The sequence below is a fragment of the Candoia aspera genome, chromosome 3 (assembly GCF_035149785.1).
Source record: "Candoia aspera isolate rCanAsp1 chromosome 3, rCanAsp1.hap2, whole genome shotgun sequence".
In the NCBI taxonomy this organism is placed as follows: domain Eukaryota; kingdom Metazoa; phylum Chordata; class Lepidosauria; order Squamata; family Boidae; genus Candoia; species Candoia aspera.
Window position 1 is genome coordinate 115,657,097 of NC_086155.1, and position 121,896 is coordinate 115,778,992.

The 121,896-nt window shown below is 39.4% G+C and overlaps 1 protein-coding gene across 1 annotated transcript; it reads left to right on the forward strand.

Moving 5' to 3' along the window:
• Positions 1 to 60,668: 60,668 nt before the first annotated feature.
• Positions 60,669 to 108,945, forward strand: SLC24A3 (solute carrier family 24 member 3). Its single transcript, XM_063298691.1, has 14 exons — positions 60,669 to 60,737; positions 62,683 to 62,767; positions 64,446 to 64,549; positions 71,150 to 71,224; positions 76,645 to 76,670; positions 78,618 to 78,671; positions 80,299 to 80,432; positions 83,541 to 83,701; positions 85,356 to 85,632; positions 88,747 to 88,913; positions 90,661 to 90,775; positions 91,396 to 91,508; positions 107,007 to 107,072; positions 107,521 to 108,945. Exons 1-14 carry the CDS (start codon positions 60,672 to 60,674, stop codon positions 107,668 to 107,670), a joined length of 1,593 nt encoding a protein of 530 aa, XP_063154761.1. The 5' UTR covers positions 60,669 to 60,671; the 3' UTR covers positions 107,671 to 108,945.
• The last annotated feature ends 12,951 nt before the right edge of the window (positions 108,946 to 121,896 follow it).

A 121,896-nucleotide genomic window follows, 5' to 3' on the forward strand; every position in this document is an offset into this window, starting at 1 on the left:
TGAAAAGAAGGGCTTCAGATAAGCAGCGATAAGCCACACCTGGTGCCCTGGAGGACACACCAGAACCAAGAGGACAAGGAAAGCCACCGGGAAAACGCCCACACAGCCATCAAGAAACCCATCAAGGGGGATTGGGGACAATGAAGGGTGGAGGAGCACGGGACCCCGCAAGAAGGTATAAACAGGGCGCCTCACCACCGCACCCCCGTTCCCGTTTTTCTTTCTGTCAGAACCGTTTCAATAAACCGGAAATCCTTAATCCCTATTAAGTGAGTCCGTGTCTTATTCGGAGCGAGACTGACCCTGACACCTATGCAGTGTATGTTAACCACTTGTTATACAGCAAAAAGACAAGTGTTTCTTGAAGTAATCTGCTGTCAGCATATTTCTGTAAAAATGTTCTGAGTTCTGGGACTGAACTCTGGAGGCTATGATATATATGTAGTATATGGACTGTGAAAGTCAAGCCTATGTTTATGTGTTTGTTTTTGTTTTCCTTGCACTACTATGCCTACTCAGGCATTTCATGACTGTTTTATTTCAGCCGGTGGTCACTGACTCTTCTACCATTAACCAGACTCCTGTTCAGGGCCGCAACTGGGGGGGGGGGGCAACCGGGGCACGTGCCCCTGGCACCGTGCTGGGGGGGGGGGTGCCAAAATAGGCGTGGAATCCATGTTTGCCCCAGGTGACACAGATCCTAGCTGCAGCCCTGCTCCTGTTAAATCATGGCAGCAAATCTTGTTCTATTGATTAATTTAGAATTCTGCAAATGAAAATGCTTTGCAAATGAATAATACTATAGTACTATTAATAGCAGAGCTGCAACATTTAGACAATTAATATATCATTAATTAAAAATCTTTTCAATGAATAACCATTTACCCTGTTTAATTCAGCAATTAATAGTTTTTGGAAAATATTTAAAACTTCTACTTATAGCTATAACCTTAAAGAAGCCATTGAAATTGATGCTTCTTCTGATTTCCGGTGAGGAGAAATGGCAGAAGGCTAGTCCTAGCAAAGCTCCTTAGCTTAGGATCTACAATGCGGCAATTATTGGGTGTCTCAGGAAGTAATTTGAGACACAAAGCATTCTCCGGGGAAGGAGAAGCTGGCGAATCGCTCTCTGTGTCTTCTGGATGGCTGGAACTCACTGAGGAATCATGAAGTCACATTAAATGTTGAGAGGCAACTGGGAAGCAGGAGAGCCATCTTGTAGGAGCCGCATATGAAGCCTTTTCAAAAGGACATTACTTCCAACCACCTCATTTCCAAAATCACTTTGTTGTACTTTAACCAGAGAATTCAAAGAGGCTATCTCCACTACAGAAAAACTCTTTCTCTTGGTGGCTTTTCATTATTTTTGAGGCTTTTTTCAGTGTGTTTCTATCGAATTTAAAAGACTAACAACTCAAGCAGGCAACCTGAAAGACTTATTGTTTTACAGAAGCTTTTCTTTTCTTTTCTGCCCTTTTCTTATTCTAAACAAAGATATAAGTTGGTTTAAGTGGCCACTTGAGAAGATACATTATACTTTACTGTAATTTCCCCTCTTCTTGTTGCCACTAGAAGGAGCTGTTAAATTGAAATATAAGCTATAAATAAACTACATTATGAATACTAGAAAGCAAGCAAGACATGGGTCTGGAGAAGGTGCTTGGATAAAACGCCTCTTTGAAGAGTACATCCTTAAAACTTCGCAAACTATTGCTCAAAATATTAACCAAGCATTGGAATTAAAATTTGCTGATTTTGAAAAGAGGCTTGACCAAAAATTGGAGAAGTTGGAAAAGAAAATGGAAGGAGAGCTTTAAAAAGTTAATGACAGAGTTGATATATTACAGAGTGAAAGAGAGAATGAACTTGATAGAATCGCACTGTTGGAATTAAGAGACAAGGAATTTTGTTTAAGATTTAGGGAAATACCTGAAGTTACAGAAGAAGATCTCAAAGAAAAGGTTATACAAACTTTGGCATCCCTAATTGATTGGGAAGAAGATAGGATGTTGGATGAAATAGAAAATTTCATATCAATTCTAAATATGCAAATATACATAATTAACTGAGAGATGTGCTGGTAGAGTTTTCTAGAAAAAAAACCCAAGAGATTTTGTTTTGCAAGCACACTGATGCTAAACTTAATACTGGAGGAGAAGATATAATTGTGCTTAAAGAAATACCAGTAAGAATCTTAAGAAAGAGGAAGGAATATGCATTTTTGACAGATGTGTTGAAAAAGAATAAAGTCCCCTTTTGTTGGGAAAGTTTAGAAGGGGTGAGTTTCGCATTTCAACAACAACAAATTAAATTAACTTCGATTTCTAAAGCTAAAGACTTTTTAGTGAGACATAGAATGGATTTGGAACAAGACACAGGCAGAATTAAAAGAAGGAAGGTGCAATATAAAGAGAAGAAATGGCTGTTACTTCCAAAGACTCTGATGAATTATTTACATAAAAATGGATCTGAAGTGCTTCACATGGAATATAAATGGAGCAAACACTCCACAAAAAAGGAAAAAAGGTTTTCATTATTTAAATCAATTGAAATATGATGTGATTTGTTTACAAGAAACACATATAAAGAAAAAAGATATAAAATATTTAGTAAATAAGAATTTGGGCAGGAGTTTGTTTTGGCTAATTCAAAGAAAATTAATGGAATTGTAATTTATGTTAAATCTTACTTGAAGCCACGTTTGTTACTTGCAGATGACCATGGCAGGTATGTAGTAATTGAAGTGGAGATACATGGACTTAAAATGATTATAGTGGGAATAGATGCACCGAATGGTGACACATATAGTAAGTTCTATATGAAACTTTTGGATGAACTGTCAGTCTTCTCATACCAAAGCTGGTGCTTGACAGGAGACTGGAACGGAGTTACTGTACCATTGATTGATAGAGTATCTGAGAAGCAAATTAAAATTAAACAGGAAAATTACCAAAGTCTTTCTTTGACTTAATGGAAAATTTGGCTTTAGTAGATTCCTGGAGATACAAAAACGGAATGGCAAAAGATTATACCTTTTATTCTGAGAGATACAAATCATTTTCAAGAATTGATATGATATGGATCTCAACAGATTTGGCAAATAAAATTTCTAAAGTGGGTATTTTACCAAGGACCTTTTCTGATCACAATCCCATAAGGTTACAAAGAAAATTTCTAGAATTTTTAGATGGAGATTGAATGAAGTTATTTTGAAAAAAAAAGAGGTTGTTGAGGACTGTAAAGGAAATTAAAAGATTTTTTTGAAATTAACTTAGGTAATGAAATAGATATAAAAACTGTGTGGGACACTAGTAAAGCGGTTATGAGAGGGCATTTTATATAACACAATCAAATTATTAAGAAAAAATCTTAACAAAAATTACAAATGGTTTTAGATCAGATTAAATTAAAAGAAAAAGAGTCGCAGAAAAAGTCATCAGATAATAATATTGTTTATTAACTTAAATTATTACACCAGCAAGTCTCAGTGTTAATGTTAAAAGAAATTGAAATTAAATTAAAATATGCTAAGCAGAGATATTTTGAATTTGCTAACAAATCAGGAAGATGGTTAGCATATAAATTAAGGAAAGAAAGAGAAGAAAAATGATTACTAAAATTCTGGATGGTAATGCTGAATTAATGGATAATAAGAAAAAAAATTAAAAAATCATTTTATAATTTGTTTTCTAATCTATATGAAAAGCAGGAAATTTCATTGGAAAAGATTGATGAATATTTGAATAAACAAAAGTTATCAAAACTTTCACAAGCACAGAAATTAATACTGAATAGCTCTATAACCACTTTTGAAATAGTGGAAGCTATAAAGAAAACTAAGTTAGGAAAAGCACCAGGACCTAATGGAATATCTGCAATGTATTATAAATGTCTTGCAGATCAGATTCTTTTACCTTTTAAAGAATTGATGAATTCGATTTTGTTCGGTTCAGCAATGCCAGACACATGGACAGAAGCAAACATTGCACTCATACCAAAACAAGGACAGGACCCCTTTTCAATTAGGAACTATAGGCCAATTTCACTGTTAAATAATGATTAGAATATATTTGCATCGGTGTTAGCAGAAAGGATGAAAATAATTTTACAGGAAATTATTCACCATGATCAATGTGGATTTCTACCTAAAAGACAATTAAAAGACAACGTAAGAATTGTGTTAGATTTGTTGTTTATTTGTTCAGTCACTTCCATCTCTTTGTGACTTCATGGATCAGCCCACGCCAGAGCTTCCTGTCAGTCATCAACACCTCCAGCTCCCCCAAGGACAAGTCCATCACCTCTAGAATATCATCTATCCATCTTGCCCTTGGTTGGCCCCTCTTCCTTTTGCCTTCCACTTTCCCTAGCATCATCATCTTCTCCAGGGTGTTCTGTCTTCTCATTATGTGGCCAAAGTATTTCAGTTTTGCCTTTAATATCATTCCCTCAAGTGAGCAGTCTGGCTTTATTTCCTGGAGTATGGACTGGTTTGATTTTCTTGCAGTCCAAGGCACTCTCAGAATTTTCCTCCAACACCACAGTTCCAAAGCATCTATCTTCCTTCTCTCAGCCTTCCTTATGGTCCAGCTCTCGCAGCCATATGTTACTAGGGGGAATACCATTGCTTTAACTATGCGGACCTATCATAGAATATTTGCAATATCATAATGAATGTCAGATGGCCCTTATTTTTTTAGATGCAGAGAAAGCCTTTGATAATTTGAATTGGATTTGGATTTGGATTAAACAATGAGTTGACTGAAGCATGTAAGATAGAAAAAAGAACAAGGCAAGGATGTCCTTTATCATCTTTGTTGTTTATTTTAGTGTTAGAGGTTTTTAACAGGGACATCAGAAGGGACGAACAAATAAAAGGCTTAAAGTTTAAACAGGAGGTTTTTAAGTTAAGGGCATTTGCTGATGATCTAGTCTTGATATTACAAGATCCCTTGGACTCTGCTGAATATTTGATGAAAAAATTGAAAAGAATTTGGGTTGTTAGCAGGTTTCAAAGTAAATAAACAAAAACCAAAAATATTAATTAAAAATATGACACTGAATAATCAAGAATTGTTGATGAGAAAGATGGGTTTTAAGAGTGAAAAAAAGATTAGATATCTGGGAGTGATTTTGTCAACTAAAGAATAGTGTGTTGTTTGAAAGTAAGTATAGTAAAATTTGGAACGAGGTTACAAAAGACCTGATAAGATGGGAAAAATTACACTTGTTGCTTATGGGGAGAATTTCTGTAATCAAGATGAATGTATTGCCTAGGATGTTGTTCCTCTTCCAGATGATACTGATTCTCTCAACAGGTATAATATTTAAACAATGGCAAAAAGATATTTCAAAGTTTATTTGGTAAGGCAAAAAAACAAGAATTAAGTATAAACTGTTACAGAACTAGGAGGTCTGGGGTTGTCGGATTTAAAATTGTATTTTGAGGCATGTTGTTTCCTGTGCATGAGGGATTGGATAACCTTAAAGAATAGAAAATTGTTACAACTTGAAGGTCATGAATTAGGATTTGGATGGCATGCTTACCTGTGGTATGACAAAGTTAACATAAATAAGGAGTTTAAATATCATTACATTAGGAAGGCTATCTTCAGCAAAGGATCGTTACCTTGTCGTGGTGCTGGAGCTTGAGCACCTCAGTGATGCCATGAGCTAAGCCATGAAGGGCCACCCAAGATGGGAAGGTCATGACAGAGAGGTCAGACTAAATGCGATCCCTGGGGAAGGTAATGGCAACCCACCCCAGTATTCTTGCTGTGAAAACTAAATGGATCAGTACAACCAGAGATATGTCGGTATACCATCGGAAGATGAAACCCCCAGGTCGGAAGATGGTCAAAATGCTACTGGGGAGGAACAGAGGATGAGTTCAACTAGCCCTAGATGTGATGATGCAGCTAGCTCAAAGCCGAAAGGACGGCTAGCAGCCGACGGTGCTGGTGGTGAATGGCGAATCTGATGTTCTAAGGATCAACACACCATTGGAACCTGGAATGTAAGATCTATGAGCCAGGGCAAATTGGATGTGGTTATTGGTGAGATGTCAAGATTAAAGATAGACATTTTGGGCGTCAGTGAACTGAAATGGACTGGAATGGGCCACTTCACATCAAATGACCACCAGATCTACTACGTTGGACAAGAGGACCACAGAAGAAATGGAGTAGCCTTCATAATTAATAGTAAAGCAGTGTTTGGATACAATCCCAAAAACGATGGAATGATCTCAATTCGAATTCAGGGCAAGCCATCTAACATCACAGTGATCCAAATATACGCCCCAACCACAGATGCTGAAGAAGCTGAAGTAGAGCAGTTCTGTGAGGATCTGCAGCACCTACTGGACAACACACCTAAAAGAGATGTTATTTTCATCACGGGAGACTGGAATGCTAAGGTGGGCAGTCAAATGACACCTGGAATTACAGGTAAGCATGGCCTGGGAGAACAAAATGAAGCAGGACATAGGCAATAACAAGGCAGCAGGAGACGGCATCCCAGCTGAACTGTTCAAAATCTTGCGAGATGATGCTGTCAAGGTAATGCATGCTATATGCCAGCAAATTTGGAAAACACAGGAATGGCCATCAGATTGGAAAAAATCAACTTACATCCCCATACCAAAAAAGGGAAACACGAAAGAATGTTCAAACTATCGAACAGTGGCACTCATTTCACATGCCAGTAAGGTAATGCTCAAGGTCCTGCAAGGTAGACTTCAGCAATTCATGGAGCGAGAATTGCCAGATGTACAAGCTGGGTTTAGAAAAGGCAGAGGAACTCGGGACCAAATTGCCAATATCCGCTGGATAATGGAAAAAGCCAGGGAGTTTCAGAAAAACATCTATTTCTGTTTTATTGACTATTCTAAAGCCTTTGACTGTGTGGACCATAACAAATTGTGGCAAGTTCTAGCGGTATGGGGATACCAAGTCATCTTGTCTGCCTCCTGAAGAATCTGTATAACGACCAAGTAGCAACAGTAAGAACAGACCACGGAACAACGGACTGGTTTAAGATTGGTAAAGGAGTACGGCAGGGCTGTATCCTCTCACCCTACCTATTCAACTTGTACGCAGAACACATCATGCGACATGCTGGGCTTGAGGAATCCAAGGCTGGAGTTAAAATCGCTGGAAGAAACATTAACAATCTCAGATATGCACTTTGATGGTTGAAAGCAAAGAGGATCTGAGGAGCCTTATGATGAAGGTGAAAGAAGAAAGTGCAAAAGCTGGCTTGCAACTAAACCTCAAAAAAACCAAGATTATGGCAACCAGCTTGATTGATTACTGGCAAATAGAGAGAGAAAATGTAGAAGCAGTGAAAGACTTTGTATTTCTAGGTGCAAAGATTACTGCAGCTGCTGACTGCAGTCAGGAAATCAGATGACGCTTAATCCTTGGGAGAAGAGCAATGACAAATCTCGATAAAATAGTTAAGAGCAGAGACATCACACTGACAACAAAGGTCCGCATTGTTAAAGCAATGGTGTTCCCCGTAGTAACATATGGCTGCGAGAGCTGGACCATAAGGAAGGCTGAGAGAAGGAAGATAGATGCTTTTGAACTGTGGTGTTGGAGGAAAATTCTGAGCGTGCCTTGGACTGCAAGAAGATCAAACCAGTCCATACTCCAGGAAATAAAGCCAGACTGCTCACTTGAGGGAATGATATTCAAGGCAAAACCGAAATACTTTGGCCACATAATGAGAAGACAGGACACCCTGGAGAAGATGTTGATGCTAGGGAGTGTGGAAGGCAAAAGGAAGAGGGGCCGACCAAGGGCAAGATGGATGGATGATATTCTAGAGGTGACGGACTCGTCCCTGGGGGAGCTGGGGGTGTTGACGGACCGACAGGAAGTTCTGGCGTGGGCTGGTCCATGAAGTCACGAAGAGTCGGAAGCAACTAACCGAATAAACAACAAGGAAGGCTATATTACAGATTTGGGATAAATACAAAGCTAGACTGTCACCTTATGTACCTTTGTGGTTATTACCCCAGGAAGCATTTGCTAGAAGAGAAAATGTGGGAGAAACAAAGTGGTTAATATATAAAGATTTATTAAATTTTGAAGAAGGCAAACCTATGTTTAGGACAACAGAAAAATTAGAGATAGAAGGTCTTTCATGTCACTGGTTTATTTGAACATTTTAAGTTGGATAAAAAGAACTATAAATTTGTAAATGAAATAACTTGCCTTGAGACTCAATTTTGTATGAATGATGAACATATTATTACCAAATTGTACAAGATGTTATTACAAATGAATTTGGAGGATGAATAAGTCAAGGAGTGTATGGTTAAATGGGCTAGAAACTTTGGGTATAATATTATGATGGAACAATGGGAAAAATGTGGACAAAAGGTTTAAAATTTACATTAAATTATAATTTAAAGGAAAATTTTTAAAAAATGATGTAACACTGGTACCTAACACATGACAAGTTATCGAAAATGTTTAAGAATATACCAAATGTTTGTTGGAAATGTTCACAGGGAGAAGGAACTTTTTACCACCTTTGGTGGACATGTGAAAAAGCAAAGAAATTTTGGGACCAGATATGTATTGTTATTCAAAAAATTCTTAATGTAAATATTAAAAAAAAAATAGAACTGTTCTTACTAAGTTTGATGGAGGAAGAATTGGAGAAACAGCATGGAAATTTGCTTATGTATATGACTACTGCTGCAAGAATACTCTATGCTCAACGGTGGAAGGAACCACAAATACCAACAACGGAAGAATGGATAATTAAATTAATGGACTTAGCACAAATGGCGAAGCTAACTGCTCTGATAAGAAATAATACTGTTTCCAGATTTATAGATTCATGGCAACCATTTTTAGACTATCTGCTCGTGATGGAAAAAAATAAAGTTATGATTATGGGTTTTACTGAATAATGAGTTTGTTTGGATAGAAATAATATTAATATGGATAAATAAGTGGCAAGGGATTAATTTATTTCAATTATATGTGTATCTGTAATTGGGATAGCCGGAAGTCATTTCTTTGTTTTTATCTTCTTTCTATTTTCACATTTATAGTTTGTATCTTTTTTCATTTAATGCTATCTTCTATCTTTACTGTATTTACTGTTCTGTATTTTAACTATATTCTGATAAAAATAAATAAAGCTTTAAAAAAAAGAAATTGATGCTTCTTATAAATTGATGTCTATGTATCATATTTGCCATATAAAACCAAGAACCCTTTTTCCCTTCTGAATATATTGCTTTCTTCATATTCAAATTTATGCAAATTTAATTGCTTAACTAATATTAATACAATTAATATCATTTATTTTTATCATTGACCAACAAAATTTGCATTCAATATTAAAATTAAATCCATCCCATTGTGCCAATAGTCTAATTTATATGCTGTTGTTGTTTATTCATTCAGTCGCTTCCGACTCTTCGTGACTTCATGGACCAGCCCACGCCAGAGCTTCCTGTTGGTCGTCAACACCCCCAGCTCCCCCAGGGACGAGTCCGTCACCTCTAGAATATCATCCATCCACCTTGCCCTTGGTCGGCCCCTCTTCCTTTTGCCCTCCACTCTCCCTAGCATCAGCATCTTCTCCAGGGTGTCCTGTCTTCTCATTGTGTGGCCAAAGTATTTCAGTTTTGCCTTGAATATCATTCCCTCAAGTGAGCAGTCTGGCTTTATTTCCTGGAGGATGGACTGGTTTGATCTTCTGGCAGTCCAAGGCACTCTCAGAATTTTCCTCCAACACCACAGTTCAAAAGCATCTATCTTCCTTCTCTCAGCCTTCCTTATGGTCCAGCTCTCGCATCCATATGTTACTACGGGGAACACCATTGCTTTAACAATGTGGACCTTTGTTGTCACTGTGATGTCTCTGCTCTTGACTATTTTATCGAGATTTGTCATTGCTCTTCTCCCAAGGATTAAGCGTCTTCTGATTTCCTGACTGCAGTCAGCATCTGCAGTAATCTTCGCACCTAGAAATATAAAGTCTGTCACTGCCTCTACGTTTTCTCCCTCTATTTGCCAGTTATCGATCAAGCTGCTTGCCATAATCTTGGTTTTTTTGAGGTTTAGTTGCAAGCCAGCTTTTGCACTTTCTTCTTTCACCTTCATCATAAGGCTCCTCAGTTCCTCTTCGCTTTCAGCCATCAAAGTGGTATCATCTGCATATCTGAGATTGTTAATGTTTCTTCCAGCGATTTTAACCCCAGCCTTGGATTCCTCAAGCCCAGCATGTCGCATGATGTGTTCTGCATACAAGTTGAATAGGTAGGGTGAGAGTATACAGCCCTGCTGTACTCCTTTCCCAATCTTAAACCAGTCCATTGTTCCGTGGTCTGTTCTTACTGTTGCTACTTGGTCATTATACAGATTCTTCAGGAGGCAGACAAGATGACTTGGTATCCCCATACCGCTAAGAACTTGCCACAATTTGTTATGGTCCACACAGTCAAAGGCTTTAGAATAGTCAATAAAACAGAAATAGATGTTTTTCTGAAACTCCCTGGCTTTTTCCATTATCCAGCGGATATTGGCAATTTGGTCCCTAGTTCCTCTGCCTTTTCTAAACCCAGCTTGTACATCTGGCAATTCTCGCTCCATGAATTGCTGAAGTCTACTTTGCAGGACCTTGAGCATTACCTTACTGGCATGTGAAATGAGTGCCACTGTTCGATAGTTTGAACATTCTTTAGTGTTTCCCTTTTTTGGTATGGGGATGTAAGTTGATTTTTTCCAATCTGATGGCCATTCCTGTGTTTTCCAAATTTGCTGGCATATAGCATGCATTACCTTGACAGCATCATCTCGCAAGATTTTGAACAGTTCAGCTGGGATGCCGTCGTCTCCTGCTGCCTTGTTATTAGCAATGCTTCTTAAGGCCCATTCAACCTCACTCTTCAGGATGTCTGGCTCTAGCTCACTGACCACACCGTCAAAGCTATCCCCGATATTGTTATCCTTCCTATACAGATCTTCCGTATATTCTTGCCACCTTTTCTTGATCTCTTCTTCTTCTGTTAGGTCCTTGCCATCTTTGTTTTTGATCATACCCATTTTGGCCTGGAATTTACCTCCGATGTTTCTAATTTTCTGGAAGAGGTCTCTTGTCCTTCCTATTCTATTGTCTTCTTCCACTTCCGCGCATTGCTTGTTTAAAAATAATTCCTTATCTCTTCTGGCTAACCTCTGGAATTTAGCATTTAATTGGACATATCTCCCCCTATCACTGTTGCCTTTTGCTTTCCTTCTTTCTTGGGCTACTTCTAGTGTCTCAGCAGACAGCCACTTTGCCTTCTTGGTTTTCTCTTTCTTTGGGATGTATTTTGTTGCCGCCTCCTGAACAATGTTGCGAACTTCTGTCCAGAGTTCTTCCGGGACCCTATCTACTAAATCCAGTCCCTTAAATTGATTCTTTACCTCCACTGCATATTCCTGAGGGATATTAGTGAGCTCATATCTAGCTGATCTGTGGGTCTTCCCTAATCTCTTTAGTCTGATCCTAAATTGTGCAATAAGAAGTTCGTGATCTGAACTACAGTCAGCTGCAGGTCTTCTTTGTACCGACTGTATAGATGACCGCCACCTTTGGCTGCAAAGGATGTAGTCAATCTGATTTCGGTGTTGTCCATCTGGTGAAGTCCATGTATAAAGCCGTCTCTTAGGTTGTTGGAAGAGAGTGTTTGTTATGCAGAGTGAGTTGTCTTGGCAAAATTCTATCAGCCTATGTCCTGCTTCATTTTGTTCTCCCAGGCCATGCTTACCTGTAATTCCAGGTGTCATTTGTCTGCCCACCTTAGCATTCTAGTCTCCCGTGATGAAAATAACATCTCTTTTAGGCGTGTTGTCCAGTAGGTGCTGCAGATCCTCACAGAACTGCTCTACTTCAGCTTCTTCAGCATCTGTGGTTGGGGCATATATTTGGATCACTGTGATGTTAGATGGCTTGCCCTGAATTCGAATTGAGATCATTCTAACGTTTTTGGGATTGTATCCAAGCACTGCTTTAGCCACTTTACTATTAATTATGAAGGCTACTCCATTTCTTCTGTGGTCCTCTTGTCCACAGTAGTAGATCTGGTGGTCATTTGATGTGAAGTGGCCCATTCCAGTCCATTTCAGTTCGCTGAAGCCCAAAATGTCTATCTTTAATCTTGACATCTCACCAATAACCACATCCAATTTGCCCTGGCTCATATATCTTACATTCCAGGTTCCAATGGCGTGTTGATCCTTAGAACATCGGATTCGCCGTTCACCACCAGCACCGTCGGCCGCTAACCGTCCTTTCGGCTTTGAGCTAGCTGCGTCATCACGTCTGGGGCTAGTTGAACTCATCCTCTGTTCCTCCCCAGTAGCATTTTGACCATCTTCCGACCTGGGGGTCTCATCTTCCGATGGTATACCGACATATCTCTGGTTGTACTGATCCATGTAGTTTTCACGGCAAGAATACTGGGGTGGGTTGCCATTACCTTCCCCAGGGATCGCATTTAGTCTGACCTCTCTGTCATGACCTTCCCGTCTTGGGTGGCCCTTCACGGTTTAGCTCATGGCATCACTGAGGTGCTCAAGCTCCAGCACCACGACAAGGTAACGATCCTTTGCTGAAGAATTTATATATACTATAAGAGTAAATAAAATTTAAGGTTCTAGCACAAATATGAAAACATAGTACCAATACCATTAAGTTTATAAATATAATTAGGATTAGAAAATTAACTATGAATGCAGTGCTATATAAATCTATGTAATTGGTATACTATTACATAAGCTATATATAATGCTAAAAATGACTAAACTATCCTGTTACAAATGGCTAACACAGAATATAAAATCACTCCATCACTAAAATCTACAGGTATTTCAAAACTGAATATAAATGGTTTGACTGTAAAACTATGGTGCAAATATTTAGGTAGAACATAGAAGGTAATGGCAGGGAATCTAAAGGCTAAAATTGCAAGAAAAGCAAACAAAACAAAAACAAAAATCCAATGACAAAAATGTATGGGCCTTGCCTTAATGGCTCCAGTGCCAATACAATTAGTGAGCTAAGATTTATCTGGGACCAGATAAATTATTGGCAAGTGCACATGGCAGAAAATCGACATAATGACCCAACTAGGGCTGTGATATCAGAATCTAACTCCGGGGAGGTGTGCTTCCCCACCCAGGATCTGTAACATCAGGTCCTGTAGAGAGAACCATTGAAGAAGCTGCAGTAGGCATCCATGGTTTTTGCGGGAAACATGGCAAACCTTTTATTCTAAGAAACATATCCAAAATAGGTGTACTGGACTATTTCACAAGGAGAGGAGGATTCCAGTTCTATGTTCTTGCAGAACTGAGGTTCATCAGAGGATGGAGGGTGCTAGAACCCAAGCAAATGGGAGAAAGCTACATGTCAGCTGGGCATACCTATTAATCTGCTACATCTAGGTGGAACAGCCATATATCTAAGGACAACCTTAGAACTCTGCTTTGAACAATCCTGACAGTAAATTTTATATGAAATGTAGTCCTCTGTTTTTTGGTTTGTTCTAAAGGTGCATTTGTGTATATCTCTCTGTACATGTAAAGAGTAGAAAGTAAAGAATATAGTTTAATTTTATGCAAATAACAATAGCCTGAGTAGTATTACAAAATACTTAGAAATTATGGGTATACTTAGAAGGGATCATTTGGTGGCTGTCCATAAGCTCTGGAACTCTGTGCGGTGGAGACCAACTTCATTGGTGCTTAAAGGTTTGTGAACCCTTTCGAATTTTCAATATTTCTGCATAACTATGAAGTGCCCCCCTTGTATAAAGGAAAAAAGGAGCCAGGAAACGACAGAGCTGTTAGCTTGACATCTGTACTGAGCAGATTATTAAACATCACTGTGTCAGCCATTAGGCAGGCATGCTCAATTAACAGGAGCTGGCATAGTTTGTCACAAGCAAATCATGCCAGACTAAACTTATCTCTTTATTTGGTAGAGGTTCCAGCTTAGTAGAACAGATAATGCTGCAGACATGGCGTTACCTGTGTCTCCAAAGCTTTCTATAAAGTCTTCCTTTAAAAATCAAAAAATATGGGCTAGATGATATTACCGTTAGATGGACTCCCAGCTGGCTGAATGACAGCACCTAAAGAGGGCTTGTTAATAACCCCACTTCAGCTTGGAGGGAAGTACTGAGTGGTGTGTCCCCTGTCCTGGGCCCTACACTATTCAGCATTTTTATCAGGGACTTGGGTGAGGGCACATTTACCAAATTTGCTAATGGGAAGAGTGGCAAATCCTTTAGATGAAAGAGAAAAGTTAAATAAGGACAGTCACAAATGGGGGGCGGGGGGAGTCCAAGGAGGGTTCCTGAGATAGTGAGAGGTCTGGAAAACAAGTCCTATGGGGAATGGTTAAAGGACCTGGGCATTTTAGCCTGAGGGGAGAGTTAATAATAGACTTCAAATATTTGAAGGGTTGTCACATAGAAGAGGAAATGGATTTATTCGGTATTGCCCCTGAGGGCAGGACCAGAACCAATGGGTTAAAACCACAACAAAATAGTTCAGGAGCAATTTCCTGGCTATATGAGCTGTCAGCCAGTGAAACAGGCTGCCACATTAAAGAGTGAATATTCCTGTGGAAATTCTTGAAACAAAGGCTGCATGATGGTTTGTCAGAAAAACTCTAGTGGAGTTCAAAGGGTCCATTCAACTCCGTGGTTCTGTTGTTCTATGGAAATTAGAAATGGTTTGCCATAAATAAGCATTCCCATTTCACAGGTTTTGCGATACTTCCTAAGCACAAAATCCAATTTCATTCCTATAGCCATTATAACCATAAAATGATAGGTTTAAGAGAAATCAAATTAGCCTTTTCTTCTGTGTTAATGAACTTCAAAGCCAACTTCATATCTGAACTTCATATCTGAGTTACTCAGAGGCTGTATCAAACACTGAGGTATGACTTAGTGGGGTGTGGAGACATCATATATTCAGAATATAATTATTACTTCATTTTGATGAATAATATTTTGGAAACATGATTTGACTTGCTTGTGATTGCATTTCTAACATATTCTTCAGTTGGTTAGCTTACTCTTTCCTGTAAATCCTTCCATACATGTTTTTTCTTGTTTTCTTTTATGCTGTTATAGCTTAGTATTGTTTAATGCTGAACTTAAACTGGGAATTGATTTGATAATATATTTGCTTTTTCCAAAATACTACTTCCTTTCATATGGCTATTTGCCACCCCTTTACACTGGGGGGCGGGGGGGAGAGAGACTGAACCAATCCCAAAACTAATGAGGTAATCCCACCACTGGGAGCCAGTTTAGTGTAGTGGTTAGGGCACCAGGCTAGAAACTAGGAGACTGTGAGTTCTAGTCCTGCTTTAGGCTAGGTGACCTTGGGCCAATAACTTCCTCTCAGCCCTAGGAAGGAAGCAATGGCAAACCACTTCTGAAAAACCTTGCCAAGAAAACTGTAGGGACTTGTCCAGGAAGTCACCAGGACTCAACACTGACTCGAAGACATGCGCGCACACACACACACACACACACACACACACACACAAATCCCACTACTAGCTGGACAGAATATTGATGTTTCTCCAAAGGTACACCTAATGGAAAATAATCCAGTATTAATAGATAATATGCTGTCCCTCAACAGTGCATTGCTGTGAATAATATAAAAAGCCATTCTTTCTGCCACAAAAGATATATGAAAAATGATCCGGAGCTGGACTGGGGCTAAGACCTTCTCATGCAGCACTGGAATTGCGAGAACATCACAGCAAGACCAGAAATAGTAATTTGGTTTCTTGGACATGAGGACTGCATTTTGTTTCTCTCCTGATTTGCAGAAGGAGAATAATGGGGGATTTTGTTCACTCTCAAGTATCATCATGTCAGATATAATTGGTTACTTGATATCACTCATGGTATTCAGTTTGTTATCCTGTATGGATTGGGATCATTTGCTATGTAAAATCTTTCAAATATTAAGAGCCTGGATGCTAAAGTAGCAGAGACAGGAAGAATGTTTAGAGACAGCTGCAAAAATATGTAGAAGATTGGGCTTTAGTGAGTCTTTTCTGTCCACACAACATTACAACTCAGATTAAAAAGCAAATCTTATAACCACTGAGTGGTGTACTAGTATTTGCTCTGTTTTTTACGCTAATACTGATATTTTCCCTCATTATACAAAGCCTAATGTGAACAGATGTGCAACCTTTAGTGTTTCTCCTGTTCATTTGCAGTTCTCACCTGAGGACAAGTGAATGCTTGGCATCAGAAGTGTAGCATCATCAAGTCATATCAGGAACCATAGGGTGGAGTTGACATATCTCTTGGGTAACATTATTGGATTCTGAGTCCCAAAATTACTGGCCCTGTCTGGAGAATAAATCTAGTGTTCTAAATGTTTACATTTTTATGTTGTCCACCTCTGTATTTTTGACTCCCTTGACTATTACCTGGAATAGCTATGTGATTCCTTTTGCAAATGTTCTTGCATTTCAGCTTAACGGTCTTTGAACACAAGTGAGTTTTTCATTAAAAAATGTTAATGTTTCATTTAGAAAAAATAAAAATATATAATAAAAACAACTTTAAAAATATATCAAGTAGCAGTTTCAATTACTTAGTTTTCCAATCAGTAAACTAAATACTTTACTGTATCGCCATCTCAGTCCAAAGGTATTTAATATTAATTTTATATAGACATTTTGATTTGGATAAAAATAATGTGAAAACTTGCGATGTTAGATATAAAAGCTATTGCTTACTTTTAAAAGCCAGATCAATTGTATTTAATATTTCTTCTTAGACATTTTGTTTCATGATATCCAAGAACAAAAACTGCTCTGTTCACTTATTTTTGGCCCTGGTGATTTAGTATTAGGTTTCACCAATTAATTGATTGAGGCTTTAGGCACAGTCCTGAGCTGCTCTATCCTTTAAAATGAGTAGAAGCTGCACAAGAACATGGTCAACTAATTAAAATTTGCAGCCTTACTTACATTTCAGTTTTAGCTTATAAACATAATTTTATTCATGCATTTATAACATTTATACTTGATTTTCCTATAATCCACCCATTTTCATTAAAATATAATTTTAAACTATAAACAATAAAATTACAGAAACCTTATTGATGGAATACTGAGGGTTTATTCTGTGTTTAAGTTAATAAAGAGTATATGTGGAAGAGTTATGGAAAGTATTATATTATTTTCTATGGTTGTATTAAAGAGTTAATTGTGCTTGCTTGGTTATGAAGTATCTTAGCAGCCTGAGCAAATGGCTTAATTCTGACAAGGTCATCTTAAAGCACACCTCCAGCACCAAAACTGTATGGAAAGCAAAGGAATTGAATTAACTTGCAGGAAACTCCACAATTCATGACTTGCCAGTTCTAGTAAGCTAAGATCATTGTGTTGCTCAGCATTGTCACACAGTTCCCTTTACTTGTTCCATGGAGAAAAAAGGGGAACACCAAAACTTAATTCCTGGTATATATTATCTGTCTTGTGAACCAGACCTTAATTACATATTTGGGGAAAATGAAATATAAGAACCATCATTCAACAAGTAATTGAGTACCCCTACCTTTAATAATGAGAAAAATTGAGGTCCCAGGAAAATCCCGTATCCATACAATGGTGAAGACTCAAACCCGAGCTCTTACCCATGCTTGGTGAGGTTCACTCTTTGACTCCACCAGTGCTCTGGGCATTTGTTTTTGTACTTCATTTCTAGGTGAGTAAGTCAAAGGGTCCCATGGGATCAGCCAACACAGGGAGGGTGTTCAGGTGCAATTGCATCTAAACCCTGAGTTGCCTCCTAATGCCAAAGGTCACCTAGGCAGTCAGTAGAACTGTCTACCAGGTTGCTGGGAAACTCCCCAAATGCCATCTGGAATCCATTTGGATCCATCAGACTCTAGAGCCAATATTCCTAAAAGGCCCCAACATCACTTCACAGAACTGCTGGGTGACCATTTCATTTGGACCAGGGAATGACCCAATCCTAGCAAGGAGCTAATTACAAGGCCCTCCACATCAATGATTACAACACAACTGCTCCAAGGCAAAAACAATATCTAATATATGTCTGCTTGTTGCCATGGAGGTAATGAAATTATGAGCACTCCCAGGCATGGAGACTAAAGTCACCTAAGAGCAAAAGATGAGAGAACTCCATTACCATCCTGGAGACAGGCTGGAGCTGTGGAAAGGATCCTGCTGGACAGCCCAGCACAAAGATCCCCAGGTTGTTCCTACAGTCATATTAGTATGCATATCTTCCACCTCAAGAGCTGGGATTCTGATCACAGGTAAGGTGTCTTCTGAGACCCAACCCCCCTGCCCAACCTTGGATTCAGTTTCTGGAGGACCCAAAACCCAACTTGGCAGATTTCTGAGAAGGTGACTTCACTGCCTTTATGCAGCCAGGTTTTGGTAGTACATAACAAGACATGGATGAACAGGGACTTGTTACAAATGGATGTTCATTTATCAAGAACAGTTTGGGGCCAAACACACTAGTAATCTGGCCACCTGAACCCAGGACTTGGGCTGCCAGGTGGCAAGTAGGGATCAACACCAACGTGTTGATTTTTCATTATCAGTAATGGCATACTCAGTGCCTGCTGCCACATCTCTCTCAACCCATCAGTCTAACCACATCCTCACAATCAAAGCCACAGCACATTCTTCTGGCTGCCTTGCTCCAGCTGTGTACCAATCACTGATTAAAGTCTTCTTTGCAGCTTCTCACCTTCCCTAAATCCCTTAACCCACCAGGAGTTTCCCAAGCCAACTGAGCTCCTTCTCACCAATGCTCAGAGGCAGAAGATCTACCCCCATGCATTCTCTCATATAGGCATGAGCCACCACGCAGACTATTCTGTCTCACTCAGGGAAGTAGACTTCACCCAAAGAAACCTACTAATACCCACTGAGCAACAATTGCCATCTGCAGTAACAGAATGACTGTAGTACTTACATCACTAGGGCTCCCCAGCCAGCTCATGATGAAACAGATTTTTGAAACCAGGATTACAAAGGCCCCTCCTGTCTACCATTGAGCACTTAGGCCCAACAATATGCCCCATGTCTCACAATGTTCCAGTTCATGCTATGCAGGACCTGCTACCTTGCCCCTTGGGACAACTTGGGAAGAGACGATGCTGGCTGGCCATATTACTTAATTCCTCTCTTAACTTCTGTCAGATCCAAGAGCATGCATGCTGCTGCCACAGCCACTGTTCTAAATCTTCTGCTTCCACTTGGGCAATTGCTGTTCCTCTGATGATGAGGTGTCCATTTCTTCCCTCGCCAACTCCACAACAGTCTCTGTAGTTCATTGCTCTCGTGGTAGAGAACATCGGCTCTTCGCAGTTCTCCATCTTGGGCCACCTTCTAGCTCAAGTCCTGGCTGGTTGCTCCATTGGAAATGGTAGCTGCCTCACTGATGCAGCAACTCCCCCTCCCCCAAGCCACTACTTAAATATCTGCGGCCAGGGCCATTTCTGTGTCATGAGTAAGGATGGCGAGCAGGGGGCTCCCTTCCAGACTGTTAAGCGCATGCGTAGCACTGAGGAATTGGTGAGCCATTCCAAGAGGCACAGATTGGGACCGCCTTAACCTGCGGGGTTTATATGGCTGGGTTTTCCCCACGCTTGTTCAGTTTGTTAGGATTCCTGTTATGTACTATCAATAAACATTAGAGACCAGTTCCCTGTCTCAGAGTGTTTCCTGGGAGTCAGGACATTCTGCAACACTATGGCAGCATTCTGGAGCTGGCTCACCTGGGAAGCAAACTCCCATGGGTTCCAATCTACTTCTGGGACAACAAATCTTGATCAACCAGGTCTTTCAGTATTTTCCGTTCTCTTCTATCTCCAGTTTGCCATCTTCCATTGAGTTCTATCCAGTCTGATCAACCTCACATCAGCCTCCAGTAACCCCACTGTCAGCTCCATACGCATGCCTGTTTCACAACTGTCTACCCTCTACAGGCCTAACTGCAACATTCAGCAAAAGCAACCGCCTCAAAAAACAACCTTCTGCCTGACGCCATCTTTAAAGAAAGTACTTTATTCCTGCCATGTAGTATTTCATAGGCAGACACTCCCCCTGAGGTGGCAGACGCTCCCCCTGAGGCTGCATTTGAGCTGATGGGCCTTTTTTTTAATTAATGTTAATTAATATTAATGTTAATGAAAATGGTATGGGTCAAGTTTTCTCAAGGCTTGGAATGATCATCAAGGAATGCATACTCAAGTCCTATCTAAGCTGCTAACTATATTCATGTGCTGAAGGAGAATGCTATTGTTCCTACCATCACAATTGTGTTCCATGCACTGGAAACTCATTTCTATAGTGAGGACCCTGGTATGTTCATGTAGCCTCTGTACATGATAAAGAACCCTAGTTTTCCAGAATTCTTTAATTTGGGGTGAAGATGTTGGTATGGCTGAGATAAAATGTGAATTGTCTCTAATTATGTTTGATGGAAAGTATAATGATGTAGGAATATAAAATCATGACATGTATAATTTTATCTGTTTCAGTCTGTTGCTTCTTTTTTATTTATAACATGTACAGGCTTTGTTATAAATTGCTGTGAAAGGATAAAAATGTTATTATAATTCTGCCTTTATTTATTTAGTAAGGCCACCCAACTTCAGAACAACTCTGGGAGGCTTGCACTATGGGAAAAAAAAAAGTAATCAGGAAGAGTATACATTTCTGAACACAAATTCCAAATACTTCACAAAATACACCTAACAGGCACTCAACAATCACCCTAACCCAGAGCCTGGGAGAAGAACTAGGTTTTAAAGAACTTCTGGAACACCATTAGGATGGGAACCACACAGATTTTGGGAGCAGGGATACTGTTCTAGAGGGAAGGTGCCACAACAGTGATGATACACTTCCGGCGTCCTGCTAGATGGCATTGCTTGATAAATTGGACCTGTTGTGAACTGACTCTCCCCGATCTTACTGGACAGGCAAAAACTATAGAAAATAGGCTGTACCTCAAATAATCTGGCCTTATGCCATGAAGAGCTTTATAGATTATTGGAAAGATTCAGCATTACCCACCATGGAGGAATGGTTGATGAAACTGACAGAACTTGCTGAGATGGACAAACTGACTTCTTTGATTAGATAAAGGTCATTACTGACTGGAAACCCCTTTTCGACTTTTTGCGTGAGAAAGAAAATGATTTTGTGATTTATGGTTTTGATGATTAGAAAGAATAGGTTATAGAAAGAAGGGAATTATGAAACTGGAGAGAGTGGTTTGTTTAGAACTGTATATATAACTGCTGAGAGGGATATTGGAATATATATACACAGATACACAAACACAAACAGTATACACACACACACATACACACTCATGCTTACTATCTTTTTACTTTTTGTTTCTTTTTTCCATCTTCTTTTCTTTTTTTCTTTTTCACACTTACCTTGCTATATTTTTCTTTTTTATTATCTATGTAAAATTTATTAATTTTTTTAAAAAAAAGAGCTTTATAGATTATAACCCATACCTTGAATTGCAGTAGTTGGGACACATGGGCGTTCTGAGGCATGCCTATCACTGCCTGCTCCACTGCATTCTGGATCAGCTGCAGCTTCCATATGGTCTTCAAGGCAACCCTATGTCCATTGCATTAATTTGGCCTATTATTAGAATAATAATATTCTAAAAGAGAGGAAATACAGTTTCCTTAATAGGTATATTCTGCAGTTTGATTTAGCCCTCTCATGAAATTTCTGAAGGGAAACCACATTCTTTTTGCTGTGTTTTCTCTTTCTATGTTAATCGGCTGCTCACCTTCCGCACTGATTATACCTCTTGCTTATCTATCGCTCCTATCTCAAGCTTTGGCATTTTGTGCAGATCTTTCTATGGTAATGACTTCCCACAGATCACCCTTAAAGAGTAGCATTTCCATTTTTAAATTTCCATAGCTGATAAGTGTTACTCCTTAGCTTTGCTATTTCTGGGTTATAGTTTTTCCCAGCCACTGTATATCTGAGTCAATTTCAAAAGTTCCATCCTGATTAGATAGAAATCTGTTGTAAGCTCAGCTCATTTAAATCTGCTTTTTAAACATTAGAGCCAGTTGTCTTGCCCCCAAACTCATTATCTGAGCCTATAACCTGTTAGGCAGAGGTGTGTTTACAGAGGATCCTTATCAATACACTCAGCCACATTCAGAGACCTTTCAAAATTAGAAGGAAAATATCTTTATCTGGTTCAACATAATTTTATAGGTTGTACAGGAAGAGATTACTTCAACATACATCCTTGATGAAGCAGTATAACAGAAAATGGTTTGTGAGAACTGAGAGGGAAAAGTATCCATAACATTGCAATACACATATGTGAGAGCAGTTGCAGACTGACCCTCTGTTTTCCTTCCCCTGCAAGAATGTACATGTGCAAGGAATGTATTCCCTTCGGTCCCAATGCAGACTTGACCCTACTGCTGCTTTTATCCCAACATGGGCCACAGTCTTGCCTCATATTAGTTCACCCAGAGCGGTTAGCCCTTTAACTGTCTCTTCTCCTGCATCTTTAAACAGTTCAGGGAATATCAGAGCAGTTCATGATGCATTTATTTTTGACAGCTGGTCTGTTGCCCTTGTACCTCACTTTCTGTTGAAATTGGGTCCTGAATACATTGTCTCTGTAAATGCTTCTGTCATTCTATAATCCCTTTTGTAAAGAGTTTTAGCATAGACTTTCCATCTTCCTTTGACCTTGTTTGACATCAGATCTTTTCCATGGTTACTCTTGAGTATTTCCACCTTAGTTATAGATTTTCCTGTGGAATTTCTGATTTTTTAAAAGGATCTCCCATTTTCCTTTTCTTGCTGGTTTCCTCTGTTTGCTACATTTGTTACTAAAATACCTTTCCTTGTCCTTTCTTGCTTGATTTTGGAAGTCTGCATTTAGATGTTGCATGTCCTTCATGTTGCCCAACATTTTCATCCTCTATTTTTTTCCTGACAATCATGACAACTTGCTTTAACACCACCTGAATGTATTACTCTTCAAAATTATGGGAATGTTTTTCCCCACTTTGGTATTCATGATGTCACTTACCTCTTCCAATAGCTGTTCTGAGTCTCTTTCATATGAATTAAAGCATACTAAATCTGTATCTTATATACAGAACCCCTCTGTGTCATATCTTACCAAGATTGTTTGCTAGATATTGAGAGAGCATATCATTATCCAGCTTGTTCTTTTTGTTCAGTTAATAAGCTTTGGTCTTTTATTATGAAGTTTCTCAGGTTTGCCCTGAGGGATGAAATATAAAAGAAAGGCCAATGTCACAGAATGTGGAAAGAAACAGTTCTATATTCTTCCCAGGTTATACTAAGGAGATACAACAACATACAAAAACCTTTATTACAACACAGAACTAGCTTCATGAGAGAAAATTTAAATCATTCATTAGGTATACAGCTATTTTCGCTCTCAAAAATTTGGATAGGGTCCTTTTAAAGTGATGGAGGAGTCAAAACAGAGGATTGAAAACTTCCCGTGTTTTGCTATGGTGCCTACTGTCGATTTCATGCTGTCAAGCTGTTTCTTTTTAGCTTTTAATTAGGCATTCACTTCGCTAACAGGAAAAGATGAACTGTAGCCCTGGTTGCCACTGTGATAAGCCCTTTTTTCTCTTCTTCTTCCCTCCCCCCATTTCTCTTCTCCCCACAATATGAAAAAAATACATTTTCGCAGGCCATTTAGTAAAAATCTCCTGTATGTTTTTAGTACTTTTACTAACAATAATAAGCTTATTAAAGTGTATAGGGAATGTTGCAGGGCTATTCTAGCTTTAGCAGATTGGGACTGTAAATTAGATTTTTGTTTATTATTATACCTTATAATATATAATATAGTGTTTATATAACATATAGCTATATCGTTCATATACTTTGGAGTTTTTCATTATTATGGGTTTTGTGGGGGGGCAGTTTGGAATGGTTCTATTGGTGGTATATATTCAAGTTGGATATGGTGATTGCTTTTTTCCTTGTTTGGGATCTCCCTCTAAACCTAGGCAAATGTCATCTAAACTGAACAAATAATGGGAACTGAAATTGTTATCTTCTAAAGGATTAATAGCTCTTCAAGAAGTTAAGTCTATGAAAGTGGAGAAGGCTTCTGACTTTGATGGATTTCCAGTTGATTGGTACAAAAAAGTATATATTGAGTTCTTTGTTTTGTTTAAAAATTAGGCTAAACCAAATGTAATATAATATATTTTTGTTTTATTTTTCTTTGTCTTCCTTTTAGCTCTCCTTTTAGTCTTCTATATTAAAGTAAAAGTAATAATTAAAAATAGGTTCTTATCTCCTATTCGTTGGGAGGTTCATGCTGAAGCTTTTTCAGATCGATGCTTATCCCTTAGTTTCAAGGAATGAATACAATAGTTCTCCTAAAGCAAAGTAAGGAACTAACTGTTCCATTTATAGACTTATTTCGTTGATGACTTTGGCTACTGTTAACAGCTACCTTGGTCCCTAGATTACACCATTGGACTGTTCTTCCAACTACTGTGCTTCAGCTGGATTTTTATGGGGTCATCAAGATTCCTGTAATAGTTGCTTTAATTTAAAACTGGCAAACAGCAGCTATTATTTTGCTGGGTGCTAAGAAAGCTTGCACTATGGGTTCTTGGAGCTTTTGAAGTGGATGCTGACTTATTACTTATGTTTCCCCAGTTTTATAATCTAGTTTGGTATCTTTTATTTAAGACCTAAAATACATGTGATTATAAATGGTGTGTTCTTATCTTCATCAAAGCTATGCTGTGATATATGTCAAAAATGGCCTCTTTCTCCCCTGGTGTCATGCGCTGCCTGCCTCTGAATAAGGCTCAGACACTGGTTCGATGGATCAGGCTCTGATTTATTCACAGCGCAGTTACAGCGTCGGAAGAAAAAAGCTGAGAGTGACAGGAGCGCGCCGGTGCGGGGTTTAAATACCCCGCGCCGGTCAGCGCCCCCTCACTCGCGGTCACGTCACCCCCCTTTGTCCAATACGTTGCCCTGCCGGTGGGTGAGGGGTCGTGAGGCCCCGCTGGCGTTCCGGGATCGCCCATCATCGGGTTTTCTATTCATCCGGTGATTGCTGTCAGCTGGGCGATCTCCGTTGTATTGGCGCTGATGGCTTGGGTGTGCTCCGTGATCCGTTTAGTTATTGTTTGTTGGCCGTTAGTCGTTGTGAGTTGATGGCTGCTTATCTTGAGCCCCTTCTCCTGTTTCCTTGCTATTGTCATGTGTGCCATTGCGCTGATGACTTCAGCTCAACGGCACTCATGACACCTGGTTGGTATCAGTAGAAATTCTGAAAATACTGAAAGGCTCTTTAATATTAAGATACACAGATTACAAGCTTTTGCTTTATGGAGGCATGTTTTGCTTTATAGATCATCTCTAAACATCAATACAAGTTTGGAACCCTATCCGATTATTGAATAACTTGGAGCAATTTTGATATAAATCACAAGAGATACAGAGATCTGGTCCAGTATTCTTTTGTATATTTAGAATAATGTAACCATGACAAATATAACTTAGCTATTGATATATATTTTCAAAGTCTTCCTGTTTTTATTCTTTCATACTATTGCAAACAAATTTAAAGGAAATTAAATAAATTTCTCTGGCAGAGACATCCCTCAAGATTTTCATTGCATAACAACAGTTGCCTATGGGGATTTTTCATGTTTGGTTTATCATTAGACTTTTATTTTAGCTTCAATTATTGATTGGAATAAATTTCTGAATTCAGCCCTCTTTGGACTCAACTTGAACATTATTAGATGACCCTAATAAATCATTGCAAACATTGTGTTCGTTTTTTATCTGAAGATCAGTTTCAATAGTTGCACTTAGCAGTGTCTACAGGTTTTTATCTCAAAATCTGCAAGATGGTGGATGCAGCGTCATGATCCAAGCCCTGCTCAGTTGTATGTGTGTGAATGCATATATGTACAAAAGAAGTGAGCTTGGAGCATAGCACCATGCCTGCAATCTTGCATGCTTTGAACCTGCCCTGAGGACACCAATGCACTAAATACCACAAGTATATATGGAATTGGGTTGCCGAAATAGCTTTGATCCTTTATTTATTACAAAGCTATATACCTCCCTATTATGGGATTCTAGAAAAGCTTACATTATGGGTTAATCCTAGTTTTAAAAAAATATCTGCTCTTGTGTTTGGCTTGTTTGGTTCTGTTACAGGCTTTGGAGGAATTAGTTGAGGCTTTTAGAGGAGTCAACTGGTAAAATATTTTTTACAGGAAACTGACAGAAATTTATACAATTGATATTAACTATTTGCTTGGAGCAAAATTGTGCAGCCTGGAGATGGGAAATGTTCAGTGTGTATTCCCATACCAAAGAATGGAGGACTAAGAAATGTGTGAATTACTTAACCATTTTACTAATTCCTCATGGAAGCGAAGTTTTGCTTAAGATCTTCCAAAGAAGAATAGAGCCAGTCATGGAGAGAGAAATGCCAGATGAACAAGCAGATGGCAAAATGGGTTAGAGAGACACAAAATCAGATAGATAATGCAAGTAGGATAAGCATGTGTGTTGACATTACCTTTCTCATAATATTTAACATTAACCCAGGGTTTCACTTTGCATTTCAAAAAACTCAGAAATATTTTGATAGGCTAGATACAAATGCAGACTTCTTCATATAATAATAGGTATAGAATGGAAGTAATAGTACATGAACAATTGTGGAATAATAGTTAACTGCAAACTGAACATAAATCAGCAGTATGAGGAAGCGGTCAAAAGGCAAATGCAACTTTAAGTTGCATCAATGGAAGTATAGTTAGTGACCCATTTTATTCTGACTTGATCAGACTGCATCTCAAAAACTGTGTCTGGCCCCACAAGTTATTTACCAGAATAATAAAACTACAGAGTGCCAGAGTTAAGTTGGTGCCCATCTGACTATGGTGCCATCTTGACCAGAAATCTTCAAAAATTCCCAATCATAGAAGTTCCTGTTTTGTATTTTTTTCATATATTCAGCTACATAGGTTTAGTTACCTATAGACATATAGGCACAGCCCATAGGTATTCACTTCTACATGGAGAATTCGTCCCCATTCAAAAGCAACTTCTGACCTCAATATCAGCTGAATCCTGCTATTTATTCAGCTCAACCATGCCATAGCCCAAACTAGGGAAGAAAATGATTCATTGTTGTTTGCAGTCAAGAAGACCTGCAGAATCCATTTCTCTATTGGAGGGAATTCACTCTCTATCCATCTCCTGATTCCTCAACTTAACTCTTTCGCAATTTCTATGAATGGACATAGTATTGAAATTAATTGTAGTTCTGCCTGTTTCCCCCCTTCTTTTCATCAGAGGGCAAGTGTGTGTTAAAAGTGCCAGGCTGATTCTGTTTTTAAAATTTTACATTTCCTTTTACATGGCAAGGAGTGTGAAGGTTTTTGGTTTTTCCTCTCATTTCACATAGAGGAAATGCTCTTAAGTGAGTCCTTAAAAAGTATGAATTTTGTTTGGAATGTTTTGCCCCCTGTCCCCCACTTCAACCACCACTGCACCCTACAACCATGGATAGAGGTGCTGGGGAAAGCATCTGGTTACAGCATTGATTATATATTGCCATGCCACCTTCACAGTTCTCAGCAGTAGAATTCTTAATACAGGAGAAATGACAGCCATGGAACTTCATTAAACAAAAAATGCTCAGATTTTCTTGCAAGTGACCTAAATGCAGACAACATCTTTTGAAAATGTAGATTGTTTGGGGGTTTGAGGAATTGTTTCAATCCCCATTTACGGATCTTCCCCCTCTCAAAGATTTGCTATATTTCTGCAAAGCTTATGGCCCACATAAGCCTCCTAGTTATTTCCTTCTATACATGGATGGTGCTGCTATTTGGGATGTGTTGGGCTTCAGGCTTCAATAAATACACACATTGTCAACAAATGGAACAGGAGGTGTGCATTCAGGATCAGTGTCATTTAGGTGATATTTAACTGAACTTTCCACATATTATGATGAATGCAAAATGACATATTTTATGCTTTATACTGTGCAAGGATTCTCTTTAGCTTATTCTCCAAATCTTACACAGTATATTCCAATCCCTGCTTATGAACTGTAACAGACCTTTCTATTTATCATGAAGTAATCCCTTTTAAAACGTAGAATCATTTGATGTGATTTATGTGAACAGCATATCCTGTCCAACTTCCATAGAAATAAGGGAGAGTGGTATACTTTGATTGATTGCAGTGGAGGAAAAGTAATATTTATACAGCTCATTCTGTTCAAATATGTTGAGTTTTATTTACTATATTTTGATTGGTTGGCAGGGCACATGGAAATCATGGATCATGTTCCTTCCTTGTCTCTGAGCCAGCATGATCAAGTATGATCTAGCCAACATAAATTCAAGTTAATATGGGCATGTTGGAATGCATTGTAATATTTATTATGACAATTTATCCTTTTTAAGCCCATTGAGCATATCCTGGATTTACGTTATATACAGCATAATACAATACATATTTACTTCATAGTTTCTATGAACTTCAGGGGGACTACTCCCAAGTAAACTTATATAGTATTCTGTTCTTGAAAGGAAAACAATTTGGTAGGTTGGAATGCAATACTATCTATGACATTTGAGCTGTCGTGCTTGCTAAATTTTTGTTGTTGTTGCTGCTGCTGCTGCTAAACTCTATTAATAGAGTGAATCTTTTAATTACTAAATGATCTCCTCTGTATATTTTTTGGTAGTTTACTTTTGAAGAGAGAAATTATATTTATTTCCTTTAAGAATGTTTATTAATTTGTGCTGATCTCCCTTTTTCTAGTTCAGAAGGTTACGCTTCTCTAAGATTTCTGATGAGAGTTAATAGATAATATAGCATAACATTTTAAGGAATTAAAAAGTCCATAGTTTCATCTCAAATCTGCCATAGATTCAGCAAGTGACCTCAGTCTGGCTAATTCATTCCTATCAGCTGGAGTAAGGACCTTCAGACCTCAACTCAACTTCAAAGGTATACTGAAATATCCACAACAGTCCATGCATTCCTAAAATATCGCAGTAGCTCCTGTTTGGGAAGGTATCTTTACCCTCTAGTTGAGATTACATTCAAGAAATACTTTATGAGCTTATTCTCCACCTTATTTGGTTCTGAGTTCTTCACCAAAGCATACTCCCTGTGTTGTTGAACTGTGCATTTGTTTATAACATTTTCAAACAACGGGCTGCTTTCAAACAACTACTATGTATCTTAAGACTTGCAAGATTCTGTTACTGTAGCTGTTCTAATAAAAATAGCTCTAGGTCTGCATAGCATCTGTTTCTTAGTTTAGTATATCTTATAGGGCTGACATCAATCTTGCAAGTCTGAATGTGCTCCCCTTCCCTCCTCTTTTATCTTCCTGAGAATTAGGGATACAGGGTAGGGGGAACTGCCTGAGAAGTTTTTATAAACAACTTTCTTGATCTGGGCTCAAGTCTCGTTTATCTGATTGTCACCTCAGAATGATTTTGCATGTTGTCATTCAGCAGCAACATATCATATAGATACATGGGGGACAAGGTGCAACCTGGCTAGGCCTGTATCTCTCATGCCAGAAGCGCAAGTCCCCTTAATGCCTTCTGAAAACAACCCTCCTGGAATGAGCAGAACTACCATATCGCCATGGTTGCCAGACCTACCTCACAGAACTGCTCCATCAGTACCACCAGAGCAGTATACAGATGTTCTGGGAGAGCGGTGAGAATGTTGTAAATCAAGCAAATAAATAAGCCTAGGAACAAACAAATACATCTTTTATGCTGCTTTCTAATCAATCTTTCTTTTCTTCAGTTCTGGCTTTTAAATGGGCTTGGAAAGTAATCTCTGGAAATCAGTCTTGGTGTGTTCACCTGTAAGTTGTATATTGGTTCTCTTGTCATTTTGACAGGTGTAGCCCTAAAAAGCATCTTTTAAGAATGTAAGACAAATAAATAATAAAACTTTGTCCATGGCCTTCCAGTTTAGGAAGCACTTTATTACATAGAAGCAAGAACAATACACCGATGCTGCTAAAAATAGAGGAGTAATGCCAAACTCAGATTTCTCAGTATAGTCTTTAAGGTGTTGTAATGGACAGTTTATTTTTTTATGCTCTGCCATTTGCAGATACTCCCTTTACTTAAGCAGTCACTGGTTTATATTTTCTAACAGTTGCTCTGTAACAATAGCACACTAGAATGCTACTTGTTGCTTTTAGGGAAATTGTTTTTTGGTCAGCCCATTGTGTTGGTCACCTAGGTCTCCAGGTACAATAATAGGTGTTTCTCCCATGAAAGACTCTGCTAATTGTACTGAAGGCCCTGCTAATATTGATTGATAGTTGATTCCTATCCTAGTGTTCGTTCATTCATTCCATTCATATCCATGTGGCTAAGTTCATAAAAGCAAAGCAAAACCAGAAATACAAAGTAAAGATTCAAAACAAAACAAAAGTACAAATCTTAAAATCCTACATTGCCCAAAATATCAAGCCAAATTTTCAGAATGATTTCTCCCACAAAAGAATAATCAAGTACTGGTTTCATGAAAAACAACAAGCATCCCCAGGGGATTTCTGTACGTACCCTGAGATGTATAGAAATACAAACATCTAGGCCTATCTGGCCATAAGGGATCCACCCCCCACCTCCCAAGCCAAACAAATGCAAGCTAAACATGCCACAATGTCTTCCATTTCCAAAGGAGGTTAGAATTGTCTGCTGTCTTAGTTTTGTTGCTGTCTTAGTGGCTAGTCATCATCCAGCAAGGAAACACAAATTGCTTATTGAATGAAAGCTTTGTACAGCTAAGCTATGTCACATGGATGAATTTGTCTACTTTGACCTAATATCAGATACAGAGAAACAGTTTGATGTGGGTGTGGTGCTTTTGAAAATGCAGCTGCAATTGCTGTTTGGGAAAAAAAAAAGACAAAATGCACCCTGTGATATAAAACACACAGACACATACACTCCTATGTTTCTTTTTAATTAAAAAGACTACATTTTGTAAGGACTTTTTTTTTGTAAGGGCACATGTTGAGTACAGAGTGCAAACAGCTAAGCTGATTCAGAAGAACAATCTACGCTGATGAGAGTAATTGCATTTGGAGGTTATTTTGAGATGGCTGATGTGTCTGGGAAGTGAATCAGATTCATAGATTCCTCTTTGCTGCAGCAATTATAGGGGAGGGCAATTCAGCCTCCTTGATTTTAATCATATTGTGGACCCTTGATGCTCAGAGGGCCAGCAAAATACAATATGAAGACATGGGGCTTTTTGCAATTTGAGCTCTACACAATCTTTCCTCAGGCACAAGCATTGTGACAGTGTAAAAGCTCTCACATGTCTGGTATCAGGGATGGCAGCAGAAGATTTACTCTGATCTGTATATACAGATCTATCGGTAAAAACAAGGTATTACCCTCCCCCCTCCGCAGCCCACAAACATTTAACGACATTTGTTAGGAATTTGTAGCATGAACTCAAATAAACCTTCCCTGGTCTGATCACTTAGCAAGATAGGAATAGGATTCTTGCAATTATGCACAATTATGAAGCATAGATGCAGTTCTTGTCTGCAATCCCATAGTGACAATTGTGCACAGTGGAGGATTTATTGAGATAGACTGCAACTGGGGATGATAGAATCCAAATGGTTTTCTGGTGGCCCTGAGACTTTTTGCTGATGGTCCTGTGGGTATTGGTCCAGTTGATCAAGATGCCTTCCCCTATTTGTTTCATGGTTTATTACCAGAAAAGGAGTAATTTTAGTTTGTGGGGGTTTTTTTGCAAAGGAGAAAAAAGAACTTGTGATGAGTCTGATGAAACATGGGCTGGAACACGTTTTCCAGGGTCAATAAGTTATATTAATTTGTTTCTAGCTTTTCATTCTTGGTTAATTATTTAGTTATGGTTATGATAGCATAACTCAAGTTTTCTGCACGATAATATCTAGATTTCTTTATATTCTCCTTCCAGCATAGTTTTGTTGCTGATGCAGCCTTGATCGCCTAAGTAGATATTCTATACTGAAAACCTGTTTCCTGGATCTCTTTGTAGTGTTTACAGTATTATTAAAAATATATATATTTATGTTGATTTATTTTCATGTATTTTTATAAAGATACAGTGATCTTGACTCATACAGCTATAAACTTGTGTAACTGAATAAAATATTACAGTTCATTTAATGTGATGTTAACAAACTATACAGTCTGTATGAACAATGATTTGGCCCAAGATACCTAAAACTGGTCTCCCTGATTTCAAATATGAATAGGTCACATAGCCTGCTGGAGAGGTTGTGATCCATCTTTGAACACTTTCAGAAATATAATTGGTTGGGATGCAGAATATTATCCATTTTTTTGCAGTGTCTCTGTTGTAGAAGTTTAACAGAAACATTAATCTGGCCCTTCCTTGGTTAGGCTTTTTCTGTCTGGTAAATTTATTTCAACAGGCATATGGCCTGCTTATCATGGGTCAATAGTTTTACTGAACTATCAGTGTAATTTTAAGTTTTTCAAAAAAAATTCTTCCATTTTAAACCCTGTTTTAATTTTTAATTTTATGATTTTGGAATGTCTTTAGTATCACAGTTGCAGTGAAAGATAGGATAAATGCTTACTCTCAGGAAAATAGAAGATTCCTGCTTGTCAAATGAATGTCATTGCAGAGACTCAACAGGAGACTATTTGGCTAACTTGTTCTATACTAAAAACCCTAATTTTGTAGCCTCAGTCCTTTAGCAATAATTAAGCTCCTTTTGATCTAATGAAACAAGTTCATTGTGATTAACTTAATCCTGTTTCTTTCAGTGGGAATTTGTAATGAATGACATTGTCTGGATTATATGATTCAATTTCTATAGGATATCTATTAATGGATCATCTACCTTAATTCCTTGACATTTAGCTGGATGAGGCTTTACCAACCACGTTTTTTTAAAAAGCCGAACTCTAGTTTCATTTTTCTGTATGCTGTGTTCATAATCGGTGCACTGCTTTCCTGTAATTTTCCCTTACATTTAAAATCCTGTGAATATATCTGCTGAGATAAAAAGCCCTGGGAATAGTGCAAAAATATGCCATCCATCTGCTCAGAAGGAGCTTAATTTTTTTTAATCAGGCATGCAAGAGGGAAATAAGCTCAAATAATCAGTTCAGAGTCAGAATCTCTTATAAAAATGTTCCTTAGTATCTCACCTATGCAAAGAGGGTGCTATGTTAATACACAGATTTGGAAGGAGGAAGTTTTGTTAATGGTCTTATAGCTGTTACTAGCTTAGAACTTGAGAAAATTATTATATAATATTGTACAGTGGATGTAAAAGCAGACTGTATTGTGTTTTGTGTAGCATAGTAGGATTTTGTTAAGGAATTTTGCATAAACTTTGATTGTGCTCAGTAGTCCTGTTTGCTTTATAGAGCCTTGCAAAGGAGAAATTTCTGCTGGATTGCAACTATATAGTCACAGTAATAGGTTTGCCTTTTAAAGTAAAGTAGAATTTATTTCTCTTTAGCTTTATTTCCTTGAATATTAATATAAGCACTACCTTTGTTTTCTGTTAATTGGAGGGGTTTTTTATTATAAGGTTCAAGAAGATTTTGTTAAAAAATAAAAATAAGCTTACAGTAAACATAATCAATAGCATTGTTAAACACAGTGAGATATGTGGAGTTGGTAACTCAGTCAATATGACAATTGCCAGCTTTACAGTGCAGTTCCTATCTGAAAAGCAATCAAATATTTATGGAAAAAGCTGTCATCTGCAAAAATCAGTAATAAGGCTATCTTAAGTAACAAAGCTCCTTTAATTCACAAATAATTGCCTCCCTAATTTTCTCAAAGGTTGGTATGTTAACTATAAGGGGGACACAAGCTTCAAAGTAAGGTGTGTTAGGTCTTTTCAGGGACAAGAACTAGACAGGCACTACAACCCATATCCAAATAAGAAAGAAGCTAAAAGAGGTTTTAGTGCAGTTGGAGTAATTTCTGGGTTAGAAATATTGCACGGGGGGGAGGAGCAGACTCTGCTACTTTATTACATGCAGTCAGTACTGTGCCAGCCAGCTTCTTCCTTCTGTGAAAGATTTCTTGCAGTCATATAGATAGTGGTCCTGACTTCTTGTACATTACCACCATTAACAATCTCTCACAAAATACCCCATTTAATTTCATCATTACAGTGGTTTCATCCCTGTCTCCTCTGTATAAAACTGATAATATTTGCCGTTCTGTAAGCCTTACTTTCAGATTTATGGTCTTGTCTTTTTAATTAGCCAAGATGAAAATCTTCCACTAAGTTGGATTTATATGAAAGGCTTAGCAGCCTACCTTGTTAATCGAGTTTTAAAACATAGCCTGATCTTATCCTATAGAGCAGCTATTTATTATCAAAGATAGTATGTTAATAGCATTTTAGAAAAAGGCATATGAAAGACCACCCTGATCAAAGGCACTTTCATGTACATATCAGTGAGTATCCATATTCCATGTGTTACTGAAGCATCATGGGAACTATTGCCAGTACTGAGGTGTGTCCCTTTACCCACACATCTCAGGTGACATAGAAACCACAGAATCATGTAAGAAGGACCATCGATGTGATTATTTCTGCCAATTCTTTGTTTGAATTTATCATGAGGATATCAAGCTGATCGTGTTCAAAGGCGCTTATTTTTTCCTTCCTACCCCTTCCTTAATCAAACAATGTAAGAAGCTGATAATAGGATGAATGATCCACATGCATTTGTTTTCCCAGTGTAATGGTCTCCAATTATGTTGGCTTTCAAGTCCCATAATCTTTAGCTGGGAGAAAGGTGTATGTAGTTTTTGATAATTTTTTTTAGTGTAGATCCTATATTTATATTATGCTGTTGATAGGTAGAGCAGATATTGGTCAAACATCTGCAGTGCACAGCCTTACACAGTATGTATATACTGTCTTCCCAGGATGATACTACCTTCATTGATAAACTACAGCAACACTACAAACCTTTCAATAATCTCGCTGTTGCATTAAGATATCCAATAAATATTTCATCTTCAGTAATAAAGATGCATTTGTCCTAGAAATCAAAATCCCAACTGATTTACCATTTCCTGTTACTTCAGTTCCAGCAGACAGCCTGGAAAGCCAATGGGATTGCCCAAAATTTATTGAAATTTCAATCCATTATGCTTTGTTTTTTCAGTAGATTATTTTAAAGAGTTCCTGTACACTGTCATTTAAAAAAAAACATTCACTAAATACTGTATAGACTGAGTCTTTTAAAATTGCAGATCATTTTAGTATAATCCCATTTTATCCTTTCACAAAAAATACCAACATTCAAAATGCAATGACAAAACCAAATAGGAATTTTATCATAACCCCAAGTTTCCATTCCTAATCAGTCACTGTCATCTTAGAATCCATCAGCATAAATGTGAAGTTAAGTGGATTATTTAAAACACAAAGTTCATTGCCATATGCCTGCTTACATTAACTGCACTTACATCTTTAATGCCAGTCTTCCTACCTGAAGATAGCTTTTGGGATTTCTCCCTTGCTCTTTTTTTGTTCCAGTCCTCTTAAATAATTTGATAATTATCAATAAATTGACATATTGCTAATAACCTCAAACTTCACACATATATATTTTTAATCCATTCAGTCGTGTCTGATTCTTGGAGACTGCCTGGACAAGTCCCTGCAGTTGTCTTGGCAAGGTGTTTCGGAAGTGGTTTGCCATTGCCTCCTTCCTAAGGCTGAGAGAAAATGACTCACCCAAGGTCACACAGCTGGCTTTGTGCCTAAGGCAGGACTAGAACTCCCAGTCTCCTGGTTTCTAGCCCGGTGCCTTAACCACTACATCAAACGGGCTCTCAGTATCACATAATTTAAAGTTAAAGTAGAGCTTTAACTTTAAAGTTAAAAAGTAGAGCTATGCATCATATTTGGATGAAACCCAGATTCTGAGATGGATCATTACAGTTTTGGACAAACTGTCTAGGACACAAGGTGGAATTTCCAAATGTTGGAATCACATAAAATTGCTGAATCTTGTTTTTGCATGAGATGTTGCAAAATTTCAAATGGGAACATCACAATTTTATGAAATTTCAGGTGAGAATGCATGAAAGTACAATTCTTTCAGTGGGGTATCTTGGGAGTAAGATCACCAAAATCTGAGACCATATGACAAAATTTTCCCTATTTTAAATTTTGGCATGCACACCTGAAAAATGTCCTGACCCTTAGGTGAACACATTAAATATCTTATAAATATACCTCAAATACGAAAAAAACAAAACAAATGATTGTAAAAGTCACCCACCTATAGGAAATAGACAAGTACAGTTGCATCTGTTTCAATTTAGTTGCACTGATAATCTTGTAGTGATAACAAAAATTTAAGAATTTTGCACAATCCTGGCAGTTATAATTAAGTATGCAAATGACTTGCAAGCTTTGTTTGTACATAGTCTAAGTCACATACAGCGTGACACCAAGTCAGCCTAGTCAAAGAGCTCAAAGCAGATTCAAAACAGTATATCCCCTGCTGCTCTTTTATGGGACTATCATGCATAAAATAGCTTATAGGTGTTCAAAACAAGAAGAATTAACAAAGATCCATGTTCAGATTCTGTAAAACAGTTTGGGAACTAGCTTTGCCTTAAATATTTTAATAGTAACAGGACAATTTACCATCCTTAACAAAAAGGAGATGGAGATTGGCTTTTGAAAAATGCTTAGCTTATGAACTTTTTCTTTGAACTGAACATGTTGTACAACCATGAAATCCAAAATACTAAAAAGAGAAAAATGGGTTTCTAAATACCATCATAACTCATTGTCTTGAGAAAAGCAAAACCTACCTAAAATATGTAATGAATGAGGTAGTTCCTAGAGCAGGGAATATGGGGAAGGCGCTGTATCAGGGTTTTTTTAGTAACGATCCACTAGTAATAGCTTGGCTTCTAATGATCTATGGAGAATATGTAGAGCCTTTTCTTGGTTTTTACTGACTAGTGTATATTCATTCAGATCAACAAAAATCACTGGTCCAGTTGATGACCAACTATGGTCCTATAATTTCAATTGTTGCCTTTGTCTATGGATTTTCACCCACAAGACTTAACAACTGTAATGATTAGTTTTTTTTTTTCAAAAGATGCAAGATTATACTGAAAGATTATACATTGTAGTGTATCCCTAGAAGTACAATTTAACAATCCTACAGCTTTCGTCCAGAGTCTTGTGTACAGTGGTTTTGCTAAAAGAAGTACTCCTTTCCCTGCCTTTGGCAGAATGCATACATTGTGCTTAGCCTTACCTGGTTTCTATTTAGTGCTGGGATCGCTAACTATTTTTGGTCCCAGGTGGCATCTCATAATCTTGCACAATGGCCTTGGCAAACTCCTTCCATCCCTGTCATAATTTGAACCCTTGCAAGATTTGGTGATCTCAACTAGATTTCAGTGTTTAATTATTATACATTGATAGAAAATGTCAGTGCTGGCAGATGTCCTGATGTCTCTCCATATTGTGTTTTGCTGGCCTCTTGTTTAGCATGAACTCAGCCATGTTTGTAAACTATTGTTTATGGCTTATTTTTATGTCTGAACAAGGCCATTGCAATTTGTTCAAGAGAGCATGGTTAAAACAAACCATGGCATAGCACAGTATATAAATCTAACTTGTATTTAACACTTGGAAGCTAGGAAGGGAAATGCTAAATTTTACCACACTTCTTTCATGTCTAGATGCAGCAGCAGTGAGGGCTGAACCCTGTGGTCTTGTGTTTTTGTAGCAGCCTGTTACTTTCATTTGCTCAAAACTCGCATGCTGGGGTGCTTACTTAATCCTGCCACAGACCCTTTGGCCACCCATTTAGCTATGATGAAGTTGAGATGGGGAAAGGGAGGGGGAGATCTATTGGCTCATCTGGGATTTCTAGGTGCACGTGCATGAGTATTTAAAGAAGTATACCCATCCTGCCCACACTTTGCCTATTTGCTGTAGATACAACCTTGTAGAAATTGTGTGGGGTGAATGCTTTTTATTACAGATAAAACAGAGTCATACCAAGAGCCTGGATTAATGAAGGGATTACAGGCATGCCTTTCAGTTCCCTTAAGCCTTTGATTTATTCTGTATTTAAAGCAAGGTAACTCAACAGCATAATAGTTTCTAAAATTAGAAATGATACACAAAGACTAGATAAAACATCTTCTCCTTCACCCATAGTACTACAAATTTAGTACTAATAGACTAAAAAAAAATTCTTTCTTCACATGAATTTAAGGAATTCATTGTCACAAGATGCGAAGTTTTCAGGAATGGCTTTCTGAAAGGATGAGACAAACTCATAGTATATCTATAGATAATTATGAGCCACAATAAGCGGGACCTGCCGCACAATGTTTAAGTATACCTTCACCTCCAATAAGAGTGCCCTAGAATGGCTGGGCAGCCATGAATAATCTATGAGGAGCTCCATCAGTGTAAGGGTTATTTCTCAGAGTTATTTCTCACACTGACAGCAATGATACGTACAGCCCTCCTTGGGCTCTACTGAGGGAGTGTGGTGTTCCCTTTGCTTGTTCATTTGGCATAATTTGGGGCAGGAGTCTCAAACTCAAATTGTAAGATGGGCAGCATGAGGACTATTTCATTGTAACACTGAAGATTTTTCATGCATAGCTACAAAAGTTACTTGTAATCATTATATTCTAATCTATAATCTGAGGCTGTACAGATGTTGCTGAACTGCAACTCCATAAGCCCCAGCCAGCCTAGTCAAAGGCAAGGGATGTGGGGCATTGTAGCTCAGCACCATTAGAAGGCCACAACCTGTCTGCTGTAGATAGACCATCTTTCCTTTTTCCTGTTGCCAAGGAAGTGTAAACAGATTTAAAACTGGCTTGGGGATAGGGAAGGAATGAGGGGGGACCTGCAGAAAAGATTACACAGTCCTGAGAAAAAAGAAAGGGTGAGAAAGAAATCCTAAGTAACCCCACCTTGATATTGTTTAGTATCAAATGGGACAAAATGAAACCACCCCTGAGGTGGCTGGAAGCCGTGAGGGCCCTCCAGAGTGAATGAGAGACTCTCCCCCAGGGTGAGAGACGAGAGGGGGAGTCTGGGAGTGTGTTTGTGTGAAAGGGCACTCACCCCCTGAGTGAGAGACAGGGGGTGGGTGAAGAATGAATGAGTGCCCCCTGTTGAGCAGTGAGAGAGTTCGACGGGGGACATAGTGAATGGAGGGGTGAGGGTTGGGCTCTGATGGTGCCGAGAGCAGAAGCTGGTGCGCCGGAGGGCCTACCATCACCCTGTGGGAGATTGACTGTGAGTAAGGATGTATGAATGGAAGGAGGGAGCCCTACTTAGAGCCAGAGACTCCCAAGGTCCAGGAGTGGGGGCTAATGGAACAGGAGTCACTGGGGGCAACATGGCAGGGCTCATTATTGAGGTGGTGATGGGTAGGGGACGTTATGGCGGGAGCCGGAGGGTGGGCCATCTTCGGGGAAGACACCCCCGGTGTTTGTTACTGGTGGCATGTTCCGGCCCTCTGTGCTCAGACCCAGGCCCTGGTCAGCAGATCCATAGGGTTTCTGGCTGCTGCTTCTTAATGCCAGGTCAGTTAATAACAAGGCCCCCCTCATATGTGACTTGATCACTGAGAAGGGGGCAGACCTGGCATGTATTACCGAGACCTGGCTGGGCACGGAAGGGGGGGTGCCCCTTTCGGAAATGTGCCCAGCTGGGTTTACAGTATGGCACCAGCCGAGATCCCAGGGCAGGGGAGGAGGGGTGGCTGTTGTCATCCAAGAGTCTCTTGTGGCCTTCAGGGGCCCTGCTCCACAAGTGGCTGGTTGTGAGACCCTGTTCTTCAAGTTGGGTTCCCGAGAACAGTTGGAAGTGTTGCTGCTGTACCAACCTCCCTGCTGCTTGGCAACCTCCCTGCCTGAGCTGCTTGAGGCCGTCTCAGGGCTGGTGGTGGAGTTCCCCAGGCTTATGGTTCTGGGGGACTTCAATCTGCCATCCCTGGGGCGTGCCTCAGAGGCAGCTCAGGAGTTCATGGCTACCATGGCAGCCATGGGCCTGCCCCAGATAATTCAGGACCCGACTCGAGACAGTGGTCACACCCCGGACTTGGTTTTCTTGTCAGAGCAGTGGCAATGTAATCTGAGGGGAGAGATAGATCTGTCCCCATTGTCATGGTCAGACCATACCCTGGTGGCCCTGAGATTCTCTTATGCCACCCCCCTCCGCAGGGAGGTAGGACCCATTCGATTGGTCCGTGTCATGCGCTGCCTACCGCTGAGTAAAACACAGACGCTGATTCAGAGAAGAGCAGGTTCAGGTTTATTCAAACGTAGAGTTGCGCGAAAAAAGCTGAGAGTGAAGGGAGTGCGCCGGTGCGGGGTTTAAATACCCCGCGCCGGTCAGCGCCCCCTCACCTTGGGTTGCGTCATCCCCCCTTTGTCCTGCATGCTTTCGTGCCGGTAGGTGAAGGGTTGCGGGGCCCCAGCTGGTGCCCCGGGATTGCCCATAATCGGTTTCCTCCTTCAGCCGGTGATTGCTGTCAGCTGGGCGATCTCCGTTGCGCTTTTGCTAACAGCTTGGGTGTGCCTCGTGATCCGCCTTGTCTTTGTCTTTCCTTTTTCCTCTCTTGTGTCCTGATGGCTGAATCATCCGGCCGGGGTCTGTGTCTGTTGTTGTGCGTGATATGCTTATCTTAAGTCCCTTCCTCTGCTTCCTCGTTATTGTCATGTGTGCCGTTGTGCTGATGTCTTCAGCTCAACGGCACTCATGACAGTCCGCCCCTGGCGACTGATGGACCCGGTAGGGTTTCAGAGGGAGCTGGGGGTTATACCCGGTGATCTGCTGCACGGTCCAGCAGAGGCCCTAGCTGCAGCCTGGAATAGGGAGGCGGCTGGGGCCTTGGACAGGATTGCGCCTATGCGGCCTCTCTTGTCTCATCGAACCCGGCATTCCCCATGGTTTACGGAGGAGCTGAGGGTGCTGAAGAGGGTTAAGAGATGCCTAGAGCGCTGCTGGAGGAAGACAAAAACTGAATTTGACCGAACACAGGTAAAAGCTGCCATTAAGGCCTACCTTGTGGCGATAAAAGTGGCGAAACGTCAATATTTCTCCACTCCTATTGTGTCTGCAGAATGCCGCCCGATGGGCCTGTTTAAGATCACTCGATCCCTTTTGGGGAAGGTGAGTTCAGCGACCCACCTACAGGGCCGTGCAGAGGAATTTGCTGAGCATCTGCAGGACAAAATTGCTCGGATCCGCTCCAAGTTGGACTCCAGGCATGAGGCGTGGTCTGGAGAGATACCAGGGGAACAGGCTTACCCAGTTATCTGGGAGCAGTTTGATCCAGTTGGACCTCAGGAAGTGGACAGGATCCTATGGACAGTAAATGCCACCACATACCATCTAGACCCGTGTCCCTCCTGGCTAGTAAAAGCAGGCCAGGAGGTGACATGTGGTTGGGTCCATGCGATGGTTAATACATCCTTGGGAGAGGGGGTGTTTCTGGCGGCCTTTAAAGAAGCATTGGTACACCCCCTCCTCAAGAAGCCATCGCTGGACCCTACTGTTCTGGACAATTTTCGTCCAGTCTCCCACCTCCCCTTTCTGGGGAAGGTGGTTGAGAAAGTGGTGGCTTTGCAGCTCCAGAGGGTCCTGGAGGAAACGGATTATCTAGCCCCCTTTCAGTCAGGTTTCAGGCCCAGTTATGGGATGGAAACGGCATTGGTCACACTTATGGATGATCTCTGGCGGGAGCGGGATGGAGGCAGTGCATCCATCCTCGCTCTCCTTGATCTCTCAGCAGCTTTCGATACCATCGACCATGGTATCATTTTGGGAAGGCTCAGGGAGTTGGGGGTGGGCGATGTAGTCTTACGCTGGTTCACCTCCTTCCTCCAGGGCCAATCCCAGTCGGTGTTGATAGGGGAGGAGAGATCGGCCCCGCGGCCCCTTCTTTGTGGGGTGCCACAGGGATCAGTACTCTCCCCTCTCCTTTTTAACATCTACATGAAACTGCTGGGTAAGATCATCCATCACCATGGGATGAGGTATCATCAATATGCTGATGATACTCAATTGTATATCTCCATCCCGGGTGAAATAAGTGATGCCGTGACCACCCTCTTCGAGTGTCTGGCGGCTGTGGGGGCCTGGATGGGGAACAACAGGCTTCAACTGAACCCTGGTAAGACCGAGTGGCTGTGGGTTAATGGTTCTTCTGTATCTGGGACATTAACATCTCTGGTTCTGGATGGGGTTGCACTGCCCCAGTCAGACCCAGTGTGTAACTTGGGGGTCCTCCTGGACTCACAGCTCCTGCTCAAAGAGCAGGTGGCACCCGTGGCCAGGAGAGCCTTTGTGCAGCTACATGCTGTGCACCAGTTACGCCCCTTCCTGGACTAGGAGGCCCTTCGAACAGTCACTCATGCCCTTGTTATCTCTCAGATAGACTATTGCAATGCGCTCTACATGGGGCTACGCTTGAAAAGTAACCGGAAGCTTTAGCTGGTCCAGAATGCAGCTGCGTGAGCTGTTTTTGGTGCCCCCAGAAGGGCACATGTAACACCACTGCTGCGCAAGCTGCATTGGGTACCAGTTTGCTTCCGGGTCCAATTCAAGGTGTTGGTTATCACCTTTAAAGCCCTACATGGCATGGGACCAGGTTACCTGAGGGACCGCCTCTTCCCCATTACATCAACCCGTCCCACCCGATCGTGCAGAGAGGGCATGCTACGGACCCCATCTGTAAAAGAATTTCATCTGGCGGGGTCCAGGAAGCGGGCCTTCTCCGCAGTAGCTTCCGCCCTGTGGAACATGCTGCCCCCGGAGGTGAGATTGGCCCCATCGCTCCTGGACTTTCAGCAGAGTCTGAAGACCTGGTTCTGCCACCTCGCTTGGGGTGGAGAGGGGAATAGAGTTACATGGGGATGGTTGTTATAGACCACTCCTCCCACACTTGGACTGTTTTAGATGTTTCATCACTTGGATTTTTATTCTTTATTTTTATTTCTATTTATAGTATTTTTATAGTATTTTATTATTCTGATGGTTTTAATCATTTGTTGTAAACCGCCCAGAGGCCTCCGACGGGAGGAGATGGGCGGGGATAAATTAGATAGATAGATAGATAGATAGATAGATAGATAGATAGATAGATAGATAGATAGATAGATAGATAGATAGATAGATAGATAGATAGATAGATAAAAAACTTAGACAGACTTTCAAGATTCTGTTAGTCTAGATTACTATAATAAGGAACATTCCTGGAATCCCTGCCCTGCCTGTTTCTTGACCTACCCTATGCCAAAATGCTGACAGGAAGGCCATTTACTCCTGCCCTATCGCCTGCCTCCAGTCAATCTTCCATGTCTTTTGCTATTGGAGGCAAAAGTGCATCCCACCCCCCACCACCATCTTTTGACAGGATTGATGCAGCTCTTTCTAGCATTGTCCTTGCAGGAATAACCTGCCCACCTAACCATCTCTCACCACAAAAAAGCACCTGAGCTACATCACAGTCCTTTCATTAGTACAGGTCTCCAGGTCACTTCTTCCATGGGCTTGGTGTGGGAAGGCTGTTCAGGAGGGTGCTGTAAGTTTCTTCCTGTTTGCTTGGTTTTTTCCCTCTTTCTTTTGGGGAGGGTAGGACTCTTTCACATGATAGCTTTATTTCCTCCCAAATCTCAAGTATGAAATGTGTGCGGGCACTCTTTGCTCCACCTCCCTGCTCTCCTTCACCAAGGAGGAGGTGGTAGAGGGTCTAAAGAGAGGCAACCCTCGCAACTCATATTTACTATACTTGGAAACACACCACGGGTAACCCAGTGCTGGGTGATGCTGCAATCCAGGCAGCCTAATTGTGGCTTCATTTCTCTGCTTCTTTGTGGTTGCAGAGAAGTTGCTATTACTGATTCTGCCTTTCCCAGAGGACCTCTGCCTGCAACAGAAGGAGCAGAAGACTGCCATGGTGGCAACTGACTTCTCTCTTCTTCTACTGCTGAACTGGTCTTCTCCAACCTGGGGGCTGGGTATAAAGCAGAGCAGTCTGGCTTGTTGCCTTTTCTACCTGTCCTGTCCTAGAGTCTTCTTTTAGCTGGACTGGAGAAAGACAGATCCAGGGAGAGGAAAGGAGGTGATGCCTGCCTGCCTGCCTGCCTGAAAGGAGGTGATGCCTGCCTGCCTCCCTGCCTGCCTCCCTGCCTGCCTGCCTGCCTGCCTGGTGTTTACAACTTCTGTTCACCTACCTTCCCATTCCCACAGAAAACTTCAAACTTTCTTGGATGGAAAGGCTGTGAATGAAGTAGAGAGTGAGGGAGCAAGCTCATGCCTACTCTTGGAGATGGGAATGAGTGAATCAAGCATATGTAGGCTATGGAAAATGTGTTGGAGGGCCATGTGTGGCTTACAAGTTTGCAGCAACCTTCAGGTCTCTTCCCAGCATGTTGTTACCTCTTTCTTACTTGACAGACCTGTTTTGCCACAATTTCTGTCAGAATCCAGCATCTGAATTTGTTGTTAGAGTGAAATTCTTAATATCACCAGGATGAGTTTACTTCTGAGATGCTGAGAAAAGAGAAAGAAGGGGATTGCCACATCCATGTCTGCCTTGTAATCTTTCTAGAGGGCTCTTCATGTTCACTGTTGGAAACAGGTTTGGCTGGGTCTTTTGGCCCTATGCGGCAAGGTGCTTCTTCTGAGTTAAAAGATGGCTAGTTCAGGATCAAAACACCTCTTGTGATCAAAGACTGTTATCCTGGGATCAAGAGCATCTCTGCTTCCACTCCAATATGCATATCCCTTCACCACTTGGGAAAGTCCTCTGCTTGCTCTTTGAGAGAGGAAGACTTTCTCTAGAAGAAAGAAACTGGGAAGTGACACAAAAATGTTTCAAAAGCCTAGATTCCTTGATAGATTTATTTCTACTGCATGTGCTTAGATGTTGCTGCTTTGAAGGGACCAATTAATAGAGAGAAACTACACATTTTTCAGTGGTAGATATCACTGGACAAAAGAAGAGGTTGACCTGGGGCTTCATGTTCAGGGTATCAAAGGTGGAGAATGCCTTGTATTGACCAGTTCAGACTGAGGCCTTCATTAGCTTGCATTCCTGCTGACAAAATGACTCTAAATGTTAGTTGCTGGGCAACATCAGTGCTCCAGTACTATTGGGCTCAAATTTTATCTATTGGTTTCCAAATAAGCAGCTAGTCTGCCATTGTAGGAACTGATTCAGCTGGCTTTTCTTTTAAGCAAGCATGTTTTTCCTTATATTCTTAAAATTTTAATCACTGTCTAAACATTGCAGTCTAGCCACAAAGGTGCCATTAATAAGAAACATACTTTACATGATGTTTCCTATTATAAACAGAGATCTTTCCCACAATTAATATGCAGTGGTAGTGGGAAGATAATGAATCCAGCCCCATCCACATTACATTCAGCATCAATCTGTCCCAATTAATATTAATACACCCTCTATCTGTACTCATTAGCACATATTTAAAACTAAATAAATCCAGCTGTTTGGGACTTGCTCCAAACTGCTAAAATCAGCAAAGAATCTGAACTGTAGAAATTATAAAAATCCCAAGTTTGTACTGCCATTGTCTCATTTTAATCAAGAATTTTTAAAATGGCTTCTAAATCAGCCTTTCTCAACCTTTTGACCCTGGAGGAATCCTTGAAATATGTTTCAGGCCTCGGGGAACCCCTGCACATTCAGGCTCAAATATAGGCCAGAAGTTACAAAATTAGGCCTGAATATATGCATTAACGGTGTTCTTAAATTAAAAATAAAGAATGAAACTTACCTCTTTAATGTGAAGTTGCCCAAATTTGAAATAATTTTTTTAAATAAATCATGATCTCCCAGAGGTCCCTAGTGACCTCTCATGGAACCCTAGGGTTCCATGGAACCCTGGTTGAGAAACTCTGTTCTACATTATGACCAGTGTTATAAGTGTGATAGTATTGTTTTAAGAATTTGATGGATCTGTCAAGCCTCGTTACTGTAACATCAAATTTCATTATATGTATTTACAGTAAGATGTAAAATAGCCAGGTGAAATAGTTTAGTAATAACATGTATTATAGGACAGTTTCCATGGAAGAGGAACATACAAGGATTGCCAGTCTACAAAAGCACTTGGCTTGTTTAATTAATATATCTTTACTACAATACAAATGTTTCCAATGCTTTGATTTTTTTTTTCTTTTTCCTTCACAGCTCTCCATGAATTCCCTGATGACATCTTTACAAATGAAGATCGGCGGCATGGAGCAGTAATTTTGCATGCCTTCTGTGTGAGTCATTATCTGCCTATATGCACATTATGTTGGCTGTTTTAAGAGAGATAAAACAGCAATGGGTCAAATTAATATTGCCTGTTCATAGCTATCCTTGGGCTTAAACCCTTAAAGATAATTAAAGGCTCTAGTTTTGAGTAGGTAAAGTAAAGACCTTAAACTGAAATAATTGTTCTCATCAAAAATGCTGATTCACAGGGTACCACTAAAAAGCAAATACTGCATGTTTAAAAAGCTGATCTGCCCATTTGAGTTGAACCGACATCTACTGTATTCTGTCTGTAAGGATGGTTCAAGGTTTCAGGGTTGAATTCCATAGAGAATGTTGAACTTTGTATCATACATCTTTTCTCTCATTTCCTGGAAAAAATAGTAAATTAACTGTTTATTTGAATGTACTTTCTCTCTGTGTGTGTGTCTCTCTCTCAATAAACAGAGATTCAGATGAGTATCCTCCATGTCCCTGGATTGATGCTCTGCATGGTAAAGGTCAATTTGCTAGTTACTAATTGCTTTCAGCTTGATTCACATGCAAGAGCCAAGAAACTAAGCAAGATGAAAGAAAGGGCAATATAGTTCTATGAAATCCCATATTGTTCCAGGTTCTCCACCATCACTACCACTTAATAGCCCATTGTTTCCTCAACCGGCCAGATATCAGAATCATTTGGTGTCCCCATTTTCTGCAATATTTCTGCAATATTCAGTGAGCTTCTTATCTATTAATAATCAACAACTTTAAGAATCCATTCATAAATCACTTCTCAAAGACTTGCTTAACTTTAGGTCAAATAGGCAGTCCTATGATAATCAAATGATAATATTCAACCAAAAAGATAAGCCACCACACCAGTCAAAGTTTGTGTCTTTTGGTCTTGTCCTCCACAACAGGCAAGCTTGGGATGCCAGCCTCACTTGAAGAAATAGAGGCAGTCCCAAGGGTGTTCAGGAGTGGGGGTGGTGTTACATGTGCAACATATGTAAAAAGAAACAGGGCTTTGATCACACAGGCACCAAACTGACTTTTTTGACCCCTCCCCTCCCCTCCCCTCCCCTCCCCTCCCCTCCAGACATCCGTGGCTGTAGTTAGCTCTTTTGCTTTCCAGCTGGCACTTGCTTTTGAGGGACCAGTTCTGTTCTCAGCCAGGGGAAGTGAGCTCTTTCAAGGCCTGGCCTCCTTGAAGGCTCAGTGGAGTTTTACAGGCCTGCATAGAGACATCCCACAGCAAAATTTTACCACAGTCTCACATGTCAATACTCCTCCTGTTTGAACATGGATCAGGGCTTAGCTCTTGGGCATTTTTAAATTAATGATTTAGGACAAGCAGTGTGGTCTGACAGACATTAGACACCTGAGAGTCTTTGTCAGTAACAATATTTATAGAATAAATTAAAAGAAAATAATACTAGCTGAAAATTCTATTTGCAGGATTGGATAGCATTTGTCAGTCAACGTATTTATACTTATTTCAGTTCAATTATCACAAAATACTTACTGGGCACAAGCAAGTGAAATGGCTGGTTCTTTATGAAGTCATTAGATTATATGATGATTATGCTTATTAATTTAAGCTGGGGATCAAGTTTAACTATTTGTTCCAGCATTTAATTTATCTGATGGCTTAGAAGGTTATTCTGTACATGAAGTCCCAACTGTTGCTTCCAAAAGAAAGGCCCTTAGTATAACATGGAAGATATGACAGGAAAAATAAATCACATGCCATTGATTTCAACCCTCATTTTAATGGTTAGAATTTCACACTCCTTATTAATAGGTTGTACAACTCCAATGGGGAATTCTGAGTTATGTGGCAAAAATGGCAATCAAAAATTAATGCTATCTTCAAAACAGGAAATGGTTATATGGTTTGCATCCAGTGGAAAGATAACCTTTTGAGACAATATTAATAAAAAAAAACAGTTGACTGTAGTGTGACTTATATTAAGTAACACATATTTAGAATGTGCCTAAAGAACAAAAAGTTTTAAGAGCATAGGAAATAGTTGGCCCATGCAGCTCAGTGTGATCTATGCTAATTTGCAGCTTTGAATAAAGCACTCAGATGGGTCTCTTTTAGGCTATTTTTACATTATTTGGAATGTAAAGGTTACTTTGTTTCTGATCTTTGATCAAAATAAATTGGATTGATTGATTGATTGATTGATTGATTGATTGACTTGGAGCTACTGTCTAGGATTTCTTTCCTAGCCTTCCTGCAGATACCATGCCAGGGATCACTCAGCCTTTTTAGCCAACGTCAACTGTAACACTAAGCTGTGATCCTTTCTCTTCCAATGCAAACATAAATGAATAGCCACAAATATCTCTTTCACCCTAGGTTTGCTTATTGAAAAACTAATCCATGTAGCAGAACAAATTACAGACTTGCCTGCACATTATGTTCTGACTTTCCATCTAAATTAAAATCAGCTTTGAAATGCAGTAGGAACTAATGGGTTTTCTTGTGAAATCTGTTTTTTGTATGCGTATGTGTCACTGAGGGAGTTATAAGAATTTAATTCCTAACTAATAGGCAATTAATTATTAGTGTTTGCTTATCTCTACTGTCCTTATTAGTTTATGTATTTTACATTCTGCAACAAAAGATTATGTTTGCAGAGTGTTCTTGCTTGCTTTTGAATGTCCACACTAGTATTTATGTAACAGTGAGGTACTATTATAAAACAGAAAACAAAATTAAAATCAGCATATAAAAGCAACTATGAAAATAACCTATTCTGTCTTAGAAAATGATCTGTGGCAGCACCTGAGTTGACTTAAAACCAAACTGCTTGGGCTTTCAGTGTCACCCTGTGTTCTGTAGGTGGTGATGTTATCAGATATTAGGTCCTTGTCGGGAGTTCCAAGTCTTAAATGGCTTTAGGCTGAGACAACCTGGTAAGATATCATAAATGGTGTATACAAAACTCTTAGTACTGTCTTGACACTGAGGATAATCATGGTGCATGTAACATTGAATGCTACTACTAGTGGAAAGTATTAAGTCTCTGGAATCTGATTTACTGATTTGCCTGATCAAGAGATCAGTGCCTTCTGTTTCCCATTCCATAGTTTTCAGTACAGCTGCCCATAGTCCTGGTCTGATCTAGATATTTGTCTTTGCAAGTCTGGCCAGTGGTTAGGATCTGTTTAGATAGCTTTACTGAATCCTGGGTCAAAAATATCACACATAAACAGAATAGTTTAAGAGGAATTGTTTTGTTTTTGTCAGGAGTTCTGCATTGAAAAGGGAGTCCAAGGCTCCACAGCCCAGTTATCTTTGCCCCGAAGTATTGTATTTTCTCAGAGTCCTTTTGGTCTATCCTTGTCCCTTTTCTTAAGTTGGTAACTGAGAATGATGTGACCTCTTCAGGAGATGGATTTATTTAGCTGAAAAGTTTTCAAGTTACGATTCCTCGTTTGTAACATGAATGATTAGCCAAATTTTACTTTCATAAATATGCAAGTTCCACACCTTGCTTTGATTCCATGGTTAGCTGTGGCTTCCCTTGTGCTGTTAGGTGATTCAGTTGTGACATTCAACAAGGGAATCCAAAATTATACAACGTATAAGACAAATGTATTCCTTTGTCAGGTTTTTAGCTTAGTGTGCCATATCTGGTTCTTTTTTGCCACCAAGTAGAAATAGACAACAATCTGATGTGATGTGTTCCAGAAAAGGCTTAAATATGAACATGTTTTTTATGTTAATGTGTATTATATTTTTAACATTGTCTCCATGACAATAGAATGGCTGGCAAAGATACTAGTCTTCCTACTATGAGAGAACTGAAAAGTCATCATAATGTGACTGCAAACATTATCAAGTTTGTAAAGGAGGTAAGAGTTGAATGATGAGCTTGTTCTATATCAGTCTTCTGGAGTTCTGATTAAAGAAAGCAAAAATCCATGCTGGGTCTCAATGTCTGCTATAGTGTGAAATGGTTTTAGTCTTCTCATATCAACAGGGTATGGTGGACAGTCTTTTTTTGATCAAGGGCCACATTGGGGAAAAACTTAGCTACATTTTAAAAGTAGGCATGGACAAGAAAATGGCACATATTACAAAGGACAGAACATGCCTAGAACAAAAAGAACAACTTTATCAATTAATCATTATTAATGAATTAATAAAATATTCTGCCTCCAGTAAAGCCCAGCTGGACATTTCAAGATGTCTGCAAAAAAATGAAATTTTAGCAGACAGGATAGCAGTCTCTTGAATACAATTGCTTTTCTTTCTTTAACGTGAATTGTTCTGACCCAGTTCTCTCTTTTATCTGTTAGTTGTTGTGTAGCTATCACTATGAATATTTTTCATTTGTCATCTTCCTTTCGGTAAAGCTAATCATGACCAGACTGTTTCCAAATGGGTTGCCTCCAAAATTCCCTGGCCACAGATTACCCACTTGTGCTCTAAAGGAAGAAAAGTACTCTTAGATTGAGGGAAGAGCAAGAGGGCTGGCTGCTTGGCTATTGGTTCATCCAGATCCACTGTGAGGCCCCAGGCACAGGCAAGCTTTTGTATGATAATCTCTGTTATCCCCAGAGATTACTAGCTTCATCCCTGTACTACCAGATACTTTCTCCTAATTAACCTAACATCATCTAGTAGTTTTGGGGGATTTAGGATTTGAACCTAGGGAGAGAATGCAACCCTAGATTTAACTTCATGGAAATCTCCAGCTGGAATACAGTTCAGTCTCTAAATTTATATAATTATAATTATATAATGTATAAATTATAATACATGGAATACACATTTGTACAGGGAAAACTACAAACCAACAGACTTTTTTTCTAGTACCTAAACATATGCAGTAAAAAGGAAAATGCTATTGCAAGGTCTTACTACATTGTATTGTATTCCACCGCCACCACCCAAAGTGGAGTCAGAAGCAGCCCTCCCATGCGGTAAGGTGATGTGACAACCTTAGGCAGCAAACCTGATGCTATTAAGGAGAACAGAAAGAAAGCCAGTCATATGTAGTTGTAAACTGCTGGGATGTCCTATATAAGCCTTACTGAACCAAATGGCAGGTGCAAGTAGTCCTCAGAGAAATGACTAATATCAGTCTGGTGTTGTTTGTCTTATGGAGAGAATGCCATGGGCCTCCGTTTGGATGAGCTTGCATAGTAGGATGGCTCTCTTTGGTCCCAATATAATATCATCCTCACTAATTTGGCTGAGGATCTTTTTTCCTGGACAGGCATGGTCTGGGTTCTACAGTTTTATTGCCTTTTAACAGTGTAAGCTGCCTAGAGTCTAATGGAGTTGGGCTGCCTCCTACATCTCATTAATGTGTGGGGAGGGGGGTAGATGGGTATAGGATGAGTATCCAAATATCTGAGGGTTAAATCAATTCTCATTACTTGCCTGTCTCTTTGTTTGCTAGCCTAAAATTACAGAGGTGGAGGACACTATGTTTACTGTGCTTTCTGACAATTCACCAGAAATGCCTTCTCCACAGTAGAAGCTATAGCCAAAGTATCTTGAAGATACTAGATTGGGAATTATTTCAGCAGAGAATGGAAAGAGCATCCTGGCTTACCATCCCCCCATCAAGATGGTCCTCCCCTAAAAAGACTTGCTGGCCAGAATTGTGAATAGTTCAGAATCAAGCCTCAGTCTTTGCTTCAGTAATATTGGCGAACTACAAAGGACTTCGCCTTTGTAGCTCACCAATATTCCTCTATTGTCTCCTAATCTATCTACTACCTTCTCTAGTATGTCAGCTCCCTAACAGCTTGTCTGATTACCCTTCTGTTTGTTACCAGTCTTCCCCAGTACCAGATTGGCACGTAGAACTGATTTCTTGATTCAAACCATGGTTTGCAGTTGACAGATTATTCCTCCCATGGTTGACCCAGTTTTGGTTCTTGGTGCTTCTGTTGTTATTTCAGAATTTAAAATATAAGCAAACAATGGGTAGCTGTGAAGAGGACTTTGAGTAATTCAGGAAAATAGAATCAGAGTGACAGTCAAATGATTATGTTGCTGCAAATGAACTATACTCAGTAATATTGTTCATGAAACTAACATATTATTTCAGCTGACATTCCATTTAGTGATTTTTGTCAATGTATGTTATATTCCCTATTCATTTGTTAATCAGTAACATTAATGTGTGTGTATATATATATATGTTCTATTAAACAGTAATAATGATGATGATGTCCACAATAATGGTAAAAAGATTAATATTTTGATATCTAAACTAACGATATTCATGTCATATATAATACATGATTATAAAAAAAATGCCTGAATATTTGTATCATAAACAACTCAAGAACATTTGACCAGGTTGCTCAAAATTCCCCTTCCTTGCCTGTCAAAAAGAAAAAGAAGAGAAAAAAAGACTAAAATGTTGAGGAAGAACGTGCCAGCAATGCAATGCAGCAAATCAGACATGGATTTTTTTACAATACTACTGTATATACAAGAGGTGGGTACTTATAAGCATCAAGGTGTAAAGGGTCTCTTTCTTTATCACTGGGTCTGCCCCACCCAACCAGGAATGCCAGGACTGATGTAGCAGGTATTGGCAGCCACCATCTTCTTTTTCTCTCTTCACCCTGGGTTTTAGGAACAAGGCCAAGAGAAGTAATCTACTTTCTGGGAACTGAGAAACACAAGGGCACTTTAAGCCTAGCATCTGGTAGTCAGTTTGGAGACACCTAGGCCTTCTGAGGCAGGTTATCAGATTGGTGCGAGGTTCAAATTGGCCCCAAAATATCTGTTTAAAGTAGTATTTAATGTTTATTAAGAACTCTACTTACTGTAGGTTCCCACCAGTGATGTCAGGGCCCATATTATGGAACAAACTGTTGCTGGCATTTAAGCAAATCTTCTCTTTCTTACAGCTTAGGAGAGGACTCAGTTATATTTTACCCAGGTCTCTGAATATGCATCTTGAGTATCTGTGAAAACACTCCATATATCTTCCGCTTGGTGGAACACAGGCGACAGTACGTAGTCGCTAGATTAGAGATTCTAGTCTGCATAGAATAGCGTGAGCGTGCATGGACTGAAACTGGGCTTTGCTTGGAGAAGGATGGTGCATGGTATTGGTGTAAACCAGTTTTCTTTGCTTTTTCTTATTCCTTGTCTCATGCCTTCAATCTGTTTGGCTTACTGTTTCATCTTCCTTTTCTGCATTCTACATAAAGTTCTTGATCTTGAAAAGAAACAGTGTGAGGGCTGTACATGTACGTACTTTGTATTTTACTGCTGCCATCTTTTTGGTGTTCTTCTAAACAAATAACAAAAGTTCTTATTTTAAAATATAACTGAAACTAAATTAGATGGGCAGTTGGCCTGATCCAGCAGAACTCTTTCTGTGTGATTAAATTATTATTAAAAAAGGGTATACATTTTACTGGAATGCTATGTGAAATGTTTGTGACATCTTATTTATTTTAAAATTTTGGATGTCAAAGCACAGTTTTCCCAGGGAGCTTAACATAATAAAATCATGAGTGTTTAGAAAACACTTAAACTAAAGCAAAACTTACAGAACAGATTATATAAGCAATAAAAGCATAATCAGCAGACAAACTCATTTTATAGTAAAAAACATGAGAAAACATATTACATATTTTAACTTCTAGTACCAAGGAATGGAATAACAGAAAATAGTCTAAGCAAAAATATTTTGTTATTTGTATAAAAGAATGTATTTACATTGAGAAGGATTAAAGGATGCTGAAGATTATCTACAGTAAATGAAATTGATGTATGTAATTTTATCCAGTGTTACAAATCTGAGAATATGTTGGGTGGCGATTATGGTCTAGAAGGAAATCCGAAGTTTCGTTTAGAACCTGTGAGAGTGTGTGTTCTAATCCTGCCTTAGGCATGAAAGTCAGCTGGGTGATTTTGGGCTAGTCATTCTCTCTCAGCCCTAGGAAGAAGGTACTGACAAGTTACATCTGAAAACTGCTGCCAAGAACACTGTATGGCCTTGTTCCTGTAGTCATTAGGAGTCAGAATTGTTGCAAAGGACCATAACAATCCCCATAGGGTAAACTGCCCTGAGAAACCGTCTGAGTCTGGAGATTTCTTATTTTTCTTCTTTTTGGACACCACCCACCTATTTCTATTTCAATGAAAGACTCATCCAGACTTGTTGCCTATGTGTGCATGGCTGAGGAAAGGACTTTTGAATTCCCAAAGCATGGAGGAAAACTGAAATGATTATGCTTCATAAACCAGGAAAATATGCACTATCTTATAGCCCAATCTCATAATTAAATAGAGACTATGGTTTATACAAAATTAATAGCTAACTAAGTAAAATAGTAGATTTCCTAAAATACATATTTTTAGTCCAAATGTACATCATTAAGCATTATTTATTGTTTAAGACCAAATCATCCCTTCTAAAAACTTGTTATTTAAGTATATATAAAGTAGGGTTGTACATTGCTTCAGATGTGTAAGGGAAAAGCTGCTTCAGAGCACGAAGTTGCTCACATTGCACCTTTTAGCAACTCCTTAAAGCAGCAGAGGTTTTTCCTGGGATTACACAGCAAGATCCTGGGAAAAGATGCAGCTGCTGTAAAGAGTTGGTGACAGGTGCTGTGCTTCTGCCACTCCACACTCCAAATGAGATTTTTACTTTGGATCTGGAACTTTGCACAGCTTTGATTTAGCTGAATGGTCACTCCTTGAAAAGTTATTAGAAATATATAAATATGGCCCTATTATTCTATGCACAACTCAGTATTAATGACTTAAACTAAGGTGAAATAACAAGAAGAAGAGGCACAAAGCAGGGATATCCCTTCTCACTATCATTATTTCTATTAATAACCAACCTTTGGTGCTAATTAGTGAAATTAGTGGTATTAATGGAGTAGAATATATTCTAAATCTCTTTGTAAACAAAATTATCTTAATATCTAATACTGTACAGGAGCTAGTTCTGAAAAAGCTTTGTATTACTATCAGGATTAATTTTAAGGTATCAGAGTTCCTATGCATTTATATGTTCAGTAATAAATAGGAGTCTCACATGTTGGTCGAAGACTGCAATAAAGGTTTACCTACCTAAACAAAGAGAGCCAGTTTGGTGTAGTGGTTAAGGCACTGGACTAGAAACTGGAAGCCCGTGAGTTCTAGTCGCACCTTAGGCACAAAGCCAGCCAGATGACCTGGGGCCAGTCACGCTCTCTCAGCCCTAGGAAGGTGGCAATGGCAAACCACTTCTGAAAAACCTTGCCTAGAAAACTGCAGGGACTTGTCCAGGCAGTCTCTGAGAATCGGACACGATTGAATGGATTAAAAAAAAAAATGTTTTTGTATATTTATCTTGACATTTATGGAACAGACAACTTTTAAATTAAAATCATTAGAGAAACACAGTAGGGTTTTTTTTAATTTTATGCAGGTGGATATGATTTTATCTCCTTCTCAGGATTCCAAATACAAGATATCCAATTCCTAATTTCAGAAAAATTGGGGGAAATGAAAAATGAAATGTAATGAACCAATATATACTTTCTGAAGCTGTTGTAAAGGAAAATATATGTAGAGCATATTTAGCACATCACTTGGACTCAAGACTGGGAAGCCTAAAACTGAAGTGTGGGCTTGGACACAGATGATCAATTACTGGTTTAAGAAGCACAGCTTTGTTTCCATTAGCTCTGGAAAATAAATACTCATCAAGCTGGAAAATATCTGCTAAATATCATATGGGCTTTCTGTCGTATTTATTTTACTTCTTGGGTATGAACAGGCAAAACAGGATTTTCTTTGAAGGCTAAATAACTGTAATATGGAATATTAGAAAGAAGTACATGGGTCTGAAAGAATAGGAAAGTGGGGGCTGCAAAATTTCCTTGGAAATGTGCATTATTTTTGAAATACACTTACCTTTTCCAGATTTGAGGGGGGGGGGGGAAAGGCTAGGCATGTTTTCTAATCTACACTTCTGTACGTTAGATATTCTAAAACCCCTTTAGCTGAACCCACTTGGCCATGCTTATCTGGAAATTGAAACAATACAGTATTTCCTACTGTTCTTTTCATCAGGATCATTGTAAGAGTTATAGTTTGCTCCTCTCATGCTAATATCCTGACAGAATGGGTGAGTTTTATGTTAGGCTTCTTCTTTCAGATACAAAACATTCAAACTGCTGCATGGTAGCTAAATACAGCATAGCTGCAGTGGAAACATTACCAAGTATTGCTTTATTGATGTACGTGTTTTTTGTAATTTTTACCGATCCTTGACTGTAAATAAAGACAGTCATTTAGTTTGTGTGTGTTTGTGTGTGGGGTGTGTGGGGTGAAAAGACTATACCAGTCTTTTCAATTTTAACTTTTTAATACAAAGTTAAAATTGAAAAGACTGGTATAGTTGGATCATATGTATTTATTAATGCTAAACATTAAGCCCATAATCTAAAAGTAAGTGTTAAACATTAAATTTGTTATTAGACTGTATTCAATAAGCAGCTTAGAGAATCTGCTAATGAAAAGGAAATAACCCTTACACATTTCAACTTGCCATTTACATGTGCCTTTGTCACTCAAAACTCTCTGTATGTATTATAAAAAAAGGAATTTTATACCCTCTTTTAAACAAGAAAGCGTAGGGCCAATCAATTCTGAATCATTGTAGCTCTCCCAAGGATGAAGGAAATAATAATAATAATAATACCACCTATCATTATCACTATCATTATCATCTTCCAGGTCAACAGTGATCAGTTTTATTCTAAAGATGTTTTTAACATTTGGCAGCATAGTGGTTGGAGCAAATATAGAAGCAAACATATAAGCTATTCAGTCATCTGAAGGCTTCAGGGGTGGAAACCAATGAAGCTGTACAATCTTCCACTGGCGTTGCAGGAATGTAGAAAAACTTCTCTTTATCATCAGATACTGTTGGGTAGGATATCGGGCAATTTGCTAAAATACTGATTAATAGCTTTCATAGGCCATGCCCATATCCCTAATTTTGGAGGAATATGAACCTTCTTTTTTCTAACTCAGAAAAATCACAGAAAGAGAATGATACTAAGCATTACATCAATATGTGTCTGTGATAATCAATGCTCTTTCAGTGTAAATCTAAGAAACTTCACCATAAAAAGGTAAGGCTTATCAATTATATAAAAAAGGACAATGAACCCCTCAGTTTGTAGCTGCTAATCTTCCAATGAGGCTAATCTTCCAATGAGCCTAATACTTCACTTGCTGCACTGGGTACCATTTGGCTTCCTCAGGTGCAATTCAAGGAGCTGGTTATCACCTGCAAAACCCTTCCTGGCATAGTCCTGGTTATTTGAGGGACTACTTGTCTCTAGTTGTTTCTGCCAGTCTGGTGCAATCAGGCAGAGTGGGGGTGCTCCAGGTCCCATCACTTAAACAAGTGTTGGCTTGTGGGGCCCAGAAAGTGTGTCTTCTCTGTTGCTGCTCCTACCCTCTGGAATGATATCCCTCAGAGATCTAGATGATTCCCATCCTGATGATATTCAGGAAGCTACTAAAGACCTGGTTATTCTCCCAGGCTCTGGGACAGTGTGAAGGTTGAGCCCCTGTTGGATGGATTATCTTTAGTTATGTGTTGTTTCTGGGCCATTCATGGTTTGTGTGTGTGTGTGTTTTCTATTTTTTTACTTTAATTGTAAGCTGCCCAGAATTGCTGGGGGTTGGGTGGCCTATAAATAGTATAAACAAACAAACAAATAAAATATTCCAAATGTTCTGAAACTTTAACAGAGCATAAATATGATCAGCAAGTTGGGTTTCAGACATTATCAGACCTGAAGGATCTTGATATTCTTTTGTCTCTGTGTTACAGATAAATTTCCACAATCTTATAATCCTCTTTTCAGCTCTATCCAGTTTAATATTCATATTAGTAGTAGCAGTTTAAAGTGAAACCATGATAGTTTCCTCCCTATTCAATGAGGACAGACAGAATACTGCATCCTTAGTGATGCCATAGACATTGCTATTGGGATGGGGATGATGACAACTGAGCTTTTTCTTTTCCTTGCTGGCATTTGGCTCAGTGGGCAATAAACCTGCTCAAATATCCAAATTAGAAAACAATTACTTGTGTCTAGCTCCAGTAGTAATTAAGCAGGAGAATCCTGCTGCAGGAAGTGCTGAAGCCAGTCCCAGCCACTACATCATTATCTTGACCAGAAATCCTTGAAAAGAAAGCATGTTGATTGGGCATGAAGACACTTCTCAAAGTGGCTTAGCTTTGAGGGCATTTATTACCCTGCAGTGAAAAGATAATTAATCTAGGGAGACTTTATTTAGATGTGATTTTTTATAAAAACTAAAACTGGTTTCAATTGTGTAGGAATTGAAATAAAGTAGAATTCCATAAAATTACCTTTCTTCATTGTTACCTATCCTATGGAAATTTGATGTGCTATGTATTATAGAGGACATCCTTGCATTTTCCCTCACAGAATAAGAATCTTGTTCCTGTGTATGAATTCTAGTACTACCCAGTGATTCCAGACTAGCCTGCATATGATTCTTGAGTGACTTGGAGGTTCTCCATTGCTCTTGTATTTGTACAAAGCTCTACACAAAAGGATGGGACATGTGGAATTGGTATTCCACTGAAATGAATGCAGGAATCATTGTGCAGGGGAAAGCTTTGTGTGTGCATCAGAATTTATTTGCATGGAATCAATGGGCCAGACCATGTGAGTTGATACTAATTCAGCATTTAATATAATCACCATTTGACTTGCAATGCTTATACTGAATCTGTCTAAGCATGGGCAGAAATGTTACTGGAAGCTGAGTAGCAATATTGTTTATTTATATGGAAATCACTTGAAATTAGAATAAAAATGTAAAAGCAACAAGGAGCACATAGAAAAATATAAGTATGTAAAAGATATATACGTATGGAATAAATACAAATGAAAAAGAGAACCATTTACCCACCACAGAAGTGCATAATTAATTAATAACTTCAAGTACTTTCAAATGTATGACAATTATTTAGCATCAGAAACTGTGCATACTATGAAGGGTCATACATTTTTCCAGACGTACAGGAAACAGGGTATGAAATGGATACAGTTTCTGTACTGTGTATTGTACATTATGTAATCCCTTATAGAGAATGCTATTTGATATAATTAGGTACAATCTGCATAGTCCCTTCCCTTGCTTTTAATGTGACACTTGTATACTAAAGCACTAATGAGTCCACAAGTGTTAGATCCATCTGGGGAGAAGGAAGGAAGAAACAAGGATGACAAAGGCAATGTGCTGATTTCTGGGGTAATTCTCCGAATTGCTCAGCCCAGTTAGCATAACAAACTTGGGCTTGATTGTCCATTGGGATCAAGGAAACCACTTTTATCCTTTGGAGCTGCATGGTGATTGGTGGGCAGAGTTTGTGTCTGCCTGCCTACCAGTGATTAGTTCAAGATCTATGGGTGGTCTTGAAATAAAGTTATTAAAACAAAAGCCAGATATGCAGATTTATAATACCAGTTCTCAGATTGGACATGGCCTGAATTAAGAAAAGAATTCTGTAGGTTGCCCTTAATACATGTTTGAAAATATACTGAGTTGTTTTCACATGCATACAGATACTCACCCACCCATTTTCCTGTAAAGACCTGAGAAACAGTTGGATGTTGAGGGAAGTTGCTGAGAGAAGTCTGTTAGACATTTCAGCTACCCTGCACAGAACTATAGGGTACATTGTTCAAAATTTTCCTGCAAGAAAATCAGGAATTATTATTAAACCGATCAGATGCAGATATGCACCTCTCTGACCTTGTTTGGGGTGAGAAATTGAGTAGGTCTGGACCTGTTTTGTATTTCGAAAGGAGTCCATCAGGGAATTTCTCAGCTGTAGGCTAGGTTGGAAAGGTACAGAAACATCCCAGAAGTCAGCAGTTGCAAACCACTTCCATATTGTTATCAAAGATTCGGTTATTTTTTTCTGCTGGCCTTTGGTCATAATAAAGTTTTTAAATCTTTAATCATATTGTTATCAAGAAAACAATATAGACTTTCCAATGCATTCACCAAGAGCTGAACTCAATTGAAGGGTGTCTTTCCTCTTTAGTATTATTGTAAACATAGTAGGTAGATGTGCCTTAACCCTTTTAATAGAATGAAATGAGGATCATGTTCAAAATGGTCTCTTCTCAATGGAATTACTTCTGTTTTCTTAGGCTGTCTACATGTTCTATGCTTTGGCTATTATCTGTGATGATTTCTTCGTTCCTTCGTTGGAAAAAATTTGTGAAGTAAGTATCTGCTGAAAACAGTCTTCCATATTTATTGAAATGTATACATTATCATGTTTTACATTTAATCATATTTAATTTATATTTTTGATCATTTTATATTTTTCATATCTTTGGTATAGCTTTCCTGAACATCTGTATGGTTATGCCATTTCCTACTCTGTACTTCTATCAGTGAGAAAGATACAAAGACCAGTCTTGACCATTAGTGCTTCCCAAGAAGTGTTATTGGTGGTGGTTTATCGTGTCTGAACATGGAGGTCAAGGCTAATAGACATGGAGAAATTTTCTCCATTTTGAATGTGTCTAATTCCTTTTAAATGTCCTCTAGCATATTGAATTTTAGGGCTGTGCAGTGCTTCAGATTCAATTCTGAAAGTAGTTCTGTAGCACCTGAAGAATGAATGTAGCACCTGCCAGTAACTCATTAAAACACCCACATCTGGTGCCAGGAGCACATGTCTGATATGGAAAAAGACACAGCTGGTTCAATGAGTGACCAGCAGGTGCTGCCTTTGCATTTCTGCCTGCTGCAAGAGAACTTTTCAGAATTGAATCTGAAGCATTGCAGAACTCCAGTGAACATGTAGAAGGGAATTCCGTAAGTGCATGAAGTGCGCATTTCCCTATTCTAAGTTTTCTAAATGAAAAAGCCACAAATTTCATAGAAAGGTTTTCCAATTTCCATACCATTTTATTCTGGTACTTTTTCCCAACTGACATGTATTTCTGAAATGGAGTTACTAAAGTGGTACTGTACAGGGTATTCCAAACTCGGTTGTGCCATTAAATGTATGTTAAAGTACCAGTAGTTCCATATCTGTTCCTCTCCATGCACTTTCCAAATAATTCCCAGCAGGAAATTAGCCTTTTCAAAAGCTGTTACACACATTATACAAGGATTGTGATTGGGTTGTCTATAAAGCCTGACATTAGAAAGTGTTTATAAAAATATGAGCTATATCCAACAGTATAACTCTGCTGGGGACTTTTTAACTGGGTGATATGTTTATTTGCCTTGGTCTGTCTCAAACTGTTTAAGAGTCCCATGGGGAAGATTTTCATTTCTCTTATAATTTTATTTGCCTTTTTCTTGAGGTCTAACACTTACAGTACTCCAATGTTTTAAACTTATTCCAAGGTTTAAACAACCCTTTTATTTTATTCCTAGCCTAACACCACCCCTACCCCGATACCACTTTTTAAAAATGATTTGCCGCCAGGTTTTGGTGATACAGTCAAGGGCTCCAAGGATTTTTTTAAAAAGTATTTTGCAGGGCCCATGACTATAAGTTGTTCATTGCTGCTTAAAGGAAATAAAGTCTCATCCAGAATGCATATACAGGATTATTGTTTTAAGGAAAAGCGTATTACAAATTTTATAAATAGATACAATATTGGACACTTGTACAAACCTGATAAAGCTTTCTGTATCTGCCTCCTCCCAAACCTAAAAATTCCTAAAGACAACTTTACTAGTCTAAAACATATGCAAAGTTGAAACTTGTAGGATCTGCCATTTAGTAGGGCAAAGCAAATACAGAATAATAATATTTAGGAAACAGATAAGTGATAACCAAGCCAAACATGCCACTTCTCACATCAGTGGTACAGCTAGCCTAGGGGTAAATGTGTACTCAGTCATCAGTCTAGATCTATGATACTGAGGTTATTGGAATAGCATATGAATGAGGGAAATGGCTCAGCCAGTTCTGGAGTTCAGCCCTTGACAAGCCATACAACACACCCTTACTCAGACAGGTACTAGATGCCCTTTGCTTCTCATTTAATATTTGATAGTTGCTTACTTTTATCAAGATGTTCTAATTACAATTCAAATGTGTTTTTCGTTATCATTTTTGTTATGGTTACCTGCCTTGAGAAACATTAAAACAGGATAGAAAGTCGTATCACTCAATCAATGAATTTTCCCCTCCCTCCACAGCGCTTGCACCTCAGTGAAGATGTGGCAGGGGCAACATTCATGGCAGCTGGCAGCTCTGCTCCAGAGCTGTTTACATCTGTGATAGGTAACTAAGCCTCTCGCTGTCATTTGTGAAACTAAGCATCACTATTTATAGCCGTGTTCCTGCTTTGCCAAAGTATGCATGTCTCTGGAACTACCCAATGCTGATGGAGGAGCAAACCTTTGTGCCAGAAATACTGATAGGATGATTTAGGGGAGGTCTTTTTGTCCTATAGACAAGCAGTGGGGTCTTGCCACAATGCCAACAGCATTCAGCATCTCTGAAAATGCATGGTTTTTAGCAGAAGACTGTTAACTCAGGAAGAGACTATATTTGGAACAACCCCCAAAATGCCCAGACTGTGCTTTCAATTGCCAGTTCTGCTGTTAGGTTCATTCAAGAAGGATGAGAAGAAGGGTGCATTACTCAACTGATGATTACTTCCTTACGTGAAGTTTGAAATGTGGTGAGAAGTCAGCTCATGAAAGTGGTCAGGTAGTAACGGGGCACATGTCTTGCATTCATTACATTCCTGGCATCTCTGGATGGGATGCTGAGAGAGATGAACAGAATTGACTTAGACTGCTATTCTTTTTTCTTTTCTTGGAGGTAAGTGAACTGCATTGAAAGGGCAGCTGAATGGGAACAGCATAATTACGTTTAATAGGCGTCATCTGAATATGTAACAGATGGGAAGGCCAGATTGTTTGGTTGCTACTAAGCAAGAATACGGAGAAAATATTCCAATAGAAGAGAATATATGTAGCTCAGGTTTGAACGGAGAAAATATTGTAATGTCCACCACCAGCAGTGTTCTGAAAGAGGGCACTCTGCAGCTCTTAGAGGCCTTACATTCCAGCCTGTGATTTTGGGAAGGACGGATCAGGTGAGGGGAACTCAGCTCTTCTGGTCTTTCTCACGGTAGATTTGACTGGTTGTCTTCAGTGTGGTCCCGAAGAGAGAGAAGCCAGAGCAGCAGGCAATGCCGCTAGATGCCTTTATGGAATGTTTGCACAGGACTCCTTGCCAAATCTCCTGCCATGCAGGAAGCAGCACACTTGGGGCAGGGGTCGTCGCTGTAGGGAAATATGCAGTTAGAACAACCTGTTCAGCATTCTTAGGTCTATACCAAAAATTCCGGTCCGTGTCAATCAAATGTGGACTTTAAAAAATGCAAGACTTTTCTCCTGCAATCTTTGTATCATGTTTTGTATGGAGAAAATGAAATACTTTCTGAGCAATTGTTTATGCAGGTTGCCCTGAATATATTTCAGGTGCCACCCAAACTTGAAATGCCCTTTACAAATTACTGTATTCAAGAGGAAGACATGATAGGCTGGAAATGGTGAAAGTCACATTTTTAAGAGCTTTTTTGCGACAACAGCTAGAATGGCTGGGAGCAGGACTTACTCTCCCTAACTTTGCTTCCTCCATCTGCTTAAATAATGCAGATGGCAGTCTATTCTGCTATCTCACTTTGAGACACATGCTGGTTAGGGCTGTATGGGTTTTTAATAAATGTTGAGAAATCTTTGCATAAATGTGGTTGTCCTTCACTTGATTTATCATGCAGAAATCATGTCTGGCTGCACTTTTAATTCCACATATGTTCTCTGCTTTAATCAAAGATTAAAGATTGTATAATGGTTTTTCTGCATTTCAGCTCTGCACAGTTCTAATTCATGGTAGGAAATCCTGCCTGTCTTTGGATAACACATTGAAATTATCTCCCATCCCCCAGGTGTGTTTATCACAAAAGGAGATGTAGGTGTTGGGACCATTGTTGGCTCTGCAGTATTCAACATCCTCTGCATAATTGGGGTTTGTGGCCTATTTGCAGGGCAGGTAAGGTAATTAATTTAATTCAAAAACATTTCTAAAACTTCTTTTAACCTGAACAGAATGAGAAAGATATGTCTAGAAATCACTTGTCTCTGCTCTCTCTGTTGCCAGAACCACTATCTAAATATCACTTTAGGAAGGTGGAAAATGCTTCACATATAGGTATTATTTTTTCCCATATTTCAAGGAACTCAGCTGGTTCCTGGGTTTCCTACATAGTAGAACCTTTTAGCAGAGTTTAAGGATTTGATTTTCACAATTATTTGAAAGTGAAACTTAAACTGTACCACACATACTTCTGGAACAATATTATTTACCATTGCTAAGGGCACATTTGGAGATGGCAAACTACTTCCACATTGCTGCCATGAAAACTATATGGATATATCCATGTAGTTATAAGGAGGAAGTTATCTGTAAGGGGATGGGTAATCTTTTGTTCAGCCACAAGTTTGCTTATCTTTGGATCAATATATGTTAATAATATAAGTAAACAACCTTTTTCCTATGCATTGCCAGAATTGTTCTTCATGTTGAGAGAGATGAAAAGGATCTTCCATAAAATGGACTTTTGGATCTCATGGAATAGGGTTCTAGAGGAAAAAAATATACTTATTTTATAAATTAAATAATGGCTTGCAGGACTTCCTAGAAATTTTTGCCCTTGGGGATATATCAGTTATCACTGTCCGCAGATTATTGTGAACTGTTCTGGCATTTTATTTGGTTTAAATTTGCTCAGTAGGATATGTTATTATGTACTCTCATACATTCTAGGGCAGTGAAAATGTTCAGTGCTACAAGAGTTAGCCTATAACAGAAACTTTACTGAATTCCATTCAACTTCTTTTCCAGTAGATACCTATAGGAATGGTGGCAGGTTTCTTTTGAGTAAGAGAACACTAGAAACTTTTTTCTAATGAATCAATGTAATGAGAGCCTTTAAAGCATCACCTTAAGAAATGCCAGTTCCTTGGACTCTTTTGGCAAGATGGCTCCTTCTTGAAGGTCAGCTTCAAAAAGATCCATGCTACGAGAGATCTGGATGGCCCCAACACTGTTGACCATAAGGTACTAAAGACCTGGTTTCCCTCAGGCGTCTGGGTAGGATGTTAGGTAAACTCTGTTGATTGCTCTGTCTGCTGCTTTTCTACTATTGATTTGCAAGATGGAAGAATCTATTTGGACTTCTGGCACATGGTATATTGACCCTTGTTGTAATTCTTTTTTATTTATTTGGGGTTGTTGCTGTTTTGGGATTTTAATGCACTGTCAGCCACCCAGAGTGGCAGTAGCAGGATGGGTGGCCATATAAATAGCTTAATAAATAAATATACAAATATATAATCATGGCTTCTATCCTGCAGTCCAAAATGAGTCTTTGCCATAGTGAAAGGTCCTTCTTTAAGTACTTGAATCCCAAACTGTTTAGCACATTAGGGATAATTTCCAGTTTCTTGGATTGTGTTTGGAAGCAAATTCTATTCATCTATAGAAGTTAAAATTCTGACAATCACATTTTCAATTGACTTTGAGACTAGTCCCATATATAATGTATTATAGTAATTTGGTCAGGAGATTAGTGGAGCATGAAGCATTATGCCATATTTAGTGGCTATTACAGCACTATCTGTCTAGTCAATGATTAATCCAGGGAAGGGAATTAAATTCAGAAGAAAAAGTATTAATACCCAATTTTTCTATTTGTATAGCTTTTCCACTCATCCTAACAAAATGTAGCACCTGAATATTTGTCCAGCCTAGATGAGTAATCCCTAGAAATCAGCATGTGTTTCTTAAAAATGTCACTCTATTCTAGGTGAAGAAAAAAATCGACATACAGTTTTATTATATGATGATGCATTATAGGCCAAAGGGAATTCTTGTACAATAAAATCACATTAAGCCCAAGACAAAGACAAAATCTGTTGTTTCCTCATTTACATGAACCCACTGATATAGAAGGCTTTTTTTACCTATTGAAAAACAAAAGGAAGAGAGAAATTTAGGAGTAGATGTAGTTGGTAGAAGGCTGGTCCTTTTTGGAAGAAAATATACTTTCTTTAAAATCAAACTCCTATTAAAAAAAAATAGTTCAGCAAATGTGTAGCAAAAGTTGATTGGTTAGTTCTTCTGATAGCACCAACTCCTGTCAATTTACAAGTATTGTGGAAAAACATAAATTTAACATTTTAAAGGGTAAAAAGGATTAGCAGTCTAAATGAAGCATGGGGGAAGGGTAGATGTGCAATTTCTTCAGTTAAATTCTGAAACTGGGGAGAAACTGAGGTAACACTGTAAGCAAAGTTCCCAATGGATTTTTATTTACATTTTATATCTCTTTTCACACTTCTTTTCTCTTTTGCTTCATAAAGCCATACCTTGTTGGAGAGCTAATTGATTGCTTGTTTGTGTTTTCATGTAGAGTGTGGCAGAATGATATAACCAGATTAGTAAAGGAAACTATTATAAATGACATTAGATGATAATGTAAATGGCATTTGAATCTTTACATAAGTGATCTTAATCAGACCATGCAAGAAAAACGAATTCAAGGAAGATAATTTTTGATTATATACACTGTCACTGTCAAATACATGGGGACGCGGTGGCGCTGCGGGTTAAACCGCTGAGCTGCTGAGCTTGCCGATTGGAAGGTCGGCGGTTCGAATCCGCATGACGGGGTGAGCTCCCATTGCTAGCCTCAGCTCCTGCCAACCTAGCAGTTCGAAAACATGCAAATGTGAGTAGATCAATAGGTACCGCTTCGGCGGGAAGGTAACGGCGTTCCATGTAGTCATGCCGGCCACATGACCACGGAAGTGTCTACGGACAAACGCCGGCTCTTCGGCTTTGAAACAGAGATGATCACTGCCCCCTAGAGTCGGACACAACTGGACTTAATGTCAAGGGAAACCTTTTACACTGTCAGTTGCACCATCACAGCAATTACACAAGAGCGATTTTGCAATAATCATGTACCAATGTCATATCCGACTAAGATAAAGCCTTTTGAAACAACTCCTATCTTTTGGCATCATCTGTTTGGCTGTGGGAGTAATGACAGTCACTTGAGTCCTAAAAACAAATGCTCTGGAACAAATAACCCATATGAAGCTTTCTATACATTTCCCTTCAGCAGCTGGAAACCTCATTTCTTCTCAGTGTTGCCATATCCCAAGAGCCTTTGTAAAGATGTCCACAGGGTATGATAAAAAAAAAAGTCAAGATGGCAGGACAATGGTGCGACCAGAGCTTTGCTGCTTGATGGAGCTTCAATCACATGATCACAGCCACCATCTTTACTTTTTGACCATACTCTGTGGACACCCCTGTACCTTTGGCATGTATGAGCAGCCAGTGTCTTTCTAAAGGTGGATACAGGAAGGTATTAAGTTCTGTTCAGATCTAGCCCAGCTGACAGATAACCAACATAGCGCAGGTACACAGGCTAAAGGGGAAGACACCTCTCTCAGTGCTCCTCCTGTCAGCTGGACCATTTCTGAACAAAGATCTAATGCGCTACACCTCTGTTCAAAAATAGCCTGCTGACAGGTAGAAGGTAAGGAGGGGTGTTTGGGTTGAAATGGAAGGAGGCAATAGGTAGCAAGCAAGCTCCTTTATTGGCTGCAAAGGAATGGCAGTGCTAAAGTGACCACCTAAAGTGGCCAGTAGGAGTTGGACAAATCCCATCCTATCCCCTGACTACATCAGCAATCATATTATTAGGGAAGCATGCCATATCATACTTATGGTAAAAAACTTTGTTGAAACCAGAATAGCTAAGGACCACTTAAGCTGCCTCAGCTATGGGCTAACTGTGAGAGGATGACATGGCATTAAAAAAAAAGTGGTTGTCAGGGTATGTTTCTGCTGTGGTATTTGTAATCTTAATGTTTGTTTTTAGTTATAATTGCCCTATGACCAATATATATATTTTATATACCTTTCTATATTCCCATTTTTAAAATATATTTGTAATATGTATGATGTGCTGCCATACGATAAACAAATAAATAAATGTGCTGTGGTTAGGATCAAGGAAGAGCCCTCAGACCCTTCCCAATAGCAATTTTATCTGTTATATCCAGAAAGCACAGTTAGCAGCCAAGAGCACTAACTCTTGCAAAGCACCAAATCATTCCAGTTCTTGCAAATGAAGTACTATTTTGATGTAGAAGAAATATAATATTCAGCAGCACAGAAATAGACAGTGAAGGAGCCACAATTGGTATCTTAAACTACAGCAGGTTTGCCCCAACAGAATTTCTCTCCTCCCTGATTTTGATCTGCAGATTGTGGGTTACGTAAGCTTTATCTAGCAGAACTACCATATAAGAAGGAAATCCTGTGGATGGTTGGATGCATAGTTAGGTGGCTGGTAGGTTAAGACGTATTCTAGATGGTGGGTTGGGGGTTCTGCCCAATTTGTTTGTGCCAACTATTCTTTGAGCAGAAATAATTCAAATGCTGCTTCTGTTCTCCAATTCTGCATTTTACCAACTACAAGTAATTCAAATTGACTCAGTCTTTGATCTCTTTTATCATGATTGTTTACATGAGCTTCCTGCCCTGTAAAGTGATTTTGGGTGTGATTGTTTTGGTACAAAATACTCTCTGAAAAGTTTGTAACCTAAGATGTACTAAATGTACTAGATGTTGTAAATGATGCAGGGATATTTTAAATAATAGATAATACAGTATTGATTCATGCCTCTAAAAAAACTCAAAAGAAAATCTTGTTGTTCCAATGGAGTTGGAATTCTACAACTAGTCTGAAGAGTATTAATCTGACTTGAAATATCCTAGTATTGCAGGCCCACAGAGATGGGCATATACATACCATAGTTTGGAATTTGATGGCAACAGTAATTCATGTCTCACCTTTATACAGTGGCAGAATGAGACAGCAATGAGGCAATAAGAGATCCATGATGATATAATGTGCCAAATCCCATCAGACTGCAAGTAGAGGGTGTTCACATTTTGGAAAGCTCCCTTTCATGAAAAACAGATACATGCATTAGCATAACAAGGAGTGAATTGGAGGCACATTGTTCCTTTATATACTATATTTTTTGAACTTTCATGAGTCTATATCAGTCAGGATTCAAAAATGGCATTCTGAATTTGTCACCTCAGTACTCAAACGTATATAGCTTAGGCCTCAAAAGTTTCTAAGAGAAAAAAAAAGTGTTCCTCTCTTCTAGCATTAAAGAGGCAAAAGCACAACAGTCTACAGCTAGACACTGGTCAGTTTTCACTAAAATCAAATTGTTATTACCAAGTTGCCAGCAGCAATAATACATCTGTTACTAATGGTCATAAATGTCTTTCTGATTGCTGGCATAATCATTCCCTTCCCCACCTCCAATAAATGTTCATACATGTTCATAAGTGATCTCTTGGCCCACATCTAAGGTCAGATTCAGAAACAGTTTGACACATACTTGGTATGGGATAGTCTGCTCTGACTTGTTCCCACTTCTGGAACATGGTTTGAGGAAAAAAGAATTCTCTTCTTGCTGTGAGAATTCTCAGAAAACTCCATCCCTTTCAGAGGTGTGTGCTTCCTTCCTGAAAGCCCAGCCATTGTTCAAGCCCCAAACTAGAGAAACCAGCCCCAATGCATAAGTAGTGGGTCTACTCCAAGTCTACTCCAAGTCTCTAAAGAGAGGTGGAACAGACTGGCTATTTGCACAGGGAGGGGCGGGTAACATTCCTCTGCCAAACCCCATCTTGTTGCTCTCCTGGCCACTCCTTTACACAACAGTCATTCTGATGTCTCTCAAGTCAGACTGACAAACTAGCCTGAGTCAGCAAGACTGTTGGAGACATCTCATTCTGCAGGTTTACTTTTGTCTGAATGCAAAAGAACCAGCCTTCCCAGAGCAAGCCCTGCAAACACAGTGGACTGAGATCTGCTCCTGCCCTGCTCCTCCTCAGTCTCTGTGGCTGACTGCAGGGCTGCCTTGTCAATGCCCCCAAAGCCCATTGCCTATTATCTTGCTACCCATCTCAAAGGGTCACCCCTTGCCTAAACAAAAGGGTTACTTTACGTTGAAAATAGGGCTATCGTTTAGTGAATCCAGTATTCTTTCCACCAATATTTTACACAACCAAATATCAGTCCTCCCTGCCACCCGTGTGTGTGTGTGTGTGTGTGTGTGTGTGTGTCTGTTGCAGAGCCATCATTTGCCAGTGCATCAATGCTCTGGAATTGAAAATGGGGTGCAGAGCACTGGGAAAGGTTTTGAATCAGGACAGAGCAGGGCAGAACCCTGCTTCAGGAAAGTAAAAGCCTGGCCTAAATTGCCCTGATTCAACTTTGAATTCAAGCTAAGCCACAAATCAGAACACAGACCTACTCTCTCATTGTGCGGAGCCAGGTATCTTCCTTTGAAGTAACCTTTGGATTCAAAACTACAACATTTTCGGATCTCTCAAGATGAATAATTGTATTGTATAGGGGAAACATCTTATGCCCCAATGTTCCAAATTATTCTAAAACATCTTGGCTGTTCTAAAAGCCCTTTCTTGCTATTTGCTTTTGTTGTAAAGCTTTTGATCACCAGTTTGTTTTCTTTTTGCTTGTTTCCTCAGATAGTTGCACTGTCTTCTTGGAGCCTCTTGAGGGATTCAATGTATTATACCTGCTCAGTTGCTGCACTTATTTTGGTAAGTACTGAGTGGTTATTCTCCTGGATAAAGTTTCTTTGGCTGTGTGTGTTTACATGAGATACTGAAATACCAACCAAATTTTGGCTAGCATTTATGTATATGCCCAGTTTGTGTGGCTAATTTATGATTAGATATATTGTACAAATCCACAACTGAATAAACCATGGTTAATTCAGCCTTGTGAAGGAATGTGATGTGAACTCAGCCTTCGACTGCCCTTGAGAAAAAAAAAGAGTATTGATTTCTATTTTATAAGGTTTTACTAAGGACAGATGTTTTTACCAGTATATATTGTTTGTTTTGCTCTTCTGGACATTCCATTTAATTGAATACATGTCACACTCCTTACGATTTCAGACTTTATCTCTTAATGAGTGTTTACATTTCATCCATCGTGATCTGAAAAATGTTGTTTCAAAACTTTAGAATGTGAGGCTTCAGCTTTAGATAGCCACAGCTGTACTGAGCACACCAAATTTTAGTATTTAAAGTAAATGCCACACATTCTGAAGTCTTAAAACATGTGTTGTCATTCAAAAAATATGTCTTAATAACTGAACGTTGACATAAATTTTGTTTTATGAACAGCCAAGATGTTTTGTGCTATTTACAAAAGGGATAGTTGATATCCTTTACTTTCCATCTTTAGATGTTTATTTCCTGCTATATTTTATTTATTTATTCCTATTTATGCCAGCTGCAATTGCAAGTCTTTCAGCGGTTTACAGTAATTACAAGCAACACAAGCATTTAAATAAAATGTCCACAATAGGAACTAAAATCATAACGTCATAAAAATAATCACATTGGGTATCATCGGAGTTCTGAAAGGCCAAGACTGAGATATCTTTTCAAATATGTCTCAGGGCATCTGCTTGAATTAATGAAGACAGAAATCATACTTGTGCATGGCCATAGTCATGAAAATAATCAGTATGTTTTATAATAATGGCTCTGAAATGGTAGCCTGAGAACATCAAGTGTACTTTTCTAATATACTAGTATACTTTCAAGTAGGGCTACAATTCTAGGCTGCCAAAATCTGGATTAATGCTAGTTGGCAGCAAAAAACAAGATGTTTATTTATCTCTTTGCTACTATCTAGTGGTAGTCAAGATTTTTGCAGGCCACATCTGGTAGCCATGCTAATCCTGTGATAATCTGTAACTTCTTGGCTTCCATCCTATGCTTTTTTTATGGGAACAAATTCAACATGTGGTTGCTACAGAGAGGGGCTCTAGCTGGCACAACTAACACACTCATGATTTCAGCTGGGTTGAAAATCTATCAATGGTCTACCCCATATGCAACTGCATGAAAGTAAAATTCCAATCATAGAATAGGAAAGTAAAAGAGATTAGTTTATACTTCATGATTCTGTAACATTTATTATCTGTACTAGGATTTTCTTAATACTATCTTGAGATTCCAAGGCACCCAGTACAAGACAGACATACAGAGTTTGTGGGGCAGGTGCAAAAGATGATCTGGAACATTACATATTAGAATGCTGGTTGTATATTAAATATAGGGATCATTACTTATTCTCATTCCTTGAGGATCTCAGGAATAGGAATGTTGAAAGTAAAATGAATTTCCTCTTACAAGGGACCATTCTATTGGTGACACAGTGGGTAGCTTTTTTTGCTTATTGCACCTCCAATTTTTTGAATATTAATAAGTCTAAGTCCAAAGTGGTGGCTTTCAGAAAAAGATGGGCCAAATACAATTGGCACTTGGATGGGGAGCCTATAAAACAAATAGATTTTTTCTCATACTTAGGGGAGGTCTTTACAGATACAGGACCTTGGGTTAAGCACTTCAAACAAAGTTCTATAAAGGCCACAGCAAGCTCTAAAATGCTAACTAAACTACTTAGTTACAACCACCCAAGTACTCTGCTCTCCATTTTAAAGGTCCACAAGGCAAAAATTGTACCAGTGTTAACGTATGGTGCTGAACTGTGGGGCCTTGGCCTCCTTACTTGAACAAAATCAAGCAGGCTTTTTAAGAACTATTTTGGGGACCAACAGGAATACACCTGCAGCAGCAGTAAGAGCTGAAACAGGCACCCATTCCATTTATAGTCTAGCAGTAATCAAAGTCTTCAACTACTGGTGGAGGATTCTCTCAATGGAACACGATAGACTACCAAAAATGTGCCTTGAAGAACAGATGGGCACACTTCAACCCACCGCATGGATCAACCAACTTTTCCAAACCATCTCACACCTTGGCTTCTCAACACAATATTTACTTTCAGCCGGACATCAGGCCAAGGCAATATTCAAACAAAGAGTCTTGGATGTTAATGCCCAAATCAATATTGAGTCACTTTCAAACATTAGGTTGCAGAAATGGCTCGCTAAGAATAAAACGTCTTTTCAAACAATAAAATACCGGACAATGGGATTGACTCAATACCATAGGATAGCTCTCACCAGAGCAAGATTCGAGCAGCTAGATTCTATGGTTAAATATGGACGATTCCACCAAATGCCATATCTTGAGAGAACATGTGTTTGTGGAGCATCTGAAATAGAAGACATTGCGCATGTCCTATTTAACTGCCAACTATATGCCCCAGAAAGGGCTCAGTACCTTCAGATACGACTTGACAAAACCATATATTGGGACTGTAACAAACGACTATGTTACTTCCTTCAGGGCACAAATACGTATGTGGTCACTAGAACTGCTAAGTTTATAGTCAGGGCTGTCCAATTGAGAACACATTTTATAGAACACTTTGGGGTGGCATGTAAGGGTGATGAATTCACCTAAACAGATATTGTTTTTGTATTTTATTGATCATCTTATTATAAGCCTCTGCATTATCTTATACTCTTTTATCTCTATTTCACCTTACTGTATTTTACCTTATTTTATCTCACTCTAGTCAATTTTATCTTATCTTACTGTATCTTATCTGCCTTATGTTACTGTATTTTATTGTGGCTGATGCCCAGTTTTTTGATATGGTCAATTGACTAATCAGTAAAGTTATACTACTACTTTCTTTACAGGGGAAAAGGGGTAGTAGAATCTGCCAGACATGACATATTACGTAGCATCTATATCTTTCAGAAGCTTGACTAGGAGTACTATAGTTTTTTATCCTACTTTGTTAACCATTTGAAAATATTACATCATATAGATTAAAAGACTTTAGATCTATATTTTAAAGTTTGTAATTTATTAGTTTTAGATTTAACTAATACTGTTCTGTTTTAAGATGGATGTATGTATTGTTGTTATTTGTAGTATACTTGATATGGCTTGGAGACTTACTCAATAAACTATTTGCTTGCTAATACTGTATTGAATATTTATGTAGATATTAATTTGTATAGTGAGAGAGTGATTGGTTGTATTTTGAAAGTGCTAATACTCTGTATGATGCCGGTAATTATTTCTTCATTCTGAGAGGAAATTAAGTAAAGAATACATGGTATGAATCATGTCAGCAAGTCTAATAGTTCAAGGAGATGGTGTCTCTCACCACGCAGTGTGATTACTTTATTCTCCCTCCTTAGGTTGTTTGCGGCTCTGTCTCCTTAATACTGTCTCTTTCTTCTGACTTCTTCACTCCACATCTCATATGGAAATTTTGATGTGGAAGGTAGAGCTGTGCACAAATCCAAAGTGATTTGGAAGAAGTGCTTGGAGGCCTCACATAAGCATAGCATAGCTCTACTGTTCATTAAAACAGCCCCCCCCTTTTTTTAGGCTCTTGCAAAATCCTGGGGGGAAAAAAGGGGAGGCTGCTTTAAAAGACCTATTCACTTTAATGACTTGACACCTTAAGCAGTTGCACCTTCTTCAGACTCATGCAGAATAATTGCAGAGCAGAAAGAAACTCTGCTCATGCAAAGTCCAAAGAAGTATTTTGAAAGCATGAAGGGCCCCTGGGAGTGGAAGTGACAAAAGAAACAAATGCAGCAGTGTAGCACAATGGCGATCTGGACATTAGTTCGTCCTGTAGTTAGGAGCACCACACTTGTGGTGACCTCTCTGGTTAAGGACTATACAAAAGTTTTTTTTTCTTTTTTCCTGTTGTCATACAATGTTCTAAGAATCTTTAGCCAATTTCAGATGGCAAAAAAGTAAGGCTGTAAAACCAGAAGTGCATTATTGCTGTCCACCTCTGCTAAGATACTTTATTATTGAAGGAATATGTTTTCTGGCCTGTAAGTTACTTCATAATGATGTCTGTAGTTACAGGTGACAACCATGAACAAGCAGATAACCAGATGTATATTTTTAACTGCCTAACTATAAAAGAAGTTGAAGGCTAGAAGTGTGACTGTGCAAATATTACTCCTAAATATTCCAGGCTCTTTAATTTGCTACCATCATTCTAGACATATTTGAAAGAAAGAGAACAAAAGTCAAGTAGAAGCACAGGATATTAGTGCACCCTGGTGGTGACTATAGAGGAAAGCTTCTTTTTGGTCTACATCCCAGAAGGAGAATAGAGCTATGGGTTGTTCGTTGAAGGAGCTGCTGGAATCATGGACCATGATTTCAATATGTAGATGGAAGGCTTGCATTTTAGAAGGTTTTCTCGCATTCAGTGTAAGAATGTGTGTGTGCATATAAAGCCACATCAGGGGAAAGGCTGGATATAGGTCAGGATTGCTATTCAGTTTTATGCATTGATATGGAAGTAGTGGGACTATTCCATATGATAACTCCTAATGTAGTGGCACAGAGTGTTACATCTCAGATACAAATGGTGGCCTAAGAGTACAATCAATTGCTAGCGCATCATGGCTGCAATTATACTTGTTGAATGAGAATTTTAGGCAACTCCTATCATGCTACAGATTTCTGAGCGCTTGATTTTCAATTGAAATACGTGTTCTTTACTTCTGGATTACAGAAAATTGGAAAATCTATTAGTATTTAGCAGAAAAGAGGGTGAATGGTATGCAAACTAGATATTTGTCCAACTGAGTTATTCACATGAAGTTCAAAGTTCAAAGTGGAGAGTCATACATGTTGCATGTACAACGACTTAACAGAATTTAATATCACACTTATTTGCTTCTCCATATAAATGATTTAATATACAAAATTTTATTTAAAATTAGACAAATTGCTGTTGGAAAGTCAAATTGAAAACTCAAACTCTGAAATGGTATTTATAAATATAAATATGTGATATTTATTTAAACTCTGGCTTTCTGCTATAATAAGCATGTTAATTTTAAAAAATCTTACATTTAATATATGGAGTTCTACATTACAGATGCTTAAACAGTCTGAGAGAGAGAATGAAATGTGTAGAATAATTTGGACTACAGAGTGAGCATAAAAATGCGGACAGTGATATGAGATTCTTTTTTTAAAAAATTACATATTTTATAAGCAGTCCTACATACTAATATTTATTTTTTCCATTTTCTCTTCAGTTTATTTATGATGAAAAAGTTGCTTGGTAAGTAGCATGGTTGTTATTTGCTAACTAAGAAAAGTAAGGAAAACCAATGTTCTGCTAAGCAACTCAGGGACCGATTTCCGTGCTGCAGGAAAACTAAATAATTGCATGATTTGTCTAAATCTTTTTAAACTTAGAAGAAAAAACCTCTCTTTCCCAGCACTTTTGGATCAGCCATTTTTGTGCCCCATCCCCATAAACTTTAACTGAAAACACTGTACTGCTCAACCCCAGTAGTACTATTACCTTCAATATTAGGTAATAGTATGGGCGGTGGCTAAATATGAGTAATAAATAAAATAAATAAATATAAGAGGATGTTTCAGAGTCAAGCTTAACAGTGAATTCCTTTGTATTAAGGAGTGAGGGATTATATTTCTAACTCCTAGTATTAGCCTCTTTATGGTCAATCTTGATCTGTTTTTTAAAAAAAAGCATGATCTGAGATGGGTGTACTGCTGGTTTGTGTGCTGCTGATGTTTTGACTTATATCCTTGGTGGTAAGTACAGAATCTATTATTGAATAGGCCCAACAGAATACAGTACTGTGAGAAATCTCTGTTAGTATGGTTTAAATGATGCCAAGCACCAACTAAGTCCTAGTTTTTCAGAATAGATGAATGGAAGTTGGCAGGATGTGTGTCTTGTTTGGGAACTGCAGGCTCTGACATAATGCCATAGCCACCCTGGGGGTGCCACCCAAAAGGGTCTTTTTGTGATGAGCAACCTCCGGGCCAGCTGAATCATTTGCAAACATGACGTTCTTACTACCGCACAGTGAATGGATCTCTGTGATCTCTCTGCGGCATGCTGAGGTCTCTGTTTCACTAAGTTTTTAAGCTTTATTGCAGCCTTTCAAATGTGTGGAGCTGTAATTTCAGCTTAGCATTACTACCATCACCAAATGTATCTGGAGATGGCTTCCACAATAGGAAGATATTTCAGTGAGGCTTTCGTTATTCTCTGGCATCTAACACATTGAAATGGTAGCTGGAACGTTATATTTCCAGAATTTAGTAGGGGTGTCTTGAGAATTACTTTCCACAGACCATCATTATACTTGAGATGCTGTAGTACATGTTGTAGTATTCCCAGTGCAAGGGGCTATGCAAAATGTAGTTTCTTGGGCTCCCAACATTCCTGCAGATTAGCCATGAAAAACTGGTCCACAAAATGTGAGGAAATAGCAGAGGCTCCTATTATCACAGGAAAGTTTGGAGAAGAATGAAAGGGAAAAGAAGCAGGTCTTAGAAGCTTGCAAGGGTTTGAGTGAACAAGATTTGGTCCCACTGCATTCTTGATTATGTCATTTTGATCATTACTGATCAAGCCCACTCTGAATCAGAATCAAAGTAATTCTCCCAACCAACCTTACATTTAATGCCAAATTTACATCTCTATATAAAAAAGGTTGGTTATAAGGAATACAGTGCAGGTTTTATTAAGAGGTAGGATGAGCTGTGTCAAAAATTCAGTTGTATTTGTGTGTTGTCCATTCTTTATATATTGCTAACTATTTTGTCAGTTGATGCTTCCATTCCAAATAATAAATGTGTGGCACATGCATAGGCCAAGCCTTGTAGTTTGGCCTGAAATTTTAGGGATTTATCCTTCTTCTCACAATCACATCACAGGAGAAAGTGTACCATCTCAAGGTCAGAAACTTGGAAGGAATTAGCATGCCGTTTTCAGTTTGAAGTTTTGCTAGTTGCTCTATTCTGCCTTCTCCCTGTCCATCCAGCATCAGCCCCAGATTTCTCCCTGCACCCAGCAGGTACCATCTCACTTTCTGTAGGCAATATTAGAGGCCACCTTGCCCACTATGCTCCACACTTGTCATCATTCACCCTTCCCTGAGTCATTGGCCTGAATTTCAGAATAGAAGGCAATCACAGTCATGGAACTACACTGCTTATTGTTTTCCTTTTTCTCCTTGGCTGGTTGCAGGTGGGAGTCCTTAATCCTAGTGCTGATGTACATCATCTACATTCTTATCATGAAGTAAGTACAATCTGTCCTGGCCTGTTTATTGTTCAATATTATTTTATTTTCAGAGACAGACATTTCTGGGTTGCATACAACCCCTGCAATGTCCTTGTGTGTCCGCTTGAAAGCTTCTCCTCAATACAGTGCAGGTGTTTTTTTTTAACACTTTGGCAGTTATGTCTTGCCATTTTAATTAGCAGAGATACTTTGGGATTTTTTTTTTGCTGGCATCTCCACTTTCTGTTACTGCTCTTCCTACTCTCATATTAGAAAAATATGAGAAAAATCTGCAAGACAGCAGCAAAGATTTAGCATTTTCTGTGTCTATTTGCTTCAACCTTGTGGTCATCTGGACTTCTGTAATCCAGATGTGGGAACCCTACTCGTTTATTACAGCCTGTCTCATTACTAGCCCTCAGCTGGGGGGGGAAAAGTCTTTATAGGACTCAGAAACAGGGCTGCAGTTAGGGTCTGTGTCACCCGGGGCAAACATGGATTCCATGCCCATTTTGGCGCCCCCCCAGTACTCATTTTGGTGCCCCCCCCCCAGTTGCGGCCCTGCTCAGAAATTTAACAATTGCACACCTATAGATTAAATAGAATGTTGCATAGAATAGGACAAACAGAAGATTATTGAAGGGGGAAAAAAGAGCTCTATACACAAGTATAGCTGGATGGTATAGAAATATTGGTAATAATTAAATATATAGGGCTCTATTTTCCATCCTTGTACATCAATCAAGGCAAAGGCCAAGATTTCCGCAAGCTGAGCTCCACTTGTGGTGACTACATAGACATGTCCATGAAGTTACCTTGGCAACAATACAGAAGTCATTTGCTTTTGCCTTCTTCAGGTCCAAGTCTAATTTATAGCCTTGAATTTCCTGGTAGCCTCCTGTCCAAGTATTAACCAGGTCTGACTTTGCTTAACTGTTTTTGAGATCAGCCAATGTTAATTAATACAAGTCATGGAAACTTGGTCCTACAAGTTTCTTCATATATATTCTTTTTTACTTTTCATTAAAAACATTTTCTCTCACTTTGGATATGAGCTGTAAACTAGTAGCTGGGATTTACCTCTCTATGACTAGAATTCTGCATCCCAAGATAATCACAAAGCATGTCAGAACTAGGGGAGGGTAGTGCCAAGGTTCTGAATAATCAGATTCCTGACATCAAAAGGGAATAAAAAGGATAAATGTGAAGAACAAAAAAGCAGCTTCTTAACCAGGTGAAAATTATGGGGACCATCACACTGTGGGATCTTCATATCACAAAACAATCTACTTAAAATGAAGGACATGTTATATGACCAGCTGGAGCTGAACTGATTCCCTTCATCATGTAACTGGGCAAAACATCAAATAATGGGTCTCATAAAGGTGCCTTAATAGGAAGCATCCTTTGGCTTGCCCGTCAATTTAGCTACAAAAAGTAAAAGGTTGCAGAATCCAAATCAAAGCTGTCTTGATCTTCATTCATCCAACCAAAAACCCCGAAGTAGCTCCTTTGCTTTACTGCTCCCCCACCACATTCAGTCAGAAATCTATATAAGATCAGGAGGTACCCGGAAATGAGACCAGGAGTGGTATGGTGTCTAAGAGTGCCTAGCGCAATTCTTAATTCTTTTTTCTTTGTACAGGTTTAATGCCAATCTCCAGCATATATTTGAACGGAGGACAAAGAATGTAACGAACATGGTGAATGGATTAGCAAATAATACAGAGATGGATGACAACAGCAATTGTGATGCTACAGTGGTATTACTAAAGAAAGGTAACTGTTCCAGTAAGTCACATTGCTTGCTTGTAGAACTCTAACATTTCATGAGCTAGAAACGCAGGGCCAATCTAGGCATTGTTTTCAATACAACTTTGAATCTCATCCTTGGGACTTCCTCTTCCATTTTCTAACCAATAGCAAAAATATGGGCCCTTTACAAGTCCCACCTCCAAAGCAGTTATATGCTGCACATAGCAACCTTTGGGCACAATTGGTGGTGGGAACGCTAGATTGTCTTCTTCTCACTCCACTGGTCATAATTGTAATATAAATCATAGTTTCTTTTTTGCATTGGCCACAATACAAGGAGAGTCCCAAGCAGAAGATCCAAAGATACTAAGAAAAAAGTAATCTACAAAGAGTAATCTAAGAAGAGTTAGAAGGACTGTGATCTTTCCCCCCTGATATGACAAGGTTATTTGCTCTTATTTCAGAGGAAGGGAGGGAGGGGGAGGGGGAACAATTAGGGATTAGAATAATTAGTTGGAGTTAGGTTGTATGATGCAGTAGAGTCATTCTTTCTCAGCAGATTTTGAAATATTTTACTAACCTCAGATCTGGTGTGTAAAGTTCTTCTATAAACTGTATAGAAGTCTTATGCTAGCTGAGCAAACTGAATTTCCTTTTATAAACTATTTTAGATGCTCCATATTCTGGCACTGACTCTTACCACGATCCCACTATAAATTAAATCACATTGAGTAATATTTGGAAAATGCTGTATTCATTTTTTAGGTACTCCGTTTTTATATATCTCATTTTTATATAATAAGCTGAGTAAACTGTTTTTCTGTTGTCACTAAGCATTGCTTTAATCATTACTTTAGTTACTATTTACAGGTTTAGCTGAAGAATGAGATGGAAAAGTCTTAAATGAAATTAAGTGAAGAGGGCAAAATTACTCCATTTTCACTGTCATTAACAGCCAATTTTCAACCTTTTTGATGAGGGGAGAAGCCAAGCTTCATTTCCTCACAGCAAAAGAGTTAACAAATTACTCAGCTTTTCCTGCTAATAGCAGAAATAACTGAGCAATTTGACATCCTCCTTCCCACTCCTCCCCCCAACCCATCTCCTCCAGCGTGTCCTCTCTGCCTCCCTCCCTCCCATTTGCCTACTTGTCCTTAGATAGGCAGCAGAAGTGCTGTACCACTGGCACTTGCATCCTTCAAAGTCAGCTGAAGGAATCAGCTGCTGTCTTGGGAGCACACAGCTAGAGAAGGAACTTCTTGTCAATGTTCAAAGGATTATGTGGAGTTGCAGGTTTCTGAGGTGTTCTGCAGCCTCCTTGAAGGAGGGGGACAGAATCTGGAGGTGGACAGGCCAATTCTGGCACAACAACACTATAACATAAACTTAGGGTGATATCTTAGCATTATATATGAACCAGGTCACTAGTTTGTTCAGCAAGCCATGATGAAAAATCCTAGTTTAGCGGTACATGTGGACACAGTCAATCTCTAAATCTCAGGAAGCATAGCAGGAGAGGGCTTCAGCTTGTACTAAGCTTTCCAAAAAGGGCGTAAGCAATCTGAGGAACTAAGATAGTGGCTGTTCTTACCTATTTTGGAAAGTTAATGTTGTTATGTCTAGATTGGGAAAGTGGGAACTCTTAGGTAAAGGTAAAATGTCTTGGACTCAAGTTTTCTTGGTAACAGTATAGAAGTAGTTGGGTACTGCCTTTTCCTGGGATATTTTTTGACTTCCTAGTCTACCTTATAGCCCTGGGATTCCTTGGTGATCTCCTACCATCCAAGCACTAACCCAGGTCCAACCTTGCTTAGCTTCCAAGGTCAACCTGATTTTGCTACCTGCTGAGTTCGAAATCCTCAGGAACTTGCTTAATCGAACTTGTGAATTTGTGGCCAAAGAGAGTCTTGAACTATCTACTTCCTACCTTGCCATTCATCTTATTTAATGCAATCCTGCACATGCTTACTAAAAGTAAATACAAAAGAAAACAGTAGAATTTACTTTTTAATTTGTATAGGAGAGTACTATTAGCCATAACAGTATTCCAACTCTTTACATGTACAAATAAAAAGATTTTTAGATTTAGTAAGAAAAAAGTGTCTGGAGAACAATGCCCTGCAATGTTCGATTTTGGAAACTAAGCTGCTGTTTACATTAGGAGCCTGGTTGGTTCAGAACTGACAATAACATCAAATCTTTTGTAATTTGTTACATGTTTAGCTTACAATGTGGCATAGGATACAGGTCAGCAGTGTCATGTCTAGAGCATGGTGGATTATTGTTCTAGTCCTTAACTAGGTTTAGAACAGTGAAAATCAGTAATTTAGAGAGTTCGGCAGCCAAAATACCTTTGTATAAGCAACACATAGTTAACAAAGGAGCCAAAATTAGTCCACAATGTGGATATTCAAGGAGTCCAGCATAAGCAGGATCTGACAAGAAATTGTTTTCAGTTCTAGTGGTGCAGAACCAAATGCTTATATAGCTAGACTCTCTATGACAGCCATAACTCTGAAGTACAGCCTTACTTCCAAGAAGACTTTTACACATTTAGGCTTGAACCTATAAATGTCTATATTTCCTAGGTCTTGGTAAGGCTTTGCCATTTCCCCTAACTTAGACTCACGACCCCAGGCTCAGAGAGGGGCAAGGCTGGTCTTAAACTGAGCTTCACTTCTATTTCCAAGTGGGTTCTATAGCATGTCCAGAGGTTCACTTTCATTTCCTGATGAGGCCAGAGGGTGCATATCAGCATTTACAGAATTCTGAAGAGAGTCTAATACTGCCACATCATCTTTTAGGCTATCTACAGTTTATTTTTTTGGCATAGTTTTTATTTAAATAACCAGGTTTTTATAGTGTCCATCCAAAATATATTTGGCCAGAGAACATAAGGAGATGGAAAAATATGATACAGGCAATAAATGCAAAGGACAGAGGTGGAAGGATTCAATACATCTAGATTTTTCAGAATTAGTTACTCTATATTTCTAAAAATTAGGGAGATACTACTAAAAATGTTGTTAGATGGAATTAAGATCGAGAACACCATGAATTACAGAACTTTCAGATAAGAAAAACTGATGATGCAAAAGACATTTTCCTTCCAATTTTGCTAATCATCTTTAGGAAATTTCCACCGCAAAGCCTCTGTAATCATGGTGGATGAATTGCTGTCTGCATATCCACACCAGCTATCCTTTTCAGAGGCTGGGCTCCGGATTATGATCACAAGTCACTTTCCTCCCAGAACCCGGCTCTCCATGGCCAGTCGCATGTTGATCAATGAGGTATTTACTATATTTTATTCAAATGTTATAACCCACCCTTTCTCTTATTCCAACTATTAACTATACACTGTATTTTGCCTCCTTTGCTCTTGCTCAGAAAGCATTATCTTAGCAGGATAAAAGCAGGACAAGGGGTAAAGGAATTGTATGCTGGTATCTGCTGCTTGACTTGTTCCCACATGCTTCTCTTGCCCAAGGGGATGACTACTTAACCCAGAAGTCTCCATTTGTACCTTGATAACTGTCATACTATCAGGAATTTGGTTAGTCAGAATTTGTTGTTCAAATAACACAGTAAATACACTATATTCTGAATGTGCTAGCTGCACCCAGTCACAAGAGGGCATATAGTGAGTGTTTGGAACAGCATGCACCAGCAGGCTGTTAATTCACTAGCAAACCAGAATTCAATGTGGTATGTAATAGTTTGACTCCTCCCATACTCTACCAGAATTTTTATCACTGGGATGGTATTTTATCACTCTTATAAAAAGTTCAGGTTCCTCAAAAGCCAATCTACACTGAACCTCCAGTTATTTGCATACATATTTAAAGCTAAACAATTAATAATTATTTGAAAATTTTAAAAAATCTCCTCTTCAAGTGCTATCAAATTCAGCATTTTATAATTGAATGTTATGATTCTCATGGAATAAGAATGAATGAATGAATGAATGAATGAATGAATGAATGAACTTTATTGATTAGTCAAATGACCATATCAGAAAGTTGGGTATCAGCCACTATAAAATATAAAATGTGATACCATAAAACAGCTAAAAACAGTAAAATTAACTAGAATATACTATGTTGAGATAAAATACGATAAAATACGGTAAGATAAAATAGAGATAAAATTGTAAGATAAAAATGCAGGATGTGATAAACCAAGTGATAAAATACAGAAACAATGTGAGTTTAAATGAATTCGTCACCTTTACATGCCACCCCAATGCGTTCTATAAATTGTGTTCTCAGTTGGACAGCCCTAACTATAAATTTAACAGTTCTATTGACCACATACGTATTTGTGCCCTGGAGGAAGTAACATAGTCTTTTGTTACGATCCCAGTATGTGGTTCTGTCAGTTAGTGTCCGAAGGTATTGAGCCCTTTCTGGGGCATATAGCTGGCAGTTAAATATGACATGTCCAATGTCTTCTACTTCAGGTGCTCCACAAACACATGTCCTCTCAAGGTAAGGCACTTGGTGAAATCGTCCGTATTTGACCATAGAATCTATCTGCTCAAATCTTGCTCTAGTAAGAGCTATCCTATGGTATTGCGTCAGACCCATTATCAGGTACTTTTCTATTTGAAAGGACAGTTTATTCTTGGCCAGCCATTTCAACGACCTATTGTGTGCAAGTGACTCAATGTCTGTTTGGGCATTAACATCCAAGACTCTTTGTTTGAATATTGCCTTGACCTGGTCTCCGGTCATGGAATGAGTATGCAAAGGCTTAATGCATCAATAAAAGTTACAAGTGCTCTAAAACCACACCTGATGACCTTAATGCATTACTGGCATCAGCCAAATATTTTTTAACAAATAATTTGATCATTTGGTTTCGTACATCTGTTTCTCTTTTTATTCTGTTTATTTGTGTTTTAAAAATGCCTACAGATTTTGCTTTGTTTTTGTTTTCTTCCAGAGACAAAGATTAATCAACAGCAGAGTGTATACCAATGGAGAATCAGAGATAGCCATCAAGGTCCCTCTCAAACATACCATGGAGAATGGATCAGGGCTCAGCAATTCTGCTAACAGAAGCGCAAATGGAACCAGAAGAGATGAGGAGGCTGCTGAGGGTGGGAATGAAACAGAGAATGAAAATGATGACAATGAAAACAATGAGAATGATGATGAGGAAGAGGAAGAGGAAGAAGAAGATGACAACCAAGGTCCTTACACTCCCTTTGATCCACCATGTAAGAAATTCCTGTATTTCCACCTATTTTTCCTTAACATTTCAATTCCTTGTCTTTCAACTAATGTTGAAATATCTAATCTGGACAGATTTACTGTTTATGGTACACTATTAGAAAGGACAAACAGAGGAGAGCAAGTAGTGTGCCTAAACTTTCCCTCCACTTTTTCTCTCATACAGCTAAAATTAATTCAAATTAATTTACTGTCCTTAGATAATTGTATCCTTTGATGCCTTGGAGGAAAAAGGAGAATAACAGCTATGCAAATGCCAGAGATGCTTTTCTATGTTCAGTGCTTTGTGGGACTGGACAATTTAAAGTATTTTTCCCTTTTGGGTTAAGGTAGGCAGCCTAGTGTCCTCCAAATATTTTGGACTTCAACTTCCACCAACCCAAGCCAGAATGGGACTATGGATGTTGTGGTTCTAAGTATTTATGCAGCACCAAGTTCCCTTCTCACCTTTTAGGGGGAAAATCTTACAAAACCCTTTAATATTGTTTTATATTCCATTTGTGTTTTCCACTTCCAAAACATAATATTTCTGGTCTATGGACTCTTGAAGAAATTTCAAAAACATTTTTGTATTTTTGCTTTAATTATTAAGCAGTTAATATTAGTAGCACTGAAAGCAAAATAAGTGTAATAACTACATGAATTAGCAAGAATTTCTGTTTTGGCTCTTCTTGATTGGATGCTTTGGAATTAGACAGACCTTTTGAACTCTGCTGGTTGCAAGTGCTGTCATAATGTGGAAGTAATGAATGTTACTGGAGTCTCATGTGCTTCCACTAGAACAGGAGAGGCAACATCTGAAAGATAAGGGACTACAGTAAAGCCTTCTGACCTTCTGGAAACCCACTTCTGCACTAAAAACATCCACAAAATTCCTCTTGTTTCTGTGCCTAACTGGGGAATACTTGAGAATATTCTGCAGCCAGCCTGCAGAGGGAAATATTCATGCTGTAGCATAACATTCATGCTAGCCTCATCTTATGACATTCGTACGAGCCTCATCTTACCATTACTGTATAAATACCCAGGATGCACAGGACAATTTTACACCTCCCTGTTGCTGTCAGATACCAACCCTGCTACAACATACAATGTTGCCAGGTTCTGCGCAGCAGTGCTCAAAATTCATCAGATGAAATCTGGTGCCATAAACTAGTCTTAATGAGCATCTAATTCAACATACTAGAGCTCTCTGGAAATGGATAGATAAAGTGTGTCACATACTAACCTTTATGCTCCCCTACACCTACTCCATACCCCTTCTTTCAGATTTCTTTTAGACTTTTGTGTTTAAATATTATTTTTTAGGCTTTAATGTATTTTCTATGCTTTTAACTGTCTGTACCCTACCCTACTTATGCTGTTCTTTGACCATAATAAAGATTTGATTGACTCATACTATAGCACAGAGCCAAAACCTAGAGAACCCTTGAAAAATACTGAAAGAAGCAATGATGATTTACTTCATTTAAAATAAAAGGGATGGATATTGTGAGATGGGCATTGAAAAGATAATGTGTCATTCCAAAATTTAGATTTATTCAATAAGAAAATTTGGCAGAGATAAACATGCTCATACTTCTATGGGCCTGACCACCATTCCAACTAGGAGTTGCTAATAGGGAAGCAGCTCTGAATTTTTAATTTTATAGGTTGGAAGACCATGTTTCCTGCAAAAAAAGGATTTTACAGCCTTGAAGGGGGGATTATCGAGGCTGTTTTTGTTTTATTATTATATGCTTCTTTTGTATTGCACATAGTATTTTGTGTACAAGGCTGTCCCTGCATTAGAGTTAATACAATCCAAAATTCTGAGAACTACACTCTGAGTCTCATGCTCAATTGCCAATGTTCTCCTTCAGTTAGAGCTGGGATGTATCTCATTGATGCCTGCTTGAAGCTATGCTGTTTAAAATATTGGTTCAAGCAAATTTTGGGGAGGAGAGTCTCTGGCTCAGTTCACGCTCCTAGAAAGTAATACATCTTCACAGCAGAACCAAATTTCCTGTTTCCTGGCTTATTGCAGACTTATTCAACAAGGTCTATGCATGTTGGCCTGGAAGTGAAATTAAACGAAGAATTAAAGACCTCAGTGTGCAAGGAGACAACACCACAATGTCACACTGCTTCTATTTTAACTTTATATACCCACCTTTCACCAACCCTAAAATGTTTCAAATTTTGTATACTCACACCAAAGAATATTCACTCTGGCACACTTAGATACCTTCCTCTCAATGTTGTTAACAAGGAGATGTAACAACATTCCCTCCCTGTTCTAATATGAAATTGAGACTGCTATCACTCGCCAATCTATCCTCCCTGGAGAGTGGAATTGATGACCCCTCAAACTGAAAATATTTGAGTTGGCACCAACAGAGTGCAATGCACTTTTTACTATGGGATTGGTTCAGTGAATCTTCCAGGCAAGTGGCTAAATTTTGCACTATATCTCTTGTCAGAAGCCAGAGGACTTAACTGAATTTACATACTGTAAACTTTTCAATTTATCATCTTCCTCAGTTATTGTACTCAGCTCCCATCCTCCTCCTTTCCTTTCCCCTTTTTAACTTTATTTATTTATTTATTCATTCATTCATTCATTCATTTATTTATCAAATTTGTCACCGCCCATCTCCTCCCACCAGAGGGACTCTGGGCAATTTACAACAAAGTCAGTTAATTAAAACAATAAATATAAAATACAAATACAATATATATACCGTTATAACAATATAAATACCGTTAATAAATATAAGAATAAGAATAAAATCCAAGTGGCAAGATCTAATCCAATATTCATGAATGTTTTTATTTTGCATTGTATGATTGGACCCTTTGTCCCTATATGTTATTTTAAACTTCTGGCCTTTGGCTATCATAAGGCCTGTAAAGGTATGTCTGCCTGTCTCTCTGTCTATCTCTTTTGTAAGGTATGAACGTTTGCTGGCCTGAACTACTCAGATTTCCATACTTTTTTCTAACTATATTTGCCAGCTCTGCTTTAGCATAGCTTTGATTATTTACAAAAGTGTGGCATAAGAAGTGCAAGCAAAACTCTTTGGATCTTATGATATTTATTGATTTATTTATTTTTACAGCTGGCTTAATAGAAACTATCAAGTGGCTCTTCACCTGGCCTCTCTCTTTGCTCTTATACTTCACGGTGCCCAACTGTAATAAACCCCACTGGGAGAAGTGGTTCTTGGTCACTTTTGTTTCCTCCACACTCTGGATTGCAGCCTTTTCCTACATGATGGTCTGGATGGTATGTACTAGGCTTGAGTAAGACAGCTTTAGATTCAGTAGATGCATTGTCTTCTTAAAGGGGACACAAGACACACAGTAAAATCTAGCCTTCATTTTCAGCACTACTCAGCCAGAAGCTCATAAGGAAGGCATGAAGGTAGTCACCCTCCCAACAGTCCTCTAGCAATCAGTGAAATGATGCCAGGAGTGACAAATCTGATATCCCAGGACCATCTGTGGCCCCTCCTTTGTTAACAGCTTCTGCCATCCCTTCATCACAATTGCCACAAAAGCACCATTTTCTGCCATTTTGAGGCAGAAAAGGCACAAAACTATAGTGTACATCTTAAAATGGGCTTGTGGGCGTTTTTCCCATGCCCCATAAATTTCAGGAAAAACAAAATTCTGGACTGGCCCATCACCCCCCACAATAATTCTGCCTATTCTTAAAAGATTATAGAATTCATATTATGGATCTGTCCTATGTAGATTTGCCAAATCCCTTTGTAAAAAGCCCACATCCTATACCTAATCCTAACAAGTTGCCTATCTCTGAGGGCTTCAACGCAATCTTCTTAAGAAGAAGTCTAATAATTGCCTCTTTTAAACAAGGAGGTATCTTGTGCTCCATCTGAGAAGCATTTGTTTTTTTTATCTAATTTATCCCCGCCCATCTCCTCCCGTCGGGGGATTCCCGTCGGGGGACTCGGAGGCAATTGTGATGAAGGGATGGCAGAAGCTGTTAACAAAGGAGGGGCCACAGATGGTCCTGGGATATCAGATTTGTCACTCCTGGCATCATTTCACTGATTGCTAGAGGACTGTTGGGAGGGTGACTACCTTCATTTATCTTGCTAAATAAGACATTTCTAATAACCTCTCAGCTAGAAAATTAGAAGGCAAGTTGGGCAAGGATCCAGAGGACAAGTTGTAGAGCACATCCTCCGAGCAGAAAGGCCAGGTCTTCAAGCATTGCAATTGAAACTGATTAAATCTAACTACACTAGAGGAGCTATTAGACACCTCATAGTTGACTCTGTATGACAGGTAGCCTCCAGATAACATGAATATGTGATATTTTATTTGCAAAATAACTCATTAAATGTAGTACAAGCCTTCTAATATTCTGTATAACAATTCTGGGAAGAAGAAATGGGAGTGAAAGTCAGCCACTTACAACTTGAAACAACTTAGCAGGCCATAAGGTTGGGGATGCAGTATGTACAGGAAAAAATAACTCATGCTTTTCTGCACTATATAACTATAGTACAAGCCTTGGTTATGGACTGGTCATTAACTGCAATAAAGATCCTTCTTTCACAAGCCATGAAGTGGTTTTTAAGCTGTGCTTCTTAGATTCTGTTCTTCCTCTATCTGGGCTCTAGCTGTCTGCCTTACCCCATTAGTACCTACAGTTCTTCCATGTACTGAAGCAGGCCAGAGAGGGCACTCAGGAGCAATTGTGCTGACAACACTTGAAAGCTTTCTATTCTAGGTACCATCCATAATATCAACCAGACCACTGGCGGGGTAGTCTTCTTGGAATCCAACTGGATCCAATAACCTTTTCAGGCAGACTATCCTAATAAATGCCTCTGCTCCTGCAGAGGTTAGGTGTAACCATAATCCACTCTTAACCACAGAGTGTTCCATTTGGGACGATGGGGAAACCTGAAGTGTCTCCATGCACAGAACACTTAGCTGAAAATCAAATAGCATTGTATGTATGAGCTTAATGAACTTGACAGTTCATTTTATTTTTCTAGGTCACAATCATTGGTTTCACTTTGGGTATTCCAGATGTGATAATGGGGATCACATTTCTGGCAGCTGGAACCAGTGTACCAGACTGCATGGCAAGCCTTATTGTAGCAAGACAAGGTATGTTTGTAGTTGTTATATATGAATATTACAGAGTTCTTGAAGATCTTTGAAAGACATTATTTAAGTCTGCTGCAGGATAAAGGGATATGGATAACAAGTGCTACAATAGAGAGTATATACTCATAATATGGAAAAGAGTGAGTTATGAGTATATACTCTCTTCTTCAGGTATTATTCTGGCTATCTAGTTCTAAACTTTGGAGTTTCATGGGAAACTCCACTTAAAAATGGAAGTGGAAACTCCACTTAAAACTACTTAATGAGGGCAATTTGGTGCCAAACCACTACTGCTACATACCAAGTTATGCTAATGAAAATGATGGCAAAAACAAGGTGAACAGGAAGCATCAAGCACATTCACTCTCCCCCAAAAACTGAACAGAAGGAACAAATAGGTGGGGAAGCTTTTTAAATTGCTCTATGATAATATTGCAGCAGTAATTTCCCTTTTTCTTAACTTTTGTTACATTTTGTTCTGAAGAAAGCTTACATATACTTTTGTGACATTTTGGTTGGTCATAACAAAGGTAATGCCCAGTTATGGATTTAGAATCGTGCTTAAGTCAATTAATTTTGTTTTGCAGTAATTCTGACTTACCTAATTTCTTCTGTTGCAGGAATGGGTGACATGGCTGTATCAAACTCCATTGGAAGCAATGTCTTTGACATTCTAATTGGCCTTGGCCTTCCATGGTCTCTACAGACTCTAGCAGTAAACTATGGCTCTGTTGTAAGTTTTACATTTACCTGAATGAATAAGACAAGTACATGAGATGGAAAACAACTTTCTAGACATGAGCAATACTAAGAAGAGATTAGGAATTAAGATGGATAACAATTCTGACTGGTACCATCCTTACTGTTAGGAGGGAATACTGCCTTTGGCACAGATAGAATTAAAATTCGTAGCCTTGTCTATACCTTCTCTATGTAACTTAAAAGGTTACTTGTTGGTTTCCTTATTTACCTTTCCAATCCAAAAAGACTCTTGAGCAGCTTACATTTTCATGTTTCAATACGAAGATTAAAAGGAAAGGGGGGGAAATTATGTGAGAAAGTATAAAATGGTATCTAGAATGATGTGGGTGTGCACTGAAGTAGAAATCTATGGGTTGGTAATAGTTACATGTTATGCTCCAAGGCATAGTGATAATAAAAGAACAATGGATGAGTTTGGGGGAAAATTGTGCAACGTTTTGAATGAATATAATCCAAGCAAAAAATTATTCTGTTGGATGACATGAATAGGTGGATGGGAACAAGGTACTTCCTCCTTCAATTAGGAATACACATCCAAAATATTGCTTCCACTTTTCTGTCACCCTAGGTAGATCAGAGTGACCACATTCATTGTATATGAAGCAACAGTACTTTTTAGCAAAGTATTACTATGAAAGTAGTAGCAAAAAGTAGTAGCAGAAAAGATGGTGGCTGTGAGCGAACACTGTTCACCGCTCTGAGGGGGTGAGCTCCAAACTTCTAAATTTGTTACCCCAGCCTACCTGCCTGCAGGTAGCTTGGGGGTGTATAATTCCCCCCTTACCTGACAGGTAGGTGTGGGGTTGGTTGGAGCCCCCTGGATGGAGCGGTGGGGACCAGTGGGTCCTGGTGGGGTGTGGAGTTGGAGCAACCTGGGACCAGAGCTGGAGCCCTCCCTTGCCAGAGCTGTGGTGGTTGGAGTCCCTATCGGGACCACTCCTGGAGACCCCCAGATGAAAGGGGCTGCATCGCCATATTTCGACGGTGACGGGACCCAGCAGACACTGGCGGCATGGAGATCCTGGCGATGACGGGACCCAGGGGAGGTCAGCGGTGCAATGGGCCTTGGGCAACTTCTGGAGTCATGGCCGGCGGCACAGTGGATCTGGTGGTGACGGGACCCGGGGGATATCGGCGGCACAGCAGGCCTTGAGCGGCTGCTGGAGTTGGAGCCAGAGCTATAGCCAGGAAGTTTGCCGGAGCCACTGAACAAACTAAGGTGGCGACAGCCCACCTCGACAGTTGTGGTGAGCAGTGGATGCCAGTGGATGCCGGCGGCGCTGTGGACCCAGGTGACAGGGTGTCTCCTGGCATAAAATTCAAATGGACCGATGACAGAAGAAGCCACACAGCCACGAACCGGCCTTGAGGACGCACTGGGCTTGGGTGACAGACTGGTCACGATGACACTGATGATGCAGTAGGCCTAGTGTTGCTGCCGGGGCTGTTGACCGGATTGTGCCCGGAACCTTGACTGGAGCCCCCCAGATGAAGTGGGGGGCGTTGGTTCATCTCTGCAGGCAGGGATACCGGTGGTGCAACAGGCCTTGGTGGCATTGGTGTGACTGGGGCGGCCCCTGGATAATTGGAATGGGTCAGTATCTGGCAGCTTTAGAAGAACTGGTCTGTGGGCGTAAATTTTAAGTTTAAGATCTGAGAATTTAGGATTTAACTCTGGCCATCCCTGCCCCAACCTTTAGTCATCACTAGCTTTGCGAAAGTCCCTCCAGGGTGAATGGGGTACTCCCGCTCAAGTGCGAGAGGCATGAGAGGGAGTACAGTTACGGTTGAGAATGAATGTATGGAAACACTCACCTCCTAAATGAGAAGCAGGAGGTGAGGAGTAGCAGATGGTGCGCCCCCTCTTGACTAGTGAGAGAAGCTGGGGGGGCATAGGGAATGAGTGGGTGGGTGATGGTGGGGCTCTGACAGTGCAAGAGCATGAGCTGGTACGCTCAAAGGGCCTGCCATCACACTGCAACCGATTGCGCGTGTGAGTGAGGGAGTGAGCTTCTGAATGGAGGAATCTCTATTTTCAACCAGGGATCTTCATAGTCCAGGATTGGGGGCTAATGGACTGCAAGACTTTGGGGATTGTAGGGCAGGACCAAAGATCGAGGTGGTGATGGGCCAGGGACGTTATGACGGGAGCCGGAGGGTGGGCCATCTACAGGGAAGGTGCCCTGGTGTTTATTACCAGTGGCGTGTTCTGGCCCTCCATGCTCAGACCAAGGTCCTGGTCAGGAGATCCCTGGTGGCCCTGACCTCTGGCTGCTGCTTTGTAATGCCAGGTCAGTTAACAACAAGGCCCCCCTCATCTGCAATTTGATTGCAGAGGAGGGGGCTGACCTGGCGTGCACTACTGAAACCTGGCTGGGCCTGGAAGGAGGTGTCCTTCTTGCAGAGATGTGCCCAGCTGGGTTTCGAGTATGGCACCAGCCGAGACTTCAGGGCAGGGGAGGAGAGGTGGCTGTTGTCATCCGGGAATCTCTAGTGGCCTTCAGGGGCCCTGCTCCACCAGTGAGATCCTGTTTTTCAAGTTGGGTTCCCGGGAACAGTTGGGGGTGTTGCTACTGTACCAGTCTCCCTGCTGTGTAGCAACCTCCCTGCCTGAGCTGTTGGAGGCTGTCTCAGGGTTGGCGGTGGAGTTCCCCAAATGTATGGTTCTGGGGGACTTCAATCTGCCATCCCTGGGACAGGCCTCGGAGGCAGCTTGGGAGTTCATGACCACCATGGCGGCCATGGACCAGATTCAGATTATTCGGGACCCAACTCGGGACAGTGGCCTCACCTCGGATTTAGTTTTCTTGTCGGAGCAGTGGCAACATGATCTGAGGGGAGCAATACATCTTTCCCCTTTGTCATGGTCAGATCATGCCCTGGTGAGCCTGAGATTCTCCTATGCCACCCCCCTCTGCAAGGAGGCAGGACCCATTCAACTGGTCTGCCCCTGGCGACTGATGGACCCAACAGGGTTTCACAGGGAGCTGGGGGTTATACCCAAGGATCTGCTGCATGGTCCAGTGGAGGCCCTGGCGGCTGCCTGGAATAGGGAGGCAGCCGGGGCCTTGGACAGGATCACGCCTATGTGGCCTCTTTTATCCCATTGAACCTGACACTCCCCATTACTTACAGAGGAGCTGAGGGTTCTGAAGAGGATTAAGAGATGCCTAGAGTGCCACTTGAGGAAGACAAAGACCGAATTCGACCGAACACAGGTTAGAGCTGCTATTAAGGCCTACCTTGTGGTGGTGAAACATCAGTATTTCTCTGCTCTTATTGCATCTGTGGAATGCCACCTGGTGGCCCTGTTTAAAATTACCCAATCCCTTTTGGGGAAAAGGGATTCGGAGATCCATCTACAGGGCCGAGCTGAGGAGTTTTCTGGGCATCTGCAGGCAGGGCTGCAACTGGGGGGGGGGCAACCGGGGCATGTGCCCCGGGCGCCGTGCTGGTGGGGTGCCAAAATGAGTGCTGGGGGGGCGCCAAAATGGGCATGGTATCCAATTTTACCCTGGGTGACACAGACCCTAGTTGCGGCCCTGTCTGCAGGATAAAATCACTCAGATCCATTCCAAGTTGGACTCTGAGCGTGAGGCAGTCTGTGGAGATGCCCGGGGAACCTTCTTACCTGGGGATGGTTTGATCCTGTTGAGCCCGAGGAAGTGGACAGGATCCTCTGGACTGTAAATGCCACCACTTGCCAATCAGATCCATGCCCCTCCCAGCTGGTGAAGGCAGCTTGGGAGATGACGTGTGGTTGGGTCCAGGCAATGGTGAATGCATCCTTGAGAGAGGGGGTATTTCCAGCAGCCTTTAAGGAGGCACTGGTGAGCCCCCTCCTCAAGATACCATCACTGGACCCTAATGTACTGGACAACTTTTGTCCAGTCTCCCACCTTCCCTTTTTGGGGAAGATGGTTGAGAAAGTGGTGGCGTTGCAGCTCCAGAGGATCCTGGATGAAACAGATTATCTAGACCCCTTTCGTCAGATTTCAGGCCCAGATATGGGATGGAAACGGCATTGGTCGCACTTATGGATGACCTCTGGTGGGAGCTGGATGGAAGCAGTGCATCCATCCTTGCTCTTCTTGACCTCTCAGCGGCTTTCGATACCATTGACCATGGTATCCTTTTGGGTCGGCTCAGGGAGTTGGGGGTGGGCGGCGTAGTCTTACGCTGGTTCACCTCCTTCCTCCAGGGCCCATCCCAATCGGTATTGATAGGAAGCGAGAGATCCAGCCCATGGCCCCTCTTTTGTGGGGTGCTGCAGGGCTCAGTACTCTCTCCGCTCCTTTTTAACATCTACATGAAACCTCTGGGTGAGATCATCCATCACCACAGGATGAGGTATCATCAATATGCAGATGATACTCAATTATATATCTCCATCCCGGGTGAAGTAAGTGATGCTGTGACCACCCTCTCCAGGTGCCTGGGGGCTGTGGGGGTCTGGTTGGGGAACAACAGGCTTCGACTGAACCCTAGTAAGAGAGAGTGGCTGTGGATTAATGGCTCCTTGGATTCTGGGAAATTGTCATCTTTAGTGCTGGATGGGGTTGCACTGCCCCAGACAGACCCGGTGCATAACTTGGGGGTCCTCCTGGACTCACGACTCCTGCTCAAAGAGCAGGTGGCAATTGTGGCCAGGAGGGCCTTTGCACAACTTGTGTGCCAGTTACACCCTTTCCTGGACCAAGAGGCCCTTCGAATGGTCACTCATGCCCTGGTCATCTCCCATAGAGACTACTGTAATGCTCTCTACATGGGGCTACCCTTGAAGAATATCCAGAAGCTACAACTGGTCCAGAATGTGGCCGTGCGGGCAATCTTGGGTGTCCCAAGCTTTGCACATGTCACACCTTTGTTACGTGACTGGGTTCCAGTCTGCTTCTAGGTCCAGTTCAAGGTGTTGGTTATCACCTATAAAGCCCTACATGGCATGGGACCAGGATATCTGAGGGACCATCTCATCCCTATTACATCGACCCACCCCACCCGATCATGCAGGGAGTACATGTTGCGGACCCCATCTGTAAAAGAATTCTATCTAGTGGGGTCCCAGAAGCGTGCCTTCTCTGCAGTAGCTTCCGCCCTTTGGAACATCCTTCCCCCAGAGGTGAGACAGGCCCCTTGCTCCTGGACTTTCAAAAAAGACTAAAGACCTGATTTTTCCAGCAAGCTTGGAATGGGAGGTTGAATATCCATACCTGGGGATGGCTAGCACCCTAGAGTGGTTTTTGATGGACCTATTACACTCATGGACTGATAAGAACTCTCAGCTATCTGGACTCCATCATATGTTAGTTTAGTGTATTTATTGTATTTGTAACTGTCTTGATTTTAACTTCATTTTTATTGTAAACCGCCCAGAGTCCCTCCTTGGGAGGGAGATGGGCGGTGATAAAGTTTGATAAATAAATAAACAAATAAACAAATAAACATAGTATTACAGAAATTACTGTGTTCTCTTCTAACACAACATAAAGCTAAGGTGCCCACCCAATTTTAGGTCTACAGCTCCTAATCAAGGCTGGGGAGTACCAACATAAAGAATAACATTAACAAGCCTGAAATAATAAGAGAATAACGAGCTACAGAAAGATCTTGCAAACTATTACAAGACATTAATGCCAGCTTTCCATACACTGCTGGGCGTCTTAGCATTCTACTTCACTCCAACTTCCACTATCTTTTTCAATGGACTTACACTGTACAATGGGTCTGTCAACATCACAATTATCATTTTGCATCCAGCTCTATTCTACAATATCTGTGTTACTGTATTTTAATGCTGACTGTAGAAGATTTACAAGAAACAAAATAAGAGCTGTTTTCAGAGTCACATGTCAAGAAGTCAAGACAAAACAAATCTTCCATGCCCCAAGGGTATGTAAGTTGGTATCCAGAGCAGTCAAAGTAGAAAAGAGAGCAAAGTGGGAGCAAGCTACTCTATACAGTCAAAGCATTGAGTGTCCTTGCTGCTGTGGAATTGATGGTCAATATTTAAATGCTTGAGAGTAAAAGTGGCCCATCCTGGCATAGCTGCCTTCTCAGAGGAAGAAGAAAAATCAGACAATCCCACTAAGTCTTCGGCACCCATGAATCAATCTAGACCCACCTATGCAACCCCAAGAATGGTCCCAGACAAAACATAAGGAAAAGCATTGCGGGGATGAAGGTCTACTCGAGAGAAATCCAGTGTGTCTGGATGACCTTAAAATCAGATCTGAGTGAGCTTGAATGAGCACCCACTGAGTGTAGATGGGATAGCAGCAGCAGCAGCTTCTAGAATATGTCTCTTCTTAAGAGTAGCTGTTCATTGAAAGCAGTATCTTAGTCTTATGTTAGTTTGTCAGCACTGATTATCTGACAGTCAGTGTGCCCTCCTTTTGCTGCCTGGATCTTGAATTTTGATTTCCAGAGCCTTGTCTGAATCTTGGACTGGTGTTCCTTTTGACCTCTGAGTCTATTTGCTGACTACTCTTCTTGTGTCTCTCTGGCTATGAGTAATTCCTTTGCGGAATAAGACCTTGGACAGTATAATTATGCTTTGCTGTTCCCAAAACCTGACATAGGCCTATATAAATATAGTTAGGTAATAAACAGATAGAGTAAAGGTAAAACCAATAACTGAAAATGAAAGTGCCTATGAGAGCAGGAGAACGTTGCTAGAAATGGATAAAAAGCATCAATTTGAACTGACCTATTTAGGGATAAGTAAGAATTATTAAATGCAGAATAAATGAAGTCAGAATCCATATCTAATGGACAGCTTAAATTGGAATATAATAGGAACCAAAATTTGTATTATATAACTATAAATAGTTGTAATATAATTGAATTCTTCAGCACATTCTGCCCTACATTTAATAAAGTAGAGCAACCAGACTTGGGGCTGCAAAAATCTGGACAACCACTAGACGGTAGCAAAGTGATACAGCCTGAGAAGGGACCAGAAAATGTAAACCTTTTTACACAAGGTACTTTAAGAAACGAAGAGTGAAAATAAACAAACCAGGGTCTGAAGTTGCATCTTGAGATCCTGCTTGAGAGCAACCTGGCATATTTGTGTTGCAAGTTGCAAGCTTGAAGAAGTTAAAGCATTGGAACAGGGCACAGCGACCTTCAGACACTTCAGCTCATGCCAGAGGAAGAAAAATTGCCAGATCAAAGAAAGGAAGTGCTGCAATGGAAGCTGACAGGGAAAACTTTTTATCCATAACAACACTTTAACAGTGCCGCCAATTACTGAGAAAATTGATGGCCAAATAGCATATTGAGGTTAAGCAGCTTGACAATTCATTTTATTTTTCTAGGTCGCAATCATTGGTTTCATTTTAGGTATTCCAGATGTGATAATGGGAATCACATTTCTGGCAGGGCAAGCCTTGTAGCAACATTGTAGTACCTATTAATATTAAAGTACATTACAGTAGTTTGGCACATGCTTTCATTAAGCTCATTTCAACTTTAAATCTGTTCTGTGTGCTGCATTTGTATCTTGCTGTCAATTACCCAAAAAACAGAGAACAGACTCTGTAGAAAACCAAGAGGGAAGAAAGAGAAGAGGGAAAGGAGTGGTAGGGATTGAGTAACTGTGTATTCTAAACTTTGGAGTTTCAGGGGAACTTAACACTCCTTAATGAGGATAATTTGGCACCAAACCACTACTGCTGCATACTAAGTTATGCTAATGCAGTGTTTCTCAGCCTTGGCCACTTTAAGATGTGTGGACTTCAACTCCCAGAATTCCCCAGCCAGCTAATGCTGTGCTCATGAAAACAATGGCACAAACAGGTTGAGCAGGAAGCATCAGGCACCTCCTCTGCCACTCCCCCCCCAAAATTGCACAGAAGGAACAAATAGGTAGGCACACTTCAGACACCTCAGCTTATGCCAAAGGAAGAAAAATTGCCAGGTCAAAAAAAGGAGGTGCTGCAATGGAAGCTGGCAGGGGAAACTTTATCAGTAACAACAGTTTTAACAATGAAGCCAATTACTGACAGAGCTGGCAGCCATCCCTTTAATGGATGAATTCAAACATAATTGAGACAGTTGTCTGTCAAAGATGCTTTAACTTTTTACTGAGCAGGGGTTAGGCTTGAGGGTTGAAATGGCTCCTTCCAATTTTATAATTCTATTATTCTATGTATGGGCCTGCAATAAGTTGGTTTGGGCTTTGGCAACAGGTCCTGGCCTACCCTGAGCCAAGCGCTGCAGAAGAAGTGGAAATGAAAGAATGCCACTCTTCCTATTTTCTTATTTTTGCTTTCCATGCAAGAGAACCTGAGTCAGCCACAGTATAATCTCATCTGTTCATTCAGTGAAATAGTGACAGGAAATTTTCCCCTCCCCACCCTGTGGGAAATGGAAACTCCACAGAGCAGCCTCTGTATAAGAGACTGTCCCTCTACCACCACCCTCAGGAAGGAAAGGGGGGCTTGAATAAACGTTCCTCTATCATAAGGCGGAGGGGAGGAAGGGGAGCCCTTTTCTCCCTGAGTGTAACGTTCTCCGTTGGTGACAGGCTTCCCTTCCCTATGAATAGGCAGGACAGAAAGCTTCTCCGCAATCCTGAGTTGCAATTTCCTGGTCAAACTTCAAGAGGGCTTACTCTGCAGATCTGCTTCCTAATGGCTGGTGCTTAAATGCTGCTTTCTGGACGTAGCTGGCACTTTTGTGTGCAACCCTTTGTCTGTTGTCAGAAGAGGAAGCAGCGATGTAGAGACAATGAAGTGTGCTGCAGCCAGAAGGGGGAGTTATTGCAGTCCTGGTTCATCCCGGGTTTTCATGAGTTACTCTTTGTGTGCATATTCCTGGTTCCTCACAGATCCCCGCCCTGTGGACTTTTCTCTTTATTACTCTCTCTGCAGTGTGGCACTGCTGATGCATTAAAGTACATCTTGCCAACACCTTAGCCCAGGGATAACTATCTTGTTTGTCAGCTATTTTTGTTTCTTGAGAAATGTGCCAAGAGGCTTTCTTGCCCCAGAAATCCAATCTTTGTTCCAGGAAACACAGCTGTAATGTCCATTGTGGGCAGCTGAGCCTCTAAACAACGTGCATGGCAAAGCTGCAAAGTCTTCAGTTGCAACTGTCCCAGTGAATTTTTACCCAGAGAAAGTTCCCTGGGGAAATTTGCCTGTTTTATTCATTAAAGAGACTCTAAGAACCTATATCTGGCAAGAAGAAAAGTGATGTCTTGACCCCCTCATGCAGTGATCCTGAGCTGGGTCTCAGGGTGCCCCAAAACTACTGTTTGTCAGAAGATAAAAATATCCTAGATGCATTCACTTGTCATTGTACCCAGTCTGGACCTGGGGAGTTAAGGATACAAGAGGAAAAATGGTTACTGGTATAGCTGTGCTAAATGAAAATCAAAGTCTTAAGCCATATCTTCTCTTAATATTTCTATGATTTTTGTGTATTTTAAATTAATTTTCACACTTCGTTTTGCCTCTACATGTTCTAGCTCTTGTGTGTTTACTGTTTTTGAAGGCAGAGTAAGAAATGGTTGATACTGATACTGATGCAATACTACTGAGCATTACTTTGATGCAGAAACATTTTATTTTAATTGCTCATTAGGCAGAGAACAACTTTACAAAGTAGGAAGAAAGTCCTTCTGTTGAACGAACAAGAAATGTATTGTTAACAGGGCATGAACTTTAATCCTCAGTTATTTTGTGGTGGCAGATGAATGCTTTTCTTCTCTTCTCTTCTCTTTCTGTACATCTGTGAGCCCAGCTGAGTAACTAAAATCTGGAAGTCATCCCATCACCTTTAGAAGAACATTTGTCTGCTAGATATGACATGAGCCCTCTGAAAAGAATGGCAATTCGCCATTAAAAATATTTGTGTAACCCAAAGAAAATAAAAGCAAGCCAACCAATACTAGGTTAGAAGTGTGTTTGGAAAACAATTGTGTTTCATGGACTTTGTCTTGATATTTATATGGATCTAGGAAAAAACTAACAGATTGATTCAATATAGGGTTGTTTGACTGATAATATTTTTAGAGGCTTGAAAGTGGATTGTTTCAGCTATCTTGATGGATCATAAATACTGATTGCGTAATACCTATCATTGCCTCTTTTTGAAGCAGCATGTAAAGTTGACACTCTGTTTTTCTAGAGGCAAAAATGAAATACATTTACACACCATGAGCAATATGGTAATCCTTCTTTCTGACCATCTTCAGGTCTAAACAGCTGTAGTTTAAATGTGCTGTCCCAGCAGACTTTATTTCTAACTATGTATTACGATCCCACTGAATCTCCAGTTAGATCATGTGTATACTGGCGTAGAGCCAAGTACAAAAATATACACATCTGTTACTACTAAGGTGACTAAGAGGAATCCTTCCCTTTTACTGTTGGGAAATGTCATGTTTCTGAAAACTTTTAAAGGTCCAGGAACCCTTCATCCAGAATAGTTTACAAATAATCACTCTGATGCCTTAATATCACCTAAAAAATTGAGAGTACAGTCTTATGCATGATTACTAAAAATGAGTCTTACTTAATTAAGTGAGGTTGCTTCTACATAAGTAGGTATAGTGTTCCACTCTTAGAAACTGATGTACTCGTAAGAGTCATGTTATATACAGTATATCAGAGACAGGAAGAGTGAGCTGTGCCCATCCAAAAGCACCCTTTGGGGGAAAAAAGCCCTTTGTAAAAATAGTTTTCAGTGTATAGTAGTGTGCTCCTCTAGCCTTTCTCCTAGCTAGTTCTCCTATCTTCCTGGTTAGAATAATTATGCAATGTGCAGTGGAAACACCAGGGTTTCTCAGCCAGGGTCCCATGGAACCCAGGGTTCTGCAAGAGATCACTAGGGGTTCCCTGGGAGATCACAATTTATTTAAAAAATTATTTCAAATTTGGGCAACTTCACATTAAAAAGGTAAGTTTCATTCTTTATTTTTAGTTTGAAAACACTTAATGCACATATACAGGGCTACCCATGAAACAAATATAATAATTTATATATTTGAGCCTGAATGTGCAGGGGTTCCCAGAGTATAAATGTTCTAGCACATCATGAGCAGTTGTAAAGGGAGCAATATCCTCTCCCCATGAGCCATGATTTGCCTCTTTCCATTTAAGAGCTAGTCCCTAACTGTTCTTGAAGCCAAGATAGGGAGTAAAACAAGTTGTTGTTGTGTGGTCCATTTTATCTGGAAAGACTTTTCCTGTTTTTTTTCAGTGAACAGTACTAGCAATGACAGGCATGAAAATTATCCAGCAAGTGTAAAAATAAAGTCAGGAGTTTGTTGTTTTTCTAACTCAGAAATATATCTAAAATCATTATGCTTTTTTAAAAAGTTCTAAGCATTTAAAAATTAAGTGCTGAGTGCTGTCATCCAGCCTCCTGGTGGTGGTGATTTTTTCTTTAATGGAAATGTAGAATATAATGCTAGTGGTGAGAGATAAAGCTGATTATAGTACTAATGCAATTTATTGATGCTTGGAAGGCTTTTTGATATATTAGGGCTGTGCAGCGATCTGGATTTGAAAAGGAAAAGGTGATTTGGGGTGCACATGTTGCACCAATTGGCAATACCTTAAAGAAGCTGCCTCTTTTTGCAAGCTTGCTTAGCCATCACAGAGTCCTAAGAAAAGACATGCCTGATTTCACGAGGTGCTATGTGGCATAATATACCTGCTCTGAATCACCTTTTCTCCTTTGAATCTGATGGTTTCCCAGCCCTGATCCATATACACCTTTAAGCAAGGCTTCAGGATCACATTTCTCCTATTCCTGTGTGAGCCTCTTCCTCTCTCAGAGTAGGCCTTATGCTGGTGCAATGTGGTGTGCAGCTGCTTAGAAAAACAATGCTTTCTCCTGTACTGTAAAGAATTCTAATGTGAAGAGATGACAGGTTCTTGTGTGTAACCTATAGAACAAAGTCTGGGGTGGGCTGCAAGCTAAATTGAGTGGGATTACCTAACTGAAGGAGGTCATGGAAAGTATTTACTTGTGTATCTGTTTGACTGATAGTCTGCTCTCCCCTGCAAAATGAACCCTGGGGTAGTTATTCCTTGACCTCCTTCTTGACTGAACGAGAGCCCCTTTATCTAATCTGGGTTTGTGTTTCTTCATTCAGTCTATGGCTGATACCAGATGCTATTTTAAGTCTTGGACAGCTTCTTTGGATTTCAGTTCTTCAGGATTTTAGCCTCAGGTGGAACACTTTTATACCTTGGGAAAGAAGCTGACCTAATATGCCTCTATTTTAAGATTAGGCCTACCGTATGTATTGTAGTGTACCTCTTGCACGGGCTTTCCACTCACCAGAACGATCATAAACGCAGTGTATTTGCTTGCTGATACTGTCAGCTCTTTAACTGAATATGCAACCAGGCACATTCACATTCCCCAGGGAACAAGAACATTTGTGCAGTAGCCATTTGAAGTAATGAACAAAGTTGTACTGTGTTAGTTGAAGAAAGAAGTTGTTGATCAACAATGTGCAGATAAAATGAGCTCCAAGCCCTGGCCAAGTACAGCTGTTTCTCCCCATCCCCAGAGTAAAGGGCAGTCCCTACAGGCTGCAGTCCTACTCTCTACAGAACATTTGCCAGTATCTCCAAGCTGAAGAGAAAGCCTGGAATATAGAGCTTAGCACCTCTGCTTTGCATGAAGAAGATCCCAGGAAAGACTCAACCTTAAATCCTGGAAAATTCCGGAGCCCATGATTGGACTAGTTTAAGGCAGTTTCCCATTTTAGAATGTGAGACATTTTCCCTGAAAAATGTGTACTTGTGATCTTTATGCAAAGGTGATGTTACCAAAAAGAATCCAATGCATTCTTCAGATTTTTGTATTATGTTTCTGTTATGGAATATGACATTAAGCAACAAAGGTACCCTGCCCCCAAAATGGACAGGTGTCCTCTAGAAACTACACATGCAAATTATGGTCACATCCTACACTGTAATTTTGTTCAGTCCTGTAACAAAGCCTGCGATGTCCACGACTAAATTGTGATTTCTTTTACTAGTGAATATAATGTTCCATATGTGTGCCTATAGCCAACTGCCCTTTTCTTTAGATTTTGCCCCATTATTGGGGAGGGCAATCTAACAAGTTTACATTGATTTACTGATTTTGTTTTATTTTAAAAAACTTATTTTAAAAGTCTTTGTCCTGTCTGTCCTGTATATATACTACATTCTCCCAAAGTGAATGCTAATCTAATGCTAATCTGGTGTAAAATACTGAAAATTTAATATAGCCCACATCAGCAGGAAATGTGGACTATATTATGTAATGCAAGCCAAATTGGCAATGGATGAGTTGCAGTTTAGCCAAATGCAAGCTGAATTCAGAAGGCAGCACCGTACTGTAATAGGCATCAAATGAATCTAAATTAGTATGGGAAAAGGCAACACCAATCTTAATGCAAGCTGAATGATGAAGCTAGTCAAGTATCCACTGGAAGCAATGTAAATTAATGCAGAAGTAGAGGAAGAATTTGCATAGTCTAGATGGGAGCAATAGCACAGAAGATTATTCAGCCATACCCAATAAATTTGTAGACACATGAGTTGGCTTCTCTATGAGTTTAGCCATGATTATTGCTCTTTGAGTGAGATGGGCGGTGATGAAATTTGAAATATAAATAAATAAATTATCCTATTTTCATACATGGCACCTTACTTCTGGTTTGTTTCCTCATTTATCCATGAGCTGGTTATACTATATTTGTAAGATTCATTCATGCTTTCATTATCCAACTTTCCCTCAAAAGCTCACAGCAGCATTCGTAGCACTTCCAGCTCCAATTTTTCTCCAGAACAACTTAGGAAGATAGTTTGGGTTGAGAAATAGTGGAAGAAGTGAGCTTCCACGCCTGAAGATAGGCTTGGACCAGACTCTTCCCAGACCTAGTCCAGTCCTTAAGTGCACTTGCCAACATACCAGATGAGGATCAGAAATAGAGACAGTGTGCCGCACAGAGTGAACCACAAATATTATTTATTTATACTTATTTGTCCTCCCCAACATGCATTCTGGCTTCTAAAGCTTAAAGGGAGAGATTCCACAAAGCAAGACAGCTGAAAATGAAGCAGCATTTTCCATTTCACCCAACTAGGAACATAAGACTACAGTAAGTTCAAATAATTAGTAATAGTGAGCTACCTTTCAGCTTGTCATTTGCCACAGGTGGCAAATTATTCTATAGCAAGAAAAAACACATGAAGTTGCAGTTTGACATGCATTTCTCTAAGCCACTGAGTTGGATAGATTGGACTCATTTGGCATTATATTAAGTTCTTTGGACTTTCTTCTTTTGCCTTATGCTATATTATGAATCCCATTATGAGATAAGGATCAGTCAAAGGTTCACACATTTCAGAAAAGGCATATGTTTCCTTTTCTGGGTGGCTTTATAATTCTCTCCTCTGGCAAGTATGAGGAACTGAACATCCTTTCAGAATGATTTTTTCCACAGATTTCTCTTTAGGCAAAATGCAACAAAGAGATTTTGAAAATGCAACTGCTGTGTGTAAGAACAACCCTTGCCTTCAGCACTTAAATCACAGAAGAAAAGACCTGAATTGGATCAAGAGACTTCTTAAAAAATAAAACTCTGTTCTGTATAAGAGCAACTCTTGCCTTCAGCAATTAAGCAGCCTTTGAACATGGCATACTGTGTTTTAGAGAAAAGCCCTTGGTTTCATTCTTTCTGCAACTACCACCCGAATCCCATTACACGCTGTGCGTTCTGGTGCTTCATGTCTAAGCAATTTCAAATATGTCTTTGCAAGTGTTAGCCAGCTGAATATACATGTGTTAGTCACCCATACTTTATTCACATGGTCAGCCTTGTGAGGTAGTCCAGACAGGAAATACGACCAGATGAGCTAATTCTACTGTATTGTAAGGTTACATTAACAGAAGTCTGAAAATACAATTCTCCCCCGTCACCTTTACAGCCCAAGAAACTAGGGAGGGTCAAGCCCTTGGCGCCAGGTGCCAGATTAACCTGATAATGAACCTCACCAGTTATTCCTACAGTGAAGAAGTTTTGTGGAAAACCTCTCTAGCTCTCTTGTATGAGCATCAGGAATGTAAGGAGACACATGTGAAAAATTGGTTAAGTTAGGTGGATTTTTCAGGAGCCACTAGCCACAATTACTCATGTACACCCTCAGAATCCCAGACGACCAAACCACAGAGAAAGACCATCATGTTTGTTCCATACCATTATGAACTTCTTAATGGCCAGGACCTTTTGGAAAGAGGATGCAGCAATGGATGACTTGGGCTGACCCTGCAGGTAGGGTCCAGCATACTCCAAATGTAGTATTGAGTCTGATCCTAAAGATGTGGCATAACAAACTTGCTTTATATACAGTTCTAACAGCCAGTTTCCTCTTGCCTAGAAGTTATAATTGCAATTCATTGGAAATTATATGAATGATAGGATTCTTATAGTATCCTACTAATTTTTCAGATTCGATTGAATAGTCGTGGACTTATCTATTCTGTGGGCTTGTTGCTGGCCTCAGTTTTTGTCACTGTAAGTATATCATCCTTTTATTTTATAAAAAGCAATAGTATCCATATTGGCAATGAGGGGGAAAAAAATCCAAAATCCACAGAGGCAATACCTGTGGCTGATCTTCAAACTATGTTAATACCAGTTTACATGTATAGATGAAATGAGGGGGAGCATTCAGACCTGCAAATTGGATCTAATCAGATTGTACCAAGGATGAAAATGAACATTTTTTAAAGTCAGTGTGGCTGAGAAACATAACATGCAATATTATAAATCTGTTGGATTGTCCATACAAGCATCTCTTTATCAATGAACTTGGGCCAAACTGTTGCTATTGGAAGAGGAAGTACTGCTGAGAGCTTTATAAGGGGTGTTAATGCAGAGAAGATGATTCACATTGGTTGATGGATACGGGAGAGCCAGCTCTAGATTTATATAGTAGTAATGGCTTCCTCTCTATTTCTAGGTGTTTGGAGTTCATTTGAACAAGTGGAAGTTGGATAAGAAGCTGGGGTTTGTGTGCCTTTCCCTCTATGGAATCTTCTTGTGTTTCTCCATCATGACAGAATTTAATGTCTTCACTTTTGTAAATTTGCCTATGTGCAGAGATCACTGATCCTATGGACATCCTGCTGAGAGGCAACTTCCTTCTGTACCAGTGCAATATGAAAATGGTTGGCATTTCCAAGCAGTATGAGGCCCCCCGTGAAGGCTGTGAAGTTCACTGGGTCCTCTTCTTGTCTTGGCTTAGTCTCTTTCTAAGCCATCTTTTCACACATACAGACACTTACCTGGAAACCACCTATCTTGATGTGAAGATTTACGAATTCAGATACTCTGATGGGCAGTCTAACTTTTACCTGGCCCTGAGCCAGAGAAGCTGAACTATTACAGGTTTTTTTTTAACTTATTTGATGGAAGACTAATTTATGAATTGAGACAATAGCTAAGATACAAAGAAGAGGGTACATTGCATTGACTGCTTTGTGAGAAAAATGAAAGGAATTTATTTCTTTTTTTCTTAAAAAAGCTTCCTTGCAGCTTATTTACTTTGCAAAATACTGTGTTTCATTGGATGATTCCAATGTTACAAACAGTGCTGTGAGAGCTGAATTCCAGGTACTTATTAACAAGAATGGACCTGTACATTTTCAGAAATGGTACACAATGACTTCCTTATGGGAAGTAATGTATCCCTGAAAGAGATTTGGGAAGAATCTTAACTGAATTCAGACTGTAGAGTTGAACCTTGCTGCCATTTTATTCTTAACAGCAGAATGTGATCACGAGATTGTTTAGAATATTTCCAAGCAATAGTTTTAGGCCTACCAGCCCTGGAAGGCTCATGGGATAGAGTCCTGGTTTTTAACTTGATTATTGCCAAGAAAACTACATGGATGTATCCATGAAGTCACCAGGAGCCAAATGTGACTCAAAGGAGATTTAACTTTTTTTTCCCTTTTAATTTAAAATGCAATGCCTGAACTAATCTGTTATGGGTTCTCAATATCTATTGAGAATATTTCCTTAGCACTTTTAGATTGAAAAGTACTTTATGACCCTCCCTTTCCTCTTTATCCTGGCAACAGTTCCTTAAGGTAAGTCACTAATATTCCCATGTCTTAAAAAATAGTGAACTACAGCTGAGAAAGTAGGTGCTCCTGCACATATCAGCTTCAGGACTGTGTTAAGGTCTGAGCCAAAATTGTTCTGATTCAAGATGAAACTCAGATTTTTGGATCATCAGACCATCTATCAATGTATGGAGATTGGAGAAGAGGAAATGGATGTAAAAGGACATTATTAGTTGAGAAGGGAACATAAGCACATGGCACATGTTTTAAAATAATTAGTTGTAGACACTGGTTGGTAAAAAGCATATTTTGCACATGTATTATTGCTGATGTTATCATTTGCCATTCTGCGAAGGATACACTGGACCTGGGTGGGCATGTTATTTGTTTTTCCTTTCTTATCCCACTGGGCAGTTTGCTTATGCAAGCCCTATTTTAGGAATCTTTGTTGGTGGCTTGTTCCTGTTATTTATCACAAAATTGCATAGCACTTATTTTTAGTTTTCTTGAACCCTGGACGAGAGGATTAGATTCTGACAAGCTGGGAAGGCTATGAAAGAGTCCCCATTCAGTATTCCATTGGCTCTGCTGTCTTTAATGTGATTTGCTCTGTTCACCCTGGAAATCCTCAAGACACCTCAGCTTCCATGTAGACCACGTCCATCACTATTACATCTTCAGGGATAAGAGCTGCATTCTTGACTGTCCTAGTGACATTTAGGCCTAGGCTGTCCTTTTTGGCTTTATGTGATATGTGTGTGTGTGCTGTGTTTTATTCTGTTTTTATAAGAAGCGAACTTTTGCTAGGCAAATATACAAGGTAGATTTTATCTATATAATCCACAAAGGTCATTCTTAACAGAAGAATAGCAAGCCGATGCCTGGGCATAAACACACATTTCAGAGTTAATCAATCTACCCACAAACTTATACTTTAGCACTTCCTTATTTCAAATGAGTTTCTTTTTGGGATTGATAGTATGAAATAAAATACTCTGATCTGCAGTCTCTCTTCATCATAGCACCTTGTTTTCTCTTATGGCTTCCACAATTAAGTTTCCCTTTGATCCTGAGTCATCCACATATATGGCTAGTTTGTGGTCAACCAGATAGAATAAATGTATTACTATATACTTACAGTTTAACAGAGAAAGGTTTGCTCTTTCTCCACCTCTTTCTCATACACACACATAAACATCACTTGCCATTTGCTCCCTCGTGCACATTTTTAGTGTTTTCAGTTCTGTGTCAAATAAATGCAATAACATTGTCAGAACTCTTAGGTTCTTATACTAATTTAATATTCTAATGTATTCTGAGGAACTATAACTGTTTCCAGATTTTCTGTCTTTTGTTGATTAACTACAGAGCATCTATCCTGACAAGAGCCAGTTTGGTGTAGTGGTTGAAGGCAAAGGACTAGAAGCCAGGAGACGGTGGGTTCTGGTGCTTCCTTAGGCACAGAGGCCAGCTGGTGACCTTGGGCCATTCACTGTCTCTCAGACCTAGGAAGAGGGTAATGACAAACCACTTCTAAAAATGTTGTCAACAGGGAAAAAAAACTGTCATGGTGTTTTTGTACACTGCAGAGAAATTCTGAGTTTTAATCTGGGGCAAATAATTGGTTCACATGGGGATCTGGCACGTTTTTAAGCTTTAAATTGACAGTATACCCTTGCATAGGTGTGAAATACAGAGAGAAATAAATAGTGGCAATGATTGTCTTTTCAAAGATGTTTGTCCACCGTTACTGATTCTTTTCATTAAGGATTGCTTAATATGCTCCTATGAAATCTTAGGATTCTTGTAACACGTTGTTTTTAACATCTGCTATGCCTTCTTCATTCTGTTTTTAAGTATATGATTCATTATGGTTACTCAACACATTTCCTTTGATCAAACCATTTTAGTATCCAGCAAAAAAATATTTTTAAAACATTCATCATTACCTCTTCCTCTTGGTTACATAATAGATTGTATATAGAAATCCATTTCACATCAACTATATGATGAGGGTGGGTTGTTCCCATTGTGAACACAACAGTTTATTGGTGAGACTTTTATACTGCTTCAGTCTTGACCAACTCTAAATGTTCCCCTTGGAATTTTCTCTAACTCCCCCCCTCAAAACACAAAGTCTTTTCAAAAGAAAATGAAACACAATGAAAGGAGAGCCTGAAATATCACCATGTCCTCAGTACATACATCGCAACACCTTGGAGGTAAAAAATAATATGGGGTGGTGGGGAGTGTGACTGCTAAAAATCTGGGCAGTGCACAGTGTCGCTAGTGTCAAATTCTTCACTTTGCATCACTTTCCTTATGGGAGGTGAATAATACCAGACTAAATTTGTATCATTGTATTAATGGAACACATGTTCAGCTCTACAACTATTCATTCAACTCAATAACAGTAACAGACTAATTGGGGAATAGATTAACATTTAAAGCCAAACGTTAAATTCAGAGTTTACCCTAATTCTAACAACAAGTAGAGGAAGGTGGTGGCTATTGCCTAGTCTCTCCTCTCAGCATCTCCCAGCATGGCATATCCCACTAGCCCACCTTCTCGCCGTCTTCTCAGTGCCTTCATTTGCCTCCCACCCCTCAGCTGCCACTGCCAAGGCCCTGACCCAACAAACTGTCTCATCCCAGCACTTTTCCTCCTTCCGGTCATTGCACTGATCCCTGGCTGCCTATACTTGATCTTTCCTTCACTTCCTGACCTCCTCTCAGCCACATGCCCCAGCATGGCACATCCCAGCTCCTTTATTTTAAAGTTAAACTTCATGAAAGAATCTTCCCAACTAAGCTGTGAACAGTTTTGTTTCATTTACCATGTCATGATCTGGCCCATATTATTGTCCTGGAGAAACGGTGTAGGCTGAAATGCATTGCGGTCTGACTTCAGTTGGATATAGGCAGAATCAGGGAGAGAAAATAGGAGGAGGAAGCAAATACAGGTAGTCCTCTGTTTACGACTGTAATTGGGACCAGGAACTCCATCGCTAAGTGACATGATCATAAAGCAAAAATCACATGACTGTGCCAACTTACAATGGCAGTTCCAGCAGGAGTCGTTAAGAGAATCATACATGGTCATTAAGCACAACATCATGTGACCACAGCTTGTGACTTCCTGCTGGCTTCCCCATTGACTTTGTCAGAAGCCAGCAGCGAAGTTGCAAATGATGATTACGTGACCACAGGACACTGCAATCCTGGTTGTAAACCGCCCAGAGTCCCTCCTTTGGGGGGAGATGGATGGTGGCAAAATTTGATAAATAAATAAATAATTGTGAGCCAGTTGCAACTTTGAGGACTGGCTGTAAGTCTCCTCATTCAGCACCATCATAACTTTGAATGGTCACTGAATGAGTGGTCACTAAGCAAGGATTACCTGTAACAAGGTTTTCAATACAGAGTAGGCAGTTCTTGACTGCAAGAGAAGAGGTGGTTGTGAGTCTAGAGCTCTTGGTTGGCCAAGAATTTCCCTCCATGATGCTGTTGAATGAGTGTCTCATAAGGAACAGCCAAGAACTCAGTAAAAGGGACTATGCAGCATGACCCCCTCTGTCTCATGAGAGAGGGTTGCACATATTCCCCACATACATACACTTCAGGGGAGTATTGCTTGGAGTGACGAGTAAGCTCAGATGTTAGACTTCTCAGAGCAATTGGTGCAACTTCCATAGGATATGCGATTACTTGATTAAATGTTCTGGCCATTTGATTCAGTCTTTGAAGGGTAGCTCAGTCTACTAAAATAGCAATGGAAACTAAATACTAGTAGGATAGCTGGTAAAGTCCTGAAACTTTATTGCTAGAGGTTCTAGTTTGAGACACACACCCTCACACACCCACACCACTCATATACTACAGGATAGCATCCTGTACTCAAGTCTTAAAGTTAATGGTACAATCTTCTCAGGCAAGACATACTAGAAATAATGGGAGAAGCTCCCCCTGTCTTCCTTACAGGTAGAAAATTCAGCTTTTGATTTAGTACTAACTTCCACAGAGGAAAAGGCTGAGTTAGTTTCTCTTTAAACCCTCCCCCCAAAAGAAGTACAATAGCTGTTTTTTCTCTATGTAAATTTGCTAGCAACTTGTAATAAAAATGTTTTAGCCCATAGTACTTCCTTCTCTGGCTTTATTCTTAATTAATTAGGAACATAATAAAAATATTAAGGCATTTTTAGGGACATGTTGGAGATTATGTGAATTTATTTTATATGAGAATGTAATATTTAAAAAATAAAAAGCAATAAAAGATGGGACAAGAAGATATTGTTTAAAACATAGATTTACAGTAATTAGTTCAGTCTTCTCCGTCATAAAAGTGGAAATGTTTCAGTTTTTGTAGCTCTTTGGATGCTCCAAGTTAAGTGACATGTTTATTTTCATTTTTTTAAACATAAATAGAATCATGACATATTCATTTTAATTTTTTTTTGCTGTAGGTTTAAACTATATATTGTATGTTGAAAGTTGATCTTATCTCATTTTAGGCATTGATGTTTTATAAGAATAGTATAAGCTGCTTTGTTTTGTATAGCCTTGATAAAATAATTTTTCCAGAACACACTGGATTCAATAAAACCTGCCTACTGGCACTTGCGATACTATCCCCCTTGATCTGTTTTTCAGTACCTGCCCTCTTCTTCCTTTTGTTCAAGGATGCTGTAATTGATGGTATCAAAGGCTGCTGAGACGTCTAAGAAAACTAGTAGATCCACATATCCAGTGGGGATCCCAGCTTAGATCATTCACCAATAATCAGTCTCTGTCCCATTTCCCTGCCCAGTTGCAATAGGTCCAGATAAATTGCATCCTGGAGTTAATGATGAACTGAATAAGTGAATTTAGGAGTTGGAGAGAAATTAAAAGTGGAATGCTCAGCTGTGTTTATGAGGCCTAAAGCAACTTGCCGACAATTCATTTAACCCTATCGGCAGTGATGGCTTGACAGCAGCCCTTAAGTGTCACATCCTGAAGCCAGACCTGAGGACAATCCTTGTCCAGACCCCAGGCTCCTTGATAACAAGCAGTTTCAAATGTTTTTCCCCCTTTTGGATCATAATTACATGTAACTAGAGACCATGCTATAATAGTTATGACAACTCAGTTGATATTTTATGTTAATTGGTGGATAAAAAGAAATTCTGTGGCCTCACCTGACCTTAGGTGAGGAGAAGTGAAAGGTATGAAGCCTCTCTGTTTGCATTCATGTCATCTGTTGCAGTTATATGTGGCCCTTAAATGCGTAAGGAACAAACTTTTGGAATGTCAGGTTAGGATTACCCACTGTAGCCAGAGTTCTACAAAATGAGAAATCACTACATCCATCCTACAGGAAAAACTGAAGGTCTGGCTTGGGAAGACTGCTGAATTGGTGAGTTATTAAGGAGAAGAAACTATTAGACTGATTTATTTAAAAAATAGAGAAAAGCCAAAGGAGGAAAAGAGACAATCCCATACTCTTGTCAGATTTCCCTCCCTGAAAACAGTTAATCCAAAGAACAAGAATCTAAGAGCTGTGACTGACAGCATTTATTAGAAGGAAGGTTAATGTTACAACATAAGAATCCCAGCTACTCTCAAACGATATGCGGAATATACAGGCAATTTAGCTCAACAAAACTATTGTTGGTTTCCTGCTACTTTTTCTATTTAGAGGGATAGAAGCTTGACTCTAGGCTGTACCTCTTCCCTGTTTTGATCACTGTCATTCCTGTCAGTGTGAGTGAAGCCTGGTGTGTTTATCCATCTGCCCAATTCATGCGTATAGATAAGTGGAACTCACTGTCTCTCCACCAACTGCTTACCTCACCATGTATCTTTGTTTTTCCAGCCTGATTTCAGAAGAGGACTGGGATATTAGGCAGGAAAACATGTCATTCTTCTCTCTAAATACCCCTTCTTCTGTTTATATTTTAATGAGATAACTACACAAGCAATAAATGTGTTGCCCTGTCGTTATAGTTTGGTCTTCAGCAAGAAGCTTAAACTAGCCTAGTGGAATTCTTAAGGTATTTTTCCCCATTGTTAACAAATTACGTATGGGACTCCTCTCATTTTCAAAAACACTTTGCTACATAATATAATAAAGTGGGTAGAAATGCTGTTCTAGGAACAGGTCACAAATCCTCTAGGCCAGTGTTACTCAGCCTCAGCAACTTTAAGATGTGTGGACTCCAACTCCCAGAATTCCCCTAGCCAGCATGCTCTAGGTTATGTATCTTTATTATTTTGTCAGGCATAATCTCTGATAAAAGAACTGGAATGAGCCAAACAGGTAATACATTTAAAGTTAGGAGAAAAGCAGAAACAGTAGGGATCCAAAATTGTGTAACTGTGAGGTAGAACAAAGAAACTGAAGATGAAAATAGCAGTCTTCCACAAGTTCCTAGGATCCATTGCTGACCAGATAATAAAATGAATTATTTCTTTACAAAGAGGGTAAGAAGTGAGCATACCTTTATTGGGGAAGACATATAAACTTTAAAAGACCATTCCCAAGCATAGGAAACTCATGTCCATTTTTTTTTACAATAACACAAGAAAAGGCACACATCTTTCATATAAAAGCAATCACCAAAGGTGTACACTTAAACAATCTCAGGAATTAGAGCAGAATTAGAGACAACTCCCTTCCATTGGTAGAGGCAATTCTTCAAGGATCTTTTTATTATTATTATTGTTATTCATCCTTGACACATACTAAACGGAAATGTGAATTAAAATATTTTAGTATATTGATATGTTTCCATTTCAGGCAGTTCTGTTGGAATTAAAGCTGCCCAATCACACATCAAAGAGATTAAAACTTCTTTCCTTTCTCTGAAATATTGTGGATCTTACAGAATATTTATTTATCAAATAACAGTGTGATATTGAGCAATAATTGTATCTTGTACTTGGCCATTCAAACTTTCTGTCACAAATTACAGAGCTCTAACATATATATACTATTTCTTATATATATGTATATACAGGTATACATTCATAAAGCTTCCCCCATTACAGAAGTAAGACATTTGTATAATTGCTTTGGATTGAATATTAAATAAAAAACCAAACTCCAGATAATTTCATAGGACTGTAGTTAAGGACAAAAGCATAACACATGTAGCAGGAAAAGAAAATTAAATCTTGAGGTGTTGAAAAGTTGAAACCATTTAAGATTGACGGCATAAGGTGCAATTTTTGAATATCTTTCAAATACCAAGTTCTCTCAGAGGAAATTTTAAAAAGCCCTACTTCTTCTAGAACATTATATCCCCCATCTATTTATTTGTTGTGAATGTTTTCTTCCTTTCTTCCCTGGAGAGCTTGGCCCATTCTATCCCTTCATTCTTATTTCATGTCATTGTCTTTTAGATAAGACCTACGTCCAATTGAATTGGATTTCCCTAGTTTGCTTTCTACTATAGGAGTCAATAGCGTATTGGTATCATTTACTAGAGTTGTACAGCACTTCAGGTTCAATTCTAAAGATATTCTTCCAAGCCCATGAACATAGCACCTGGCTGCAACTCTTTAAACCGGTTATATTTTTCCCAAGGTTATGTAGCTGCCAGGAAAAAAAATCAACTGCTTTAAAGAGTTATAAGCTGGTGCTGTGTTCATGTCCTCATATCTCCATAGCACATCACAGCCCTATTATTTGCCCACTGGGTTTAATGGTGGAGGTCAGTTGAGGGTCAGTCAAAGAAAGGCTAGAGAAGAGCTGGCTGTGATTTACCCATGGAAAAATAGAGGAGTAAGGCACCCCAGTGGACAAGAAGTGATGCCTCTTTCTTTCCTCTCCCTCTTTCCTGAATATTGTACTTCCTTATTTGTATATAATCAAAACTATAGTAACTGTAGTGTCTTTCCACAGATGCTCTTAAGATTTTGGTACTTTGCTTGTATCCTGTTTTCTTCTACTGACCTTCCTTTGTATCTTCAAATGTATTGTCTCACACTGAAAGTGCATGTTTAGGGTGTAGCTTTAGATTGTACAAAAAATATGTAGAGCAAATGGAATTAATCTATTTGTTTCTGTCATTCTACTGAGAGATCATAGACTGAGTTGTTGGTAGAAAAAAGTAATTCTGTTCTGTATTTCATAACATTAAGTTTCCAAAGAAGAAAGTGATATTTCCAAAGTGGAGTTTGCACTCAGTATATATAAATTAATCTTGTCTATATAATTTACATCCAGTTTGCCATATGAAATGAGGTATGCTATTCCCACCTTTTTGAAATAAGTCGTAGTACCTTCAGCTACTGAAAACCCAGCTGGATGGTTGCAGTTTTTATGAATATTTCAATGTTCTTAAGACTGGACATCCTGTACTAAACAATATTTAAAGCAAATCAGTTGTGCGTATAAGTAGTTGGACACATTTTTGTCCTTATTTTTTTAAAATTAAGAAACATAGATTTATATTCAGGTTTGTACCTTGAAACTTTGTATTCTCACCCCATGGTAGCTGGCTGCCATTTGAATAAAAAAGAAATTAGTTTTGGCTGCTGCTGAGCTAATAATTGCTGTCAGCAATTTAAAAGCCTAAAAAATGGCAATGGCTAGTTTTTCATATTTTTATCAGGCAGTAAACTGGTAATCTATCAGCCCAGTCATGTGTATAATGTATCAGATCTAATTGGGTATAGCTTACCTTTGTAACTTTTATAGTATTTTCTCATTAGTAGTATTACTGAATCTAAGCTCTTTCTTTGAATACAGTATAAGATTTAATTTTTGTGCTGGTGCTTATACAATTATCCATATATTTATTGTATTTATTTTTCATTGAAAATATAGATTTTGTATCAGGGAAGTAATCTTCATTCCAGAAGGATATAGAAACTGAAAATGAAATTTGACTAATATGCTTTTATTCTGTAAGAACACCACTCCAAATGAGCCACCTGCTTTTGTGCTTTTCTATAACAAAACTTAAATTGAAACCGTTTAAGTATGAGGAGTGTAATCTGCCCAGAGGTTCTCCTGCACAAACATCACTGATATAAATGAGCAGTGTGCAAGGAATTAAAGCAATGTCTTTTAGGTGGGCAATGCCTATTACCAATTTTTGAGCTGGTCTAAATCTGTTAAATTGCCATATTTACTCTCATACTTTAAATAATGTATATATACATTTAGCCTATTATTGGCACATCTCTCCTTGGTGCACATTGATTGTACCTTTGTTCTTTTTTATAAGCAGCACAAGGTAATAATGGCTCAGGTTTTGCTAGTACATTTGTGTGTGCATGCATATGTTTATACAAGGCACCAAATGGTCACCTGTCTCTAAACCTACAGCCCTTTCCTGTGATCCTTGGTGTTTCAATAAAGATAGAAAAATACATGAACCAACTCTTGTTTTGGGGCCAATTATTTTTCTATGTATTTTTAATTTATCACTAAAATAGAATAAGAGCCACTTTGGTCTAGTGGTTAAGGCACCAGGTTAGAATCCAGGAGACCGTGAGTTCTAGTCCCACCTTAGGCTCTTCGTTCTCTAAACCTGACATTGAATGCCTAACAGCTAGGCAAGAGTGGGGTGGAAATTTCTCACCTCTGGCACAGACAGAGAATATTCATGTGCTGGACTGTCCAACTATTGGGAAAATTAAGAAGGAAGTCCCATCTACCCCGTTTGTGTACTGATTATATCTTTCCTAACCCCTCCGTTCCAGGGAGGAGCACAGTGAGAATCACTAAGCACGCAATGACAGTGGGAGATTTCAGCTAACTTGACATCTAACATTTCCAGGAGTCAGAGGTCCAACAAATTCCTGTCCTCTCTTATTTATTTATTTTTATAGTTTTTAAAATAATGGCAGAAAAAGAAAAAAAAAAGAAACAATACACAAAAATACATTTGTTATAAAAAAAAAAGAAATACATAACAGGTGCTTTTAAAAAGTAGGGAAAATATAACAGAAAAAATAAAACTAAAATATAAAATATGTCATTGCAACAGCAAACAGTTACAATTCTATATATATTTATCCAATGTAAATATGATGCAAGTGTGTGTGTGTGTATATACAGTATGTGTATATATATACTGTATGTGTGTCTGTGTGTGTGCGTGTGTGTATATATAAAACCATCATGCTTTTCCCTAAACTACTATATTTTGTATAAATGAATCTCATATTTCATTATACTTATCCATACAAAGTCTACGTCTATAGGCAATCCTCTCATAGGTGGCAAGTGTAACCAGATCTTCAATCCATTGAATAAATGGGGCCATACATTTATCCTTCCAATGTTGCAATATCAATCTTTTAGCCATAGTAAGGGCACAGAGAATCCATTTATGTTGTCCAGTTGTCAAATTCCATGTACTAGGTATGTAATTCAGGAGAACATTGTCCTCTGAAAATTTTAGCTTTTGTCACACAGTCACATTTATATGATCCACTACTTTCTCCCAGAACTTAGAAAGCATAAGACATTGTAAGAATGTATGTTTTAAAGAGGCATTATCCTTATTACATCTCCAACACAATGCTGTCTTAGACAGTCCTTTTCTATACAAACATAGTGGAGTCCAAAAAGTTCTAAATATTATTTTTCGTTCTATAAGTCATAATTTAAGGTCCATTGACACTCTTGTTATAGAAGTTAAGACACTCTCCCATAATCTAGGCAATAGAGAAATCTATTTACTTTCTTTATTCCACTTATCTCTTAACATCTGCATGTCAAATTTATTTATTGATAAATATCTATAAAAGCTAATAGTAGGTTTTTTAGTTTAAATATTTAACAAGTTGTTCTAATATCTCAGGTGTCTCAGAAGCTGAAAATGCTGCTGGTCCAAACAATGTTGTTAACAAATGTTGTAGCTGTAAAGATTGCTATTGGGATATATCCGGTAGATGATATTTATCTCTTAACACAGCATATGTTAAAAATTCATCTTCACCATCTATTAATTGGTCCAAAGTCAATATCCCTACTTCCATCCAATTTTTACATATCACCATCTTTCTCCCAATTTTTAATGTTGGGTTTCTCCATAAAGTCAATTTAGCATGGGAAAAAGGATCATTTTTTTTTATTAGACAATACATTCCATAGCTTTCTAGTTGACGTAATTGTTGCCAGAGATACTAAAGTTCTATTCTATTTATATCGTAATACTGTCCATCCAACCAAAGGTGCTATAGATGTATATTCCAATGTTGCCCAAATTGGGAAATTAGCACCAATTGTTGGCTTGCAATATTTAATACTTGACAATAAATAAGCTTGATGATATAGCTCCAAATTCAGAAAACTGAATCCCCCTTCATTAATTGATAATTGCATTTTCTCTAAAGATATTCTCAGAATTGTAGAACCCATAAAAATTTTCTGAAAAAAGAATTTATTTTCTGAAAATGTTTTCCATCTATTTGAACAGGAATTCCTCTCAGAATATAAATTAATCTGGAAATAATGTTCATTCTGAGAGCATTCACCTTTCCCCAAAGGGTAAGGTTTAATGACTCCCATCTATCCATATCTGAAGAAACCTCTTTATATATTTTATTTATATTAGATGTTACTGAGTTTTATCCTTTGGTATACACATAACTAAATATTTAATGGATTTGGTACAATTATAGAATTGATACTCCTTAAATGGATGGGTAACCAAATTTTAAATTCCTGTCCTCTCTTGCTGAAAATTTCATTTGTCAGAATGTGAAATGCTTTTTGGGTATCTCTGCCATGGCCCCTGCCCTATAGAGCACTCTTCCCCCAGAGATGAGGCAGGACCCCACTCTCCCAGCCTTCTGGAAAGGGGTGAAGACCTGACTCTGCCATCTTGCTTGGGGTGTGAGGAGGGGTCATCAATCCTGGGGGTGGTTAGCACCGTTTAGTGGCTGTGTCACTTGTACATGTAATAAACTATTTTGCTTTGCTTTGCTTTTGGGAGTGCATAACTTCATCCTAAACATTACAACAAATGTGCAAGTATTGGTAAGTATTAATGCAGTCCAAACAGCAATATGCTCAGCCAAATGACAATGTAGCCTTTGTTAGATTTAGCCTTCATATACTCATTGCCCTGTGAAGATAACATACAGAATCCATTGAATCCTGGACCTGCTCCAAGACGCTCATCATGACCCCACAAAGGAGTTCCAGCTGAGAGACTGACCTACCTCGCAGGGTCATTGTTACCAAAAGAACCTGCATCGTGGAACAAAGTGCAGCAAATGCCACCAGATGAGGCAAGCAAGTAGAAGAAGGCAGCACAAGAAGAGCTAGAGGCTCTACACAAGAACAAAACATGGACTTTGACAAAACTACCAACAGGCAAGAAAGCCATAGGATGCAAATGGGTTTTCAAAGCCAAACAAGATGAAAATGGAGAAGTACAAAGATACAAAGCTAGACTAGTTGCAAAAGGCTATTCACAAAAATATGGACTTGATTACAATGAATCTTTTGCTCCTATTGTAAAACTTACCACAATCAGAATGCTCCTGAGTCTAGAAACTTCCAGGAACATGAGTATTGATGTAAAGACTGCATTTCTACATGGAGAGATAGAGGAAGAACTATACATGCTACAACTTCCAGGCTTCGCCAATCCCAAGACACAGCAACCAGTTTGCAAACTTCAGAAGGGGATTTATGGCCTGAAGCAAGCAGCAAGAACATGGAATAAGAATTTGAATCAAGTACTTCTTAAGGTTTTGTTCAAGGCAAAGCTGATCCCTGTCTCTACACAAGACACAGAAATGGCAGAGAGGTGTACATCCTTTTTTATGTGGATGATTTGATGATTTGCCATAATAACAAAAAGGACTTTGATGAAATTGTGTCCAGCCTGAACAAAGAAGTAGGTCAAGCATCTGGGCAATGCCAGCTACTACTTGGGGATACAGATTGAAAAAGGAAGAAAATGGAAGCTTTCTTCTAAGCTAGAAGCAAAAGATCCTAAAACTGTTGGAGAGCTTAGGACTGCAAAATTCCAATCCTGTGCTAACACCAATGGAAAGAGGTTTCTACAAGCAACAGGAGCCTAGTGAACTTTTACCTGAGAACAATGGCTATAAAAGTGCCATAGGTAAGCTATTGTATCTAGCCACTACCACTAGGCCCGACATAGCTGCAGTAAACATTCTATGCAGAAAAACTAGCACACCCACACAGAGAGACTGGACTGGTGTTAAGCAGGTGGGGAGGTACCTAAAGGGCACTATACACCTAAAACTAAAGCTACCAGCCACCGACAATCCTAAATGAGTGGGGTTTACAG

Excerpts from the sequence above, each read along its gene's own strand:
- SLC24A3 (XM_063298691.1), top strand. The coding sequence starts at position 60,672 with ATGTTCTATGCTTTGGCTATTATCTGTGATGATTTCTTCGTTCCTTCG. Across the intron at positions 71,225-76,644 it reads CAGTTGCTGCACTTATTTTG|TTTATTTATGATGAAAAAGT; the intron begins GTAAGTACTGAG and ends TTTTCTCTTCAG. Across the intron at positions 76,671-78,617 it reads TATGATGAAAAAGTTGCTTG|GTGGGAGTCCTTAATCCTAG; the intron begins GTAAGTAGCATG and ends GGCTGGTTGCAG.